Source organism: Pelophylax lessonae, assembly GCF_965119305.1.
Source record: "Pelophylax lessonae genome assembly, chromosome: 7".
Taxonomy (NCBI): Eukaryota; Metazoa; Chordata; class Amphibia; order Anura; family Ranidae; genus Pelophylax; species Pelophylax lessonae.
Window position 1 is genome coordinate 210,138,697 of NC_138774.1, and position 144,179 is coordinate 210,282,875.

The window sequence follows — 144,179 nt, forward strand, 5'->3', positions numbered from 1 at the left end:
CGAACCCGTCGAACACGGACATCTAGGTGTTCGCTCAACCCTACTAGTCACTACTAACGGGTCTCATATGGAGACCACTACCTTCGATCTAATACCTTCACCCCACTTTCCCATTGTTTTGGGACTTCCCTGGTTACACACACATCAACCAACCATAGATTGGAAGGAACGGACCCTGGCCTTCCTCTCTTGCTATTGCGAGGGTACGTGTAACCTCCCGTCTGCCGGGAAGATCCTGTCTGTGGTGACAGATGAGATTTCACCACTATGTTATCAGGATCTCTCTGAGGTTTTTCTTGAGAAAAATGCTCAAGCACTACCTCCCCATCGAGACTATGATTGTAGTAATGATCTACTCCCAAATAGCAAATTGCCGTTCGGTCATGTTTATCCTCTTTCACAGGATGAACTTTCCCATCTCAAAGAATATTTGGATGAGAATTTGAAAAAAGGTTTTATTAGACCTTCCACTTCTTCCACAGCAGCTGGACTCTTTTTTGTCCGCAATAAAGACTCTTAATCTGATTACCAGACAATTCTGGTGGCCTGACATGAAAACATCTATACAAAAATTCGTCTCTTCATGCAATGTCTGTGCCAGGTCCAAAATTGACACTACGAGACCATCCGGTCTACTATGCAGTCTACCAATACCCCAAACTCCATGGGAAGTTGTGTCCTTGGACTTTATAGTAGAACTACCTCCTTCCAAAGGATTTAATACCATCTTGGTGTCAGTGGACCATCTTACAAAGATGGCACATTTCATTGCTATTCGCAGACTACCTTCGTCCAAACAAACGGCAGAACTCCTGATGAAACATGTCTTTAAGTTACATGGTATCCCAAAAACTCTTCTGTCTGACCGTGGATCACAATTTATTTCCAAGTTCTGGCAAGAACTATGTCACATACTACGAATTGAGCGGAAGCTCACTTCTCCTTACCATCCGCAGACCAACGGACAGACTGAAAGAGTCAACCAATGCATCGAGCAATATTTACGTTGTTACACTTCTTACCAACAGGATGATTGGGTGGATCTTCTCCCTCTGGCAGAATTTGCCTACAACAACGCAACCCACAGTACGACCAAGCAGAGTCCGTTCTACTTGAACTATGGGTTTCATCCCTCTATTCTTCCACCACGCATCCTTCCTTCAAATAACCCAGTAGCCTCAGACTATCTTACCCAAATAAAGGACTCTCTGGGTTTGCTTAATACTACCATTGCACACGCTCACAGTCAACAAAAGAAGTACTATGATCTTCGCAGAAGACCTTCTCCTCAGTATGCTATTGGGGACCTCGTTTGGCTCTCAACAAAAAATTTAAGACTGAAAATCCCTAGCAAAAAGCTTGGACCTCTCTTCTTGGGACCTTTCCCAATCAAGAAACTTATTGGAAAAGCTGCAGTACAGCTTACATTGCCAATAGACCTCAAAATACATCCCATTTTCCATGTGTCGCTACTGAAGCCCCATGTTCCTGACCAAGGAATAAGGCCTACTATCCCACTTCCTCCTCCTGTACAAGTTGAAGGTGGAGAAGAATATGAGATAAAAGAGATTCTGGATTCTCGTATCCACAGAAGAAAACTTCAATAATTAGTTCGATGGAAGAACTATGGGCCCCAAGACGACACCTGGCTAAACACCTCTGACATACATGCCCCTAGATTAATCCGCAACTTTCATGTGAAGTACCCAGACAAACCAGCTCCAGAGGCCTTCAGGAGCCGGCCTTAAGGGGGGGGTACTGTAATGTTCTGGTACCTTTGGTACCCTAATTCCACTTTTCCTAAGTGTATGCGCCCCACCATTCTCTTTTGGTAAGGTGCGCATACACCTTTAAGACCGATGCTGTCATCACTGAGCGCCGCTGGAGCGGCTATTTCAACCTCCGGCGGTCTCACTCACATGTTCGTTCAACGCCGCATAATCTGCCTTTAAGCTCTCATGCTTGCAAGCATACCTCGCTATCGGAACCACGCTGCTGATCCCTGTATCCCGTTACCGGATCATCCGCTCTTGCCGAACCTCTCCTCTACTACATTGCTACTAGTGATAAGTACCCCACAGGGGAAACCTCTATAACCTTCATACTAAAGCTTACACTATCTAGCTCTGCATACTAAGGACTATTACTACATCTGCACTAACTAAGATTGCTAGCTCTTGAGCCTAATACCATCTGCTCTTGCACTGGGTTGGTCTATCCTGTATGTTCACCTGCTACTCTATCATCTGCTACCATACATGATTGCTAAACCTATCTGCATCCCATCTGCTACTATCTTACTTTCAAGAACATTCCTTTCAAGTGTCTGTCATCTACCATCTCTACCCAACCTGTCTCTTCAGCCTATCATCACTATATTACTATACATATAAGTCACTCTAGGAACATCTTATTGAGTGTGTGTATTTACTTGCTGAATTGAGACTATCCACACATGATGAGTCTTGGGAGTTGGGATTGGTGTCTCAGCGTTTCTCTACATGACTACTGAAGTGGAATATTTCTGCAGCTGTAAATCCACATTATACATAAAACGCAGGAGCGTTACAGTGGGTTACTATTCCTTAGATATGGTACATGCATTGGTTTCCTTTCTGCAGGGTTTTTTCTTTTTTTGTCACCTGGTGATGCTGCCCGTAAATTACTTTCCTGACAGACTCCATGGCAGCCTACCTGTGGGTTAGTCCCGCCTCCTCCTACCTCATAGGACCCCACTCCCATACATTTCACTCTGCCCCAGAGACCATGTTCCTTTTTTGTCCTCCTCCTGTTGGATGGATATTAAGTCTTACCTCATGAAGATTTTCGGTCTATTTCCTGGTGATTTACACGATTGATTCCAGGCTGAATTCCTGAAGAGTCGTTGTACTCCGGGGGGCGTGGCTTGACGCACGATGAGGAAGGATAAGCAGCGGGAAGTGAACGGCTCCATAGCATAGGCACGAGGCTTGGCTCCTGAGGCGGCGGATGATGGGTAGGGTGTCTCGCTACACACACCATACCGCACAGAGCAGCAAGCAGCATCGTACATCCTCGGCTATGGCTAACCGAAACATTCCGGAGCTGTTTAAAACACAAACACAAACAGCCACCAGGAGCGGCATGAGGACGGACAAGATGGCGCTGACGGACGGAGAGGAGGAAAGCAGTGAGAACTCCCAACTCTCACCGGAGGAAGGGGTAAGCAAAGAGTATGTGGATGACCCCCCTCTGACATTGGCCGCTATGAATAACATGGCGGCGGACATTAGGTCAACACTTTTAGCGGCCATTACTGATTTAAAATCAGATTTCCTCAAATTGTCTGAACAGTTTATGATAGCGGAGCAGGTGGGAGCTCAGAGAGACAGATCAATTGGGAGGCTGGAACATATAGCTGTTTACATGCGGCACATCTAATTGAGATCAACAAAAGTCTGGAGGATTTAGATAACAGAGGGAGACGTTGTAACTTGAGAATTAGAGGTATTCCGGAGGACATTGTGCAAGACCAAATACCTCAAACATTACAAAAGATGTTTAATTCCCTGTTGGGAAGGCATGAGGATGCAACAATTGATCTTGTATGTGCCCATAGAGCACTACGAGCCAAGGGCACAGATAATGGACCGCCTAGGGATATTATATGCTGTTTCCAGAGCTTTCAATTCAAAGAGGAGGTTATGTTTAAAGCAAGACAAAAGGAAGAAATTAAATTCAATGACACACAGGTTCAAATATTCCAAGATCTCTCTCAGATTACTTTGAGAAACAGAAGAGCCTTACGTCCCCTCTTAACACTACTGCGGGAACGAGAATTTAAATATCAGTGGCGGTTTCCTTTTGCCTTAACAGTGACTGTAAAGGGTAGACTGCATATTCTTAGATCACCCAATGATTTAAGAGATTTTTGTGAAGGGCTACAGATACCAATAGTGGAACTCCCGGAATGGTACCAGGAGTACAAACGACCTATGTTATCTGAGGGACTAGTGCGCTCACCTGTTCATTCACCATAAAAAAGACCTTAGAATAAGAAGAGCAGAAGCATTAGATCTGGAAATCAAAAGTAAAAACAATTTACAGCAAGAATAGTAAAACAAAAGTAAAGAAGAAGGGGAAATAAGTCGGTCTATCCGGATGACAAATAATTAAAGTCAGGATGGAAAAAGAAAAACAATATTATATAGCCAAGTACGGAAGGAGACAAGAAGGAGAGTGGGAAATTTTTTTTTTTTTTTTTTTGTTGTGACTTGTTGTATTGGGTTTTTTCTTAATATTCCTTTTTTTTTTTTTTGCTTTGCTTGGTTTGTGTTTTGATCATTAAGTCTGTGGCAACTATGATATATCTATAAGGCTGGGGATACTCTCTGAATAGGTTGAGAGAATTTTTTTTTTTTTTTTTTCTCTCTTTAAAGATTTACTAAACGTTAGTGGAAATTTGTTTAAAAGAGGAAAAAGAGAGAGAAAAGGTTTCCTTTCAGCATTTTTTAAGAGGAGGGGAAAAAAGGGGGGAGAAAAAGAAGCAGAGGGAAGGGAAAGAAAGGGTCTTGCAGCTGTTATGCACTGCAAAACGCTCCCTAATAACTCCTTTAACATTGAGCTGAATAAGCTTTCTTGACTCTTTTTTTTTTTTTGCAAAGCTCTCCCCCCTTTTTTTCCTTTTTTCCTTTTTTTTTTTTCTCTCGCTGATGGTATACATATGGGGCTAGAAATACCTCTCAATAAGTGATCAGCGAGGGGTCAACCTGAAGAAGCCACGTGACGCGGAAGTGGCGTAACGCGTAGGGACGTTCGGACCGGAAGTGACGCACATCGCGGAAGTGAGGACTGCGATCCCACTCCGATGCTATCCTTTTGCGCTTTGTTTACTCGTGAAATGTGAGTAGTTTTAATTATATTTCAATAAAGTACCCACTATCCAAACATACTTGCACTATTTTGAGCATTCTACTTTGAGATCCATTGGGACCGTGGGGATTCTGAAGAGGGAGAGGGAGCCAAGTCACCCGCAGCAGCCCAGATATCTGATCCCAGTGGAGCACGTCATAAAATTGGAGAGGAGACCCCTGGATTATTGATAAGGCTTTTACCCCTAGTCTTTAAGGTGAGCGGCTAGAACACCTAGAGGGGATAAGGAGAAGCACCCCACTATTTTCAGCACGGTGTTTGGTGAAGGAGTAGCACCTGTGGATATACTCTACCCACTTGAACACTTACCTTATTTATTTGGACTTTATTTACACCCAGACCGTTATATACTATTTTTGTGAAGCACAGAGGACACTTTGGTTTATATATATGCACCTGAGCACTTTATTTGTCACTAAAGCATCATCAGCACTTTAAGTGGTTTTTTAGAATACTGCACCAAATATTTTTAATTGTTTACTATGAATATGGATTTATTTTATATGGTTTAGTTTCCTTCTATATGGATTGTGATAGGCACACACATTAGGCACAGTTTATTTATTTATTTATTTATTTAAGATTATACACCTACCCAGAAGCGCAGTACCCCCCACCCGTTTATAGATTTTACACTGTTTGGTTACCAGTTCCGGTAATAGCAGCATCTGGGCTCTCCTTTAACCCCCTTCAATCGCTCTTGCTTAGACAGCGCAGGACTCACTACACCATTTCCTAGACTCCTGGAGAACTTTACATCCGGAAGGTAGAGATTTTACTCACTACTCAGCAATACATGATAGATACGCACGTATCGACTATCTTTTTATCTCACAACGTGATATAAATAATATATCACAAGCAAAGATTGGGACACAGGTCTTTTCGGACCATGCACCAATATCTATGACCTTAAAAACAAATAATACGCCTAGAGTTTTCAATTGGAGATTGAATGCAGATTTAATTGCGGATCCAACTATTAACACTCAGATAATACAACATATACAATCCTATTTTAGGACGAATACGCTAGAAGAGACTACCCCAATGGTCAGATGGGAGGCACATAAGAGTGTCATACGGGGAGAACTCATTAAGCTTGGCTCACAATGGAAAAAAGAAAGAGAAAAAGGGATTCAAATTCTTATGCAGTCAATCTCCAATTTAGAAAAAGCACATAAGAAATCTCTGTCAATTAGTGTCGCAACAGAGTTGTTACAGAAACGTAAAGAACTCCAACAAATCATTGAGACGAAAGCTAAGCGGTTATTTTTTTTACGTAAAGGGGTCTACTATGAGCATGGGGATAAGAGTGGTAGATACCTTGCAAGAGCGCTCAGAAAAGCCCAGAATTCTAACATCATAACGGGCATTAGGAACGCATCGGGCAAAATAGAATTAGCAGCGGAAAAAATCGCTGCACAATTTCATACATTCTATTCATCTTTATATAATATCGCCCCACAACATAGAACTCCGGACTTTTCTGGAGATAGAGGTGCTAATATTGCAGCCTATTTGGCAAGTAGTGGACTTCCAACACTTACAGAGGAGGTAGCTAAAGATTTAGATCAACCCATTACTGAGACTGAACTTCGCCTTGCCTTAAAAGACATTAAGCCAAATAAGAGCCCGGGACCCGATGGATTTAGCTCCATATATTACAAACAATATGTGGATCTTCTCCTACCACAAATGGTACCGGCCTTGAATTCCCTGACAGACCCACTGCAAACCTCACCTGCATTCCTACACGCACATATCTCAGTCATACCTAAAACAGGGAAATCAACATATGAATGCGCTAATTACAGACCCATTTCCCTTTTAAATACAGACTTAAAGCTGTTTTCTAAAGTACTGGCCAATAGAATTAAACCAAATTTGTTGATGATAATAATGGAGGATCAGGTGGGTTTTGTAGTGGGAGGAGAGACTAAAGATAATGTAATCAAAACGCTTAATTTGATACATTACACCCAACAGCGAAATGTCGAGGGTCTTCTCGTGTCAACAGACGCAGAGAAGGCCTTCGATAGAGTAGCATGGGATTTTTTAATGGCAACTTGTAGACATGTGCATTTTCCCCCTAAAATGTTGTGGTGGATAGCATCGCTTTATAAATGTCCAACGGCGAGGATTAAAATAAACCATCTCTTATCGGAACCAATTAACATAAGGAATGGGACCTGGCAGGGATGCCCGCTGTCACCACTATTATTTATTTTGACGATAAAACCTTTTTTGAGACAAGTGAGGGCGGAAGAATCAATACAAGGGATGGGAGTTAAGGAGAACACGTACAAAGTAGCGGCATACGCAGACGATTTATTGTTTTATGTAACACAACCCTTGATTACAATTCCGAATCTGATGAAAGCATTTGGAAAATACAGTTATGTATCAAATTTCCGAATAAATTTTTCGAAATCGGAGGTACTTAACTTAAATGTCCCGGAAAGTAAACTGTTACAAATAAAAGAGAAAAGCTCGCTCAGATGGGTAACAGGGGCCCTGAAATATTTGGGTATTTGGATAACTCCGAGACTGGATACTCTGTACTCTAAAAATTTCACTCCATTACTAAAACAAATTGAGTCAGATCTGAAACAATGGCATACTAAATTTTTTTTTCATGGTTTGAAAGAGCAGCCATTATTAAAATGTTAACTCTTCCAAGATTGCTTTATGTGTTTCACACCTTGCCAATCAAGATCCCTAATAGCTTTTTTGCTAAACTTGGAAGTATCCAGACCCAATTTATCTGGGCACATAGACAACCCCGAATTAGGCACAACTTGATTGCTAGACGCAAGGAAAAGGGAGGAATGGGGATCCCTGATTTCCGACTATATTATCAGGCAACTCACCTCACACGAATTATTGACTGGCACTGCCATGAATCAAAAAAGGCATGGGTAAAGCTGGAATCAGATATTATAGAATGCCCGCTACGATATCTACCTTGGATAACATGGCAAACATGTCTGGCCACAGTGAAGGCCCATCCTCTAACAAAACAGACATTGGCAATGTTCCATAGAGTTATTAAACTCCATGGTATTTCGAGCTCACCTGGGCCTCTTACGCCGTTGATAAATAATCCAGAGTTTCTGCCAGGCTACTCGGTTGTCTGGCTTAATGCACTAGAGAATAGCAAATTCAAAGTAGCCGCACATTTCTTTAAGGAAGGCGCCCTTATAGGGCAAGATCAACTCAAACATACACAAAATGCATTACCCATGCCTTTTTGGTCATATTTACAATTGCATCATTTTTTAAACGAACCTACGAGGAAGAAGGCTTGTGGGAGACAAATCTCGGCCTTTGAGCAAATATGTCTTGATCAAATGCCATTCAAAAAAGCGACATCATATGCTTATACATTGTTACTCACCAGTGCAAAAATTAAACCAGACAAGTTTAAAGAAAAATGGGAAAAAGTGCTGCAAGTTTCAATTTCAGATAAAAAATGGACCACAGCATGTATTATGACACATAAATGTTCAAGGAGCACTAGATTCCAAGAAAATGCTTATAAACTTCTCACCCAATGGTATGCGACACCGGCGAAAATCAATAAGTGGTTTCCAAATATGTCTGAAACCTGTTTGAGATGTGGTCAATCAGTAGGAACATTACACCATACATGGTGGCAGTGTATAAAAATCCCTGAGTATTGGACTCACATACGAGAGTTAATTGAGGAAATTGCGGGTACAGCTATACCATTAACCCCTGAATGCTGTCTATTGCATATCACGGACATCGCAGACCATAAGTATAAAAAGTCAATAGTATGCCATCTTTTGAATGCGGCAAAACTATTAATACCGAAATATTGGAAGTCCACCACACCTCCATCAATTAGAGAATGGGTGTTTACAGTCAGAGATATCTATAACATGGAAGAGACTATAGCTATAGCCTCAGATAAAATAAAGAAATTACAATCAGTGTGGAGGCCATGGCATGCCTTTCAATGCTCAGACAGGTTTGCCCATCTTATAGATGCAAGATCCGACTCGATGCCTCACATATGATATAAGAAATATAAACTTATGGATTTTCCCCCTTTTTTTTTTCCCCCTTTTTTCTTTTACTTTTTCGTTATTTTTTATTATTTTCTATCTTATTCTTAGCTACATGTGAAAACTAAGATTGTAAAATTTCAAAATCTTAAATACTTGACATAATACAAAATCAAAATGTTGTCAACAGTCTAAAAAACAAAAGTACTTACCGGTTTACCTAATATAGAATAGAAATACTGGTATAGAACACCGATAGGTGAGCTGATCTAATACCTTGGCTGTTCTATGGAAACGAGAGAGAGGGAAGAAGAGAGAGGAAGAGGGGGATGGAGGGGAAATAATAAGAAGGGACAGATACGGCAATTGGAACTGGGAGGAGGGGGGGGGTACATTCACGGTGATGTAATTTTAGGGGAAGCTTATATATATGATGGAGGAAAGTTGGTGAATAATTTTGGTTTTATGTCACAAGAAGTTGAATGGAAATATAAGTGTGGATTAAATTTTCTTTTTTTTTTCTTACACGAGATATGTTTATACACGAGATATGTATATATGAAATTATTCCTCTATTTTAAGTGGTGGAAAGTGAAAATATAATTAGCACGATATAAATGAACACAAGGTGATAGGGGAGGGAGGTGTGGGGGTCTATACTCCCCCCCCCCCTCTCTCTCCCTTTTTTTTTTCTCACAGGGTGATGTAATTTTAGTGGAATGGTGAAGTTTATATATATGATGGAAGAGAGTTGGTGAATCATTTTGGTTTTATGTCACAAGAAGTTGAATGGAAATATAAGTGTGGATTGGAAAAGGAAAAGGGGAAAAAAGGGAAAGAAAAAATATTTTTTTTTTTTCTTCTTTTTTTTTTTTTGTGTTGTTTATTTACACACGAGATATGTTTATACACGAGATATGTATATATGGAATTATTCCTCTATTTTAGGTGGTGGAAAGCGAAATATGATTAACACGAAATAAATGAACACAAGGTGATAGAGAGGGAGGGGTTACTCCCTTTGTAAGACCCCTGAGGGTTGGAATAAGCTATATATAATGGATTTGAACTTGTGTTTAGTTATATCTCGCTTCCACCTTAAACAAACGAGGATAGCATAACAATGTAACAGCGGAAACTTGGATAGAAAATGAACGGAATGGACTATCAGAGGCACCGGATAAAATGCTTTGGCAAAAAGAAAATGTATTTTCAAGAATTTTAAGTTGACTGTTAAGATACAATGGGCCTGATTCATAGTACGGCGAATTGGCGTTACGGCGGGTTTTTTGCGAACCGGCGAATTTGTACGTCTGAATTGGTATTCAGAGAAAGGCGGGCGGACAATAACGCCTAGTGTGAGATTCATTAAGATGCTACAAGGTCAGAGCGGGACTTAAAAACACGCCAGCTAAAAGCTCGACTAATGTGTTGCCAAAATTTCCCCTGTACCCCCAAAAATCCCCAATCACTGTGGAAGGTGTGGAAAACAATTTGGAGATGACTGGATTTTAAAAAATGTCAAAAACTGACTTAGAAAGAGAGATATCTGCAAACGTGTAGAAAGGAAAAAAAGCTCCTCAAGCCCCGAGCTGCGAACGCGCGAATGTGCGCATGTGCAACGCCAAATAGGCTCAAAAAATTCCGCTAGCGTGATTTTGGGCAATTTTCTTTTTGAATACGTACTAAAAATCCGCTGTCTCGCCCATAGAAAATGGTAAAAACCGGCGGAATTGGAAAAACATGCACACTTCCAACAAGGGATCCCTTAGTAAACACCATCACATTCCATACACCTTTCCTGCTAACTCAGAAATCATAACCGTCAAATCTACAGTGTTTATATAGAACCTCCACATTATCTAAATTATCCCACAAAATATTACATTGGGGAACGGGTCGTCAGATAGAACAAAAATAGATGTAAAACATATTTCAAATAAAGATTATTAGCATTTCACAAATATAAAGGAAATGTCACAATTTTGACAATATTCGATGTGTTTCAAAAGAATGTTTTTCTAAATATATTGCAAATACAACATTTTCTTACATATGGGGATGGCCAAGTGTTAGCATTTGACTACACATTTAACTGAAGGTATATATATATCCCCATACTTGGCTAATTTGCAAAGTATGCCCAACAAACAAATATAGCTTTAGCTCACAATATTGCTACATATTGACTTTATGTGGCATCTTTTGTATTTTGTTCATGTCTTTAGATTAAAAGTTTGCTGATACACATGCCTTTTTCAAACATGAACAAAATTAATGATGTGAACATTTGGAGGTTTGGAGACCTCCAAGTGTTTCCCATACAGAGGGCTCCTTCTGGATTCGAACTTACAAACCTACAGCAGGAAGGCAGACTCCCTAATGATTGTGCTATTTCTCAGTGAGCGTTGGGTGTTTTCCTCATGTCGTCAAAATGCTCACATGGAAACAGGGGCCATTGAACTGAATAGGATTGGACTTTTTGGCTGTTTTGGGAGTTGATTCTTGAGCTGTACAAATCCCCCCCAAACGCCCCCAAACGGGCTACGTTCACATGTAGGTGTTGTGGTCTGTTTTTGGGGCTATTTTAGGTTATTTCATATAAAAATGCCTGCCCAAAAAATGTATGTCAAAACGCCTGGGAAAACGCCAGCAAAAACGTCCATAAGAACGCCTGATATAATTGCCACGCCAAGATTAGGGATGTTCATGAGTGATGAGTCAGATTGTTGGCTTACATATCTGTTCAATCTTCACAATCTCAACTCCCAAATCCCAAAAGGTGTGTTTCAATTGTTTCCCTAAATATATATTTCTCTCTCTCTCGCTCTCTCATGTAATTGTATATATATTTATGTATTCCTGTATCTAAACATTCTAAATAATGACTAGCAAACTTGAAGAGAGAATTTTATCAATTCACATATATACACACCTACATACATACATACATGTATTTGGGTTGTTTAGGTCTCTCTCCTCATTTCTATTTCCCTTTTTTTGGCAACTGAGCATGCTCCAAAACACACAGGACACACACAGTTAATTTTTTGCCTGGGAGTTACCATTACTGGGTGTGTCTCCCTTGATTATATATAGGTCACTCAGACAGCAGCAAAGATTTGACCTAGGAAGAGGTCCAATATATTGTGTGTCACATGCTTTATGGTTAACATTTGGGGGCCTTTGTTATTTATGGAGGTGGGATTTGGCTGTGTTGTCTGTTATGTCCAAAGACACATAAGCCCACTTGACTCTCTGTAAGTATTTATTGCTGTTAACATAATTGTGTATTGTTCTGTCAATCTGCACATGTATCTGAAGATTATGGGCTCTTTGTCGATGTATATGGTATAAATGTACAAAGGTTGTTTTTGTTTAAAAAATACAATTCTGTGGCTTCAATGGGATACTGTGGAGACTGTTTAAAAAATATGTCATATGAAATGTTTGAGCTGTGTATTCTCTGTGTAATAAACAGCATGTTTCAAATCTTTTTTCAAAATGTCTTCATGTGTATAAATAAAGTTTTCTGGTGTCCACAAATGTATGTTTTTTTATTTATTTTTTTAAGTTAGATATGCTTAATGGTTGTGTAAGGTGACTATTGTTGGCGAATTCGCGAATATAAAAAAACGCGTTCTCATATTTGTAAATGCAACCGGAAACGAAACTATTTGTGGGTGCACACGTTTCCGGAAATTGTCCAGGCCCTCCCGCAAGTTTGTGCATCATGGCTCCAGTGCTGTTTACTGCCGAAATTGTGGCATTTATCTGTAAGGTAAGGAGGGGGGGGTGAATGTGAGAGATGGGGGATGGTGGGTGTCGCTTATCTAGCGGGTGTGCAAGTAACTTTTGGTATACTGATATGCGCATGCACTTTCTGCCTATTAGACGTGAGATAGAAGCTTCCTGTTATAGAAAGTTCCTAGATGTGAACCTGTTCCCTACACTATATATATATCTATATATATATATATATATATATATATATATTTATTGTATATAATATATCTATATATATGTATATAAATATATATTGTATATAATATATATATATTGTATATAATATATATTGTGTATATAATATATAGTGTATATAATATATATTGTGTATATAATATATAATATATAGTATATAATGTATATTGTATATAATGTATATAAAATATATATAGAATATATATATATATATATATATTGTATATAATATATATTGTATATAATAGGGAACAGGTTCACATCTAGGAACTTTCTATATAGATATAGATAGGCATACCCTGCTTTAAGTACACTCACTTTACATACACTCGTGAGTAAGGACACAGCTTGTTCAGCTTGGCATGACACTGCTCACAAACCATAAGTGACAGGGATAACAAACTTAGGGAGCACCAAGAGGGTACCCAGGACTACAACATATCCTTTTTGTGGCTGGCCAGCTTGCCTAGGTAATCTATCATGTCATAGTCCTGGATCCCCTTAACATGCTCCCACATGGTTTGGGAGCAAGGCCATGTCAATGTGGCCAAAATTTCCTATGGAGCTGGTGTATTTACATGCATTGAGAAAAGAAAAAAGGGATTGCTTCACTTTAAGTACATTTTTGGTTTACATACATGCCCTGGTCCCATTGTGTACTTAAAGTGGGGTATGCCTGTATATAGATAGATTTTATTAGTTTCTACTTTTACACAAAATGAAACACAATTATCTGTGACAGATTGCCATGACGCTTTGGAATCTGTCTAGATAAAGACAAATGTATTGCCCCTTTTCATATATGCAAGATTAGAAACATTATATTCCCTAAATACATTATGCCAAAAATTATTGCCTTAAATACATACATACACACTGCAAGCTCTGCACCGTTTGTCTTGTCTGAGACTCGCCATCATAAGCTGGATCTGCACACAGCAGCTAATTTGTTCACCTGAGATGGAATCAGTGCTCACAAAAATATGGACTGGTCATGTCTTCAAAGGATTGCATTGGACAAATCACCTCTAAACGAAACACATGAGTGTATAATCACTTGTCTTAATGGATCACATTCCCAACACACGCATCTCAAACTGCCATATGTGAATCAATGGGGGTGTCCGTTGCAAGTTAAATACGCCCCCAGATCCCATTGCTTTGTTAATTTACAGATCTAACTGGAATCTGATGGCACTGCTGTCAACCACTATGCCATCAAATTCTGCTGGGGACCTTTAAAAAGGATTATGTGTGATTGTGTGGATAATTCTGCCACATTAAATTCTCATCTCCCACATCCCATGTGCTCCTCTTGCAGGAATTGCGAATCCAGGGTAATTCAGCACAGCATAATGAACAGACACACCCAATCAGTCAGCTCATGTTAAAAGGGACCTGAAAAGCAATCTGCCTGGCTTGCTTTTCCAAGCATTGGCTAGTTTAGTGAGCCTGGACTAATAACAGTCACTGTAATGCTACCCATACTGCTGTCCTTTTAACATGGTGACAAAAGTTGATACCTATGCTACATGTGTGTAAAGTTACTTTGACCCTGCTAAATGGACAGCAATAAGGTGCCCAGACCCGAACAAATTACTATGTCCTCTGTGTAACCAAAATTTGCCATCCCTTCTTCATAAATTCTGGCTATGCCCACTGGTTTCTCTCTTCTGGGACAATGTCATGGCCTTTATTACCCGCACTCTGGATTTACATCTGCCAAAGGATGTGTATCTTCTAATCTTTGGAGACACTCAGGGCACTCTACATCTCCTGCCCAGGCCTCAGAGGCGCTTGCTGCAACATAACAAGCCTTGGCTCTTAAGTTGTTTGATGATAGCTCGGAGAGTCATCTTGAAGCTTTGGACATCTGAGGAACCACCCACTATCATGGAAGTTAAGGGGGAATTGCAAATACTACTACGAAGGGACTTGGTAGATTTTCACCAATTTTCACCAACTGCGGCTCCCCTCCCATGATCGGTTCCACCGGAAATGGTCTGCCTATCTCCGTACCACTGGCTCTCCTGCTTCACCCCCCCCCCCCCACTGACAATGCCCTCCCTTAGCATTCCCATGAGTTCTGGAGCGTCGGGCTCCTGCACGTGAACACCCGATAAGAACTTAGATAAGTGTCATTATGTTTATGTTTAATCTTTGTGGTAGTCATGCTGGGTCTCCACGCTTTGTTCTCCATGCTTACGGATATCCTACCTTGACACATCTTCTATTGTTACTATTGTGTAGCTCTGCAACAATCCTTCCCCCCCTTTCCTCTTCCCCCTCCCTCCCACCTCCTTTAGCTTTATCTTTATCTTTTTCTTCATCTGCCTATTTTTGGTTTTTCTATGCTCGATTGTTCTCCCAAATGGGATCATTATAAGGTTTAAAATTTGAAATGAAGTGTCGATGCCAACCTTTCGCATTCAATCTAGGGTCAATCGTTCTTTTTACATGTTCTGCCTTGAATATAACTGTACATCCCTGTTTCAAATGTTTTGATGTATTGTTAATCGACCTTCAATAAAATATTATATAAAAGAAAAAGTCAATGGGGCTCGCCGCGAACTTGCAGTTCGCGGACATTTGAGAAAGTTTGCGGCTAATGTTCGCGAACCGCCCCGGCCGATGTTCGTCCATCCCTACTAATAATGTCAAGCAAAGCTTTCTGGTTTGACAGACCATCATTTACCACAAGTTGGAGGGTGTGTGCCATGAAACTGAGATCTGACACTTTAACATACCTTTAACCATGTTCGCTCCGCTGTTTCGAAGCACAAGCATCACACGGTCTTTAGTGATTCCCCATTCTTCTAGCATGCATAGAAACATTTCTCTAATGTACTCCCCAGTGTGGGATCCTTGCGTCACTTTTGTATTAAACACCAAATGCCTTCTTGTCCATCCGCTGTCAATGAAGTGGAATGTAAGACTCATTAGGGATTCTGTTTGTCCTGAACAGCAGTCAGTCATGAATGAGAGTGAATTGCCAGCCTTCTCTGGTTTCAGCATAGCCTTTACTTTATCAATGACCTTTTGGTGAATCTTTTCCAGCATTTCAGTTCGATAAAATTTGTCACTCTTCAGTGTGTACCTTGGCTCAAGTATGGACAACAACCGCTTAAATCCACAGTCAGACACTATTGTAAATAAAAAAGGGGATAGGCAGTATGGCGCTCATAGGCTGTGCTACAGGTTGTCAGCTGCAATGCAAGATTAAATACCAAGGTAAGGATGTGTACCCCGGGCGGACCTGGATACAGGTCAGCTGGTGATCAGGGAGGGTATGCACAAGGGGGAGAAAATAACAGGCCTTGGGCAAGTCCCTAAATAATGCAGGGAAATAAAGTCAACCTGGGATCCAATGTAAGATGAACCGGTCCGGGATGGATCCAGGGATAGATGGATAGATGAAAAAGGCACTCAGGGCTGCTGTCCGTAAAGAGTGAAGCCAACTCTGTGCAGGAAGTAGAAAGAGAGGGGAGAGCGCCTCTTGAGTGTGGTAAAAGATATTTATTTCAACAATGATGTAGTAACTTACATATAAGTTAGGGTCATAGCGGGTCAGACGTGGCGCTTCGGCAGCGGCAGATGGTGTAGACAGTTTCCGAGCATTCAGGCTGTCCCTGGGCTCCGGAGGGCTGGAGAGACCTGCTCTTGTCTTCCGGATCCCCTGGAGTAGCCAAAGCGCCGCGTCTGACCCGCTATGACCCTAACTTATATGTAAGTTACTACATCATTGTTGAAATAAATATCTTTTACCACACTCTTAATATCTTTTACCAATCACTTTGTGATTCATTTTGTTTTTTCTGTGCTGCATGATACAATTTAACATGATGAACTCTTAAATGGGCCCAAAGATTAGACGTATTTTTGTTTTTTGCGGTTATTGATCCCATGCTTACATTGTTTTTGCAAGTGTTGCACACTGCTGCTGCTTTTCCTGGAGATGGAGATGAGAAATAGTCCCAGACCACACTTTTAATTTTTATATCTTCATCCATCTTCATTGAAACTTGAAAAACACTATAGGCTTAAAAAAAATTGCTTGCTGGAACCCTGTGGTGATGAGTGGCTGGCACCCTTTGGTGGGTGGCTGGCACCCTGTGGTGGGTGGCTGGCTGGCTGACACCCTTTGGTGGGTGGCTGGCTGGCATCCTGTGGTGGCTGGCTAGATGGCACACTTTGGTGGCTGGCTGGCTGGCACCCTTTGGTGGCTGGCTGGCTGGCACCCTGTGGTGGGTGCCTGGCTGGTACCCTATGGTGGGTGGCTGGCTGGCACCCTGTGGTTGGTGTCTGGCTGGCACCCTTTGATGGGTGGCTGGGTGGCTGGCACCCTGTGGTGGGTGACTGACACCCTATGGTGGGTGGCTGGCTGGCACCCTTTGGTGGCTGGCTGGCACCCTGTGGTGGCTGGCTGACTGGTTGGCACCTTTTGGTGGTTGGCTAGCACCCTGTGACGGGTGGCTGGCTGGCACCCTTTGGTGGCTGGTGGCTGGCTGGCACCCTTTGTTGCTGGCTGGCTGGCACCCTGTGGTGGGTGGGTGGCTGGCTGGCTGGCACCTTTGGTGGCTGGCTGACTAGCACCCTGTGGTGGGTGGGTGGCTGGCTGGCTGGCACCCTTTTGTGTCTGGCTGGCTGGCTGGCACCCTGTGTGGTGGGTGGCTGGTTGGTACAGGCCCAGGGCCTTTGGCTGGCTAGCTGGAACAGTCAGGCAGGGCCTGTGGCTGGCTGGCTGGTACAGGCCTGTGGGTGTGTGGGACTGGGTGGCTGGCTGGCACCGGGCAGCTGTTAGTGGGTGGCCGTGGCGGCTGTGTTACACAATGTGCACTGTGTCTGTGACTGGTCACTGTACTGTGATTTGAGAAGAAAAAATCACTCGCTGTCCCGACTGGCTGTGCACTGCATGCAGAGACTCCAGTGTGGCCGCGGCGGGTGTAAAACACACTGTGTGCACATTTGACTCCAAACGAGGCTGAGGTAGGCGGCCTAAGAAGGCCGCAAAAGCTGTCCCAGACTCTCAGTACGCGGAGGCGCGTGGCGCAACATACACGATGACGTCACGGCAATATCGGCAATATCAGTAACTTCAGAGGTAGATTCCGATATATCGGGGAAAGTGCATAACGGCCCTCGATATATCGGTGTTGCCGATAATCGGTCGATCCCTACTGTAAAGTAGCGCATCTCTGCGATGTATGTAACCTGCTGCAGCAATACTAACAATTCTAAAGAAAAAAGGTCATATACAAATATATATACAAATTTCAAATCGCATGTACTTGTCATACAGGTGCAGACAATTGGGCCTTGGTTGTTGGTGGTGCCTGAACACCGTAACCCCTTGCAGTTACTCTTGCTGTGTGCAGGAACGGGCCCTGCTGGTAAAAATTCCCTACAAATTTGAATCCGCATGTACTTGTCATACAGGTGCAGAAAAATTGGGCCTTGGTTGTTGGTGGTGCCTGAACACCGCAACCCCTCACAGTTACTCTTGCTGGGCACTGGGACAGGCCCTGCTGCTAAAAATTCCATACAAATTTTGAAATTGCATGTACTTGTCATGCAGGTGCTGAAAAATCGGCCTTGGTTGTTGGTGGTGCCTGAACACCGCAACCCATCGCAGTTACTCTTGCTGGGCGCAGAAACAGGCCCTGCTGCTAAAAAATCCATACCAATTTGAAATTGGCAAAGAGCAAGTGTTGTATGTGTTCTTATCAGTGATTTAGTGGGGGCGCTGTGCTGTCATCTGACATGACCAAGGTTGGGTAGCGGCTATGCAAACCGGCTGGAGTGGTGGGAACCTAGAAGGTTAGTATCGGCAGGAACTGAAACTGAAATTAGGCCTTTGCTGTTGGTGGTGCCTGAACACCGTAACCAACCCCTCCCAGTTACTCTTGCTGGGCGCAGGAATGGGACCTGCTGGTAAGAATTCCATACAAATTTGAAATCGCATGTATTTGTCATACAGGTGCCAAAAATTGGGCCTTTGCTGTTGTTGTGCCTGAACACCGTAACCAACCCCTTACAGTTACTCTTGCTGGGCGCAAGAACAGGACCTGCTGGTAAGAATTCCATACAAATTTGAAATCGCATGTACTTGACATACAAGTGCCAAAAATTGGGCCTTTGATGTTGCTGGTTCCTGAACACCATAACCAACCCCTCACAGTTACTCTTGCTGGGCGCAGGAACGGGAGCTGTTAGTAAGAATTCAATACAAATTTTAAATCGCATGTACTTGTCATACAGGTGCTAAAAATTGGGCCTTTGCTGTTGGTGGTGCCTGAGCACTGTAACCAACCCCTCACAGTTACTCTTGCTAGGCGCAGGAATGGGACCTGCTGGTAAGAATTCCATACATATTTTAAATTGCATGTACTTGTCATACAGGTGCCAAAAATTAGGCCTTTGGTGTTGGTGGTGCCTGAAAACTGTAACCAACCCCTCACAGTTACTCTTGCTAGGCGCAGGAATGGGACCTGCTGGTAAGAATTCCATACAAATTTGAAATCGCATGTACTTGTCATATAGGTTCCAAAAATTGGGCCTTTGGTGTTGGTGGTGCCTGAACATCGTAACCCCTTACTGTTACTCTTGCTGGGCACAGGGACAGGGCCTGCTGTTAAAAATTACATACGAAATGTAAATTGTATGCACCTGTCATACAGGTGCAGAAAAATTAGGCCTTGGGGATTGGTAGTGACCTAAACCAAAAACATTGTTGGAAGCTAGCAGAATCAAGGTAGAGGAATAGGATAGGCAGCATACGCAGTCTTCAAGGGATGGCAGACCCCTAGCAAATTCAATCAGTTACATCAGCATCAGGGGCTTGATAGCTGTTGTTGATCCAGGACTGATTCATTTTGATAAAAGTCAACTGGTCATCAGAGTCTGTGTGTTAGAAAACGCTAATGCGAATGCGCGAATTAGCTCCTGGCTAATACGCATTAGCCAATGCGCATTCGCTATGTGCGTGACCCCACGTTATGCGTTCTCACGTTTGCATGCATTGTACCATATTGAAAGCTGTAAAGCAGACGGGCTACATTGCATAAACTCACAGCACTACATAAGCAAATAATAATGTATCTGCCATTGACCAAGAACAAAAGACCAAAACGGAAGGAACACACAAAGAAAAAGAATAAAGAATATGCCCAACTAGGGTTAGCAATGGCCAACCCGCCCCTCCCCCCATCCCGTGTGACCCAAAACACTGAGAGGCACTTGAGTCCCAAACTAGGCCCCATAGGGCCTTTAAACTAATTAGGGGGTGTGTAATCAACAGGGGTGTTCCCAGGTCTCGTAGGGGATGCAGATGTAACAGGTAATGAGTTGCAGGCCTTTCCTGCCTTGGAAGATGCTGGAGAGCATGGATTCGGTATCCGTCTTCACCTGGACTGGGCAGGGGCACATTCTTAAATTGTTAATTGCTTGGACCGAGTAACGAAAAAAAAAAAAAAACACAGTAGTAATTAACCCAGTCAGGAAGTCAAGGGGGATCCCGGATTCTAGTGCAGTCGAGTGGAAAAAAAGAAAAATAAGAAAACAGTTCCCCGCACACGGTCCCAGAAAAGTACACAGTTCACAGTAGCCAGTAAACCAATGTAAATGTCCAAAGACGTGTAGATATGGTCGTTACCTTCCATGAATTATCAAGCTGCAACCTGAGGCTCGCACGAGGCAGCAACCTTTACTGCAGGCACCAGAGGTCTATGGAGGCAGAGCCTCCAGCCATGTCGCAGCATATTTGGGGTTGGTAAAAAATTTCACAGTTTCTCCATCAACCACATGCAGTTTAGCAGGAAACATGATGCTATACTTGATACCTTTGATCCGCATGGCGGCCTTGACAGAATCAAAGGAGCAGCGTAGCCTCTGGGTTTCCACAGTGTATACTGGAAGTTTTAACATTGGAGTTTACCATTGCGATAGCACAGTTACCCCGCTGCCCGGGCAGCTATGAGCAGTTCTTCTCGTCCCCAAAAGTTAAGTAAGTAAAGTATGAATGTGCGAGGTGGGGCTCCTTCTGGACCAGGCTTAGGTGGCACCTGATGAGCCCTTTCCACTGTGAAGTACTGAGAGAGCAGAGCTGTATGTAGGCAGCAGAGATTGCAGTAGGTCTTCTGTGAACACTGTGGGATTCCTTCCCTCTACACCTTCCGGGAGACCCTCAATCTGGCAGTTATTCTGACGGCTATGATTCTCTGCATCCTCCATCCTGCACTCCAGGGCTAATTTGTAAGGTATGAATAGAGGCAGAGTGGTCCTCTACTGTGTCTTCTAAGAGGGTGACACGCTGCTCAGCCGTAGTGCAAATTTGTTCCAGATCTTGTCTTATCAGGCCAATATCTAGTTGAACTGCATCCATTTTGGATGTCAGCACCGTCTGAGCCTCTGAGCAGTGTGTCAGCCTCGTAAAAGACACAGTCGTCGACGGGCACGGGGGGAACCTCAGCTTCTTACCCCTCTTCTGATGCCCCGGAAGCGTAGGAGACATCCAGAGCCCACAATCGGCCGCTAATGTGTGTACTTGTCCAGGAATGGATGATTTTCGGATCGTACTCCAGCAGAGCTGCTAAAGACTCGTTTGCTCAGCCCGCCATCTTGCCCATGCCCCATGTTTGTTATTTAAAGAAAAAAAAAAAAACGAGACTACAATCACTTTAACTTTGATGCACTCATTGATCAATTCGTGGAACTGAAGGCTCGAAGGCCGAGAATGTGAATGAATCTTTTCAATTTAGAGCGGTAACTTTGGATTTGGATCTGTGTTTTTTGTTTATAAAAAGCAGTATTATCTGTTCAGTAAAAGTTATAAATAAATAGGTTTAAGCAAATAAGTTAATCATTTATTTTCCATTGTTTTTATTTTTTCAAGTTGACCTAAAGTTTACAAATTTGGGCAATAAAAAATCTTGAAAAACATTACAATTTCTGTGGGTGTTTTTACATTTTAAATTGGGGGGGGGGGTGCCAGATATAGAATCCGCCCTGGGTGCCAAATACTCTAGGTATGCCCCTGGTACACACAAAAATGTATAGCCATTCATTTAAATGAATGAAGAATTGTACACATCTAAATGCAAGTAGTATCTTTTATTAGCTCTGACAGCAAGAACCTGCATTCCATGCAGAAAATATATATATGCCCATGTGAATGATGCCTAGCTTGCTCAGTTACTGCTACATTTTTTGCTTGTTAATATTATAATGAGACAAAGCTGTATCTATAACATATTGCAGCCTTCATAAGATTCTTTTGTTAATTTTATTCACAGGCGGATGATGCATGTGACTGTCTGAAAGAAGCATACCCAGATGACGATGAGTGGACTTTTTTTGGTGTATTGCTTGCTCCTCTGAAGTTTACAACTTGTTGGCTTAAAAGAAAATTTTTGGATAGATTTTGGGGATAAGTAATAATTTCATGTAATCAGGCAACATCAGCAAATATTAGGAAACTTTAAATAATTATACTGTGCAGGCAGCAAGTAAAATCAGTCATGACTAATGCTATCCCGGAAACAGTGAATTGTACCAAATCCAGAATGTTCAGTCAGAGTTTTTATTTCATCTGCATTATTGCCGAAGTGGGATGATGGGATGTAGAAAGACATCATTCCTAGGCATGCGCAGGAGTGCAGTCATCTCAGCACACAGCCACTGTGTTGGAATGTAAGCTGAGTTGCGCATGCAGAGTATTGCGAACAGGCAGGTAGGTGTATTTTATTGCAGAAAAGACATTCTGTAATAAAGAGCCTGTCTGTTCCCAATGTTTTTTCAACGTTAGTTGCACTTTAACCCTTTTAACAAAAAAAAAAATCCTTGAGCTAGTTTTTAAAAATCAGGTAACCCATGATTATATCTACAGCTCACAGTTCAAAAGCCACAGCACACTGATAGTAAAGGAGAGAAGGGCACCTTACACTAGTGGTCAGTGGAAAATACATCCTGTTACACTGGTGGTCAGTGAGAAGAATGTCCATTACAGAGGTGGTTAGTGTAGTACCCTCATACTTTTAGGGACATTGGAAAGAATTCTAATTACAATGGCAGTCAGTGAGAAGAATGTTCCTCTGACAGACAGACAACATTATTGTTAGTTGTTAATTATCTGAGTAACAAAAAGGCTCACTTTGTTTCATGCCATGCTTTGCAGAGTCACATTAGTGTTGAAATTTTGCAGACACCCTCAGTTTAATCTGCCGCTGGCTACTGCTCACCAAACCCCTGGCAACCTCTGAAGGAGCCCTGGTTGAAAAAGATTGGTCTACATGTAGCGCTATCCCCGTAGGAGCTGCTGGTGAATAGGGATCCCCCACCCTGCACAGCCAGGGACACCAAACTTCCACAGCACACTTAAGTCAGGAAACAGTCCAGCAACTTTGTATGTTTTGTTTATTAGGGGTATTAAACTTATATAGGGATAGGGATATCATGGGATGCCCACTTGACTTATCAGCAGAAGGAACTCGTCAGGGACACAACTATATACAGTCCAAATATACACTCCTCTTCTGCCTCCTGCACAAATCTTGCTTGCAGAAACACTCAGGCCCAGCTGCAACACTGTTTAGGTGGGATCTGACAGGGCACCTAGCCAGATTCAGTAAAAGCCCCTTACAGGCAGGGACTGCGGGCCCCCTTTATGTGTAGAAAAGTTCCAGTGTCCAGCTACCTTCCTGTGGCTACTGAGCCCAGCAACTCCTTTTAGGCACTGCCAGCTCACCTGGCCACAGCTGCCCCCCTCACTAGTCCCCCTGACCTATCTTCCACAGCTCTCCCAGACTGACTCTACAACCATCTCAGACTGCCATTCTTCAGTCCTCTCAAGCTGTCTCTCAGTTTTCTACAACTGTCTCACTCACCAGACACCTGGCTTTCTTCTCCCTGGAGATCTCCTTGACGTGCCCACTGGCTCCTGCTTTCCCTACACCTGCTCTTGTGCCACTGGACAGGATTTTTCCATGTGCTGTGAGAGGATCCCTTCCAGACCCGAGTCCCAGACCCAAGCACTCCATCTCCAGCTTCCACCCAAACTGCACTGCCCCTGCTGGTCTGACCCAGAGTATTTAGGAGGTCCCTTCCCCTGCCAGCCTATTTGGCCGGGGATTGGTTGGAGCCCCCATCAATACTCCAGGTAGCTCCTTCTAACCTCTCTCCCATTCTTCTTGAAGTTTCTGCAAAGTTCCAGCAAGTAGGGGGAGGTATCAGAGATGCTGCCCGATGAGCCATTCCAGCCTCACTAGATCACTCACCCTGACCCAGATTCAAACACAGGCTTGGCTGCCAGCCAAGCCAAATAATTTACCTACACTACAGAAAAAAAAAACTATCACACTAGCACACCAATCTAGAGGGTGCTACATACAAGTAACCACAGACAACTCATGTAAATTGTCCAATCTGGCCAGTTTTGGCTAAAATGGGCAAAAAATCTCTCATTTATGAGAGACCTGCAAACATCGCTGTCTGATATAGAGAATTTAGCAGTGCATCTGCGGGCATCAGTAAACACCTTCATCCACCGTGACTGTCTTTTAGGCTGGCTTCACTCTATTGTCATGCGGGAACTAGCGCGATTCCAGTGTGGGTTCCCGCATCGCATGTCTCTCGCAGACAGTTCACACTGCCCTATGCGAACCACTGTGGATGTCAATGCAAAATTAATGACACCCCCAGATTGTTTTACAGATCGCAGTGCGAACTGCCAAATGGTGCAGGAATCGGATCACATGGGTGTGAACACCCATGCAATCTGATTCCAGTGTGGGACCAAAAAAAGGGTCCTGCACCATTTTTGTCTGAATGCAATGCAAATTCAGCCATACAGTTTGTATGGCTAAATTCGTATCGCCCAGACATCAGATGTGATCTGCGCAGCAATGCAGTGCGAATCACATGTGATGTCTAACATCGCAATAGTGTTTACCCAGATTTAAAGTATATCAAAACTCAAGAACAAAAAAGTAATGAATCCTCAGTCCCTAGATGTGGTGACTCAATTTGTTTTATTTGTTTAGGCTAAGCACAAAAAAATATTCATTGATATTGTTCCAGATCCAGTGCCCTGTAATGTCATGTAAGTAAAACAAAAGAAGCAACACTTATCTGTGCGACAATAATGCAGAGAAACGTTTATTTCCTCCTCTTCTGGAAGTCCCCAGCAGCACTGTAGGCTCCTCCCTGTAGAAAGCCAGGGTGTTAAGAAAGCGCCCATGCATGCACACTCCTGTTGGGTCCTGTCCCGAGCTGTGTGCATACATTGACACACACAGTGGAAGGAAGCCGTGTCCCTGCTTACTCCTCATATGGGTTTTGACCGATGGCAGCAGTAGCCTATTGTTATCTCCTGTGTCTTCTGTTTCACCAAAGACAGTGCCGGAGCGGTGACGTGGAGCCAGGTAAGTGTTTAGGGACTGAGGTGGGACCGATAGTGGGGTGTATTTTAACTGATGTAGAGAACGTATTTGGATAAAAACATTTAGACTTTAGAACTTCTTTAACTTTTAAGTTTCATCCGTTTATATTTTACCTTCCCTGCCCCCCCCCTTCACATCACATGGGGTGCCTTGAGGTTTCTTCAGGGGTGCCATGGCTAAATGCCTAAAAATGTATTAATAATTGTATACAAGCCAGTAGGTAGATCAAGCCTGCCTTTCAGTTACACAAAGCCATGTGTTTTCATTATGCACCATTACGACCTTCTATACACTAGCATCCTAACAACCAATGACATCATCAGTTAAAAAAGGAGGATTTCTGTTGCCTCCACAGCATCCTTGTTTGACTCTCATGCAGGGCCGGAGTGGGACTCATTTTCAGCCCTGGAGTTTCATACCTTAGACCGGCCCACTTTAGTTCACGACTGACTATATTAAAATAATGTAATTAAAACCTCAGAATATAAGTTTGCAATGGCGCACTGTTCTCTACAACCTTGTAATTCATTGTATTTTTCAAAAAAACTGTGGAATGGCAGAGCCAGCAGAGCATGCATTGATTATAGTAAAGCATCAGCGAGATGGTAGAGCCAGAAGGGCATACATAGACTATAATGCAGTGTCAGCGAGATGGTAGAGCCACCAGGGCATACATAGACTATAGCACAGTGTCAGTGAGAAGGCAGAGCCACCAGGGCATACATAGACTATAGCACAGTATCAGTGAGATGGTAGAGCCACCAGGGCATACATAGACTATAGCACAGTATCAGTGAGATGGTAGAGCCACCAGGGCATACATAGACTATAGCACAGTGTCAGTGAGATAGCAGAGCCGCCAGGGCATACATAGAATATAGCAGGGCATCCATAGATTATAATGCAGTGTCAGCGAGATGGCAGAGCCACCAGGGCATACATAGACTATAGTACAGTGTCAGTGAAATGGCAGAGCCAGCAGGGCATACATAGATTATAATGCAGTGTCAGCGAGATGGTAGAGCCAGCAGGGCATACATAGCCTATAGCACAGTGTCAGTGAGATGGCAGAGCCACCAGGGCATACATAGAATATAGCAGGGCATTCATAGATTATAATGCAGTGTCAGCGAGATGGCAAAGCCAGCAGGGCATACATAGACTATAGCACAGTGTCGGTGAAATGGCAGAGCCAGCAGGGCATACATAGACTATAGCGCAGTGTCAGTGAGATGGCAGAGCCAGCAGGGCATAGACTATAGCACGGTGTCAGTGAGATGGCAGAGCCACCAGGGCATCCATAGAATATAGCAGGGCATTCATAGATTATAATGCAGTGTCAGCGAGATGGCAGAGCCAGCAGGGCATACATAGACTATAGCACAGTGTCGGTGAGATGGCAGAGCCAGCAGGGCATACATAGATTATAATGCAGTGTCAGCGAGATGGTAGAGCCAGCAGGGCATACATAGCCTATAGCACAGTGTCAGTGAGATGGCAGAGCCACCAGGGCATACATAGAATATAGCAGGGCATTCATAGATTATAATGCAGTGTCAGCGAGATGGCAGAGCCAGCAGGGCATACATAGACTATAGCACAGTGTCGGTGAAATGGCAGAGCCAGCAGGGCATACATAGACTATAGCGCAGTGTCAGTGAGATGGCAGAGCCAGCAGGGCATAGACTATAGCACGGTGTCAGTGAGATGGCAGAGCCACCAGGGCATCCATAGAATATAGCAGGGCATTCATAGATTATAATGCAGTGTCAGCGAGATGGCAGAGCCAGCAGGGCATACATAGACTATAGCACAGTGTCGGTGAGATGGCAGAGCCACCAGGGCATCCATAGAATATAGCAGGGCATTCATAGATTATAATGCAGTGTCAGCGAGATGGCAGAGCCAGCAGGGCATACATAGACTATAGCGCAGTGTCAGTGAGATGGCAGAGCCAGCAGGGCATAGACTATAGCACAGTGTCAGTGAGATGGCAGAGCCACCAGGGCATCCATAGAATATAGCAGGGCATACATAGATTATAGTGCAGAGCCAGCAGGGCATACATAGTTTATATAATCTATGTATGCCCTGCTGGTTCTGCCATCTCGCTGGCACTGCACTATGATCTATGTATGCCCTGCTATATTCTATGTATGCCCTGGTGGCTCTGCCATCTCACTGACACTGCGCTATAGTCTATGTATGCCCCTGCTGGCTCTACCATCTCACTGACATTGCGCTATATCCTATGTATGCCCTGCTGGCTCTGCCATCTCACTGACATTGCGCTATATCCTATGTATGCCCTGCTAGCTCTGCCATCTCACTGACGTTGTGCTATAGTCTATGTATGCCCTGGTGGCTCTGCCATCTCACTGACACTGTGCTACAGTCTATGCCCTGCTGGCTCTGCCATCTCACTGACACTGCGCTATAGTCTATGTATGCCCTGCTGACTCTGACATCTCACTGACACTGTACTATATAATATAGTACAGTGTCAGTGAGATGGCAGAGCCAGCAGGGCATACATAGGTTATAGTGATATTGTCAGTGAGATGGCAGAGCCAGCAGGGCATATATAGGCTATAGCGCAATGTCAGTGAGATGGCAAAGCCAGCAGAGCATACAGAGGTTATAGTGCGTGTGGTGACAGTGGAATACATCTCGGGCGGGTGTTGGGGTGGCTCTTTAATACCCCCTCCCCTGCACAAAAAGCACCCAACATCTCCCCTCAGATAACACAGGCCGGGCCGCCATGATCCCCACCTAATCCCCTTCCCACCCCCCAGTGTCACTCACAGCTGGCCCCGATACTCCTCTCCCTGTCTGTTATCTCTGTACTTCCGCCTCCTCCTGTGTCATCACTGCCCCACACTGAACACCGGCAGCATCCCGCTACTAGAGCGAAGGCTGGAGGCTGCGCTAACCTCCAATCCCGCACTCTTTCCTGTGTGCTCTCTCCAGAGTGGAGGCCTCTAGAGGCTGGAGGAAGAGACTGGCATAATTCCGTAATTCTCCCATTGACCGGCAGAAGGATTTAGAGTTAAGGAAAAAAAAAAAAAAAACAGTAACGGGTAGGCCAATTGGCAGGTATGAAAGACCAGCCCACTCCCGATTAGCCAATCCGGGCTTGCTCTCATGTGTCCCTTTGCCTCAGCACTGGGGGTAACAGTAGCTGACAGATGGAAATAAACTGAGGGAGAAGAGAAACATAGGAATACTAGTGAGCACCAATGTGCAAAAGTGTATTTGCTTTGGAAGAAAAAATCACCTCTAACATTGGGTGTCCTACATGTGGATGTTGCTGCATTATGTAAAACTATTAGAATAGTTTTTGACATTTTAGAATGGAGCGCCTCAAGACTGTCCATAATTGTAAAGGGTGCCATGAGATTATCTATAATTTTAATTTAGTGCCTTAGCTGAAAAAAGGTTCAGAAACACTGACCTAGATGGTATAACAGTTCACTGACTGGTTTTAACTTGTTGCCATAAACTGCTTTTTAATTTTCCGTATTAAAATGGAATATAATGAAAATAGTAAAGCAAATACTGTATATCTTGTCTGTATAGGTTACTGTGGTCAGCTAATCAAATGTACACCATACAAATAAATTTGATGTACACATCTACGGTAACCGTGTATATTTATGTGCTTCAGTATAGTATGCATAGTATGAAGACGTCCGTTTTCGATGTCTTTATTCCTTTAGAGAGGAACTGAATTATGGAAGCTGTGGCCAAAAAAAAAAAAAAAAGGCCAAATTATTACTTGCCAGTATTGCCCCTGGTCTTCCCTATTACTTACTTGTTTTGCACAATGTAGAGATGGTCATCTCCTGAGACTAGCCGTCTCAGTCAGCAGTACCTTAAATCTCATACTGCAGATATCCAGCTATGAGCCTAGGCACACTCGTATACCTGCAATTGCACTGCTATTTTATGGGAGCAATTTTAGCCAAAGGGCACACTTTAAGAGACTGTTAAGGCATAAATACAATTTCTGAAGGTTCTCTATAAAATAGTTACTTTGTGAGTTCAGTTTCATTTTAGGGCCCAGCTCACACTGGTGCAACAAGCGCTATGACATTGAAAGCACAAGTCACATGACATTTAAAAACCAATGTTTCCTTATGAGAGCTGTCTTAACTGATCCGACTTGGGCAGCTCCAATTTTTGATAAGGTTCCTGCACTACTTTGGTCCGACTTGGGAGTGATTTCAGCCCATAAAATTTAATGGAAGTCGCATCCAAGCTTAATCACCATCTTAACTCTCTGAAATGTGATGTCCCAGAAGATCCCCTGCTCCTGTAGCCCCTCCTGTTGTGTGTTGTCCTGAGGAGGAGGAAGCCATCTACAGTGACTGGTGATTTTGATCCAGAGCTGTGTGAATTTTGTGTGAAATGGCACCCAGAAGGAACAAAGTTAGGTTAGTCGATCTGGGCTGGATAATGAGGAGCTGATTAGCCTGGTGTGGGCACGTCCAGTGCTATATGACACCAGGAATGCCAACTATAAGGACCAGTTCAAGAAGGAGAGGGACTGGATGGAAACATGTAAAATTTATTATGAGGACTGACGTTCTTCATCAAACAGAGTGCGTGATGATAACTGTACGTTTTTCTTTTAATTTTTCAAATTTTTTACTCTGTGTGTGTGTGTTGCAATGTTAGCAATGCAAAATTTAATGAATAAGAAAAAAACGGCCTGGAGCCCCCCCCCCCCCAAAATCCATACCAGGCACAATGTACCCCTACTCATTCTCATAGGGGTGCAGGGATCTGGTGGTCAGATCCAGAGAAGCACCCTGCTGACAAACCCCCACAACCACAGCCTGGGGTTGTGGGGAAGAGGCCCTTATCCCAATCAACATGGGGACAGGGTGCTTTAGGGTTGGGGGGGCACCCCCCAATATTGAGGGCATGTGGTCTGCTATAGTTCCGGAGGGGGGCGTTTGCCTGTCACCCCCCCCCCCTTTCCTGGCCTGCCGGGCTGTATGCTCGGATACAGGGTCTGGTATCGATTTGGGGGAGACCTCCACGCTGTTTTTTTTTTTAAGATTGAATTTAACATCAAACATGCTTTCACCTAGCTTTGGACATGCGTGCATAATTGAAGAACTTGTCCTCATATGCACAGTGGTCCTCATAGATAACCCAGAACTGTCCTCTTTCTTCTCAATTTGCGATGTTGAAATTGACCCAATATCAACGCCTCCTCTTCCGACTTCTCCCTTCCTCCTGTTGTGCTTCCATCAACACTGACACATCTGATGTGATGAAGTCTGACACTGCTCATGCCAGAGAGGATTTTGGGGGGTTGACCAACAAACACCAACACACAGGAAAGGAAGAGGGATTACAGCAGCAGGAAACTGAATTTTGTCACAACAGGTATTGTTTTGATTGGTCAAAGGACAAGTTGCACTCATCTCAAAGTCGGATCAAAATCAGATCCAGTTCATTAAAGTCGAATGGAAGTCGGATCAATGTCAGATTTAAGTCACAGGGCAAAATCAGATTGACAGTTGGACGATTTTCGTGTTGCACCAGTGTGAACCGGGCCCAATACTTTAACTTAGAACACATATACAGAGAAGGTCTTTCAACTTTTCTTATTTGCATACATATTCTCGGTTACTGTCTGACTCAGTCATTTAGAACAGTGGTCCTCAACTCCTGTCCTCAGGGCCCACTAACAGGCCAGATTTTAAGTATTACCTTGGGGAGATGCAGACTAGAGTACTGAAATCAATGAGCAGCAAATGATATCACCTGTGATGTATTTCAGTTATCTTGCAAATCTGGCCTGTTAGTGGGCCCTGTAGGCCAGGGTTGAGGACCACTGATTTAGAATAGCAGCCTACGTAAACAACTACTAAAACATAAGTAGGGATTTCCTCCAAGCCAGCCAGGCCAGCCAGGAGCCAACCCTATGTAATAAAAGAAGTGACTTTGAAGGGTGTGGGTTGTGCAATGTGAGCGTTAATTCACAAAAGAAAAAAAATTAAATTATAATTTAAATTATTGTATATGTATAAAAACACATTGAAACCGCTATAAGGCGTATATCATTATTATTATATATCTGACAGAAGAGAAGTTAATCGGCCAATACATACAAAAGGCCTAATATTAGTTACAACAGAGATGACGTGGGTCTGACGCGTTTCCCTGAACTTAGTTGTCCATGAATGCTTCTTCAGAGACCCTTTTCTAAATCATGGCAGGCATGTACATATGAGGCAGAAACTTATCCTTGAGGGCTGGGATGGAGGCTGCCCCATCAGTGCGCCGAGGACATCCAACAGTGATGTCCTCGGCCGCTCTCCATTTAGGAGGGCACTGCACTGGAGATATTGTATACCTTTTTTGGACCAAGATTCTGTTGTTGCCTTACCTTGTCCCCGTCTGGTCCATATAGTGGTGGTTCCTTATGGTGGAACCATATAGTCCCTACCTGGGGGTGCAGGGCTCAGTACCTCACAGGGGAGGGGAGGGTAGCCCGGTCAATGCTGGGGGATCCCTCTCAATCCATCACTGTTGGATGTCCTCGGTGCACTGATGGGGCAGCCTCCATCCCAGCCCCCAAGGATAAGTTTCTGCCTCAAATGTACATGCCTGCCATGATTTAGAAAAGGGCCTGTCATGTACCTTGTAGAAGAGCCTGACGTGCAGAGGGAGACCTCTCATACAGCCCTGGCTCAGGCACCACTGGAGTTGCAACAGTGGATGCGAGAGTGCAGTGAGGTAAGAGTGTCTGCGCTGGTCTTCTGTTGGCAGTTGAGAAGAGTAGCTGATAAATCACTGAACACGGCTGGATTGCTGAGCAGCCGGAAGAAGCAGGTACAGAGGTGCGGATGCACAGCGGATGCAGAATAGCGTCTCCAGGCACTGGAAGGAGCTGGATGGGCAAAGACTGGAGCAGGGTCAGACAAGCCAGTTTCAGACACAGGTAATCACATACAGTTCAAGCAGCAGGCAGAGAATAGTCGGTGTACAGGCAGGGGTTGGCAGCAGGATATCAGGCAGGAAGCAGGTATAGCAGAGTCAAGGCAAGCCAGGGTCAGGACTGGAGATAGCAACGAATTCAGACAAGCCAGGTCAATACAGGAATCAATGCAAACACAGGAACAGAACTCAAGGTAAAGCTGCAGATCAGACAGCAAAGACACAGTGCTGCTGAGATGTTTAAATAAGACAGCCTGTTGTCAATTACTGAAATTAGTTTGCACTTAGTTACCCCTTAGGTGCCAGACATTGCCCCCTCCCGATGGACAGCCTCCGGATGCCTAGCTGGTTTTCTTTTTCTGGATGGGCACCCCCCCCCCCATCCCGTGGCTGCTCAGATCCAACAGTTAATCAGAGATTCGTATGATGTTCTATACTAGTGGCATCACTGATGCCCAGTGATGGAAATAACAGAGTTAGAAGAAAACTGCGTTACTGTCAATAAAAATGTGGCGTTACCTGTTGGATGTGTGGAAGCTTCGGCAACTTACATAACGTCCCTGTGCTGTACTCTATGTACCACACTGAGCCAATCACGGCAAGTGGTGTATTCTATTAATGCATACAAAGCCTGCTCGGATTGGCAAAGGTTTTACAAGCCCGCCTCTTTGACTCAGCCAATCCAAGCAGACTTTGTAAGCATTAATAGAATACCCCGCTTGCCATGATTGGTTTGCCGGATTTCCTGCACATTGGATTCATCGCTCAGTCTGACTCCCCTGGGATCTCTCCTCCAATGCGGCTATGTCCGGGAACTTCCTTCTAGCGCCCATCCTAGAGACCGCCGACTACTTCACCGTCCAGGAAGATGGCAGTAATGGGGGCCAGGAGTGTGTGCAAGACCGATGAGTGCCTTCTAAGATCACCCATCACTGTGTAACCAGCTTGAAGCTGAAGTCTTCATGATTTAGTTGGGGGTAGTGGAATGCAGAGAGGGTTTATTGCCCTTTTACTATGTGAGTGTGGAGTAGCTCCCCTATAGGATTTAAAGGGATGTGGGGTTATAGAGTAGAGAGCAAGATGTGAAAGTTGGAATGGAGTACCTTTCCCTTCTAGGGTATCCATCTTAAGGCTGAGGTCCTCATGATTTAGGGAAGCGTAGTGGAATCTTGAGGGGGTTTAAAGCCCTTTTACCCTGTGTACCCCTCTGTGGGTGTGGAGTAGCTCCCCTAAAAGATCTAAAGTGATGGGAGATGAGTGGAGAGCAAGATTGGACTGGCATGGGTTTCCACTCTGGGCACAGCAACATTAACCTCCTGCCGTCCGCGCTACAGCCTATATACGGCTGCAGCGCGGACTCGAATTTTCGGGAGGCCGTTTTTAAACGGCCTCCCAGTGACACGCCCCCCGCGCGCTCCCGCGAGCGCGCATCGGGGGGAATCTGTGTCGGCCGTGTCCCTTGGACACAGCCGATCACAGATCGTGGTGAATGGCCAATCACAGCGGCCATTCACCACGTGATCAAGCCGTCCAATGAGAGATGATCTCATATGTAAACATATGAGATCATCTCTCATCGCCGGCGCTCCTTCCTCACACAGAGCCTGCGTGTGAGGAAGGAGGGAGAGCTGCACAGCGCTGGGGACACAGAAAAAAGTAATCAGGGCACTGATCACCAGTGCCCTGATTACCAGAGGTACACCAAACACACCTTCAATGCCCACAGTGCCCACCATCAGTGCCCCCCATCAGTGCACACAATCAGTGCCCATAGTGCTGCCAGTCAGTGCCCATCAGTGCCTTCTCATCTAGGCACTGATGAGCACTGACTGGCAGCACTATGGGCACTGAGTGTGGGCACTGATGGTGCTGCTCATCAGTGCCGCCCATCAGTGCTCATCAGTGCCACCCGCCAGTGGCCATCAGTGCCACCCGCCAGTGCCCATCAGTGCTGCCCGCCAGTGCCCATCAGTGCCGCCCGCCAGTGCCCATCAGTGCCGCCCGCCAGTGCCCATCAGTGCTGCCCATCAGTGCCACCTCTCAGTGCCCGTCAGTGCCACCTCTCAGTGCCCAGCAGTGCCACCTCTCAGTGCCCAGCAGTGCCGCCTATCAGTGCTCATCAGTGCCGCCTATCAGTGCTCATCAGTGCGGCATATTAGTACCTCCTCATCAGTGCCACCTCATCAGTGCCCATAAGTGCCACCTCAGCAGTGCCCATAAGTACCACCTCATCAGTGCCCATCAGTGCAGCCTATCAGTGCCCATCAGTGCCGCCTCATCAGCGCACATTAGTGAAGGAGAAAAATTTATTTATTTTCAAAATTTACTCGCAAAAAATAAGAAAAACTTTTTTTTTTTCAAAATTTTCTGTCTTTTTTCTTTTTTTTTTATAAAAAATAAAAAACCCAGAGATGATTAAATGCCACCAAAAGAAAGCTCTATTTGTGTGAAAAAAATGATAAAAATTTTATATGGGTACAGTGTAGCATGACCGCGCAATTGTCATTCAAAGCGTGCGAGCACTGAAAGCTAAAAATTGGTCTGGATGGGAAGGGTGTTTAAGTGCACAGAAGGCAAGTAGTTAAAATAGTGTAGATTACTGTACAATGTTTTATAATAATTGCTTCTATTTAGTGTCCATTTCATTCATTTAACATATTTAATATTGGGGGCATCCAAGTTTTTGTCATATTTGATTATTTTTTTTAAAGTAACGCAATAGTTACTTTCCCTGGTAATTAGTTACTGTAGCGTAAATGTCGTATATAGGGTAGCTTTGCATTAGCGAAATATTAAATATGAAGTGAGTGCTCTGTAGATGTAGTGTCATTTTGAGTTAATTGATTTAGTATCAGTTACACACACATGTCCTGTTAGTAGCATTTGAAAGGACACAGCTGGTCTCTGGGATAGAGTTGACACCTACATGCCAATGAAGTCCCCCATGCCAGTAAACAAGAGAATTGTCACCTTCCGGAGGCTTCAGAGAAGACTGCTAGTCATTTTGGCTGCAGAAATCCGCAGGGGGTGACAATAGGTTCCGAACCGTCTGTGAGCGGTTGCTGCTGTTATCAGATCAAAGGAATGTATTTTATCTCTCATAAAAGGTGAAATATTAGTGGTAGAGAGATGAAATTAATTCCTTCTTGTGGCTCACGTATGTGGCTACGAATACATATAAATTTGTGTCTGTGGCATGGGTGGGGTCCTGGAGAATTGCACAAAACCGTTGTATGGCGCCTGATTGCGATAGGCAAGCAGTGTTTGATACTGCCGCGATCAGACCGATGCGCTGGTGTCAGAACTCCTATCCCTGGCCCAGCGGTCAGCGCCATTCTGGGCCAATTCGGCTCTGGTCAGTTCAGAACACAGGACTTTGGGTGGGCTGACCTGGGGGCAACCCCTTGTGGCTGATTCGTTAAGGGCTAAAGCCCAGCCCACATCCATATTCCAATAAATTGGGGATCTGAGATTTGCACATTGTTCTTCCTTGAAGCCAGTTCTGAACTGGGGAGTTCCTGCACTATGTCCGGTATGCTTCTGCCAAAGAGATAACCTTAGGTAAAGTTTATTTCTGTTTTATCCCCTTTTATTTTCATAACAAATTGCCAATTGTGTGTCTTTTTACCTTTTGTATTTTTTGTAACTGCTTTTGTTTGTATATATTTTTTATGCACTGCCCACTTTTCGGGATATTAAATTATAAAATTAATAAGTGACTTCTGTGTACTAAGCTAGGACTCATACCTCTAGAGAGATTTTGTTTGCATTTTAGCGCCTAAATTATCGGTCTACGCTACGTGCCAATCTGTATGCAATTGCACTGTGCGTTGGCAGATTGCATGCAGATTGTACATCAGACGGAGATCTGCGTGTGTGTGGTGTCCCGGCAGACCAGTTTGCGGACAAACTGTTGGGTGGTGGCAGGCTATCGTTTTTGGTGTGTGGGTGTGGGGACAGTGGGAAGAGTGATTAGCACAGGGGTTCTGGCTTGTAGGATAGCTGGAGGAATCCTAGTAGTGTGTGGTAATTGCTAGACTGCTCCCCCACCATTAGAGTGCACCAGATTGTATGTAAGATTTGTATCTGCCTGTGTGTGGTCAGCCAGCTGGATTGGAGTGGAGTCTCCCTCTAGTGGTGACCGAAGGCAGTGCAGGCTGTGAAAGTATTGCAGCCAATCTAATTACTTAGTAGGAAGTTTCTTTTTTTCTTTAATCTGTTATCCCCTATACTTCCCCAAGTCACGATTCACCGCGTCTCGGTTAGTTAGTCGCCGTGGGCGTGGTCGAATCGTGACAAAGTGGTGGCATTGGTGGGATCTGCTTAGTACATTAGTGCATGGTTTATTTGTTTAACCCATGTCCTAAAGGTTGGAAGCTTGTTAGAAGCAACTGACCTACAGAAGTTCACTCAGTGCATAATTTTTGTTTTGTTGAAGACACACTTGGCTATTTGCTCCCCACCCCCTCTTGTTTTTCTTTTCTATCTTTTATTTTGGAAAAATGGCTGAGACGGTGATCAGCTACCTAAAGCAAAGCCGAGATGACCTGCTGAATCTGTGTGAGACCAGAGGCATCCCGACCGCACCGGGCCAGACGAAGGATCAGATGATATGCGCCCAGGCCGAGAAAGACAAGGAGGAGCGAGCCTCTGCTATGGGGTCATCGGATGGGACTCATGACGCCCCAGAGGAGCAGCAGTCCTCCCCACCAGCTGATGTTGACAACGGTGATGTCCAGGAGGACCAACGAGAGGTCCAGTCATCATCTTTGGAGGCTGAGCTACAACTGCTAGGCCCTGTCAGTGACTCATTACGTGTTGAGTTCATTCTGCGGCGCCGACAAGCAGACCAGGAAGCAGCAAATAAGCATCAGCTGGAGCTAGCAAAACTTCAGCTGCAGCAGAACAGGCCTGCTGGCAACGCTGAGTCCAGGGAAGAACGAATATACAAAATTCCCCGGGACAAATTCCCAACCATGGACAAAGATGGCGATATGGACACTTTCTTACAGGGATTTGAAAGGACTTGTCGTCAGTACTGCCTGCCCAAGGAGCAATGGGCCCAGTACCTCACACCAGGGCTGAGAGGCAAGGCCCTGGATGTTCTTGTGAGTCTTCCAGAGAGTCAAGGAAGGGACTATGAGGCCATTAAGCAAGCCATTATTAAACGGTACCAGCTCACGCCAGAGGTGTACCGCAAGCGTTTCAGGACATTGCATCGAGGTCCTAATGACAGCTATGGGGATCTTGTTTGCAGTCTGCGCACTGCTTTCCAGCAGTGGCTAAAGGGACTGTCCATAAGTACCTTTGACGTCTTGCAGGAGCTAATGATTAAGGACCAGTTCCTACATACATGTCCTTTTGAGGTCCGGCAGTTTGTGCTGGACCGAGATCCCAAGACGGCGGATCAAGCAGCGGAAATAGCCGATGCCTATGCGGCTAACAGAATGTCAGACACCAGGAGGACCACTGCACCCAGCGGGAAAGGCGGGAAAGCAGATGTACCCTCTTCTCGGGACAGCCAGAGGACCAAGCCACTCGGACCTCCAGGAACCAAGCCAACAGGTGTGAATACCCGGAAATGTTTTGCCTGCAACCAGATTGGTCACCTCAGCATGTCCTGTCCTGAGAGAAAGAAGGCTGCTCCCTCTACCAAGCCAACCAGCACAGAGCCTGCTGTCTTGTGTGCTTCCAGGAATGCAGGGGGGCTCTCTGATAATCTACAGCCTGTCACTGTGGGTGACAAAGTTACCACTGGCCTAAGGGACAGCGGAGCGGAAGTGACATTAGTGCGCCCTGAAATGCTGAAGCCTGAGGACCTCATCCCTGGTAAGACTATGACTATAAAGGGTGTTGGGGGTGTCAACCCAGCCATAGCCACAGCATGGGTTTATCTAGACTGGGGAGCAGGAAGAGGAATGAGAGAAGTGGGGGTAACAGATGCTATTCCCTCAAATGTGTTATTGGGCACTGACCTGGGACAGCTGGTAGCCCGTTATGAGCCAAGTTCAGCCCCCCTGGAACCCGAATCTTCACCAGAAGCCCTGGATTCATGTAAAGTACTGTTGGGTGACTCAGTGCACATTGGGAACTCTGGGGAGGGCCAAGGGGCTAATGACTGTGCGCAGGGCCCTAGCCCTAGTGGGTCTCCAGAGCCTAGGCCTGGAATAGAACTTAAAGACTTGGTGGACTCTAAAAGTGTGGTGTAATGTATAATGTACAATGTCATGATCTGTGCAATTCAGATTTTCCCTCTGCTGCAGTGGTGACCCGCAGTGCTCACCGGTCTTCCACAGACAGGCCACTGCCCACTGCTACAGAGGAACTGTCTGCGGAAGGGGCTGATCCAACTGGGCCGGGCCCTTGTGAGACTGGCCCGGAAGGCCTGAGGCCTCCTCAGACTGTCGTCCATCTGGCACCTGTGGCCGATAGCTCTGAGTTCCTTAAGGCTGTCAAAACTGACAGCAGCCTGGAGGAGCTCAGAGGTCTGGCTGACAGACCACTGGCTGGGGATGACAGGGCACGAGTATACTGGGAACAGGGCAGACTGTACAGAGAGGCCGTTCCCTGTGAGCCATCTGAAGACAGAGTGACAGAGCGGCAGTTGATTGTACCCCACAAGTACCGGGAGCAACTGTTGCGAATTGCTCATGAGATTCCTCTCGCTGGGCACTTGGGGATACAAAAAACTAAGGCCCGTCTTGCTCACAGATTCTACTGGCCACATATGGGTACCGATGTTGCTAATTATTGCCGGTCCTGTGTCGCGTGTCAGCGTGTTGGCAAGACAGGAGACACAAGCAAGGCACCTCTGAAGCCCTTACCCATTATTGAGGAGCCCTTCCAGAGGGTGGCAGTAGACCTTAAAGGGCCCTTAGCTATACCCAGTGGTTCAGGGAAACGTTACATACTTACCGTAGTAGATTACGCCACCAGGTACCCAGAGGCGGTGGCCCTGAGCTCTACTCGGGCAGACAAAGTTGCAGACGCGCTGTTGAGCATCTTTTCCCGAGTCGGTTTTCCCCAGGAAATGCTCACAGATCACGGCACGCAGTTTATGTCTCACCTGATGGAATCTCTGTGTCAGAAGATGCAGGTGGAGCATATCATGGCCAGTCCTTACCACCCACAGACAAATGGGCTGTGCGAGAGATTCAACGGCACTTTAAAGCAGATGCTTAAAGTGTTTGTGGAATCTCAGGGGAAGGACTGGGAACGGTATCTGCCCCACCTGCTCTTTGCCTATCGAGAAGTACCCCAAGCATCGACCGGATTCTCCCCCTTTGAGCTTCTGTATGGGAGAAGGGTCCGCGGACCCCTGGATCTGATCCAAGAGGCCTGGGAGAGGCAGAATGTGGGTCCAGAAGTCTCAGTAGTGGACTACGTACTAAAACTATGGGAGAAAATGGACACTTTGGTGGGCAGGCAGGCAGCGTATAGGGTCTCCCTTGAGGTTCAGGTAGACATCAGGAGGGAGATTGATGAAATGCTAGCGCTAGGGGTGATACGGAAGTCTCAGAGTGCCTGGGCCTCCCCTGTAGTGCTAGTGCCCAAACGAGACCAGACCACCAGGTTTTGCGTAGACTATCGGAAACTGAATGCGATCACAGTTTTTGATTCCTACCCAATGCCCAGGGTCGATGAATTGTTGGACAAGCTGGCTGGTGCCCACTATCTAACAATCATGGACCTAAGCCGAGGATACTGGCAGATCCCTCTTACCGCTGAGGCTCGAGAGAGGTCTGCCTTCATCACCCCCTTTGGTCTCTTTGAATTCAATGTGATGCCATTCGGTATGAAGAATGCTCCAGCCACATTCCAAAGGGTCGTGAGCGGCCTGCTGGAAGGGATGGAACACTGTGCGGTGGCCTATCTAGACGATATTGCTGTATTCAGTGCAACTTTGGAGGAATACTTAGAACATCTCACAAAAGTCTTGGATAAGATCACCGCAGCCGGCCTGACGATTAAGCCCAACAAATGTCAGGTCGGCATGACAAAGGTACATTATCTGGGACATGTAGTGGGGGGAGGCATGGTCCAGCCTGAAACCGGGAAGGTAGATGCCATCATCTCCTGCCCCATTCCCCAAACAAAGAAGCAGGTCATGTCCTTCCTGGGGACTGCGGGGTACTATCGGAAGTTTGTTCCTAACTACAGTGCCCTGGCCAAACCCTTGATGGACTTGACCAAGAAAAAGCTGCCAAAGCAAGTTTGCTGGACAGCAGACTGTGAACAGGCGTTTGCAGGTCTTAAACAGGCTCTGGCCAATGCTCCCGTACTGCAGGCCCCAGACTTCCGCCGCAGGTTTGTGGTTCAGACAGACGCCTTGGCCTATGGCCTAGGGGCTGTGCTGAGCCAGGTGAACCTGGCTGGGGAGGAGCACCCTGTTCTGTATCTCAGCCGAAAGCTGCTGCCCAGGGAGGTGGCCTATGCCACCATAGAGAAGGAGTGTTTGGCAATTGTTTGGGCTTTACAAAAGTTGCAGCACTATCTCTATGGCCGTGAATTCACGGTGATCACGGACCACAACCCCCTTAGCTGGTTGCACAGAGCTGCTGGGGACAATGGGAAACTGTTGCGCTGGAGCCTAGTTCTGCAACAGTACAATTTCACCATTCAGCACAGGAAAGGAAGCAACCATGGGAATGCCGATGGTCTGTTCCGCCAGGCGGAACCTTCCCTGTAGACGCGTTAGCTGACCCATTTAGGCTCAGCTGTGCGTCATCTAGAAGAGGGGAGATGTAACGTAAATGTCGTATATAGGGTAGCTTTGCATTAGCGAAATATGAAGTGAGTGCTCTGTAGATGTAGTGTCATTTTGAGTTAATTGATTTAGTATCAGTTACACACACATGTCCTGTTAGTAGCATTTGAAAGGACACAGCTGGTCTCTGGGATAGAGTTGACACCTACATGCCAATGAAGTCCCCCATGCCAGTAAACAAGAGAATTGTCACCTTCCGGAGGCTTCAGAGAAGACTGCTAGTCATTTTGGCTGCAGAAATCCGCAGGGGGTGACAATAGGTTCCGAACCGTCTGTGAGCGGTTGCTGCTGTTATCAGATCAAAGGAATGTATTTTATCTCTCATAAAAGGTAAAATATTAGTGGTAGAGAGATGAAAATAATTCCTTCTTGTGGCTCACGTATGTGGCTACGAATACATATAAATTTGTGTCTGTGGCATGGGTGGGGTCCTGGAGAATTGCACAAAACCGTTGTATGGCGCCTGATTGCGATAGGCAAGCAGCGTTTGATACTGCCGCGATCAGACCGATGCGCTGGTGTCAGAACTCCTATCCCTGGCCCAGCGGTCAGCGCCATTCTGGGCCAATTCGGCTCTGGTCAGTTCAGAACACAGGACTTTGGGTGGGCTGACCTGGGGGCAACCCCTTGTGGCTGATTCGTTAAGGGCTAAAGCCCAGCCCACATCCATATTCCAATAAATTGGGGATCTGAGATTTGCACATTGTTCTTCCTTGAAGCCAGTTCTGAACTGGGGAGTTCCTGCACTATGTCCGGTATGCTTCTGCCAAAGAGATAACCTTAGGTAAAGTTTATTTCTGTTTTATTCCCTTTTATTTTCATAGCAAATTGCCAATTGTGTGTCTTTTTACCTTTTGTATTTTTTGTAACTGCTTTTGTTTGTATATATTTTTTATGCACTGCCCACTTTTCGGGATATTAAATTATAAAATTAATAAGTGACTTCTGTGTACTAAGCTAGGACTCATACCTCTAGAGAGATTTTGTTTGCATTTTAGCGCCTAAATTATCGGTCTACGCTACGTGCCAATCTGTATGCAATTGCACTGTGCGTTGGCAGATTGCATGCAGATTGTACATCAGACGGAGATCTGCGTGTGTGTGGTGTCCCGGCAGACCAGTTTGCGGACAAACTGTTGGGTGGTGGCAGGCTATCGTTTTTGGTGTGTGGGTGTGGGGACAGTGGGAAGAGTGATTAGCACAGGGGTTCTAGGATAGCTGGAGGAATCCTAGTAGTGTGTGGTAATTGCTAGACTGCTCCCCCACCATTAGAGTGCACCAGATTGTATGTAAGATTTGTATCTGCCTGTGTGTGGTTAGCCAGCTGGATTGGAGTGGAGTCTCCCTCTAGTGGTGACCGAAGGCAGTGCAGGCTGTGAAAGTATTGCAGCCAATCTAATTACTTAGTAGGAAGTTTCTTTTTTTCTTTAATCTGTTATCCCCTATACTTCCCCAAGTCACGATTCACCGCGTCTCGGTTAGTTAGTCGCCGTGGGCGTGGTCGAATCGTGACAGTTACCTGCACTGATGTTACTCAATTACTAACCCAGTTACTTTTTGTGAGAAGTAACTAGTAACTATAACCAGGGCCATCTTTAACGCAGGGCAAAAGGGGCACCTGCCCAGGGTCCAGTCATTGTTGGGGGGTTCCTTGAGCCTGCAAAAAGTTTGGCCACCTCTGGTGCTGGTCACATGCTGGCTGCTCGCTACTATCACTTGTAAATACAGAAGCGCTGCTTCTGTATTTACAGGTGACAGCTCTCCAATCTCGGCGGCCGCTCTGATCCCTCTCGAGTACACACTGATCTATCATCTATGAGAGCAAAGGAGGGAGGAGGGAGGGGGCGGGGAAGCTGCGTCTGGAACAGGAAGACTGCACAGACATCAGACAACATGCTGTGAGTAACATTTGGGGCAGAGGAAAAGTCTGCACTGGAATTTGGAGGGGGGGGGGGGGAGTGGAGCTCTGTACTGGAACCAGGGATGGAAAGAGAGCCATGCACTCTGCTCCCACCTCAGCCCTGCACCTACCTCACCTCTGTACCCTGCACCTACCTCACCTCTGCACTCTGTACCCTGCACCTACCTCACCTCTGTACTCTGTTCCCACCTCACCTCTGCACTCTTCACCTACCTCACCTCTGTACTCTGCACCCTGGACCTACCTCCCCTCTGTACTCTGCTCCCACCTCACCTCTGAACCCTGTACCTACCTCACCTCTGTACTCTGCTCCCACCTCACCTCTGCACTCTGTACCCTGCACCTACCTCACCTCTGCACTCCGTACCCTGCACCTACCTCACCTCTGTATTCTGCTCCCAGTGCCATCTTAAGAGCCTTATAGGCCCCTGGGCAATGAAGTGCACTGGGGCCCCCTGCCTACACAATCACCCACGAGAATACACATTACAGGGAACACTATATACTACAAGAGAGTACAACTACTACCTGGAGTATATACCTTACTATATACATATTACAGGGACCAATATATACTACAAGAGAGTACAACTACCTGGAGTATATACCTTACTATATACATATTACAGGGAACACTATATACTACAAGAGTCTCTTGTAGTATATAGGATTCCCTGTAATATGTATATAGTAAGGTATATACTCCAGGTAGTTGTACTCTCTTGTAGTATATATTGGTCCCTGTAATATGCATATAGTAAGGTATATCCTCCAGGTAGTAGTTGTACTCTCTTGTAGTATATAGTGTTCCCTGTAATGTGTATATAGACTATATACAAGAGAGTACAACTACTACCTGGAGGATATATACCTTACTATATACATATTACAGGGACCAATATATATAGAAAGGTATATCCTCCAGGACAGAGTTGTCTGTCTCTTGTGTCATTGATTCGATCATCATCATTGCCAGCCATGAGAGAGTTAAAAAAATAATATATCATTAATCATTTAATCAATCAGATTCAGCCTGGCAGGCTGTGGGCCGTGGCAGCCTTACCTTTACAACGGCTCAGCTGCACATGTGAGGAGGTGGGTGGAGGCAGAGCCAGTCGGGTCGAGACGGAGGAGAGGAGGACGAGCCGACGAGGAGGAGGATCCTCCTCCGAGTCCTCCGCTGCGGCGCTGTGCATCCTGGGTCTGCTCTGCTAACGTCACTGGTTGCTAGATGCCAATCGGGCTGGCCTTAGCAACCAGTGTGCACTGCAGTGCAGACTCAAGTCACGGCCGCCGCCGGCGGGCGGAAAGCAATAAGGGGGGGGGGGCGGGCCGGCGGACAACATAACGGGGGGGCCCTAGACCACCAGGGACATGCCACCATCCATGTGGGGCCCCTTGGCAAGTGGGGCCCCCGGGCAACCGCCGGGCATGCCCAGTGGAAAAGACGGCCCTGTCTGTTCCCACCTCACCTCTGCACTCTGTATCCTGCACCTACCTCACCTCTGTACTCTGCTCCCACCTCACCTCTGCACTCTGTACCCTGCACCTACCTCACCTCTGTACTCTGCTCCCACCTCATCTCTGCACTCTGTACCCTGCACCTACCTCACCTCTGCACTCTGTACCCTGCACCTACCTCACCTCTGTACTCTGCTCCCACCTCACCTCTGCACTCTGTACCCTGCACCTACCTCACCTCTGCACTCTGTACCCTGCACCTACCTCACCTCTGTATTCTGCTCCCACCTCACCTCTGCACTCCGTACCCTGCACCTACCTCACCTCTGTACTCTGCTCCCACCTCACCTCTACACTCTGTACCCTGCACCTACCTCACCTCTGTACTCTGCTCCCACCTCACCTCTGCACTCTGTACCCTGCACCTACCTCACCTCTGCACTCTGTACCTACTTCACCTCTGCACTCTGCACCTACCTCACCCCTGCACTCTGCACCTACCTAACCCCTGCACTCTGTACCTACCTCACCTCTGCACTCTGTACCTACCTCACCCCTGCACCTACCTCACCCCTGTGCCTACCTCACCCCTGCACTCTGTACCTACCTCACCTCTGCACTCTGTACCTACCTCACCCCTGCACTCTGCATCTACCTCACCGCTGCACTCTGCACCTACCTCACCCTGCACTCTGCACCTATCTCAACCCTGCACTCTGCACCTACCTCACCTCTGCATTTTGTACCTACCCCACTAGCAATAACCTCTAGCAACTAATCAGTAAGCAGTAATGTGGGTTGACCTCTGGCAACTAATCAGTGAGTGGTAATGATGTGCTGTAACCTCTGGCAGCCAATCACAATCGCTGCCTGATCTTCTGCAGTAAAAACTCATTTTGAGTCTAGCTGCGGGGCCCCAGGAAAATTTTTGCCCAGGGTCCAATCAATAATAAAGACGGCCCTGACTATAACTAATTACTTTTTTTTAAAGCGGAGTTCCGGGCAGAGAATCGTTTTTTTTTTGAACATACCCCCGGGACAGTCAGGGCTAGCACATTCCACAATGGCTAGCCTCTGATCTGTCCCGGTTCGCACTTACCTTTTAGAAGAAATACTTACTTAGAAGTTTTCTTCCACAGCGTTTCCATCTCGGTTGTGGGCAGCTGAAGCCGGCGCGGTCCTCTTCTCCGTCTTCTTCCGCGTCTTCGTGTCCCAGAATGCGCTGCACCGGCCCCTCTCGTCACTTCCGGTGCGGCGCCGCATTCCTAAACAGCTTCTGGGCATGCCCAGAAGCTGTTTAGCAGGGGAATGCGGCGTCGCCCGGAAATGACGAGCGGGGCCGGTGCGGCGCATTGATTCCTGGGAGCTATGACGTTCAGCTCCCAGGAATCATAGCGAGACAGGAAGTGACGGGGTGAGCCGCGGCTCCGAGGGAGGAAGCTGTCATAGGGGAGTATTTACGATCGTCAATTACAAGGTGAGTTTTTAAAAAAAAAAAATCTAACTATCCAATTCCTTTTCAGGTTAGGCTGAACTAGCGGACGGGCACAAAAAAAAAATATCGTTTTTGTGCCCGGAACTCCGCTTTAAGTTACATGCCCAACACTGCTGATGCCACATTTAAATCTAGTTTGGTGCACAAACAGACAGCCTGGGCAAAAGAATTTGTTACTCTGTGTTGGAAGCTGTCCTAGATTTACGATAATTGAAAACTGTCCTATAAGAACCAGTTTATCTCTGGTCCTGAGTTCTGGTCTCGTGCTCACAGTTTTATGACTGTAAATGATCACCTTGTAAAATAACCCATTCAGTTTCAAATATAAATGAAAGGCAAAACATTTTTGTATAGATAAAAAAAAAAAACCCATTATAAATACCTTTTTTCCCCTTTTTTATAAATGATTACATTCCCTGGGTTCTCAGCTGCATAAGAGCTGGGGGAGGAGAAGCAGCAGCACACTAAGCTTCGCAGTGGTAGGCTGTGCAGCGGGGGCATGTCAGAACAAGTCTGATCATTGGGGGAGGGTACACTGAGTTCCCAGCATAGATAGAGAGCTGACCACAGTGTGCTCTCCTGCATAGTGTGGTCAGTTTTTAGAAGGAAAGCAAAGGGACTGGCAGGAACACCAGGGATTTCACATAAAGGAAGCAATACAAAGAGAACAGGATACATTCTCATACAAGTACATGGTACAGCAGGCACGTATCAGGAATATGAAGTGTTGGGGTAACCAACGCATAAACTCTCCTCATTAGATACCATTTTTGATTGTTTTTTTTTTTTTTCTTGTTTACACGAATAGTATTTATATTAGTGCGCATAATTTAACCTGTAAATCCCCATCAGCTCCTTCAGTTCATGAAGTCCATCAGGAGAAAAAGGCACAAATAAATCCTACAGCTCCTCTGCGATTAGTGGTGACCTGGCTGGTGCAAATGAGAAAAGATCAGGTAGGACGCAGGAATGTGTTAGAAGAATAAAGTAAGAGTATAGAATATGACTCCATATACAATACTGCGGGCTGGGATCTGCGTTAGAGTACAGCCTTTTTTATTTCAATGGACTGCCCTATCTGCAAAAATGTGAGAGAAGAATCCCAAACCCTTTTTATGATACACGCCAAATGGAATTGCATGGCGCTATGGCACCATATGGTTTTGTGCGTGTGAAAATGCGGGCATTTTGCCAATGCATGGGGGTGCAAATTAGAATGAATGGCACCCCTCCCGTCTACTAAACAGCAGCGCATTTCTCTCATCTGACGGTAATGCACACAATGTGTTCCCGAGACAAGATCATGTGAACCTAGCCTATAGATCACTATCATACTTACATTAAGGTAAGCATCTATACGTATAAAGAGGTATCAATAGTTCAGAGAAGCAAGATGCCCCAGATTTTGAAAATATCCATCGGGCTATTGTGCTACAAAGCCGGCACTAGTGTGGACCCACTCTCTGACCTGACGTGTAGCATCATCTGCCTCTGTCAAACTTCAAAGGAGAAGAGGTTTCCTGTGCATTGTGAAATGGAGTGGATATGGTTCTATATCCCTTTGAAAACTACTTATTTTCTAAATCATTTCTGCACCTTACCTATTCTTATCTCACTTTTCCCTGCTTACAACCTGGCTTAGGTTTTGATTCTTTTACCATCTCTGCATTATCCTTTTGCTCGATTCAGTCCAATTGCTTGCCACTTGTCCTGACCCCTGGCCTAAGCTTTAAGTTTACAGTAATAACTTCAAATCGAAGGTATTCAAAAGTATGCTTTCAATTATTAAGAGACATTAAACGTTTCCGTTAACAGACCAAGCTGCCAAGCAAAAGTAGCAATTGGAGGGTTGAGCCAAACCATTCATATAGTTAAAATCCATATGCCAAAATGAAAAAAAATATATTTTCACTGCCTAAAAAATGCTAGTTGGAGTAAGGATTTTATTTTTAGTCACTTATGTAAAGTTGATCCAACCTCTCCACAAAGGTGGCTACATTGCTCCTTCATATAGATAGAGTGAAGGAGTGAACACCCTAAGATAGGAAGTGTTTTACTAGCCACATTAGCAAGTGACAATGAGGGAAAAGGCCTACAAAAAGGAAATTAAAGCTGAGTTCCACCCAAAAGTTGAACTTCTGCTCATTTGCTCCCCCCCCCCCTCTGGTGCCACATTTGGCACCTTTTAGGGGGGAGGGGGGGGGAACGGGTACCTGTTTTTGAAAGGCACCACTCCCCACTTCCAGGAGATGGCACCGCGGCGCTGTTACTCAGAAGTTTGGCCCCCTCCTTCCCCCCACCGCCAAGCCAATCCGAATGCACAGTAGGGACCCACCAGTGAAGCCGCAATGGCAGCCTTACCGGCAATGGCAGTGGCAGCACCCGACAGCTGAAGTCAGTATCGGCTGCGGTGCCAACATCGCTGGACTCCAGGACAGGTAAGTGTCCAAATATTAAAAGTCAGCAGCTACAGTATGTGTAGCTGCTGACTTTTAATTTTTTTCGAGGGGGAGGCTTGAACACCGCTTTAATGCAGCAACCACATCTAAGGATTGGCCACTGTAATATATTTAATTTTTGTTTTGGATTTACATATACTTTAGGAGACTCGAGGATGAATCTGCCCAAACTTTGTTATGTAGTTTAGAATATGACTGAGATAAAGTCATATACAACGCTAATGGAACTACTTAAAATCATGTAAAAAAAAAAAAAGGGTTGCTAGCAGGAATATTATGTTGGCCCCCAAAGGGAGCCTGCACACAATGAAGCAGCTCTCATTACCTTTTGCTTGGAAAGGAAATCCCTTCCCAAACGTCTGGTTGTTATGAACAAGTAAGTTTCAATACCTCCAATAAGCTCAGAGTCCTGTCTACAAATGCTCGCAGTTTAGGTAAAAAAATCAATGAACTTGGGTCAATAATGGCATCTGAGCATGTAGATTTAGTGGCTGTTATGGAGACATGGTTTAATGAAAGAAATGACTGGGACATAACCATACCAGGGTACTCTTTATACAGAAGAGACAGAGAAGGCAAGAAAGGAGGAGGAGTGGCCCTGTATGTGAAAGATAGCATTAAATCTAACCTAATACAAGTTGGTGAGGCCAACATAGAGTCAGTTTGGGTTACGTTGAAGTTTGCTAATCATGCAGTAACTCGTGTAGGTGTGATATATAGACCACCTGGTCAAGTTAAAGAACTAGATGATCTACTAGTTGAAGAAATAGCTAAAATGACAATGAAAGGAGAAGTTATCATTATGGGAGATTTCAATCTTCCAGATATAAACTGGAAAACCAAAATAGCAAGTTCTACCAGGAGTACAGATATTCTAAATTCCCTACTGGGGTTGTCTCTGCAACAAGTGGTTGAGGAGCCAACCTGGAGGGAGGCCATTTTGGATTTGGTATTCACAAATGGGGATTCGGTATATGATGTCATTGTAGGCGAAACCTTGGGATCTAGTGATCACCAGTCAGTGTGGTTTAATATAAGAACTGTGAAAGAGTCACACCACACAAAAACAAAAATTTTAGATTTTAGAAAAACAGACTTTTCAAAAATGAAATTAGTCATAAATGAGTCCTTATCAGACTGGAATGGATTACATGGAGTCCAGGAGAAATGGGACTACTTAAAAGGTGCATTATTGAAGGCAACAGAAAATTGCATTAGACTTGTCAGTAAAAGCAATAAAAGGAAGAGACCACTGTGGTGCTCAGCAGAAGTGGCCCAAATCGTTAAAAATAAAAAGCTAGCATTTTGTAATTATAAAAAAACCCAGAGCAATGAAGATAAGGAAATCTACAAGATTAGGCAGAAAGAGGCCAAGCAAGTTATAAGAACTTCTAAAGCGCAGGCAGAAGAAAAACTAGCTCAGTCTATGAAAAAGGGGGATAAGACATTCTTCAGATATATAAATGAAAAAAGGAAATTAAAACAAGGAATAACTAAATTAAAAACAAAGGACGGAAGGTATGTAGAAGAGAATAAAGGGCTAGCCGACTGCCTTAATGAATACTTCTGTTTAGTTTTTACAGAAGAAAAAGAAGGAGAAGGACCGCCACTTGAAAGGATGACTAATGAATCATTTGATGCATGTGTCTTTACAGAGAAAGACGTTCTAAGATTGCTGTCTAAAGTGAAGACAAATAAGTCACAAGGTCCTGATGAGATACACCCAAAATTATTAAAAGAGCTTAGTGGTGAGCTGGCAAAACCATTAACAGATTTATTTAACCAATCATTAGTAACAGGAGTCATCCCGGAAGATTGGAAATTGGCAAATGTCGTGCCCATTCACAAGAAAGGTAGTAGGGAGGAATCGAGCAACTATAGACCAGTGAGTCTGACATCAATAGTAGGCAAATTAATGGAAACCCTATTAAAGGATAGGATTGTGGAACATCTTAAATCCCATGGATTGCAAGATGAAAAACAACATGGGTTTACTTCAGGGAGATCATGTCAAACAAATCTTATATAAGCAGTAGGTGACTAAAATAATAGACGGTGCAGGTGCAGTAGACATTGCATATCTAGATTTTAGTAAGGCTTTTGACACTGTCCCACATAGAAGACTTATCAATAAACTGCAGTCATTGAGCATGGACTCCCATATTGTTGAGTGGATTAGGCAGTGGCTAAGTGACAGACAACAGAGGGTTGTAGTCAATGGAGAACATTCAGAACAAGGTCATGTTACCAGTGGAGTACCTCAGGGATCTGTACTGGGACCAATTTTGTTTAATATTTTCATAAGTGATATTGCAAAAGGCCTCGATGGTAAGGTTTGTCTTTTTGCTGATGACACAAAGATATGTAACAGGGTTGATGTTCCTGGAGGGAAACGCCAAATGGAAAAGGATTTAGGAAAACTAGAAGAATGGTCAGAACTCTGGCAACTGAAATTTAATGTGGATAAGTGCAAGATAATGCACCTGGGGCGTAAAAACCCAAGGGCAGAATATAGAATATTTGACACAGTCCTGACCTCAGTATCTGAGGAAAGGGATTTAGGAGTAATTATTTCAGAAGACTTAAAGGTGGGAAGACAATGTAATAGAGCAGCACGAAATGCCAGCAGAATGCTTGGATGTATAGGGAGAGGTATAAGCAGTAGAAAGAGAGAAGTGCTTATGCCGCTGTACAGAACACTGGTGAGACCTCACTTGGAGTATTGTGCGCAGTACTGGAGGCCATATCTCCAGAAGGATATAGATACTCTAGAGAGAGTTCAGAGAAGAGCTACTAAACTAGTACATGGATTGCAGGAAAAAACTTACCAGGAAAGGTTAAAGGACCTTAACATGTATAGCTTGGAAGAAAGAAGAGACAGAGGGGATATGATAGAAACTTTTAAATACATAAACGGAATCAACTCGGTAAAGGAGGAGAGCATATTTAAAAGAAGAAAAACTACCACAAGAGGACACAGTTTTAAATTAGAGGGGCAAAGGTTTAAAAGTAATATGAGGAAGTATTACTTTACTGAGAGAGTAGTGGATGCATGGAATAACCTTCCTACAGAAGTGGTAGCTGCAAATACAGTGAAGGAGTTTAAGCATGCATGGGATAGGCATAAGGCTATCCTTCATATAAGATAGGGCCAGGGACTATTCATAGGACTCAGATATATTGGGAAGACTAGATGGGCCAAATGGTTCTTATCTGCCGACACATTCTATGTTTCTATGTTTCTATGGTTCCTCCTACCCCACACACATTTTTAATGGCCTATATACAGTCCATCTTAGTAATGGACCAATATGGAGTGGACATGGCTCATAGTAGAAGGGAATATGAATTGCCTCAGGTATGTGAAAGTAACTATTATAATAGCAAAAATAGTGACTGGAGTAGACTTTATGGCTACTTCAATTTACCTGAACATTTTCCCTATGGATCATTCCAGCTCTATTGTCCACAATTTACCTCTCATAGAAATGTATAAGCCCTGATGAAAGAGAACCTTTCAAACTCCCAAAACTTGTTGGATGTTTCACTGTATTCATTTTCTGGACTATTGTTTTTCTAGACTTCACACACCCAGTTTTTGGGACTTTACTTCATTTGTTTCTATACAGTGTTTGGTATTTAAGCCATTTTTTGATACTTCTCCTCCAAAGAGCTTCCAAAAGGGAATTCTTGTATACCAGATGAAACATCAAGACTCCTATCAATGCATCAAGTGGACAAGAATGTAGTGGAAAGAAAAATTCAGATTTCTCATACACAGCCTCCTGGCATTCCAAGCAGTAAAAAACACATTTGTCATGTCGCTGGAAGATATGTCCAGTTTAACCTCAGCAGCATGATAGTTATTCCCAATCAGGACTCCAGTTCCTACATTCCAGAGGCATTGCCCACTGAAATTTTAATTTTATAAATATCATGCTGACCACTGATGGATCCTGTAAAATAGCAGATATTAATTTATTAATGTAAAGCCTTGTTTGCAAAGGAAGAGGTAAACAGTGTTTTGGAGGAAAGGGTTAAAATAGCGCCAAAATAAACTGGTTTGTGTTTAGGGTGACACTGAATAAACTGCTGATGACAAAACCTACCAAGAGATGCATTCTATTGAGTGAAAAGCCATCCTAATGGCATCTGAGCTAACAAAAAAAACTAGAGATCCTACAGCAGCTGTGTGAAGAAAATAAACTCATCGCTAGTGAAAATAAAGCGCACCCATCCCTACAGAGTGCTCCAACTCCACAGCTATGCTCAGCAGAATAAAGGTGTCCACATGTGCAACAAAAAAAAAACCAGGAGGTTTATTCAAGTAGACACATTGACGCGTTTCATGTGCCAGGAGCCAATTTACATTTATGCATTTTGTAAACATGCATGCTACTGCAAAAAGCAGGAACGCACATTGCATGCATTTTAAATAGCACCCCAATGCAGAGCAGCTACTCAAAGAAACACATCATGGTGCTCTGCATTAAACTTTTTGTGGTACGTCCCATTTTTAGGGCATTGGCAGTCCATTATTTTCAATGGGCTGCCCTACTGCAATGTGCATTAATACACTGCTCAAATTTAAATAGGCCCTCACACATAAGGCTGATACTGTTTTCAAGCTCTGTGGTTAAAGGTGACAGCTAACCATTCAATGACTAGATACCGATCAAGTAAATGCATAGTGGCTATCCAGCACAGGGCAATACATACATACAGCACATTGAACATTAAAGTAGAAACTTTTTCATAGGGAGGGTTAAAACCCCTGTAAGGTTTATTATTGCCATGTCCCATTGGGGAGATTTCCCTTCACTTCCTGTACCATAGCCAAAACAGGAAGTGAGAGGAAATCCCTGCTAATTAAAGGAATCTCTTGGGGACTCCCACTAGTCACCAGAACTAGTGTCCCCATTAGAAGATTTCCCCTCTATTACTTTTCTGGGGACAACTCAAAATTTGGGATTTTCTTTTACTTTCTCTTTCATTGATCGTGATAAACAGGACACAGAGAGTAGGGATGATCAAACTTTTCAAAAGTTTGGTTCGACCAGAACACCAGAACTTCCAGAAAGTTCGGCCCGGATTTCAGAACCCCATTGAAATCAATGGGACCCGAACTTCGGTAATCAAAAAACCCCATTTTGAAGCCCTAAAACCCAATAAATGCCCCTAAAAAGTGCCTAGGGCTCTGGGTCATGCCCCAGAGACTATTAATCACACAAAAAAAAGTTCTTAACAATTGTCATTTTTGATAGAGAGCCAATTATTGAAAAAATTATTGGGGAAAAAAAATGAGATTTCTTTGGATTTAGTGTCTGGGGGGTCTAAAAAGTGTACCTGTGAAGTTTCAGCTCTGTAGCATGTCCAGAACCAGAAAAAAAAGATTGTTTCTATTAGGTCACTTATAGAACAGGGATATGGCTCCGCTATTTTCAAACCTTGCCGGTTTTGTAGCAAGCGTTTTTTTGGGCATTTTTGGGGGGTTATTGGAGGCAGGCATAACATCAGAACTTCTGTGTAGGGGTATATATACACACACACACTTATATGTATATATACACATATACATATATAAGTTTGAAAGTAGCAGAACACTATGCTTGCGCTAATGAAATAATTAACACCCATATAGCTTCTCTCCTTTCACACCTATATATGTGTATATATACATATAAGTGTGTGTATATATACCCCTATACAGAAGTTCAGATGTTTTGCCTGCCTCCAAAGACCCACAAAAAAATGCCCAAAAAAAAAAACGCCTGCAATAACACACCTGGGTGTTTTTTTTTTGGCGCAGGCGTTTTTTTGGGCATTTTTTGTGGGTCTTTGGAGGCAGGCAAAACATCTGAACTTCTGTATGGGGGTATATATACACACACACTTATATGTATTTATACACATACACATATATAGGTGTGATAGGAGCGGAGCCATATGCCTGTTAATTATTTCATTAGCGCAAGCATAGTGTTCTGCTATTTTCACACCTATATATGTGTAGGTGTATATATACATGTGTGTGTATATATACCCCTATACAGAAGTTCAGATGTTTTGCCTGCCTCCAAAGACCCCAAAAAAATGGCCAAAAAAAAAACGCCTGCGCCAAAAAAAAAACGCCCAGGTGTGTTATTGCAGGCGTTTTTTTTTGGCCTTTTTTTTGGGGTCTTTGGAGTCAGGCATGACATCTGAACTTGTGTATAGGGGTATATATACACACACATGTATGTATATATACACCTACACATACATAGGTGTGAAAAGAGCAGAACACTATGCTTGCGCTAATGAAATAATTAACAGGCATATAGCTCCGCTCCTATCACACCTATATATGTGTATGTGTATATATACATACATGTGTGTGTATATATACCCCTATACAGAAGTTCAGATGTTTTGCCTGCCTCCAAAGACCCACAAAAAATGCCCAAAAAAACAGCCTGCAATAACACACCTGGGCGTTTTTTTTTTGGCGCATGCGTTTTTTTGGACATTTTTTTGGGGTCTTTGGAGGCAGGCAAAACATCTGAACTTCTGTATAGGGGTATATATACACACACACTTATATGTATTATACACATACACACATATAGGTGTGATAGGAGTGGAGCCATATGCCTGTTAATTATTTCATTAGCGCAAGCATAGTGTTCTGCTATTTTCACACCTATATATGTGTAGGTGTATATATACATACATGTGTGTGTATATATACCCCTATACAGAAGTTCAGATGTTTTGCCTGCCTCCAAATACCCCATAAAATGCCCAAAAAAACACCTGCGCCAAAAAAAAAAAAAACGCCCAGGTGTGTTACTGCAGGCGTTTTTTTTTGGGCATTTTTATGGGGTCTTTGGAGTCAGGCATGTGTAAGATTCTGGTACCTTCAGTACCCTTCCAGCCCATTTCTTCCGCATTGCGTTCCACCATTCAGGTAGGTGGAACGCATATAGCTACCTGTCCCTTTAACTCTCATGACGTCATCACTAGGCGCCGCTCTGAGCGGCTATTTCAATCGCCGGCTTTCACTCACAAGGTGTTCGTGCAAACCGCTTGCTATACAGCCTTGTCTGACGCTGCCGAAGCCTCCAGCTATTTCCCCAGTATCTGGATAGACCGGAGTCTCGCTACTTGATCCTGTATCTCGCTACTGATCCTGTATCTCGCTACCTGATCCTTATCTCATTACCGGACCCCTCATCTCTCTAAACCAACTAGTGATAGGTACCCCACAGGGGATTCCTTCCTATCAACTTACACTATCTACTCTTGCATACTAAAGACTGTTGCTATCTATGCATTACTATTTCTATCATCTGCACTGTTACATAGATTGCTAGCTCTTGAGTCTACTACCATCTATATCCTTGCACTGAGTTGGCAATTCCTGTACACTTCATCTGCTGTCCCCTACCACCTGTTATTTGTACATGATTGCTAACCTATTGTAACGCTCATGCGTTTTTATTGTAAGCTGGATTTGCAGCTGCAGAATCTCCACTCAGTAGTCATGTAGAGATGTGTTGGAATACCAGATCCAACTCTCCAGACTCATCACTGTGGGCCTGTCTGCTTCAGCATACAGATATACACACACTCAATAAGATGTTCCTGGAGTGATAGGATGTATATGATAGTATGGTAGTGATGTGCTGAAGGGACAGGTGTGAGCATTGACAGTAATGGTAAGCACTTGATAGTAAATGTTCAGGAGAGTAGTAGATGGTAATAGGTAGAATGCAGATAGGTTAGTAATCATGTATGGTAACAGGTGGTAAGGACAGCAGATGACATAGACAGGATAGACTAACCCAGTGCAAGGATAGATGGTAGTAGACTCAAGAGCTAGCAATCTATGTAACAGTGCAGATGGTAGAATTAGTATGCATATATAGTAACAGTCCTTAATGTGCAGAAGATGATAGTGTAAGTAAGTTATGGAGGATTTCCCTGTGGGGTACTTATCACTAGTAAGGTTTAGTAAGTAGAGGGGTCCAGTAGTGAGGGAGTGATCCAGTAGCGAGATACGGGATCAGTTGCGAGGTTCCGGTCTGTTCCAGTTAAAGGCAAATAGCTGGAGGTTCCGACAGCAAGACAAGGCTTGTGAGCATGTAGACACACATTGAACGAACAACGTGAGAGAGAATGCTGGCGAAATAGCCGCTCAGCGGCGCTCAGCGATGACGTCATCCGTCTTAAAGGTGTATGCGTTCCACCTAACTAAAAAGGTGGGACGCAATGTTTGGAAAGGAAAATGGTAAATAAGGGTACCAAAGGTACCAGAATCTTACAGTACCTCCCCCCTTTAAGGCCGGCTCTGGAAGGCCTATAGCACTGGTTTCTCCGGGTGGGACTTTACGGGCAAGTAGGGGGGGGGGGTATATGTAATGAAAGTTATATAACATGAATGCTCAATTAGGCAGTAAAGAAAATAGTGTTTGAAAAAAGTCAATATAGATTTATTTACATTTATAATTCCAAGTATTATAAATACCGTAAAAGGTGAATAATGTGCTTGGGTTAAAGACCCAAGTGTGAGGAAGTAAAAAAGAGGTTGATTCTGAAGAGAATCAGTGACAATAGTGCAGAAGTGACATGTTCTTGAGGAGTTTGTGGGGTTGTTTTCCCATAGATATTAAAGGGATATTGTTCCCCGCAAGAGGGTCCTCAATGTTCGTTGACGCGTTTCGGCTCATGGGCCTTTTTCAAAGCGTTAAAAAGGTCACTCTATGCTTGTTCTATAAAAAGGAGTATATACCTTCAGTATTGTTATCAAATATAAATACACATAATTTTGTATATAAAGGTAATTGTGTTTCACGTACATGGGTGCTGCTGGCATTGACTGCATATGGCTCCCCTGTCCTTTTTTGTAGTCACAACGAGATCATGTTCTGCGTGCAGCCTAGGATGGTGGTAGATAATGAATAATAATTGTATATATATGTTGAAATATATAAATAAATTTAGATGAGTATATTGTGTCCATTATAGGTATATACATTATATATATGATGACCACTTACAGTTTTTGGCTGGTGGAGGGTTAACAAACACTTCCTCCAAGCGGGTGGGTTTCTGTGGTTTTTTCTTCCTCTGTTTGTACCAGAGTCTATTTCCGATCTATAGTATAATATATGATATGTAGGTACTATGGTAAGGTAGTTTCCATAATGGTGCTTTAGTGCTTAAAACGTAAGGAAGTAATGTGACTTCATTGTGCTCAAAGCTTTTATTGGTAATAGTTCGGGAGTCTTCCCTTTAAAACTTACATTTGGTGGTTTGGTCTTGAAAGTAAGGAGAAAAATCCATCCGGCTGGCGCAGGTTACGACTGTCCCCTTCTCTCTGCACGAGAGAAGTGAGGACTGTTCGTCGATCCCCAGCCTTTTAAAGCCCTCGGCGCATGCGCAGTGGTTTCTGCACATGGGACGGCTTTAGCTGCGAGCGTGAAGAGACGTCAGTACGCACTCCTGCGCCAGGGTGCGCGCGCAGGTTGCTAAGGCTCGTAGTGCTGGACGCTTTCTGGTCGCCAGCACGGAGAGAGGGGCCCACCCTTTCCCGAAGGTGATTGGTGGATCCCCATACTGCCCCTACGTGGATACGCAAGGGCTACCCGTGCTGGGTGTGACTAACAGGACTGGGGCCAGCCATTCTGTAGCAATGACAGCTACATATCACGTACGTGGACTGATATATTCATGAATAAGTTAAAAAACACAGAATTATGCATATGCCGTACCTGACGGTAGCAGAATGCAATAATACAAATAACATAAGGGTAACAGGGTATACACAATTGGATTGATTATACAGTAAGCAAAATAATACACGATGATGTAATATAAACAGAGTATAGATTTTTTAAAGCAAACAACATTAATCCCACTTCAGGGGCTTTATGGGTCGAGAAGGAGCAATCCCAATGCCCGGACACTCCAGGGTCCCCCCGAGGCCATGCTCAGCAGGGTCGGATGCAGGCAAGCAGCACAAAATTGGGATATTATCTTAAGGGGAGTTTGAGGACCTCAAATCAATGAGGGAAAAGTAGGAAAAAACTATTAAATTAGAATCCCATATATGATTGTTTCCCACCATAAAAAAGAGAGTGGGGATAGGGGATGGGTAGATGGTTAATGTCTAAGTTAAACATGGACGGACCTATCAAGATCATGGGAGTAGGAAACGTATGGAGGGAGGTTTTTGTCTGTACAAGAAATTAATTTAAATGTTTTATTTTAGAGAGAGAATCTCATTTTAATCTGTCTTTCCTGAAGCAAAACCCTCCAGGAAAGGGCGAAAACTCTCGTTCTCGTTCAGTCCAGGTGGTTTTGTGGCTTGGAGGCGTCTTATCCACCTCATTTCCATTTGTAACAGACGTTTATTCCAATCCCCCCCTCTGTGCGGAATATGGATCCTTTCCAGAGCTGTAAAGGTGACCTTTGGCATAATGTTCTTGTGATAGTGTGCGACGTGTCTGCCCAAAGGTACGTAAAAATTGCACATCTGCATGCTGTTAATATGCTGATTGACACATTTCCCAAACTCCTGTTTGGTTTTACCCACGTAGTAGGATTGACATTGACACATCATAAGGTAGACTACCCCTCTTGTGTGGCAGTTCACAAAGTGCCGAGGTGTAAAGAAGTCTCCATTTGGAAGTGTTAGATTTGTGCATTTTTTTATCACATTACATTGCCCACAGTTTCCACAGGGGAAAGTGCCTTTTAACTTGCAAGGATCCCTTCTGATTTCTTTGTACTCACTATGGGTGAGCGACTGTTTCATGGATCCTGCCTTTCTATATGTGATCTGAGGCTTTTCTGGTATGAATGGTTTTATGGTGGAGTCCTCCTTTAGGATTTGCCAGTGTTTTGTTATAATATTCCTTATTACGGGGTGGTCATTTGTGAATCTCATGATAACCCTTGTTTGATTTTCTGATTCATCTGGTGTTTGTTTCTTTTTCTTTTTAAACAGAATGTCCTGTCTTTCTAGTTTCTTGACCCTGTTGAAAGCTTTCCGTAGGGTTGTCTTTGTGTATCCCCTCTTTTTGAGTCTGGCTGTCAGGGAATCGGCTTCCTTTTGGAAGTCCTGTTCAGTGGTACAATTTTTTCTTAGCCTCAAAAATTGGCTATACGGGATAGCGTTTTTTAGTGAGGATGGATGGAAACTGGATGCGTGCAATATAGAATTACCTGCTGTTTCCTTCCGGAATAGTGTGGTTTTTAGAAGTCCATCCTTATCCTTGATGATCCATATATCTAGGAATGGTATTTTTTCTTTATCATAGCTCATGGTAAAATACATGTTATATTTATTCTTATTCATAGCCTGGAGACATTCTTTAATCATATTCTCTGTGCCTGTCCAGATAATAAAAATATCATCAATGAATCTTTGCCAAATGATGATGTTGTTGGCAAAGATGCTATTTTCCTCCTGGGCAAGGAAATCCTGTTCCCAGGCTCCCAAATATGTGTTCGCATAGGACGGGGCACAGCTTGTGCCCATTGCGACACCACATGTTTGTAAGTAGTATGTACCATTAAACACGAAAAAGTTGTTGTTAAGAATATAGTCAAGCATCATAATAATAAAATCATTAAATTTTTGATCATGTCCACTCTGTTCTTCAAGGGTTTGTCTGATGACTTCCATTCCTTTCTTGTGTGGGATATTATTATAAAGTGCCTCAACGTCAATAGTGACAAGAAAAGCATCGGCTGGTATAGTGATATCTTCCAAAATTTGAAGGAGATGTCTTGTATCTCTAGTATACGAGGGGAGTTTCGTTACATGCGGTCTTAGATATGCATCAATAACCTTGCTGGTATTTTCTGTTAGGTTACCATTCCCCGAGATGATGGGCCTGCCTGGGGGGTTGTCTTTATCCTTATGGATTTTTGGTAGAGCATTAAATGTCGGGGTTCTAGCATGTTTGGTTCTAATATACTGCCAGAGTGTCTCTGAAATCATCCCTTGGTTTTGTGCTCCATCTACTTTTTTGTAAAAATTTTCTTTATATGTCTCTACCATGATTGGCATGATCTTTTTGTAACATTGAGTGTTGTCCAGTATTCTCTGGCACATATTTTTGTAGTCGTCATTATCCATTAAAACAATGTTCCCCCCCTTGTCGGAGGGTTTGATTGTTATGGATTCATTGTTTTTTAATTCATGTAGGGCAATTTTTTGTTCCTCTGTGAAGTTCTGTTTTGTATTTTTACTTTTTAGTTTCTCGAGATCTTTTGTGGTCTCTCTGACAAAAAGGGCGATTGCGGGGTTTTCGTTAAGTGAAGGGAAGATATGCGATTTTTTCTTGAAAATTGTGCCTTGGGCACCTTGAGGATCTTCTGCCTCCTCATTTTCATTTCCAGTATGTGTATCCCCGTCATTCCAGTCGTCAATGGCTCCTTCTTCAAGTAATAGATTAAGATCTCTAATGGCCCTGAATTCAGCGGCTGTTAAGCTGGTAGGGGGTGTTTCAACAGTGGTTGTTTTTTTATTATATTTGACTTTGAGGAGTAATTTCCTTGCAAATAAGTTAACATCCTTTATGATTTCAAAGGTGTCCGTTCCCCTATTGGGGCAAAAAGAAAGGCCCAGGGATAATACTTCCCTTTCGGCTTTTGTTAGGATGTGTGATGACAAGTTGATAATTGTCAGACCTTCGTGTTCCATGTCTTCATTTTCAATTATTTGTTCATTTGTTTCGTTTTCTGCTTCACCCCTAAAAAAGGCCTCTGTGATTTTGGGTTGTCATGTTTGGGTTTTTGGGATCTAGTGAACATTTTAGGGTATTTTTTCGTCGTGGCGGTGGCTCCTTCATCAGCAAAGGGAGTAGTTTCTGAAGTATTTGGTTCTTCGACTTCTTGTGAGGATTGGTCATCATTGTCTTCAATGGGTTCAGGATTTTCTGGGGGTTTATTTTGACCCCTGCGTCGAGAGGGTTGTTGTTCCTGCCCTGACGTATAGGCTGAGGAGTCTGATGAATATTGTGGGCCGGGATTCCTGGATGTCCTGTATGTAGTTCTCCTGTTTTGTCTATTATTAGCCCATCTATAGGCGCGGTTTTGTGCAAAGGCATTTTTATCTCGCCAATATTTCCGTTCCTTTTTCTTTAGCATTTCTTTGCTAAACTCTTCGATATGTTCTTTCAGTTTTTCTCCTGTTCACTATATAGTGATGCATCTCTCAGGGGATTGAGTTTCTCATATATTTGTTTTATTTCTATATCAAGGTTTTCCATCTGTCGAGCGTATTCAGTTTGTAGGAGAATCATCAATTTTTTGGAACAGTCATTAAGGATCTCTTCCCATTCCTTCTTCATTGTTGCTGTAATATTGTCCATTGTCGGGAATATCTGAATTCTAAGGCCAACCGGGTTTATATTTTCCGTTACGTATCTTTCAAAGCTCTTGATGTGCCAAAATAATGCTGATTTTCGTTCAAGTTGTCTTCTAAGTGTGCTGAATAGAGCCAAAACATCCGATTCCTGCTGCTCATTACCCCGGAAACTCCTCTGGATGTCGAGCATCAGGCTGCTCCATCCATCTCCGATCAAGTTCCCTGTGGGTGGGTCCTCCCTTTCGGGAGCACTCATGGTCTCTCACTAGAGTGGGAGATTAGGGGCTCACTGGTTGAGTGGGTTACCTTTACCCTTGGGTCTCTTAGTCACACCAAGGGAGGTAAGAATCCCTACTTCAAGGGCCCTTAAATAATAAGTAAAAGGTGGGGTCCTGCTTTAGACCCTAGTAGGTATTATACGTATTCTGAGATTTGGGTGTGAAAACAAAAGAAAAACGAGGCAGTGGATGTGTTATCCATCCGGGAAGTAGTTGAAGGGGGGGTTTTTTTCTTTTGCACACAAGTAGTAGGTGTTGCCACCGTCCCTAGTAAATATATATTGGGGTTTTATTGGTGCCTCAAACCAAATATGAATGGGACTTTACGGGCAAGTAGGGGGGGGGGTATATGTAATGAAAGTTATATAACATGAATGCTCAATTAGGCAGTAAAGAAAATAGTGTTTGAAAAAAGTCAATATAGATTTATTTACATATATAATTCCAAGTATTATAAATACCGTAAAAGGTGAATAATGTGCTTGGGTTAAAGACCCAAGTGTGAGGAAGTAAAAAAGAGGTTGATTCTGAAGAGAATCAGTGACAATAGTGCAGAAGTGACATGTTCTTGAGGAGTTTGTGGGGTTGTTTTACCATAGATATTAAAGGGATATTGTTCCCCGCAAGAGGGTCCTCAATGTTCGTTGACGCGTTTCGGCTCATGGGCCTTTTTCAAAGCGTTAAAAAGGTCACTCTATGCTTGTTCTATAAAAAGGAGTATATACCTTCAGTATTGTTATCAAAGATAAATACACATAATTTTGTATATAAAGGTAATTGTGTTTCACGTACATGGGTGCTGCTGGCATTGACTGCATATGGCTCCCCTGTCCTTTTTTGTAGTCACAACGAGATCATGTTCTGCGTGCAGCCTAGGATGGTGGTAGATAATGAATAATAATTGTATATATATGTTGAAATATATAAATAAATTTAGATGAGTATATTGTGTCCATTATAGGTATATACATTATATATATGATGACCACTTACAGTTTTTGGCTGGTGGAGGGTTAACAAACACTTCCTCCAAGCGGGTGGGTTTCTGTGGTTTTTTCTTCCTCTGTTTGTACCAGCGTCTATTTCCGATCTATAGTATAATATATGATATGTAGGTACTATGGTAAGGTAGTTTCCATAATGGTGCTTTAGTGCTTAAAACGTAAGGAAGTAATGTGACTTCATTGTGCTCAAAGCTTTTATTGGTAATAGTTCGGGAGTCTTCCCTTTAAAACTTACATTTGGTGGTTTGGTCTTGAAAGTAAGGAGAAAAATCCATCCGGCTGGCGCAGGTTACGACTGTCCCCTTCTCTCTGCACGAGAGAAGTGAGGACTGTTCGTCGATCCCCGGCCTTTTAAAGCCCTCGGCGCATGCGCAGTGGTTTCTGCACATGGGACGGCTTTACCTGCGAGCGTGAAGAGACGTCAGTACGCACTCCTGCGCCAGGGTGCGCGCGCAGGTTGCTAAGGCTCGTAGTGCTGGACGCTTTCTGGTCGCCAGCACGGATAGAGGGGCCCGCCCTTTCCCGAAGGTGATTGGTGGATCTCCAAACTGCCCCTACGTGGATACGCAAGGGCTACCCGTGCTGGGTGTGACTAACAGGACTGGGGCCAGCCATTCTGTAGCAATGACAGCTACATATCACGTACGTGGACTAATATATTCATGAATAAGTTAAAAAACACAGAATTATGCATATGCCGTACCTGACGGTAGCAGAATGCAATAATACAAATAACATAAGGGTAACAGGGTATACACAATTGGATTGATTATACAGTAAGCAAAATAATACATGATGATGTAATATAAACAGAGTATAGATTTTTTAAAGCAAACAACATTAATCCCACTTCAGGGGCTTTATGGGTCGAGAAGGAGCAATCCCAATGCCCGGACACTCCAGGGTCCCCCCGAGGCCATGCTCAGCAGGGTCGGATGCAGGCAAGCAGCACAAAATTGGGATATTATCTTAAGGGGAGTTAGAGGACCTCAAATCAATGAGGGAAAAGTAGGAAAAAATTATTAAATTAGAATCCCATATATGATTGTTTCCCACCATAAAAAAGAGAGTGGGGATAGGGGATGGGTAGATGGTTAATGTCTAAGTTAAACATGGACGGACCTATCAAGATCATGGGAGTAGGAAACGTATGGAGGGAGGTTTTTGTCTGTACAAGAAATTAATTTAAATGTTTTATTTTAGAGAGAGAGTCTCATTTTAATCTGTCTTTCCTGAAGCGAAACCCTCCAGGAAAGGGCGAAAACTCTCGTTCTCGTTCAGTCCAGGTGGTTTTGTGGCTTGGAGGCGTCTTATCCACCTCATTTCCATTTGTAACAGACGTTTATTCCAATCCCCCCCTCTATGCGGAATATGGATCCTTTCCAGAGCTGTAAAGGTGACCTTTGGCATAATGTTCTTGTGATAGTGTGCGACGAGTCTGCCCAAAGGTACGTAAAAATTGCACATCTGCATGCTGTTAATATGCTGATTGACACGTTTCCCAAACTCCTGTTTGGTTTTACCCACGTAGTAGGATTGACATTGACACATCATAAGGTAGACTACCCCTCTTGTGTGGCAGTTCACAAAGTGCCGAGGTGTAAAGAAGTCTCCATTTGGAAGTGTTAGATTTGTGCATTTTTTTATCACATTACATTGCCCACAGTTTCCACAGGGGAAAGTGCCTTTTAACTTGCAAGGATCCCTTCTGATTTCTTTGTACTCACTATGGGTGAGCGACTGTTTCATGGATCCTGCCTTTCTATATGTGATCTGAGGCTTTTCTGGTATGAATGGTTTTATGGTGGAGTCCTCCTTTAGGATTTGCCAGTGTTTTGTTATAATATTCCTTATTACGGGGTGGTCATTTGTACTTAGCCCAAAAAGATTGTGTTCACTGCAGCTCACACACAGAAAAATGGATGTGGATCACTGACACCTGCCTATCTCCTATCCCACACCACACAGCAATATCGATTGTAGTTTGTAGAACACAGTTTCCCTAAAATTCAGCAGCAGCAGCCTCTCCCTAACAGGATTGAGAAGAGATCGAAGATCAGGATTGAGTGCAGAGTCACCCCACCCCCCACACAGCAATATCGATTGTACTTTGTAGAAGACACTGACCCTATAATTCAGCAGACTCTATCCCTAAAATGCCTACAACTCGCCCTGCCTAAACACTCCGACCTGTCCCTCAATTCTATCCGGACACAAATGGTTTTTTCCTGCCTGTCTTTCCCTAATCAGCAGCCAGCACGTTGATGTGTGCTCTGTCCCTGATCTAAGCAGCAGAATGAAGACTGGCTGGAACTTATAAAGACTTGGTCACATGCTTCAGACGGCCAATCACAGCTACTGAGACATTTTCAGGCATGGCTGGGATGGCTTAAGGCACACCAGTTAAACGATTGTTGATTGGCTGTTGAAAGCCCGCCATGAAAAGAGCGCCAAAGCATGCAAAACCCGGAAATAAAACGACCGAACACGGATTTTTACCCGAACATACAGTAAAGTGTCCGTGTTCGGGTACAAAAAATCCAATTATTCGGTACGAACACGAATAATACAGTCCGTGTTCGCTCAACACTACTGATGAACCCTTTTGTCAAATTCTCATCCAAGTATTCCTTGAGATGAGAGAGTTCATCCTGTGAAAGAGGATAAACATGACCGAAAGGCAATTTGCTGTTAGGGAGTAGATCGATAGTGCAATCATAATCCCTATGGGGAGGCAACACTTGAGCATTTTTCTCAAGGAATACTTCGGACAGATCCTGGTAGCATGGTGGTGCAATCTCGTCTGACACCACAGACAGGATCTTTCCATAGGATGGGAGGTTACACGTAATCTCACAACAGTGAGAAGGGAAAGTTAAAGTCCGTCTTTTCCAATCTATGATTGGTTGATGTGTGTGTAACCAGGGGAGTCCCAAAATAATGGGAAAATGGGGTGAAGATAGTATATCAAAGGAGGTGGTCTCCATATGAGACTCGTTAGCAGTAACAAGGAGTGCTTGTGTCTGATTGGTGATTGGACCAGAAGATAGCGGAATACCGTTAATGAAACTAACAGAAACAGGTTTAGGTTTTGAAATAATAGGTATTTTATTTAAAGTAACAAAATGTGTATCGATATAGTTCCAACAAGATCCTGTGTCGATCATGGCCTTGATAGTAATCCTAGTCTGGTCCCACTGTAATGTTAAATGAACAAAGAGATAAGGTTTAGAGAAGGAAGTCGTTAATCCCCCTAGCAAGACATGTGAACCCTCACCCTCTTTTTTGCAGACAAGGGGACAGACGCTTATCGAATGATCCGGGGATGCGCAGTACATGCAGAGATTACTGGATCTTCTCCTGGCTCGTTCAGTAGTTGATAAAGGTGGGCGTATGGTTCCTACCTCCATAGGAGTAGGGTCAACGGCCGAAATCCGAGAAGGACTAGACAATGGCATTGCCATTTTCTCAGCCCTTCTTTCTCGCAGTCGCCTGTCAATGTTGATACTGAGTTGTATTAAGGCATCCAAAGTGCCAGGTAAATCCGCTCGGGCGAGCTCGTCTTTAACTGCTTCTGACAACACGAGTCTGAACTGAGTTCGCAGAGATGTATCATTCCACCCTGAATCAAGGGTCCATCTTTTGAACTCTGCTACAAAATCTTCTACAGGTCTCCTTCCTTGTTTTAAAGCCCTCAATTGGGTATCAGCTGTACTCTGCCTATTGGGGTAATCATATAAACTTGCGAGTTCCGCTAGGAATAAAGGATAGGAGTTGAGAAGCTGATCATTTTTCTCAAAGAGAGAGTCTGCGCAGGCCCGTGGATCACCCGTTAAGTATGAAATGACGGTACAGACTTTAATTTGATCAGTAGGGTAAGTACGAGGTTTTAGCAAAAAAAACAACTGACATGCGTTTTTGAATTCACAAAATTTTTTCCGATCACCTGTAAATACTAGAGGAGGGTTTATTTTGGGTTCCGGGGGATGAGCAGCAGTAAGCTGGGAAGGACGGGTTACCTGCTGTCTCAGAGTCTGATTGTCTTCTTTTACTTCAGTAAGAGCAAGTATTAATGCATTTATTTGTTGTGTTAATTGTGTCACTTGAGTGGGTAATTCTGCTGAATCCATTTTTTTAAGGTTCGTTCAATCTGTAACGCTCCTGCGTTTTTATTGTAAGCTGGATTTGCAGCTGCAGAATCTCCACTCAGTAGTCATGTAGAGATGTGTTGGAATACCAGATCCAACTCTCCAGACTCATCACTGTGGGCCTGTCTGCTTCAGCATACAGATATACACACACTCAATAAGATGTTCCTGGAGTGATAGGATGTATATGATAGTATGGTAGTGATGTGCTGAAGGGACAGGTGTGAGCAGTGACAGTAATGGTAAGCACTTGATAGTAAATGTTCAGGAGAGTAGTAGATGGTAATAGGTAGAATGCAGATAGGTTAGTAATCATGTATGGTAACAGGTGGTAAGGACAGCAGATGACATAGACAGGATAGACTAACCCAGTGCAAGGATAGATGGTAGTAGACTCAAGAGCTAGCAATCTATGTAACAGTGCAGATGGTAGAATTAGTATGCATATATAGTAACAGTCCTTAATGTGCAGAAGATGATAGTGTAAGTTAGTTATGGAGGATTCCCCTGTGGGGTACTTATCACTAGTAAGGTTTAGTAAGTAGAGGGGTCCAGTAGTGAGGGAGTGATCCGGTAGCGAGATACGGGATCAGTTGCGAGGTTCCGGTCTGTTCCAGGTAAAGGCAAATAGCTCGAGGTTCCGACAGCAAGACAAGGCTTGTGAGCATGTAGACACACATTGAACGAATAATGTGAGAGAGAATGCTGGCGATTGAAATAGCCGCTCAGCGGCGCTCAGCGATGACGTCATCCGTCTTAAAGGTGTATGCGTTCCACCTAACTAAAAAGGTGGGACGCAATGTTTGGAAAGGAAAATGGTAAATAAGGGTACCAAAGGTACCAGAATCTTACACCTATCTGCATACTATCTATCACCATCTGCTAACACTCCTGAACATTACTATTGAGTGCCTATCATTGCTATCACTACTCACGCCTGTCCTTTCAGCACATCACCTCTATACTATCGTATACAACCTATCACTCCAGGAACATCTTATCTGAGTGTCTGTATATTTGCATGCTGAGGCAGGCTGGGCCACAATGATGAGTCTGGAGAGTTGGATATGGTAATTCAACACATCTCTACACGACTACTGAGTGGAAATTCTGCAGCTGCAAATCCAGTTCACTAAACAAACGCCGGAGCGTTACAGCATGACATCTGAACTTGTGTATAGGGGTATATATACACACACATGTATGTATATATACACCTACACATATATAGGTGTGAAAAGAGCAGAACACTATGCTTGCGCTAATTAAATAATTAACAGGCATATTGCTCTGCTCCTATCACACCTATATATGTAAGAAAGATCTGTATACTTACCTGTTTTCAGCAGGGCCGTCTTTATTATTGATTGGGCCCTGGGCAAAAATGTTCTTGCCCCCTCCGTTCTTGGGATATACATAAAAATAGCAGGTAGACTCAAAATCAGTTTACTGCAGCAGATCATGCAGTGATTACAGTTGGTTGCCAGAGGTTACAGTCTATCCTTACCCCTCACAGACTGGTTGCTAGAGGTTACAATACATAATTTCTGCTTTCCGATTGGTTGCTAAAGGTTACTGCACATTATTGCTGTTCACTGATTGGTTGCTAGAGATCACAGCAGATCACTACTGTTGTATAAAATAAGTCGCGCTAAGTGATCTAGAACAAATAAATGTCCATAAAACATATAAAGTCCCAAATTGTGAACGTGAATCGTTGATAAATGATGGTAAAAAACTCGATCAGCACACAAGCAATCCGAAGTCTCTTAGATAATATGCTTACCAGACAAGCAATTAAAAATTGCAGGATTCACATGCCAGGCTGACTTGATTGTGAAGATTCTGTGTTGGACACTCAAATTATGGTGTCATAAATCATGTGTAGGAGTGTAGAAGCACGGCGTGCTGACGTCATCCCCAGAAGCGTTTGAGAGAGCGGATGTGCCTTGCCGTCCGTCCGGCGGCTTCTACACTCCTACATGCTTTTAATCTTCCATGTGATTGTAAGTGCATTTCTTTTATAATAAAATAGCCATTAAGATTTTACACTATTGGCGCTTTTTCTTTTGTCGGGATTGTTTTTGGCTCAATCTGCTGGCATTATCCTACACCTGACCCTGGTTCCTGAGATTGTCTGCTGTGTGTACAACGCTGGGGGAGCGCAAAGAGCAAGACTACATCCTGAGCAACTGAATATTTCGGTCTGGTAAGGGGCTCAGAGTGTCATTGAGTGTCACTGTTGACGTTCGGGTGTACTCAGGATTCTTCCTATTTTTTGCTGAATATACTTTCCATCTGGTAAGAGGCTATACAATCGGTGGTGGTTCTTCTTCCTCCCTTAACACTGGGATTGTCATTTGTGTTTTCCTATATATTTTTCTGGTAAGCAGTTTCACAACTGGTGACGGATATTCACACTTTTTTGTGGTGAAATGTCTAAGGTTATCATTTAACACTTATTGTTACGTTATTACGCTATGGAGATATTTCTCTTTTTTTCATGATTTATGACACCATAATTTGAGTGTCCAACACAGAATCTTCACAATCAAGTCAGCCTGGCATGCGAATCCCGCAATTTTTAATTGCTTGTCTGGTAAGCATATTACCTAAGAGACTTCGAATTGCTTGTGTGCTGATCGAGTTTTTTACCATCATTTATCAACGATTCACGTTCACAATTTGGGACTTTATATGTTTTATGGACATATTTATTTGTTCTAGATCATTTAGCGCGACTTATTTTATACATATTGATTTGAGGGTGTGGTCACACTTGAAGTTGCTGCTTCACTTATTCATATTTTTCACCTTTAGCGCAGTTATTATTCCTTTTCACTAGATCTCTACTGTTCACTGATTATTGATTGCTACAGGTTACTGCACAATATTACCACTGAGTGAGCAGTGAAACAATCCCAAATAATTAATACTACAGAAGATGGTTAGAGACTGCAGACATACTACAGGAGACAGTCAGGGACTGCAGATATGGTACAAGCGATGGTCAGAGACTGCAGATATAGTACAAGTGACTGTCAGAGACTGCGGACATACTGCAGGAGACATTAAGAGACTGCGGACATACTACAGGACACGGTCAGAGACTGCGGACATACTACAGGAGATGGTCAGAGACTGCGGACATGGTACAGGAGAGGGTCAGAGACTGCGGACATGGTACAGGAGAGGGTCAGAGGCTGCGGACTTAGTACAGGAGACGCTCAGAGACTGTGGACATACTACAGGAGACGGTCAGAGACTGCAGACATACTACAGGAGACGTTCAGAGACTGCGGACATACTACAGGAGACGGTCAGAGACTGTGGACATACTACAGGAGATGGTCAGAGACTGCGGACATACTACAGGAGACAGTCAGAGACTGCAGACATACTACAGGAGACGGTCAGAGACTGTGGACATGGTAAAGGAGGCGGTCAGAAAACTTTTAACAATGCACACCTTTACAGGTGAATAAGACAGCTCAGGGTTTTAGAAAAACAAGCATTCTATTAGTGTAAGGACAGCTGGGCTCATTTACATTATACACTTTCAGAGGTCACTGGATGGGACTCCCACTCTGATCTTACTTGCTAACTCCCGAGCATATAGGCTGCAGGGGGCGGGGTCAGAGCATCAGTGGAGCTACTGACCCTGCCCTCTCTAAACTGGCTGGGGAATACAAAGGTCTGGGGGCGGGGCTCCCACTCTGATCACTGCTCTCACTACAGCCACTCTGATCCGAGCATACAGGATGCATGCAGCTCCAAGTCCCGCTCCCTCTCTGCTGGCTTGCTCGGGAATACAGCCTCTGTGCGCTCTGCAATACCGTCATCGGGGCCCCAATGCGCGGGTTCAAGTGGCAGCTGCTTTGGGCCCCTCAATAAAGATTAGGCCCAGGGCAGTTTGCCCCTCGTTAAAGACGGCCCTGGTTTTCAGGCTGCTATGATCCAGTCACGTGATCTGGCTCCCCTATGTCAGCAACAACAGATGGGCCCTTGAAACTCTATGGGTAAAGTCACCGCTCCCAGGCTTTGCCATTTTGAGCTCAACGTTTAGAGGCAGGAAAATAAACCCTTCTGGGTTGCATTTCTGATTGGAGCTTTCTGGCAGAAAAAATGCTAAACTCGTCTAAACTGTGTACAAAAAAGCTCTATATGAGCATTTTTTTTCTGCCAAGGGAACTGGCCCTTTTTTTAAGCCCAGTGTGCATTGAGCCTCAATGGTATATTGAACAGACCAAAAATAATTAAATAAGATAATTTATTGGTTATAGTTTACATCAGTGGCGGCTGGTGAAGTTTTAAGATGGGGGGCGCAAGACCCGCCCTTCTATTTTGACCCCTCCCATTTCTCAGAAGCCCCACCCCTTATAGACTCCACCCATTTTGTCCCCTGTATTTTGCTTGCGTGAACAAATTCTCCCAATATATCACATATTAAGGAGTCCATCAGTACTAGTATATCCCATAATAGGGAGCATTGGCCCTATTATGGGATATACTGTGAGAGACACCCTATTATGGGATACACTGACTGAGAGTGGCACAAACCCCACAGTACAGACCCCCTTGCACAAACCCCACAGTACAGACCCCCTAGCACAAACCCCACAGTACAGACCCCCTAGCACAAACCCCACAGTACAGGCCCCCTAGCACAAACCCCACAGTACAGGCCCCCTTGCACAAACCCCACATACAGACCCCCTAGCAAAAACCCCACAGTACAGACCCCCTAGCACAAACCCCACAGTACAGGCCCCCTAGCACAAACCCCACAGTACAGACCCCCTAGCACAAACCCCACAGTACAGGCCCCCTAGCACAAACCCCACAGCACAGGCCCCCTAGCACAAACCCTACAGTACAGACCCCCTAGCACAAACCCCACAGTACAGACCCCCTAGCACAAACCCCACAGTACAGGTCCCCTAGCACAAACCCCACAGTACAGGCCCCCTTTCAATGCAGTGACAAGCGTACAGGCCCCCTTTCAAAGTAGTGACTCGCGTACAGGCCCCCTTTCAATGTAGTGACCAGCGTACATGCCCCCTTTCAATGTAGTGACCAGTATACATATACCCTTTCAGTGAAGTGACCAGTATACATCTACCCTTTCAGTGAAGTGACCAGCGTACAGGCCCCCTTTCAATGCAGTGACCAGCGTACATGCCCCCTTTCAATGCAGTGACCAGCGTACAGGCCCCCTTTCAATGCAGTGACCAGTGTACATGCCCCCTTTCAATGCAGTGACCAGCGTACAGGCCCCCTTTCAATGTATTGACCAGTATACATGTACCCTTTCAATGTAGTGACCAGCATGCATGCTCCTCAATGTAGCGACCAGCATACATGCCCCTCATTGCAGTGACCAGCATACAGGCCCTTTCAATGCAGTGACCAGCGTACAGGCCATCTTTCAATGTAGTGACCAGTATACATGTACCCTTTCAATGCAGTGACCAGCATGCATGCCCCTCAATGTAGCGACCAGTGTACATGCCCCTCAATGTAGCGACCAGCATACATGCCCCTCAATGTAGCGACCAGCATACATGCCCCTCAATGTAGCGACCAGCGTACATTCCCCTCAATGTATCGACCAGAATACATGCCCCTCAATGTAGCGACCAGCGTACATGCCCCTCAATGTAGCGACCAGCGTACATGCCCCTCAATGTAGCGACCAGCGTACAAGCCCCTCAATGTAGCGACCAGCGTACATGCCCCTCAATGTAGCGACCATCAATGTAGCGACCAGCGTACATGCCCCTCAATGTAGCGACCAGTGTACATGCCCCTCAATGTAGTGACCAGCGTACATGCCCCTCAATGTAGCGACCAGTATACAGGCCCCCTTTCAATGCAGAGACCAGCGTGCGTGCCCCCTTCAAAGCAGACAGTACTTGGCTAGTGGGCTGGCAAGTGGCAATGGATGGAGGATGGTGCTGGATGGTAGAGTGCTGCGGGAGGTGCATGTATGGCTGCGCTGTGCACAGTGCAGCTTTGCATGCACCTCCCGCAGCACTCTACCATCCAGCACCATCCTCCATGGCTCCAACCATTGCCACTTGCCAGCACTAGTGCAGCCGGTCCCGGTGCCTTCACTTACCTTCTTGACCGGAGACGAACGTTGCGGTCCTCCGGTCACCTCGCGTCAGACGGTCAGCTTCTTCCGGCGCTCGTCTGACTCCTCACGCGGCTCCCCTCTCTCTGCGATGGCGGACGGGAAGGACGTGACGCCGGGGCGGTTCACCGCCCCCACGCATCACGTGATCAAAGGACCGTCCCTGGGGATGTCCTCCTGTGATTGGTCCAGGCTGGAGTCTGGACCAATCACAGCCAGGAGTCCAGTAAAGTGGGGAGTGTTAGGGCGCATTGCTCTGCGCCCCGACAGTCCCCCAGAAGGCCGCCAATCGGCGCCTATATTTGGCTCACGTGGGGTCAAAAACCCCACCACTACGTCCGGCGCCCCTAGTGGCTGAAAATGCACTTTTTTATCTCTTTTTTTCTTCTTTTTTTTTGGGGGGGGGGTACTGGTACATTTTCTTTAATGAATTGCCTAACCACTTCCTGCAAACCAACGTACCTGTATGTTGGCTTGAAGAAGTGGTTGTACCAGGGTGATGCCTGCAGATAGAACCATCACCCCGGTACTGGTTTTTAGAGCCGGCGTTTAGCTTTCTGGCGATAACAACTGATAACAACTGATGCGGCTCAGCAACCGCTCAGCCGTTATTACAGGGAGTGGGAGGGGATGAGTCCCCCCTGCCCTCCGCCCTTCCACCGCTCTGCATACAGGCACGTCTGCCGGCTGGTCAGAGTCCCGAACGAAGCCGGGGTCGGCTTTGATCAGGTCTCCAATAAAGTAACCTGGGAGCGACCTCACAACATCACTTCCGGTTTACTCAGCTGCCAACGGCGCCGATTTAAAAAAAGTGACAGTATTCAAAAATGCAGATTTTAGCGTTTTGAATACTTTTAAGTGCAATGAGGGATTTGGGGTCCTTTAGACCACAGATCCCTCCATAAAGAGCGTAACGGAACCGCGACCCACACTGTGTTTGTGAGCTTCCGTCAGTGTACCACTTCCTACAGTCTTGAACATAGATATTAGATATTACAGCCGCCCTAAATAAAAAGCTAGCCAACAACTTAGCTTGTATAAGTTCTGGAACCTTTATTGAACAAACCCACACGAATATATACCCCACAGGAGGACATTCCCCTCCTGATCATATAACCCCACCAGGTCAGGTGCCTGATTACATTATGCTATGCAGATGAAATTAACCTGAAATTAACCTGAACTAATTACCTAGCCATCTGGACAGAAACAAAAGGTGAGTAAATCAGCATATTCAACAATGTGTGGAAGACAGGTGGTTGAGCTGATGATATTAGCATCTGCTATGAGTCTGACTGTCTTGGGGAGACAATGTACTTGAATCCAAGGTAACATTACTCCAAGGGGTACACATATAGTGTCTGTCTTTCATTCCCAGTGATGATGACTGCCGTCACAAAGAGTATCTGTCACTGCCTATTACTGTCCCAAGGGATGTTTACATTCCTTGTGACAGCAATAAAAGTGATCAGATTTTTATTTTATTTTTTTAAAGGAAAGTCGGGTGCGACTTACGTATGTGCATCAAAGAAAACACATACGTAAGTCGCACCCGAAAAAGTAAACGGTGTTCAAATCACACATGTGAGGTATCACCGCCATCGTCAGAGCGAGAGCAATATTTCTAGCAAAAGACCTCCTCTGTAACTCTAAACTGGTAACCTGTAAAAATTTTAAAGCATCACCTATGGAGATTTATAAGTACTGTAGTTTGTTGCCATTCCACGAGTGTGCGCAATGTTAAACCGTAACATGTTAGGTATCTATTTACTCAGCATGACATCATCTTTCACAATTAACAAGAAAATTGGGCTAACTTTACTGTTTAGCTTTTTAAAATTCAGTGAAGTGTATTTTTTTCCAAGAACGACCGCCATTTTATTATGCAGAGTCTTTGCTAAATATATATATATATATATATATATATATATATATATATATAAAGTTTGGGGGTTCCAATTAATTTTCTAGCAAAAAATACTGATTTTAAGTTGTAAACAACAGGTGTCAGAAATGGGCTTGCTCCTTAAGTGCCGGGTCACACTTGTGCCGCTGCGGAGATCGCATGTAATTCGGAGCGCACTGCTCCTTCATTACATGCGATCTCATGTGCGGTGCGAATTTCAGCCATACACTTTGTATGGCTGAATTTGCACTGCATCCGCACCAAAGACGCACTGGAGGCATTTTTTTAGTCGCATCAAAATCGGATTGCACAGTGGTTCACACTTGTGCGATCCCATTCTGTGCGTACTTACAGATCGCACTGCGATATGCATTCAAACTGGAGGTGTCGTTAACTTTTAATTGACACCCCTGCCTATCGTATATGGCAGCGTTCCCGCATCGCACAAGTGTGAACCGAGCCTAAGTGATTAATACATTTTTACAGAATAGGTATTTACCAAATCATCAGACAGAGAGTAACTGTAAATAGCACTTTACTAAACTGGTGCAAAATTAGAAACAATAATGCAAAACAGGGTCAAAATGTCAAAGGGTGTGCATACAAAATACAAATACAAAATAAAATATGAAAGCTGCACAAACATGGACTTACAGCAATGTCTCTGTGGCTCAATCAATTTAACATGTAGATATACAGTATAGCATACTCTCTATAAGACTCTATAACAACAGTGAGTCTGACTGAGAATCACTACTTAACCACTTGACCGAAAGAAGATTGATCCCCCTTCAATACCACGCTGTTTTTTGCTTTTTGGCACTGCGTTACTGAAACTAACGATTGCGCGGTCATGTAACGCTATACACAAGTAAAACTTTTTTTCCCACAAATAGAGCTTTTATTTGATTACCATCCCCAATATATATATATATAAGATCAACATGGCACCTCATAGCAAAGAACTCTCTGAGGATCTGAAAAAAAGAATTGTTGCTCTAGCCTAGGCTATAGGAAGATTGCCAGGACCCTGAAACTGAGCTGCAGCACAGTGCCCAAGACCGTACAGCGGTTTAATAGGACAGGTTCCACCCAGAACAGGCCTGGCCATGGTCGACCAAAGAAGTTGAGTGCACGTGCTCAGCGTCATATCCAGAGGTTGTCTTTGGGAAATAGAAAAATGAGTGCTGCCAGCATTGCTGCAGACAGAGGTTGAAGGGGTGGGGGGTCAGCCTGTCAGTGCTCAGACCATATGCCGTACACTGCATCAAATTGGTCTGCATGGCCGTAGTCCCAGAAGGAAGCCTCTTCTAAAGATGATGCACAAGAAGGCCCGCAAACAGTTTGCTGAAACAAGCAGACTAGGGACATAGATTAACGGAACCATGTCCTGTGGTCTGATGAGACCAAGATAAACTTATTTGGTTCAGATGGTGTCAAGCGTGTGTCGCGGCAACCAGGTGAGGAGCACAAAGACAAGTGTGTCTTGCCTACAGTCAAGCATGGTGGTGGAAGTGTCATGATCTGGGGCTGCATGAGGGCTGCTGACACTGGGGACCTACAGTTCATTGAGGGAACCATGAATGCCAACATGTACTGTGACATACTGAAGCGGAGCATGATTCCCTTCATTTGGAGACTGGGCCACAGGGCAGTATTCCAACGTGATAACGACCCCAAACACACCTCCTCCAAGATGACCACTGCCTTGCTAAAGAAGCTGAGGGTAAAGGTTATGGACAGGCCAAGCATGTCTCCAGACCTAAACCCTAGTGAGCATCTGTGGGGCATCTTCAAATGGAATGTGGAGTAGCACATGGTCTCTAACATCCACCAGCTCCGTGATGTCATGGAGTGGAAGAGGACTCCAGAGGCAACCTGTGAAGCTCTGGTGAACTTCATGCCCAAGAGGGTTAAGGCAGTGCTGGAAAATAATGGTGGCCACACAAAATATTGACACTTTGGGCCCAATTTGGACATTATCTCTTAGGGGTGTACTCACTTTTGTTGCCAGCGGTTTAGACATTAATGGCTGTGTGTTGAGTTATTTTGAGGGGACAGCAAATTTACACTTTTATACAAGCTGTACATTCACTACTTTACATTGTAGCAAAGTGTCATTTCTTCAGTGTGTCACATGAAAAGATGTAATAATATTTACAAAAATGTGAGGGGTGCACTCACGTTTGTGAGATACTGTATATATACACAATATCTGACAGCAGGATATATATCACATACATATATCACAGTACATATCATAGTCCATATCAAAGGTTCTCATCATATTGCAGACTTTACTTGAACATTTGCGTTGCCATGAACAACCTTCATCGTGCACTTCCAACTTCATCCCACTCTCCCTGCCTCCCGCAGATCCGGCCTCACACTTGGCTTGGTACTTGAGCAACAGTTCTGGACACAAAAATAGACTTTTTGGATTTTTCCTTCTGCCGTTGCCAGGGACAACCGGCCTAGTAACCAATGGCAAAATAACAGGTTTTCCAGGCATTGGGCCTGATGTGGGTCTGTTACCAGTGACACCTTCAGCCCATTTAAGCTGAATACCCGAGTGTGAGAGTGGAGACAGTGACCATTCCAGCATCTTTGGTTTGTTTTGTTTATTTGATAATGGGGATGGGAGAAGGGAATGAGTGGGATACTCCTCTGGCTCAACTAGGTACAACTGGGACACTTTGCAGAAAAATGCCTATTAGCGCTGTCTTGACGCCAGCTGAATGCCGACCAATGCTTGCTGGCGCTTGTAAAATACTGACTTGCTGAACTTGTACTTGAACTTGACCTTTGACACTCTGGTTAGCTCAAAAGTCCTGTAAACAGCTCCCTCCAGCCCTTCACTGACTGAAGAAGCTCCTTGTAACTGCTTGTGCTGCTGCAACTCTCAACACTGTACACTGTACACTGTATACTGCACGCTGTACACTTTAACTCGTCAGAGCCCAACCGCTGGTGCCCCCTTTACACTTCAGGGTCCTCTCACTAGGCACCTCCTCTACACTTCAGGGTCCTCTCACTAGGCACCCCCTCTGAACTTCAGGGTCCTCTCACTAGGCACCCCCCTACACTTCAGGGTCCTCTCACTAGGCACCACCTCTGAACTTCAGGGTCAACACTGGCACCCCCTTTACTGCTAGCTGGCTCCTGGATCCCTTGGACCTTCACCGGAGTGGTCCCCTCTGCTAGGCATACCCCTAGGGGCAATTTACAGTACTCACAAACTGGGAATGCTTTCCTGAAACTGGACCCCCTCTGCTCCACTGGTCCTCGGCACACCGGATCCTCTCTGCAGCTCAGCTCACTCCGTCCCCTCAGGCAAGCCGCTTGGGACACCAGATCCTGCTGACAGGAGAGACAGCCATACTCTCCCTCCTAGGACTCTTTTTCCCGCCAAAGACGCTGTGTCATGCACTCTCCTCAAACTTATATCCACTCCGAGAATCCTGTGCGGCAGAATATGCCTTTCTGGGGTAGATACAGGCCTGAATGTGCCACTGATTGGGTTTCCTTCATTGCCCAATGAGAACCCTTCTCATTAGGCCAGTGGGGAGACTCCCCAGTCTCAATAGCAACACCTGGGATACATGACAGCCCAGCTGAAAATCATGGCCCTGCTGTTAGGCAGCCAAGGCCCACTATACTTTGCCTAGCACCTACCTTGTAGGGTGCTACATCCACCCCACACCAAAATGAGTCAGGTCCCCATGACTCTGAGGCAGCCATCTCCAATCTAAACTCTGGCCAAAAAACTCAGGAGTATCCCACAAACCTGGAAAGGGGGAAAAGGGAAAGAACTAATGTACAAATAAGTTACTGTGGAAAAATATAGCTATAAGTACTTTGCTGTACAAATTTAAAAACACTTTAAGGTGCATGGAAACGATGCACCCCCCACTAAACGAACTCGCTTGGTGAGGATTTCAAAGCAAACAAATATACATTCCCTAATTCACTGTCTTGATTAGCCCACCTGTAGCGAACTGGAAGGAAAAGTTAGTCAACTGCATACATCATAGAAAATACAAGACTAACTGTCTAAACAGTTGAGTGGGAAGACCCTCCTTTTAGGGCGACCTTTCCACTCCCTTCCCTGACTACCTCTGCTGACCAGTGTCTTGAATCGCCGGGTCTACTCCTTGGCAGTAAGAAGTCTGTACCACTGGCTAACTATGCAGAGTCCTTGGATAAAGTGAGACCCAGCGACCCCTTGGTGCCTGTCATAGTGCTTCTTGATGGAAACAGGGCAGGTCACAGTGCTGAATGACCTGCAATCCTGCTGTGTCAGGGAAGTAACACAGGGGTCCTTCAGGGCACCCCCCACCAAAGTTCCTGGGAACACTTGAATCTGTAACAACTGTATCTTCACTTCACTTGAACTGTGGACGATTTCCCACACAGTATTTGTAATCCACAAAGACCCTGGCCCGGTGGCCCAAGGGGTCCAACACAGCAACAATCTTCCAAGACCCTGGCCCGATGGCCCAAGGGGTCTGTATTGAAACTTGAACCCCTCCAACAAAATTGAAAATTCAGCATCACATTTTTTTCTTTAGCACAATCCTTTTGGTCAGTTGTGATGAATCACTTTTTCCGTTTAGAAATAGTAGTCAGGGTGGGGAACCCAGACATAAGTGCCTTGTTCATCCTTGACTCTGCTGGACCAGGCCTGACCTGACCCATCTGGGCGGCGGACCTCCACTCTATCAATATAAATGGAGCGCCCAAAGTTCCACTGAGCTTTTACAGCATTGAACCTCTCTTTTAACTTTTCTTCTGGTGAGTCTCTGTGTGGTTTGGGAATAAACAAAATATCCCATATAATCTCGTCACACCAGAAATCCCTGTGTTTCTCTACAAGTATCATTACTTCTCTGGGAGCATATGGGTAATCGTACCTGTATTCAAGTGCCACCTTTTTCTGTAGCCACCTCTGCATCCGGGACAGCCGGGGAAGTGTCCTCCTGTAACCTCTCCTAGGTGGAGAAAATGGAGTGGACACTTGCTGTATCATGTTTTCATGAGCCCATTTAAGCTGAATACCCAAGTGTGAGAGTGGAGACAATGACCATTCTGGCATCTTTGGTTTGTTTTGTTTATTTGATAATGGGGATGGGAGAAGGGAATGAGTGGGATACTCCTCTGGCTCAACTAGGTACAACTGGGACACTTTGCAGAAAAATGCCTATTAGCGCTGTCTTGACGCCATCTGAATGCCGACCACTCTGGTTAGCTTAAAAGTCCTGTAAACAGCTCCCTCCAGCCCTTCACTGACTGAAGAAGCTCCTTGTAACTGCGTGTGCTGCTCCAACTCTCAACACTGTACACTGCACACTGCACGCTGTACACTTTAACTCTTCAGGGCCAATCGCTGGCGCCCCCTTTTACACTTCAGGGTCCTCTCACTAGGCACCCCCTCTACACTTCAGGGTCCTCTCACTAGGCACCCCCCCTACACTTCAGGGTCCTCTCACTAGGCACCCCCTCTGAACTTCAGGGTCAACACTGGCATCCTCTTTACCGCTAGCTGGCTCCTGGATCCCTTGGACCTTCACCGGAGTGGTCCCCTCTGCTAGGAAGACCCCCAGGGGCAGTTTACAGTACTCACGAACTGGGGATGCTTTCCTGAAACTGGACCCCCTCTGCTCCGCTGGTCCTCGGCACACCAGATCCTCTCTGCAGCTCAGCTCACTCCGTTCCCTCAGGCAAGCTGCCCGGGACACCCGATCCTGCTGACAGGAGGAGAAACAGCCGTACTCTCCCTCCTGGGACTCTGCTTCCCGCCATAGACGCTGCGTCATTCGCTCTCCTCAAACTTATATCCACTCAGAGAATCCTGTGCGGCAGAATCTGCCTTTCTGGGGTAGATACAGGCCTGAATGTGCCACTGATTGGGTTTCCTCCACTGCCTAATGAGAACCCTTCTCGTGGAGCCAGTGGGGAGACTCCCCAGTCTCAATAGCAACACCTGGGAGACATGACAGCTTAGCTGAAAATCATGGCACTGCTGTTAGGCAGCCAAGGCCCACTATACTTTGCCTAGCACCTACCTTGTAGGGTGCTACACATATATGTAGCACTATTTTAATCACTCTTGGCGGCTACTGGGGTATGATGACGCCACCTGTGTAGTATTTAAGAGCAGAGTATATATAATCTGTGTGATCAGGACAGGATTTATAGTAAGCGCCAGTGCCTCCACTCAATCAGGGCTTGTGATTAGCAAGTGAAATCCCAATTGAGAAAACATTTCCATATAGACAGTAATCCACACAGCAGAGTGTTTAAATGTCCATGCATTGAAGAAATAACATTCAGTAAGCGTTACAACATAAGATATTCTCCTCAGGAACATGAAATCATTAGTAGTGTCTCTGTGTGTCTCAGTGAGGGGATGTTACAGCACTTACAGTCTCTGTTCTCCAGCAAGAAAATGTCTGTGTCTCCTCATGTCTCTCTTTTTCTCCAGTCTTACCCAGCAATCCTTGCTCTGCCCTTTTTGATGACCTCATCCTTCTTGCAAAGAGAGAAAGATAGCCAGCAGCCATATTGAAAAAGGGCAACAACAAACACTGCATAACAGGAATACACACTTGAAAGATGGGCAATGAAATTATCACATCACTACATTCTCCCCCTGCTGAAAATCCTTCCGGCCCGGCAAGGATATACACATAAAAGAACAACAAAAATTAACATCGTTGTCGCCTTCTGCAGATCACTTCTCCAGAATCAATTTGTTACAGAGCTTAGCTGCAAAGAAAGCATGGTTAGTTATAAATAGGCATCATGCTAACTAGTCTAGAATGAGCTGCAATCATGTCTGTCAGAACATGAGGTTGTACATAGTTCTGTACAGCATAGCAGGGTCTTCCCAAAGTGTCATAAGTAAACACTGGTGGAGGACGTCGAACACGATTTCCTCTCCTCAACCCCTCAGGCATAAATCCAGAGAACTCTGGGACAGCATTAGTGGGGAAACTTGGTGCTCCAACCATGCCTGGAACTGTAGGCACAACATTTTGGGCTGTTGGTTCAAAAGCCGGAGTAGCTGGGTTCAAACCTCCCCTCTGAGGGAGGCCCCCATCAGTACTAGGTGAAGGAACCTGTACAGGAGACTCTGGTGGAGGTGTAAACCAGTCACTGCCATCACTCTGGTCTCCACTGTTGGCACAAGGCACATCATTAGAATCTGTAGCAATGTCAGATTGTGGCTCCTCATCAACAGTAGCAACTTGTGGTACCGGAAGCAAATGATTCCTATGCCAGGCTTTGATCCGACCCTCAGGTCCTCGAATCCTGTATACTGGAATCCTAGGCAGTTTTTCTACAACTTCAAACAACTCATTTCTCCAGCGATCAGCTAACTTATGTTTGGCTGAGGGTCCCAAATTGCGGAGAAACACTTTATCACCAGGTTGTAAGTCTTTGTAACGAACTTTGGAATCAAAACGCCTTTTATTGGCAGCATTTAATTTCACAGCATTTTCCTCAGCCATCTGATAGGCCTCTTTCAAACTCTGTTTAAGTGGTGCCACATACTGATAGTGATTCCTCTGTTCCACTCCATCAGTAGATACGCCCAACTGAATGTCAATAGGGAGACGGGCTTCTCTCCCAAACATAAGAAAATAAGGAGAAAAGCCAGTGGATTCATGTCTGGTGCAATTGTAGGCATGTACCATAGCTCCAACATGTCGGCTCCAGGTCTGCTTAGCACCATTAGGGAGGGTACCCAACATGTTCAACAAGGTACGATTGAAACGTTCAGGGAGAGCATCACCCTCTGGATGATAAGGGGTGGTGCGGCTCTTGTTGATGTTAAGCAATGTTAACAGCTCTTTAATTAGGCAACTTTCAAAGTCCCGCCCCTGGTCAGAGTGAAGTCGATTTGGCAATCCATAGTGAACAAAAAACTTCTCCCACAGCACTTTGGCTACAGTTACTGCTTTCTGATCTTTGGTGGGATAGGCTTGAGCATAGCGAGTATAGTGATCAGTCACAATCAAAATATTTCCCACACCACTGCTGTCATTGTCAATACACAAAAAGTCCATGCACACTAAATCCATGGGACCAGAACTTTTCAAGTGTTCCATAGGAGCAGCTCGAGTAGGCAGAGTTTTCCGTTGCAGACATCTCACACAACGGCGGCAATAGTCCACAACAGCTTCCCTCATCCGTGGCCAAAAGAATCAGTCTTGGATTAATCCATAGGTTTTTTCAACTCCTAGATGCCCATGTTGATCATGCAAACTTCTCAAAACAGAGTTTCTATAGACTTGAGGGAGCACTAGCTGTCTCCTTCCAGGATGATCATGAAACAAATGTACCCTGTATAAAACTCCATCAATTATTTTGAGCTTATCCCATTCCTTAAGATAGTAGGTACTCTGCTCAGGTAGGTATTTTCTCATGTAGTTAGGATCTTTGCGGAAAACAGACTCTCTGACATGTCTGATTATTGGATCTCTTTTTTGTAGAAGGATCATATCTTTCTTTTGCAGCTGGATGTTTTCTGGCACCCCTAAAACAGTGGGGCAGCAATACATATTTGGAATACACTCTTCACCAGCTCCCAGGGAATCAATAGCTCGTAGGTCAGAGAAAACAATATTGTCTCCTTGTACAGCAGCTGTAGCACAATAGGCAGCCACAATAGGCCCAGGTACTTCCTCCCAGTCACTTTCTTCCAAGTTCATGGGTAATCCAGGGCGCCTAGAAAGAGCATCAGCCCCAATATTCTTGGGACCCGGCTTGTACTTGAGAGTGAATTGATAATTAGACAAGGCAGCAAGCCACCTATGACCAGTGGCATCTAGCTTAGCTGTAGTCAAAACATAAGTGAGGGGGTTGTTGTCAGTTCTCACCTCAAACTTCCATACAAGTAGTCATGCAGTTTTTCAACAATAGCCCACTTCAGGGCAAGAAATTCCAGTTTATGAACAGGATAATTATTTTCTGCTGGGCTTAGACTGCGGCTGATATAAGCAACAGGCCTTAGTCCTCCTGGGTACTCTTGATGTAAGACTCCTCCCAATCTATCATAGCTGGCATCCACATGCAGAATGTATGGCTTTTGTGGGTCTGCATAAGCCAACACTGGGGCTTCTGTAAGACTTTTCTTAAGCTGTAGAAAAGCTTCCTCACAAGCAGAAGTCCATCTTTCACTGAAATGAGTTTTGCGGTTTGTGTCCATGCCAGGGGTTTCTTTGAGCAAGTCATTAAGAGGCCGAGCAGTCTTGGAATAGCCTCTAATGAATCGACGATAATAGCCACAAAATCCCAAGAAAGACCTCAGTTCTGTCAGATTTGTGGGACGGGGCCAGGTTACCACAGCCTCCACCTTAGCAGGATCAGTTGCTACCCCTTCTGCAGATACAATGTGACCCACAAAGTTTACTGAAGAACGAGCAAACTTACATTTGTCCAGTGAAAGTTTCAGACCTTCCTTCCTCAAACGATTTAGCACTCTATAAAGTCTCTGGTCATGCTCCTCCAGAGTGGAGCCAAAGACAATTATGTCATCAAGGTAGACGATACATTGAGTGGGACAAAGGTCTCCCAGGGTCCGATCCATTAGACGTTGAAAGGTTGCAGGTGCACCACTAATGCCCTGAGGCATGCGAACAAACTGGAAAAACCCTAGGGGGCAAATAAAAGCCGTCTTTTCTTGATCTTCCTCACTCATTGGGACCTGGTAATAACCAGATCTTAAGTCCATTACTGTGAACCACTTACTGCCTTGCAGGGCATCAAGAGCTTCCTCAATGTGAGGTAGCGTGTATTGATCTGGGACTGTTCGCCCATTTAGAGTCCTGTAGTCAACACATATTCGCACTCCACCATTTTTCTTTCTGACTACCACTATTGGGGATGCATACGGGCTTTTAGACTCAGCAATGATGTTTTCATCTTTCATTTTGTGCAAGCACTCTCGAACATCATCCAGATCTTTAAGAGGTATGCGCCTGGATCTTTCTCTAAATGGGGTGCTATCTGTTAGGCGAATACTGTGCTGAATACTTTTTGCACACCCTCATCCATGTCATCAGTAGAGAAAACATCATTGTATTCCATTAGCTGCTCTCCTAGTGCTTGTTGGTGCTCTGCAGGACTATCAGCATCATTCATGTGAAAGTCTAATTTGGTTTCTTTCTCCTTGACTTTAGCAGTGTAGGAGCTAATGGTTTCCACTGGGTAACAATAGGCTACCTCTTTCCAGGCTGGTATTATAACTGGGTGTGTGGTAATGTTCCGGACAGTAACAACATCCATTCTTGGACATTTTACACTATAGTCTTTCCTTTCTGGTACTATTTCCCAGCCATTCTTTGCAGCCTCTTTTGTATCAGTCTCTAGCAAAAAGAAACTACCATTTGCACTTGGTGAAATTTCCACATAAACCCGCAGCACTTTCACTCCCCCTGCTGGAAGCTCTATGGGATGCCATGGATTTCCCAAACACCCTCCAGGAAGATCAGGAGCAAAAGTTTGGCAGATATTTTGAAGTTCTGGAGCAACAGGCAGTGAAGGTAGGGGAGTTCCCCGTTGGGGCTAAAGAAACCGTATGAAAGCAGCCTCAACAGCTTCAACATTGGAACCCACAATCATAGGAGCATACTCATTACCCCCAGGTGGAGGGCTCACATAAGCAATAACTTTAAGTGGGGGATCCTCCTCAGCTATCACGCCAGGAATGCAAAGCTCAACTTCTAGGCAGCCATCCATAAAAACAGGATTTTCTCCCACACCATAAACAGGCAAAGTGTCCACAGGTTTCAAAGGGAGGTGGTTTAAGTGTAGCTGATAGAAGGGCCTGTATATGATCGTCAGCTGAGAACCAGTATCAAACAGAGCAGTAGTGAGTATATCATTAACAAACAATTGGAAAGTATATCTGCGGCCTACCCCAGGTAGCTTGGTAAACGTTTGTTTTCTTGATCTTCCCTGTTTTCTTTGGTACATATGTCCAGCTTTACTGTGAATTTCAGAACTGTCAGCAAGCAGTGGACACTGACGAACTGTGTGGCCTGCTTGTCCACAGCGGAAACATTTAATTTGGAAGAGAGGCTTATCACTAGAGGTTTTATCAGCAGATAGAGCTCTAGGCTGTGGGAGTCTACTCACTTCTTTGTTAGCAACAGTCTCATTTGTGGGCTCCACCCCATCATTCTGTTTAACTTTGCTCTTGGAAGGGGTACTAAAAAGAATATCAGACTCCTGTCTCTTTACTTCAGTCATAGTTTCAGTGAAAGTAAAGTTCCTCTCTCTCAAAACAACTCTTAGAACTGGTGATATTGGGTGATGTAGCAGTAGCCCCTTTATTATTTGAGCAGTCCTCAATCTGTCAACATCTGTAGGAGAGATGACCTTGTCAGTGAGCAATCTCCCCAGTAGTACTTCTAGCCTCCTCACAAACACAGAAACATCCTCTCCCTCTTTATGCTTTGTCTGTTTAAAGTCAGCAATAGTGTTGAGCGAACACGGACTGTATTATTCGTGTTCGTACCGAATAATTGGATTTTTTGTACCCGAACACGGACACGGACACTTTACTGTATGTTCGGGTAAAAATCCGTGTTCGGTCGTTTTATTTCCGGGTTTTGCATGCTTTGGCGCTCTTTTCATGGCGGGCTTTCAACAGCCAATCAACAATCGTTTAACTGGTGTGCCTTAAGCCATCCCAGCCATGCCTGCAAATGTCTCAGTAGCTGTGATTGGCCGTCTGAAGCATGTGACCAAGTCTTTATAAGTTCGAGGCAGCCGCAGCGGCGTCATTATGCTGCTTAGATTCAGGGACAGAGCACACATCAACGTGCTGGCTGCTGATTAGGGAAAGATAGGCAGGAAAAAACCATTTGTGTCCGGATAGAATTGAGGGACAGGTCGGAGTGTTTAGGCAGGGCGAGTTGTAGGCATTTTAGGGATAGAGTCTGCTGAATTATAGGGTCAGTGTCTTCTACAAACTACAATCGATATTGCTGTGTGGGGGGTGGGGTCTGCACTCAATCCTGATCTACGATCTCTTCTCAATCCTGTTAGGGACAGAGTCTGCTGAATTTTAGGGAAACTGTGTTCTACAAACTACAATCGATATTGCTGTGTGGTGTGGGATTGAAGATAGGCAGGTGTCAGTGATCCACATCCATTTTTCTGTGTGTGAGCTGCAGTGAACACAATCTTTTTGGGCTGCAGTGAACACAATCTTTTTGGGCTGCAGTGAACACAATCTTTTTGGGCTGCAGTGAACACAATCTTTTTGGGGTGCAGTGAACAAAATCTTTTTGGGGTGCAGTGAACACAATCCTTTTTGGTGTGCAGTGAACACAATCTTTGTGGGGTGCAGTGAACAAAATCCTTTGTGGGGTGCAGTGAACACAATCTTTTTGGGGTGCAGTGAACAAAATCCTTTTTGGGGTGCAGTGAACAACATCCTTTTTGGGGTGCAGTGAACACAATCTTTTTGGGGTGCAGTGAACAAAATCCTTTGTGGGGTGCAGTGAACACAATCTTTTTGGGGTGCAGTGAACACAATCTTTTTGGGGTGGAGTGAACAACATCCTTTTTGGGGTGCAGTGAACAAAATCCTTTTTGGGGTGCAGTGAACAAAATCATTTTTGGGGTGCAGTGAACACAATCTTTTTGGGGTGCAGTGAACACAATCTTTGTGGGGTGCAGTGAACACAATCTTTTTGGGGTGGAGTGAACAACATCCTTTTTGGGGTGCAGTGAACAACATCCTTTTTGGGGTGCAGTGAACACAATCTTTTTGGGGTGCAGTGAACACAATCTTTGTGGGGTACAGTGAACAGAATCTTTGTGGGGTGCAGTGAACACAATCTTTGGGGGGTACAGTGAACACAATCTTTGTGAGGTGCAGTGAACACAATCTTTGTGGGGTGCAGTGAACACAATCATTGTGGGGTGCAGTGAACTCAATCTTTGTGGGGTACAGTGAACACAATCTCATACTTCTGAAGGTTTGAGGGTGCTGCCTGTTCCATACTCCCCCTACTCCTCATCTAGCCTTTTAGGGGTACAAACAATAGTAATTGGGGCCTAGTGTGGTTGTGTACGTGTGATATACATACACTTTTTTGGGATCATATTTTCTATTCCGCTATTTAATCAAAAACCTTTGGGGATCAGTTAAATTGGGGGATAGTCTGTGTTGGTACGTGTGAGAGAGATCCACCTTTCCAAGTTGTTGGGGTTCATCTCATACTTCTGAAGGTTTGAGGGTGCTGCCTGTTCCATACTCCCCCTACTCCTAGCCTTTTAGGGGTACAAACAATAGTAATTGGGGCCTAGTGTGGTTGTGTACGTGTGATATACATACACTTTTTTGGGATCATATTTTCTATTCCGCTATTTAATCAAAAACCTTTGGGGATCAGTTAAATTGGGGGATAGTCTGTGTTGGTACGTGTGAGAGAGATCCACCTTTCCAAGTTGTTGGGGTTCATCTCATACTTCTGAAGGTTTGAGGGTGCTGCCTGTTCCATACTCCCCCTACTCCTAGCCTTTTAGGGGTACAAACAATAGTAATTGGGGCCTAGTGTGGTTGTGTACGTGTGATATACATACACTTTTTTGGGATCATATTTTCTATTCCGCTATTTAATCAAAAACCTTTGGGGATCAGTTAAATTGGGGGATAGTCTGTGTTGGTACGTGTGAGAGAGATCCACCTTTCCAAGTTGTTGGGGTTCATCTCATACTTCTGAAGGTTTGAGGGTGCTGCCTGTTCCATACTCCCCCTACTCCTAGCCTTTTAGGGGTACAAACAATAGTAATTGGGGCCTAGTGTGGTTGTGTACGTGTGATATACATACACTTTTTTGGGATCATATTTTCTATTCCGCTATTTAATCAAAAACCTTTGGGGATCAGTTAAATTGGGGGATAGTCTGTGTTGGTACGTGTGAGAGAGATCCACCTTTCCAAGTTGTTGGGGTTCATCTCATACTTCTGAAGGTTTGAGGGTGCTGCCTGTTCCATACTCCCCCTACTCCTCATCTAGCCTTTTAGGGGTACAAACAATAGTAATTGGGGCCTAGTGTGGTTGTGTACGTGTGATATACATACACTTTTTTGGGATCATATTTTCTATTCCGCTATTTAATCAAAAACCTTTGGGGATCAGTTAAATTGGGGGATAGTCTGTGTTGGTACGTGTGAGAGAGATCCACCTTTCCAAGTTGTTGGGGTTCATCTCATACTTCTGAAGGTTTGAGGGTGCTGCCTGTTCCATACTCCCCCTACTCCTAGCCTTTTAGGGGTACAAACAATAGTAATTGGGGCCTAGTGTGGTTGTGTACGTGTGATATACATACACTTTTTTTGGATCATATTTTCTATTCCGCTATTTAATCAAAAACCTTTGGGGATCAGTTAAATTGGGGGATAGTCTGTGTTGGTACGTGTGAGAGAGATCCACCTTTCCAAGTTGTTGGGGTTCATCTCATACTTCTGAAGGTTTGAGGGTGCTGCCTGTTCCATACTCCCCCTACTCCTAGCCTTTTAGGGGTACAAACAATAGTAATTGGGGCCTAGTGTGGTTGTGTACGTGTGATATACATACACTTTTTTGGGATCATATTTTCTATTCCGCTATTTAATCAAAAACCTTTGGGGATCAGTTAAATTGGGGGATAGTCTGTGTTGGTACGTGTGAGAGAGATCCACCTTTCCAAGTTGTTGGGGTTCATCTCATACTTCTGAAGGTTTGAGGGTGCTGCCTGTTCCATACTCCCCCTACTCCTAGCCTTTTAGGGGTACAAACAATAGTAATTGGGGCCTAGTGTGGTTGTGTACGTGTGATATACATACACTTTTTTGGGATCATATTTTCTATTCCGCTATTTAATCAAAAACCTTTGGGGATCAGTTAAATTGGGGGATAGTCTGTGTTGGTACGTGTGAGAGAGATCCACCTTTCCAAGTTGTTGGGGTTCATCTCATACTTCTGAAGGTTTGAGGGTGCTGCCTGTTCCATACTCCCCCTACTCCTAGCCTTTTAGGGGTACAAACAATAGTAATTGGGGCCTAGTGTGGTTGTGTACGTGTGATATACATACACTTTTTTGGGATCATATTTTCTATTCCGCTATTTAATCAAAAACCTTTGGGGATCAGTTAAATTGGGGGATAGTCTGTGTTGGTACGTGTGAGAGAGATCCACCTTTCCAAGTTGTTGGGGTTCATCTCATACTTCTGAAGGTTTGAGGGTGCTGCCTGTTCCATACTCCCCCTACTCCTAGCCTTTTAGGGGTACAAACAATAGTAATTGGGGCCTAGTGTGGTTGTGTACGTGTGATATACATACACTTTTTTGGGATCATATTTTCTATTCCGCTATTTAATCAAAAACCTTTGGGGATCAGTTAAATTGGGGGATAGTCTGTGTTGGTACGTGTGAGAGAGATCCACCTTTCCAAGTTGTTGGGGTTCATCTCATACTTCTGAAGGTTTGAGGGTGCTGCCTGTTCCATACTCCCCCTACTCCTCATCTAGCCTTTTAGGGGTACAAACAATAGTAATTGGGGCCTAGTGTGGTTGTGTACGTGTGATATACATACACTTTTTTGGGATCATATTTTCTATTCCGCTATTTAATCAAAAACCTTTGGGGATCAGTTAAATTGGGGGATAGTCTGTGTTGGTACGTGTGAGAGAGATCCACCTTTCCAAGTTGTTGGGGTTCATCTCATACTTCTGAAGGTTTGAGGGTGCTGCCTGTTCCATACTCCCCCTACTCCTAGCCTTTTAGGGGTACAAACAATAGTAATTGGGGCCTAGTGTGGTTGTGTACGTGTGATATACATACACTTTTTTTGGATCATATTTTCTATTCCGCTATTTAATCAAAAACCTTTGGGGATCAGTTAAATTGGGGGATAGTCTGTGTTGGTACGTGTGAGAGAGATCCACCTTTCCAAGTTGTTGGGGTTCATCTCATACTTCTGAAGGTTTGAGGGTGCTGCCTGTTCCATACTCCCCCTACTCCTAGCCTTTTAGGGGTACAAACAATAGTAATTGGGGCCTAGTGTGGTTGTGTACGTGTGATATACATACACTTTTTTGGGATCATATTTTCTATTCCGCTATTTAATCAAAAACCTTTGGGGATCAGTTAAATTGGGGGATAGTCTGTGTTGGTACGTGTGAGAGAGATCCACCTTTCCAAGTTGTTGGGGTTCATCTCATACTTCTGAAGGTTTGAGGGTGCTGCCTGTTCCATACTCCCCCTACTCCTAGCCTTTTAGGGGTACAAACAATCGTAATTGGGGCCTAGTGTGGTTGTGTACGTGTGATATACATACACTTTTTTGGGATCATATTTTCTATTCCGCTATTTAATCAAAAACCTCTGGGGATCAGTTAAATTGGGGGATAGTCTGTGTTGGTACGTGTGAGAGAGATCCACCTTTCCAAGTTGTTGGGGTTCATCTCATACTTCTGAAGGTTTGAGGGTGCTGCCTGTTCCATACTCCCCCTACTCCTAGCCTTTTAGGGGTACAAACAATAGTAATTGGGGCCTAGTGTGGTTGTGTACGTGTGATATACATACACTTTTTTGGGATCATATTTTCTATTCCGCTATTTAATCAAAAACCTTTGGGGATCAGTTAAATTGGGGGATAGTCTGTGTTGGTACGTGTGAGAGAGATCCACCTTTCCAAGTTGTTGGGGTTCATCTCATACTTCTGAAGGTTTGAGGGTGCTGCCTGTTCCATACTCCCCCTACTCCTCATCTAGCCTTTTAGGGGTACAAACAATAGTAATTGGGGCCTAGTGTGGTTGTGTACGTGCGAGATACATACACTTTTTTTGATCATATTTCCTATTCCGCTATTCAATAAAAACCTTTGAGGATCAATTGAATTGCGGGATAGTCTGTGTCGGTACGTGTGAGAGAGATCCACCTTTCCAAGTTGTTGGGGTTCATCTCATACTTCTGAAGGTTTGAGGGTGCTGCCTGTTCCATACTCCCCCTACTCCTCATCTAGCCTTTTAGGGGTACAAACAATAGTAATTGGGGCCTAGTGTGGTTGTGTACGTGTGATATACATACACTTTTTTTGGATCATATTTTCTATTCCGCTATTTAATCAAAAACCTTTGGGGATCAGTTAAATTGGGGGATAGTCTGTGTTGGTACGTGTGAGAGAGATCCACCTTTCCAAGTTGTTGGGGTTCATCTCATACTTCTGAAGGTTTGAGGGTGCTGCCTGTTCCATACTCCCCCTACTCCTAGCCTTTTAGGGGTACAAACAATAGTAATTGGGGCCTAGTGTGGTTGTGTACGTGTGATATACATACACTTTTTTGGGATCATATTTTCTATTCCGCTATTTAATCAAAAACCTCTGGGGATCAGTTAAATTGGGGGATAGTCTGTGTTGGTACGTGTGAGAGAGATCCACCTTTCCAAGTTGTTGGGGTTCATCTCATACTTCTGAAGGTTTGAGGGTGCTGCCTGTTCCATACTCCCCCTACTCCTAGCCTTTTAGGGGTACAAACAATAGTAATTGGGGCCTAGTGTGGTTGTGTACGTGTGATATACATACACTTTTTTGGGATCATATTTTCTATTCCGCTATTTAATCAAAAACCTTTGGGGATCAGTTAAATTGGGGGATAGTCTGTGTTGGTACGTGTGAGAGAGATCCACCTTTCCAAGTTGTTGGGGTTCATCTCATACTTCTGAAGGTTTGAGGGTGCTGCCTGTTCCATACTCCCCCTACTCCTCATCTAGCCTTTTAGGGGTACAAACAATAGTAATTGGGGCCTAGTGTGGTTGTGTACGTGCGAGATACATACACTTTTTTTGATCATATTTCCTATTCCGCTATTCAATAAAAACCTTTGAGGATCAATTGAATTGCGGGATAGTCTGTGTCGGTACGTGTGAGAGAGATCCACCTTTCCAAGTTGTTGGGGTTCATCTCATACTTCTGAAGGTTTGAGGGTGCTGCCTGTTCCATACTCCCCCTACTCCTCATCTAGCCTTTTAGGGGTACAAACAATAGTAATTGGGGCCTAGTGTGGTTGTGTACGTGTGATATACAAACACTTTTTTTGGATCATATTTTCTATTCCGCTATTTAATCAAAAACCTTTGGGGATCAGTTAAATTGGGGGATAGTCTGTGTTGGTACGTGTGAGAGAGATCCACCTTTCCAAGTTGTTGGGGTTCATCTCATACTTCTGAAGGTTTGAGGGTGCTGCCTGTTCCATACTCCCCCTACTCCTCATCTAGCCTTTTAGGGGTACAAACAATAGTAATTGGGGCCTAGTGTGGTTGTGTACGTGCGAGATACATACACTTTTTTTGATCATATTTCCTATTCCGCTATTCAATAAAAACCTTTGAGGATCAATTGAATTGCGGGATAGTCTGTGTCGGTACGTGTGAGAGAGATCCACCTTTCCAAGTTGTTGGGGTTCATCTCATACTTCTGAAGGTTTGAGGGTGCTGCCTGTTCCATACCCCCCCTACTCCTCATCTAGCCTTTTAGGGGTACAAACAATAGTAATTGGGGCCTAGTGTGGTTGTGTACGTGCGAGATACATACACTTTTTTTGATCATATTTCCTATTCCGCTATTCAATAAAAACCTTTGAGGATCAATTGAATTGCGGGATAGTCTGTGTCGGTACGTGTGAGAGAGATCCACCTTTCCAAGTTGTTGGGGTTCATCTCATACTTCTGAAGGTTTGAGGGTGCTGCCTGTTCCATACCCCCCCTACTCCTCATCTAGCCTTTTAGGGGTACAAACAATAGTAATTGGGGCCTAGTGTGGTTGTGTACGTGCGAGATACATACACTTTTTTTGATCATATTTCCTATTCCGCTATTCAATAAAAACCTTTGAGGATCAATTGAATTGCGGGATAGTCTGTGTCGGTACGTGTGAGAGAGATCCACCTTTCCAAGTTGTTGGGGTTCATCTCATACTTCTGAAGGTTTGAGGGTGCTGCCTGTTCCATACTCCCCCTACTCCTCATCTAGCCTTTTAGGGGTACAAACAATAGTAATTGGGGCCTAGTGTGGTTGTGTACGTGTGATATACATACACTTTTTTTGATCATATTTCCTATTCCGCTATTCAATAAAAACCTTTGAGGATCAATTGAATTGCGGGATAGTCTGTGTCGGTACGTGTGAGAGAGATCCACCTTTCCAAGTTGTTGGGGTTCATCTCATACTTCTGAAGGTTTGAGGGTGCTGCCTGTTCCATACCCCCCCTACTCCTCATCTAGCCTTTTAGGGGTACAAACAATAGTAATTGGGGCCTAGTGTGGTTGTGTACGTGCGAGATACATACACTTTTTTTGATCATATTTCCTATTCCGCTATTCAATAAAAACCTTTGAGGATCAATTGAATTGCGGGATAGTCTGTGTCGGTACGTGTGAGAGAGATCCACCTTTCCAAGTTGTTGGGGTTCATCTCATACTTCTGAAGGTTTGAGGGTGCTGCCTGTTCCATACCCCCCCTACTCCTCATCTAGCCTTTTAGGGGTACAAACAATAGTAATTGGGGCCTAGTGTGGTTGTGTACGTGCGAGATACATACACTTTTTTTGATCATATTTCCTATTCCGCTATTCAATAAAAACCTTTGAGGATCAATTGAATTGCGGGATAGTCTGTGTCGGTACGTGTGAGAGAGATCCACCTTTCCAAGTTGTTGGGGTTCATCTCATACTTCTGAAGGTTTGAGGGTGCTGCCTGTTCCATACTCCCCCTACTCCTCATCTAGCCTTTTAGGGGTACAAACAATAGTAATTGGGGCCTAGTGTGGTTGTGTACGTGTGATATACATACACTTTTTTTGGATCATATTTTCTATTCCGCTATTCAATAAAAACCTTTCTAGGGCAAGATCTTAAATTACAGAAATATGAGGAGACCGTCAAATAAGGGCCGTGGCCTGGGTCGTGGTGCTGCTGGTAGAGCTCCTGTTGCAAGGAGAGGACATGGTCGATCTGTGCCAGCTACACGCACAAGTGAAACACCTTCCTCAAGTGTGAGTAGGCGACAGAACCTGCATCAGTATTTGGTAGGGCATCAAACGCCCCTAGAAGTGATGAGGCCAGAACAAGTTGAGGCGATAGTAGATTGGTTTGCTGCTGACAGTGCCTCCAGTTCCTTCACATTGTCTCCCACCCAGTCTACTGCAGAAAGGTCAGAGTTGGCACCTGCAGCCAATGTCCAACCGTCTTTCACCTCACCCCCTTGCAAATCAGGCCAGCAGTCTGAGCCCCAAGCCATACAGCAGTCTCTTATTCTTTTTGAGGACTCTGTCAGCAGGGTTTCCCAGGGCCATCCACCTAGCCCTGCCCCAGAAGTGGAAGAGATTGAGTGCAGCGATGCCCAACCACTTATTTCTCAAGATGAGTACATGCAAGGATCATCGCAGCACGTCTCCGATGATGACGAAACGCAGGTGCCAACTGCTGCGGCGTTCAGCATTGTGGAGACCGACAAGGAGGGCAGGGGTGAAGACTGGGTGGAAGATGATGTGGAGGACGATGAGGTCCTCGACCCCACATGGAATGAACGTCATGCAGGTGACCTGAGTAGTTTGGAGGAAGAGGCGGTGGTCGCACAGAGCCACCAGCACAGCAGAAGAGGGAGCAGGGTGCAGAAGCGGAGCGGCCGTGCCCTAGACACTACGCCCGCTACTGCCCAACGCAGCAAGGGAACGAGCGCACCAAAGTGTTATACCTGAAGGGTTTCACATGTACTGTCACTTTAAGGCTGGCTCCACCCAGGAGTGATGACAAGGGTCAAGGGGCAGAGTGGCCATCTTTAGACACATGTAGAGATGTATTGATATGCAGAGCTGTCCTTTAATGCTGTACAGTGAGTCCTGAATAAACAACCGTTGTTCCAGACCAGAGTCCTGTGTCTCTCACAACACGGAGAATATAACAGTGGCGACGAGGATGGGATTTACAAGGTTACTATCCGTGTGAGAAAGGAAAGGAAGAAAAAAAACTCTGGATTGTCAGGAATACAAACACCCACAGAGCCCAGCAGGAAAATGTCATTGATCGGGACATTAAGTGAATTTGATGGCGAACAGACAACGTGGATTTCTTGGATTGAAAGATTAGAACAATATTTCTGTGCAAATGCCATCCCAGGCGACAGGCAAGTAGCAGTGTTTCTGACAGTGGTTGGTGCTAGGACATATGACACTCTTAGGGATCTCCTTTTCCCTGAAAAACCAGCAACTAAGACTTTGGCAGAGCTCCTGACACTGTTAGGGAATCACTTCCAGCCTAAACCACTAGAGATTGCAGAAAGATTCAGGTTCTATCAGCGGCAGCAGCAGCCAGGTGAAGATATTAAAGCTTATGTGCTCGCCCTTCGCAGACTAGCCTCAACCTGTTCTTTTGGGGAGTACTTACCAACTGCACTGAGGGATAAGTTTGTCATGGGACTGAATAGTGAGTCTAGCCAAAAGAGACTGTTAACAGAGAAAGACCTTACCCTTACAAAGGCAATTGAGATAGCTTCAGTGATGGAAATGGCTGTGAAAGATACAGAAGCTTTGAACCCCCAGAGCAGAAGGGGAGAGGTTAAAGAGGAAGTTTTCAGAACAGCAGTCAAGCAAACTGCAGCTAACTGTAAATATAGAACCTCACCAACCAGGACGTCAGCTTGCTACCGTTGTGGGAATACAGACCATGATCACAAAGTCTGCCGGTTTAAGGATCAGCTCTGTCATAATTGTGGAAAGGCAGGCCATCTGAAACGAGTCTGCCGTAGTAAGAAGGTGCGAAATAAACAACCTCTGAACCCCAGGACAAAGGCATATATGGTGGGAAGATATACATCGTCATCTGAATCAGAGGATGAGGAAGTGCTCCACAGATTGGACATACATCATATGCATTCAGCACCCTCAGCAATGACTGTAGAGGTAACCGTGGAAGGAAAGAAACTCAAGATGGATGTAGACACAGGAGCAGCAGTTTCAGTTATCACCCAGAAACAATGGAGAAAACTTCTGATCCGAACAACTGTCCGTCCAACACCAATCAAACTGCAGACATATTCAAAGCAGATACTCCACCCACTGGGGTACGTGAAAGTACAGGTATCCTACAAGGGTCAGACAAAGAGAATGCCATTATATATCCTAGAACATGGGGGACCCCCTCTTTTTGGGAGAGACTGGATTGCTCACTTTGGCATGCCAGACATCGCCATTAACCCCTGCAACACCGTGACCATCCCATCAGGGGATGAAGAGGGATGGGTGAAGTCCCTGAAACAGCGATTCCCGCAAGTCTTTGATAACCATTTGGGAAAAATAAAGCATGACTGTGTGAGACTCAGGCTGAAACCCAATGCCCAGCCTAGGTTCTTCAAAGCTCGGACGTTACCTTTCGCACTCCGAGCAGGTGTGGAAGCTGAACTAAGCCGGCTGGAGGAACAAGGTGTCATCTCAAAGGTAGAGCACAGCGAGTGGGCATCACCAGTTGTACCAGTAAAGAAAGCGAATGGGGACTTACGCATTTGTGGCGATTTCCGCATGGCACTAAATTCTCAACTGGAGATAGACCAGTATCCCCTACCCAGAGTAGATGACATTTTTGCCTCTCTTGCAGGAGGTCAAAAGTTCACCAAGCTTGATCTCAGGCAAGCTTATTTACAGTTTGAGGTCCACCCTTCGTCCCGCAAGTTTCTAACAATCAACACTCACAAGGGACTGTATGAATACAATCGGATGGTGTTTGGGGTAGCCTCCGCCCCAGCCATTTGGCAACGCAAAATGGATGAGATTTTGGCGGACATTCCTTTCACACAGTGCCTGTTAGATGACATGCTCATCACGGGCCTGACGGACCAGGAACACAAGCGTAACGTGGAGCTTGTGTTGGCCAGACTCCAAGAGCAGGGTCTAAAAGTGAACTTAGCGAAATGCCAATTCATGGTACCTAAATTGGAGTTTTGTGGCCACCTTGTGGATGCAGAGGGTATACACACCACGGAAGCCAAAGTTGATGCTTTAGTAAAAGCTCCAGCCCCGACCAACGTCCAGCAGCTGCGATCATACCTGGGCTTGCTGAACTATTACCACAAATTCCTGCCGGATCTAGCACACACTTTGTTTCCATTAAACAAGCTTTTGGAGAAACACTCCAGATGGAACTGGTCGGCTGCATGCCAACGTGCTTTTGAAGTTTCTAAGCGAAAGCTGTTGGCGTCACGCATGCTCGTGCACTATGACCTCCAAAGGCCTCTCACCTTGGCTTGTGATGCCTCACCCTATGGTCTAGGGGCTGTACTATCTCACGTTTTACCAGATGGGTCAGAGAAACCTGTGGCATTCGCCTCCAGGTCCTTGACAAAAGCAGAAAGCAATTACTCTCACATTGACAAAGAGGCTCTGGCGCTCATATGGGCAATTAAGAAGTTTCATCTTTACCTGTATGGTAGGGAATTCACCATACTGACTGATCATAAACCACTCCTTCAGATCTTTAGCCCTGACAAAGGCATCTCCCAGACGACTGCAGCCCGTCTTCAACGCTATGCCCTATTCTTGGGAGCATATAGCTACAAAATCCAGTATCGCAGCCATGATGCCAACGCTAATGCAGACGCCATGTCCCGTCTGACAAGGACATTAACAGACTCTTCTCCACCTGTCAAGAGTTGTCGTTACACTAGCCTGTCCTTTCTGTCTTCCGGGGAAGTAGCAGCCCATACAGCCAAGGATACCTTCCTTAAGACAATACTCTCCTGGGTACGGTACGGTTGGCCTGCAACTGTCACACAGGATTATGAGCCTTACTTCCGTAGGCGTCTGGAATTAACTGTGTCTGGCAACTGTGTTTTATGGGGAGACCGAGTGATCGTTCCACAGACCCTCCGGAGACACATTCTGGAATTGCTACATACTGGTCATCCCGGGGGCACACGTATGAAACAAAAGGCCCGAGGCTATGTGTGGTGGCCAAACCTCGACTCCGATATCACGACATATGTGAATGCGTGTGCTGGATGTGCACAAACTGCGAGAGACCCTCCTCGAGGGTGCGTCCAGCCCTGGACTTGGCCCACGGTTCCCTGGTTTCGCCTACACTTGGACTTTGCAGGCCCGATCAGAGGACACACCTTTTTGATCATTATTGATGCCCATTCAAAGTGGCCTGAGGTCGTTCCTGTTACTCAGCCAACGACTAAGGCGACGATTTCCATACTGTTACATCTCGCTGCTACGTTTGGATACCCCAGAGAAATTGTCACAGACAACGGTGCACAATTCACAAGCCAGGAGTTTCAGGGTTTCCTGACTGCCCACAACATCAAACACAAGTTGACCGCACCTTACCACCCGGCTACAAATGGTCAAGCAGAAAGGTTTGTACAGACCTTCAAACGCTATTTCAAAGCTACTGTGGCTACAAGTAAACAACAGTCCCTGTCACCCCAGCAGCTGGACTCCTTCCTTTCTGCTTACAGAACCACACCACATGCAACCACTGGGAAAACTCCAGCTGAACTTCTTTTGGGTCGGCAGCCATGGACTGTTTTGGATATGCTCCGCCCTCAAACGGTCCAGGAACATGTACGGCAGTCCCAAGACAAGAGGGTCGAACACGACGAGATTCCCCGGTTTACAGCCCAGCAAAAGGTATGGGCCCGATCTTATGGCGCTTCCAACACTCGTTGGCTTCCTGCTATCGTCGCAGAGACTTTGGGACCCAAAATGTATAGGGTCTGCCTGGAAGATGGTTCCATTTGCAGAAGGCATGTGGACCAATTGCGTTCTCGTTCTCAGCTGCCCGAATCCCTGACATCGGCTGCACCTCCAGTGTCTCAAGGATCTGCTCCTACCGGATCAGGAGGCATTGAGACTGATGCTTGGGGAGACTCTGAACTTTTGAACTCAGCTCCAACAGAGCCCTCCAGCCCTGGTCCAGAGGTCTGCTCACCCTCTGAGCTAGGGAATCCCCTCTTGGCCCCGCCGGTGTCCATTCCGGCCAGCCCTGCTTCCTCCAGCCCCGAGTCGCTGGGTGCCCGTCCTCAACGACACTGTCGCCCTCCTGACCGGTTTCAAATGCAAGACCGGTTACGAGACTTTCGACGGGCCCGCCGAAAGTGATCCGCTGCCATTTTCCCCCCGGAGCTTCCCTGGAAGTTGTTCTCACATCCGGACGTGGAAGAAACCATGTAAATCTCCTGAGTTGGAGGACTGTATTGGACAATTATGAGTTACTGTTTTATGCCTGTTCTTGTTTTGTTGTTTTTTTTTTTTGTTTTTTTTTTTTTAGGTATGGATGGAAGGTGTTATACCTGAAGGGTTTCACATGTACTGTCACTTTAAGGCTGGCTCCACCCAGGAGTGATGACAAGGGTCAAGGGGCAGAGTGGCCATCTTTAGACACATGTAGAGATGTATTGATATGCAGAGCTGTCCTGTAATGCTGTACAGTGAGTCCTGAATAAACAACCGTTGTTCCAGACCAGAGTCCTGTGTCTCTCACAACACGGAGAATATAACACAAAGTCAGCTCAAAGGAGTTCTCTAGCGTGGAAGTTCTTTAGAAAATGTGCTGATGACAGGACACGAGTGGTTTGCACCCTGTGCAATCAGAGCTTGAAGCGAGGCATGAACCTTCTCAACCTGAGCACAACCTGCATGATCAGGCATCTAAGTGCAAAGCACGAGCTGCAGTGGAGTACACACCTTCAAAACCAAGAAACGTCTCTGGCTCATCCTGCTTCCTCTTCTGCTGCAGTCTCGGCCGCTCCAGCCACATCTGTAGTGATACCGGCACCTGCCACCCCGCAAACAGACGATCTGTCAGCAACACCACCACCTGGGTCACCAACAACCATCTCCACAATGTCCCGTGGAAGCGTTCAGCTTTCCATCTCCCAAACACTTGAGAGGAAGAGGAAGTACCCCCCTACCCACCCGCGATCCCTGGCCCTGAATGCCAGCATTTCAAAATTATTGGCCTTTGAAATGCTGTCATTCCGTCTGGTGGAGACGCACAGTTTTAAAAACCTTATGTCGGTGGCTGTCCCACAGTACGTCGTGCCCAGCCGCCACTACTTTTCCAGGCAAGCCATCCCTTCCCTGCACAACCAAGTGGGGGAAAATATCAGGTGTGCACTGCGCAACGCCATCTGTGCCAAGGTCCACCTAACTACGGATACGTGGACCAGTAAGCACGGTCAGGGGCGTTATATCACACAACTGGGTAAATGCAGTGGCGGATGGGCCTGAGGCGGATAGCAATTTGGCGCATGTCCTTCCACCACCGAGGATTGCAGGGCGCTTCAGTTTGCCTCCTGTTCGTAACTCCTCCTACTCCGCTTCCTCATCCTCTACCGCCTCCTCATCCGGACAGCGTAACACCTTCACCACCAACTTCAGCACGGCCAGGGGTAAACGACAGCAGGCAGTTTTACAACTTGCCTGTTTGGGGGACAAACCACACACCGCGCAGGAGTTGTGGAGGAGCATGGAACAGCAGACAAATGAGTGGTTGCTGCCAGCGAGCCTCAAGCCCGGCCTGGTGGTGTGTGATAACGGGCGAAATCTCATAGCAGCTCTGGGCCTAGCCGGTTTGACGCACATCCCTTGCCTGGCGCATGTGCTGAATTTGGTGATGCAGAGGTTCCTTAAAAACTACCCCGATATGTCAGAGCTGCTGCAGAAAGTGCGGGCCGTTTGTGCGCACTTTCGGCGTTCTCACCCTGCTGCTGCTCGCCTGGCAGCGCTGCAGCGTAACTTCGGCCTTCCCGCTCACCGCCTCATATGTGACGTGCCCACAAGGTGGAACTCCACCTTGCACATGCTGGAAAGACTGTGCGAGCAGCAGCAGGCCATAGTGGAGTTTCAGCTGCAGCACGCACGCGTGAGTCGCTCTGCGGAACAGCACCACTTCACCACCAATAACTGGGCCTCCATGCGAGACCTGTGTGCCTTGTTGCGCTGTTTTGAGTACTCCACCAACATGGCCAGTGGCAATGACGCCGTTCTCAGCTTAACTATCCCACTTCTATGCCTCCTTGAAAAAACAATTCGGGCGATGATGGAAGAGGATGTGGCACAGGATGAGGAGGAGGAGGAGGATGAAGAGGTAACATTTCCAAGGCTTTCAGGGCAGTCATTCGCAAGGGGCTCCGAGGGTGGGTTCCTGCACACGCAAACGCCAGGGACGCAATTGTCCAGCAGGGGCACAGTTCTGGAGGATGAGGAGGATGAGGAGGAGGAGCTGGAGGAGGAGATGGAACCATGTTCACAGCAGGGTGGCACCCAGGCCAGCTCATGGCCATCACTGGTGCGTGGCTGGGGGGATACAGAGGACACGGACGATACACCTCCCACAGAGGACAGCCTTTCGTCGCCTCTGGGCAGCCTGGCACACATGAGCGATTACATGCTGCAGTGTCTCCACAACGACCGCCGAGTTGCCCACATTCTAACTTGTGCTGATTACTGGGTGGCCACGCTGCTGGATCCCCGTTACAAGGACAACGTACCGTCCTTAATTCACTCACTGGAGCGCGATCGCAAGATGCGCGAGTACAAGCGCACGCTGGTAGACGCCATGCTGCTGGCATTCCCATCTGACAGCGGGGCCACAGTGGAAGCACAAGGCAGAGGAGGAGGAGGAGGAGGTCGCCAACGCAACCAGGGCACCGCCAGCACCTCAGAAGGCAGGGTTAGCATGGCCGAAATGTGGAAAAGCTTTGTCAGCACGCCACAACAAACAGCAGCACCAGCAGCTCAGATGGAACGTCTTAGCAGGAGGCAGCATTTTACCAACATGGTGGAGCAGTATGTGTGCACACGCCTACATGTAGTGAATGACGGGTCTGCCCCCTTCAACTTCTGGGTCTCCAAATTGGGCACATGGCCTGAGCTTGCCCTTTACGCCTTGGAGGTGCTGGCGTGCCCTGCAGCCAGTGTATTATCTGAACGGGTATTTAGCACGGCTGGGGGCGTTATAACAGACAAGCGCAGCCGCCTGTCCAGAGACAATGTGGACAAGCTCACGTTCATTAAAATGAACCAGGCATGGATCCCACGGGACTTTTCCGTACCTTATGCAGAATAGCAATGGATACCGACCTTACCCACCCATTGTTCCATTTTTGCTCTTTCTCACTCTTTTGGGGTGTACCCTCATTTAAAATTTTTGAAAAGAAGCAGTGTTGGCTACCTCGTCCTCCTCCTCAGGGCCAGATTAATGTAGGGGCTATTGGAGCTGCAGCTCCAGGCCCCTACCTTTTATATAGGCCCCGGGTTGGCCATATTCACTGTTACCGCTCTTCTGTCACTTGTAAACACAGAAGTCTGGCTTCTATGCTCGCTTCCCCAGGCAGCACCCTCAGAACCTCCCCACACAGCGTGAAGGCCGGACAAGGAGGGACAGTTGGCGATGCATGGATGTGTTTATGGGCTTCAGAGACAGCATCCCATGTTGAATTAGGCATGCATGGCTGCACCCTTCCTCCTCTGGGTGCATGGCAAGGCACGGCCCTTAAGGCCCTTCAAAATCCTCAGCACCAAGCCCATGATGCTGTTAATCCGGCCCTGGTCCTCCTCCACCGCCGCTTCCACCTACACCGCCCATAGGTGTGCGCAGCCTATTGCATTAAGGTGTGCACCCCAAAGTTGAAATACACATGCATGTGTTTGCCAGCAGGGAGAGTAATGTATCGGGGCCATGTACCTGTAGGCAAGGAGAAATAGAGCAGAGCAGGTCCCAGGGAGATCTTTCCCATCTCCTCACTGGCAATGCTATGTGCCCTAGGTGATTAGGGTGTGCCCAGGCACACCCAGCACACCCTGTGCGCACGCCTATGTCACCGCCACATCCACCACCACCTCAACCTCCCTCCTACTCCATATGGGCCTCGTCCTTCAGAGATGAAGGAAGAACATTGTTTTATTTTTCTGTTTTTTTTTTGTTGTTTTAAGTTATTTCCCTATCCACATTTGTTTGCAGAGCACTTGCCATGCTCTTAATTACGTTTTGCTGCCATTTGCAGCACTCTAGCCCTTTCCTTTGGTGTTTTAGAGCCATTTTAGTGCCTTAAAGTTCGGGTCCCCATTGACTTCAATGGGGTTCGGTGTCCGGGAAAAGTTCGGTAAAAGTCCGGGACACGGACCCGGACTTTTTTTTAAAGTTCGGCCGAACCCGTCGAACACGGACATCTAGGTGTTCGCTCAACCCTAGTCAGCAAGCATCTGATCAGGGTCACAGTGCAGTCCATAAGCATCTGTCAAAATATCAATATATTCTTGAGCACTGGTACTCACATGAGTCTCCTTGTAAGCTCTGATGATAATGGATGCTGGTGGTCTTAAACTTTCCATGATGCGCTGTTTTTTCTTTTCCTCTGAGCAGGTCCATTCCTCTATCACTTGCTGTGCAAAATCTCTCCACACCTCAAAGCTTTCTTCACCAGTGGGGACAGGTAGCACTCCTGAAAAAGCCTTTAATTTGCGATAAGAATCAGCATGTAAATTCTGAGCAATGACTTCAGTGACTTTTAGCAGCAGATGCTCAATATCTGTTTCCTGCTTAACAGCTGCAGCAGTCAGCATTACAGTTTCTCCTGATGAAGCAGTTGTATTCAATGGTTCACACTTATCAGGCAGGGCTGGTAGCTCCCGCCTTACTGGAGGTGAACTTACTGGAAATACTACAGCACAACCAATTTCTTCAGCCCCTTTCGGATATATACAAAAGGGCCCTTTAACTGGATTTAAATCCACCTCACTGAGACAGAGATAATGGGTATACAGTTCATAACTCTCATCTTCCTCTCTCTTATCCACAGGAGCGGCATACCGCAAGGTTTCATTTGCTTGTAGCGCCTCCTGCAGTTTGTGGACGCTCACACGGATAGGTACATATGAAATAGCAAATGTCCTTTTAGGTGGCAGTCCCTCTTCCAGGGCCCACTACCTCACAGCTTCTGTAGATAACAATGACATGGTCTTTCCTTAATGTCCTGATCCAAGATTTGTATCTCAGCAGTGCCTCCAAATGTAGTGCTATTTTAATCACTCTTGGCGGCTACTGGGGTATGATGATGCCACCTGTGTAGTATTTAGGAGCAGGGTATATATAAACGGTGTGATCAGGACAGGATTTATAGTAAGCGCCAGTGCCTCCACTCAATCAGGGCTTGTGATTAGCAAGTGAAATCCCAATTGAGAAAACATTTCCATATAGACAGTAATCCACACAGCAGAGTGTTTAAATGTCCATGTATTGAAGAAATAACATTCAGTAAGCCATACAACATAAGATATTCTCCTCAGGAACATGAAATCATTAGTAGTGTCTCTGTGTGTCTCAGTGAGGGGATGTTACAGCACTTACAGTCTCTGTTCTCCAGCAAGAAAATGTCTGTGTCTCCTCATGTCTCTCTTTTTCTCCAGTCTTACCCAGCAATCCTTGCTCTGCCCTTTTTGATGACCTCATCCTTCTTGCAAAGAGAGAAAGATAGCCAGCAGCCATATTGAAAAAGGGCAAAAACAAACACTGCATAACAGGAATACACACTTGAAAGATGAGCATTGAAATTATCACATCACTACATATATATATTGTGACAGGTCATGACTCTGTCACAGTCAAAGTGGTCATTTAAAGGACACAGAGTGTGCACATTGTCTCTGTGCAGGACTACAGAGCATAGATGTGCAGTGGAGAAAACTGCTTTTGCAGCTTTCTCCAGGTTTTGGTATACCTGGATGGGGCTCTGTAGTTTGGAGATTTCATAATGTCTTGGGAGGGACGGAATCTCCAACTCTGTGTTCATGTTTTGTGGATGACCAGCAGGGTGTTTGCTCAGGTGCACACAGCCCTTATAATGAAGGTCTAGGATGACCTCAGAGCTCCCAGTTTGAGACGGCTCCGCCCAAGAGAGACAGGAGGTCTCTAGGAGTCAGAGGCTGCAGGTGGCAGCCAGAGCACGTGTGTGCGCAGGAGACAGGTGACGGTCTGAGGACTAAGGCCAGAGTGAAGCTGCCAGCTTCTGGGAGTTCATGGTCTGGGGACCAGTGAAAAGAGCAGAGGTACTGCTACTGAGAAACTGAGTGAGAGCTTGAAAGCCAGGTGGGCTAGCATTTTCAGTTTAATATATATTGACTGGAGAAGAACCCCTGTGTGGGAAACTATATGTTGTGGACTTTCCTTATTCCTTTAATAAAAATGGGTTGCCATGCCCTTAAACCAAGGTTCTGACTGACAGTGAATCACTGGGAAAATGCATCTGCCACTGAGCTAATGGCCCCCATATTATAATTGGTGGAGGATGCGGGCAGCTGATGGTGGAATCCAGGTATGTGCTCCAATGGTGAGTTCATGTCAGGAACTGTTGGCTGTGTGTGGACGTGCAGTCAGGCAATAAGCATTGCGTGCAGGTGGTGTATCTGCGAAAGGAGACATTTTTTCTTCTCTGAACTGTGTTTCAAGTTGCTGGGTGCCTGACTGCAAGGATGGGATGGCCAAAGCAGAAAAAGGAGGCAAGATTTTCTAAAATGAGAGACAGAGCTCTGTGGCTGGAGGGGTTGTTACCGACAGAACAAGCCCCTGACTGATGCAAGATGCATATGGCCACACTGGAACAAGGCAAAAAGGACAGCAAGCCATCACTCAGTGCACAGGTGAGGGACATTGTTACTGGCAACCTAAATCCAAAGGTGCCACGGCATGAGGCAAACAGGTCTCTACGCTGCATGCGTTGCAGTGAATGGGGATATGCTATTACCCAGTGCCCCTTGTCACAGGATTGGTCCTGGAATAACCAAGGTAGATGAGAGGTTGAGGATTCCTGGAAGGGAAGGGAGAGAGGGATCAAGAAATCTGTGTGTCTGATTTCATACAGCCTATGTTAATTGATGATTACATTGAGGACTTTTTGGATGCATTTGAGAATGTGGCTTCATTTAAAGCGTGGCCCAAAAGCCGCTGGGCTGAATTGGTGCAGCCGTTTCTCACAGAGGAGTACCGAGATGTGTACCATGGGATGATTAATAACTGAGATGACTACAACTACAGAGAAGCAATCCGGTCTAGAGAGAGCTGGAAAAATTCTGAAGGGAGAATGCTGTATCCCATGGGAGTGGAAAAAAGTCAGCATGTTCCTGGAGAGTACAAAGTTTCAGTTACCCCTAGCAACCAAGAGTCAATCTTTCTTGCAGAAGGGGCCAAAGTGTCAAGAAGGGCTGCAGTGGCGCCCTGTGACCACATGGGGGAAGCAGCCTGTGCCACAGCTGACAGACAGCGCACTCAAGGGAAAGCTTTAACGTCAGCTACATGATATGGTAAGACTGATGCAGTGTATGGGACTGATCCCAGTGGAATGGGAGTGTGTTCAGTGGGGAGATCTGCACTACATGTGAAAATGGACTTGCTGCAGTGTGCTACACAGAGCAGTGGGGAGGCACAGGTTGAAGCTCAACCTGCAGCAAGGTCAAGGACTGAAAGGGACATATGGACTCTGTATGCACCTAAGGTAATCCAGCAGAGTGCTGGGAGAGATATACTAGTGGTGACCAAAACAGTTTGTGTGCCGGGTTCCCTAGTGACAGATGCTGCAGAGGGAAACCTCCCAGGAGCCCACTGGGGTGAGGCACGTGGGTTCCCAGGACAACTGTGGAGCCGCCCCAGTGGGCAAAATAATCCCTTTGGAGAGGAAGGGTGGTGTGCTGAGCAGCACATAGGTTGCAGTTGGTAATGAGCAAAGCGAGCCTGCTAAAGCTCTTAACAGTGTTTGTATGCCTATAAATGCTGATAAGGGTATTACTGTTAATAAACATACTTATGTTGATGTGTTCACTAATAATGAGAAAAGGGGGATGTCTCCCTTGGCAACCAGAGTCAGAGTCTTAGGGTTGTCCATGGAAGTCTCTGGGGGGTCTCCATATGTTGGAGCCAGAGATTGTCCAGGACTGCACTAATACTGCTCTGGTGGAACCGAGAGGGTCTGCACCATGCTGTGAGAGTGTGTGGGCACAGTCCACTCACTCTATGTGTAATCCAGTTCGTAAGGGGTTAAGTCAGCCTGAAAGTACACAGCTGAGTGTGTTGGTAGTGTCACCAGTGCAAGTTGGCCAAAATGGGGTATTGCAGCCTGCTTTAAAGGATGGTGCATTTTCTCAGTGTGAAATGGGTAAAAGCATGTTGTCACAATGTAATGATAAATGTACTGTATTTGCGGCAGAGTCCCGGGTGCCTCCTAGAGTAAATGATGTGGTGCTGCAGAGCACCTATGATGAAAGCACACTAGATTGGGACAGTTGGGCCAAACAATTGATAGCCATGTTAGACAAGGCTATGTTATGCAACAAGGGTGTGGACACAACTGCTATGCCAGACAGGGTGATCACAGAGCAGCTGGTGGTTGAGGGCCCATTGGTGCCGGCAAAGGTTGGTCCCCTCCACGCAGAAGGAACGGATAAGGGCGCATGCATGACAGATGTGTTGTCCTCATCCCAACAGTTGAATGTCGAGGGTCAAGGAGACAATGTAACTAATGTTGACTTGCAGAGGCTCATTGTTGAGTTGGAGGGGATGAGTAGGAGACGTGCATCTGACAGTGCTCCGGGGGAGCACCAGGCTGTGATGATGGGTACCTCCAGTGAGGTGAAAGCCCCTTTAAATGTCTCGGCCCCTCAAGCTGCAGTAAATGAGCCCCTCCATGTCTCTGATCGGGGAAAGGTTCCAAAAAGGGTCTTGCATATTGATGTGGAGTGCACTGAAATGACAAGTATGCTAGTGGAAATGCTTGAACTGGGGAAAGCACATTCCTTGTATACCTGGGTGCCTAAATTCCAGTCGGAAATGTTGATATTGCAGAATACCAGTGGGTGGAGCCAGGTAGTACAAGCTGTGCTGGGTAACATTAATTACCAGTGGAGCAAGATGGTACAGTGTTTTTTAATAGTGTGGCAAGTAATCTCAAGGTTCCCTGTGAGGGTGTTTACAGATAATGTTTGGTATGGAAGGCTCTCTGGAGAGCTGATGGAGACAATGGAGGTCTCTCCACCTGATGCGGTGACAGAGAACACTTCTGCTAGTGCGGTCCGAGGTGCGGCTGAGCAGGGATTAGTAAATGGCGCAGATACTGTCTCATCCGCTAAACCTCATAAGAAGGAAGGGCCTGATATGGACGTGGCAGAAGCAGAGATTTTGTCTATCACCTGCAAAGAGGTACAAATTGAGGTACCCAGAGACAAAATACAATACTGATGGTATCAGAAATTGTGACTTTGAAAAGTGTGATCAATTAATGATTGATACTGTTAACAATGGTATTGGTGACTATGATGTTGAAATGTGTAAACCAGTGTGGAATATGGCATTAACTAATGGTGTGTTACCAATTTTATTAGGGAAAGACAGGCTAGAAATATCAGAGGTTCCTTTGCATAACAGTCGGATAGAAAGCATTTCTGCTGCTGCGGTCTGGGGTTGTCTTGGTCCGTTTTCGGTATCCGTGAAGGGCTCATGTATTGTACCACTGGACAAAACTCATGAGATGGAATGGCTGAGCATGGATCAGCAAATGGCAGAAATCCTGACTACAGCTCAGATAGAGTTGGTTAAAACTGAGGTAAATAAGGGACAACATTATTTTTCCTTAAGCAAAGTGGGATCCCTACACCTTCAGGACAAGGAGTTGGGGAGAAGTGTTAGAAAAGGCAGAGAGCCCCCAAAAAATAAATATAAGCTAAGGAACCCCAAGGATAAAAGAAGGCTGAGGATACAGAACTGTAGAACCGCATTAAGATTCAGGCTAGGGCGTGCCTGGAAACACAGCCGAAAAAAAGATTGGGCATACGCAGCTGAACGCTGGAGCAGAGGTGCCCCAACTTTGTATGGCTGAATTTGCACTGCATCCGCACCAAAGACGCACTGGAGGCATTTTTTGAGCCGCATCAAAATCGGATCGCACAGTGCGATCCCATTCTGTGCGTACTTGCAGATCGCACTGCGATATACATTCAAACTGGGGGTGTCGTTAACTTTTAATTGACACCCCTGCGTATCGTATATGGCAGTGTGAACTGCCAGATGTGCGGATGCGATGCGGGAACACGCTGCATATTCGCAGCGTTCCCGCATCGCACAAGTGTGAACCGAGCCTAAGTGGTTAATACATTTTTACAGAATAGGTATTTACCAAATCATCAGACAGAGAGTAACTGTAAATAGTACTTTACTAAACTGGTGCAAAATTAGAAACCATTATGCAAAACAGGGTCAAAATGTCAAAGGGTGTGCATACATTGCAGAATAATACAAAATAAAATATGAAAGCTGCACAAACATGGACTTACAGCAATGTCTCTGTGGCTCAGTCAATGTAACATGTAGGTATACAGTATAGCATACTCTCTATAAGACTCTATAACAACAGTGAGTCTGACTGAGAATCACTGCTTAACCACTTGCCGACCGCCGCACCACTATCTACGTCGGCGGTCAGCCCCTCACAGGCAAAGTGACGTAGGGCTACGTCACTAGCTTGTGAGGGTCTAGGGAGCGAGCGCGCGCCCCCGGAGGCGCGCTCCCGCTCCCGAGTGGTCACGGACCCCCCCGCGCGTGTGACCGGCGGACCCGATGTCCGCCGGCCACTCTGCGATCGGCGGGGGAGAGGGAGAAAGTCAGGCAGCTTGTGTAAACAAGCTGCCTGTCATTCTCCTCGCTGTATGAGAGCTGATCATCTGGATCTACTATGTAGATCCGTTGATCACTCTGCATACAGCTGAAGCCCCAGCCAATCACAGTTAGAATCACGCCCCTAGGGACACACACAGCCCCTCCCTCTCAAATAAAGTTAACCCCTTCACTACCAGTGTATTTTTACAGTAACAGTGCATATGTATAGCACTGATTACTGTAGAAATGTCACTGGTAACCCCAAAAGTGTCAAAAATGTCAGTCAAGGGTCCGATCTGTCCGCCGCAATGTCGCAGTACCGCAAAAAAAATCGCAGATCGCCGCCATTACGCGTTAAAAAAAAAACAACAAAAATGACAAAAATCTTTCCCTTTGTTAGTAAACGCAATAACTTTTGCGCAAACCAATCAAAATACGCTTTTTGCGATTTTTTTTACCAAACATAGGTAGCATAAAACAAATTGGCCGAAAATTTTAAAAAATTTTGATTTTTACATGTTTTTTTGGGGGAATTTCATATAAAAAAAAGGGAAAAATATTGCTATTTTTGCAAAATGGACGCTCTTTTTTTGTTTATAGCGCGTGATCAAAAAATCGCACAGGTGATCAAATACCGCCAAAAGAAAGCTCTGTTTGTGGGAAAAAAAGGACGCCAAATTCGTTTAGGTACAGCGTCGCACGACCGCGCAATTCTCCGTTAAAGTCACGCAGTGCCGAATCGCAAAATACCCCCTGGTCGGAATGGGGGTAAAATCTTCCGGGGCTTAAGTGGTTAACCACTTGACCGAAAGAAGATTGATCCCCCTTCAATACCACTCTGTTTTTTGCTTTTTGGCACTGCGTTACTGTAACTAACGATTGCGCGGTCATGTAACGCTATACACAAGTAAAACTTTTTTTTTCCCACAAATAGAGCTTTTATTTCGTGTTATTTGATTACCATCCCCAATATATATATATAAGATCAACATGGCACCTCATAGCAAAGAACTCTCTGAGGATCTGAAAAAAAGAATTGTTGCTCTACATAAAAATGGCCTAGGCTATAGGAAGATTGCCAGGACCCTGAAACTGAGCTGCAGCACAGTGCCCAAGACCGTACAGCGGTTTAATAGGACAGGTTCCACCCAGAACAGGCCTGGCCATGGTCGACCAAAGAAGTTGAGTGCACGTGCTCAGTGTCATATCCAGAGGTTGTCTTTGGGGAAAAGACATATGAGTGCTGCCAGCATTGCTGCAGACAGAGGTTGAAGGGGTGGGAGGTCAGCCTGTCAGTGCTCAGACCATACGCCGCACACTGCATCAAATTGGTCTGCATGGCCGTAGTCCCAGAAGGAAGCCTCTTCTAAAGATGATGCACAAGAAGGCCCGCAAACAGTTTGCTGAAACAAGCAGACTAGGGACATAGATTAATGGAACCATGTCCTGTGGTCTGATGAGACCAAGATAAACTTATTTGGTTCAGATGGTGTCAAGCGTGTGTGGCAGCAACCAGGTGAGGAGAACAAAGACAAGTGTGTCTTGCCTACAGTCAAGCATGGTGGTGGAAGTGTCATGATCTGGGGCTGCATGAGGGCTGCTGACACTGGGGACCTACAGTTCATTGAGGGAACCATGAATGCCAACATGTACTGTGACATACTGAAGCGGAGCATGATTCCCTTCGTTTGGAGACTGGGCCACAGGGCAGTATTCCAACGTGATAACGACCCCAAACACACCTCCTCCAAGATGACCACTGCCTTGCTAAAGAAGCTGAGGGTAAAAGGAGGCCCGGAGCAGGAGTGGAGAGATAGCATAGGGCCAGCATGACTAAGTGGACAGGGGAGTGTAGGGGTTAAGTCAGGAAACAAGTTAGCAGTGGTCATGGGGGGAGCCTAGGTTGTTTAGCTAGCTCAGGGGGAGGTGGGGCTGGCAGGCAGGAAGAGGTGGGATCTGCTGGGGGGGCGCCAAAATCCTCTCACTCAGCAGAAGAAGCGTCCCTCCCTCCCGCCCTATTGTTTAACCCCTATTTGTTGGCTCCTTGGTGGGGGGTTTTGTTCTTTTCTTTGTTTTTTGACAGGTTTGCCTGGGATGTCGTGGCAGCTGTGGCGTCTTTTTGTTGGTCTTTGCTGGCAGGTGCAAGAACCTTTAAGGCAAGATAATGGTTCGGAACCCACTGGTGGTAGGTTCCCTCTGGTGCGTTCCAGTTGAGGTCAGTTTGACTGGAAGGAAACATGGGTACACTGCTGGTAGAGTGTTGTCTCAGAGCTGGAGTTTTGCGGCTGGAGGCCTATTATGTTTAAGTGGGCCCGCAGTGTAGTATTTATCTGAACATTAAAATGGGGGGCCTCAAAGACCAACAAAAGCTTTAACTGTTTTTGACGTTTCTGTTTTAAGGAATGGTTTTTTCCTTTATGTTAATTTATGTTAATTTAATTTGAAATTGGTTAATAAAAGGGCTGCTATGGCCAATTTTATTCCACTTACGGTGTCGTCTCGATTATTGGGATAAGGTAAAGGTAAAAGGGTGCAAGTGGGTGGTGGGTTGACCGTTCAGCCAGGTTTTATAGTGACATCTGTTCTACGCTAGTCAAGGTTATGCACAGGCCAAGCATGTCTCCAGACCTAAACCCTAGTGAGCATCTGTGGGGCATCTTCAAATGGAATGTGGAGTAGCACATGGTCTCTAACATCCACCAGCTCCGTGATGTCATGGAGTGGAAGAGGACTCCAGAGGCAACCTGTGAAGCTCTGGTGAACTTCATGCCCAAGAGGGTTAAGGCAGTGCTGGAAAAAAATGGTGGCCACACAAAATATTGACACTTTGGGCCCAATTTGGACATTATCTCTTAGGGGTGTACTCACTTTTGTTGCCAGCGGTTTAGACATTAATGGCTGTGTGTTGAGTTATTTTGAGGGGACAGCAAATTTACACTTTTATACAAGCTGTACACTCACTACTTTACATTGTAGCAAAGTGTCATTTCTTCAGTGTGTCACATGAAAAGATGTAATAATATATTTACAAAAATGTGAGGGGTGCACTCACGTTTGTGAGATACTGTATATATACATAATATCTGACAGCAGGATATATATCACATACATATATCACAGTACATATCATAGTCCATATCAAAGGTTCTCATCATATTGCAGACTTTACTTGAACATTTGCGTTGCCATGAACAACCTTCATCGTGCACTTCCAATTTCATCCCACTCTCCCTGCCTCCCGCAGATCCGGCCTCACACTTGGCTTGGTACTTGAGCAACAGTTCTGGACACAAAAATAGACTTTTCGGATTTTTCCTTCTGCCGTTGCCAGGGACAACCGGCCTAGTAACCAATGGCAAAATAGCAGGTTTTCTAGGCATTGGGCCTGATGTGTGTCTGTTACCAGTGACACCTTCAGCCCATTTAACCTGAATACCCAAGTGTGAGAGTGGAGACAGTGACCATTCCAGCATCTTTGGTTTGTTTTGTTTATTTGATAATGGGGATGGGAGAAGGGAATGAGTGGGATACTCCTCTGGCTCAACTAGGTACAACTGGGACACTTTGCAGAAAAATGCCTATTAGCGCTGTCTTGACGCCAGCTGAATGCCGACCAACGCTTGCTGGCGCTTGTAAAATACTGACTTGCTGAACTTGTACTTGAAGTTGACCTTTGACACTCTGGTTAGCTCAAAAGTCCTGTAAACAGCTCCCTCCAGCCCTTCACTGACTGAAGAAGCTCCTTGTAACTGCTTGTGCTGCTGCAACTCTCAACACTGTACACTGTATACTGCACGCTGTACACTTTAACTCGTCAGGGCCCAACCGCTGGCGCCCCCTTTACACTTCAGGGTCCTCTCACTAGGCACCCCTCTGAACTTCAGGGTCCTCTCACTAGGCACCCCCTCTACACTTCAGGGTCCTCTCACTAGGCACCCCCTCTGAACTTCAGGGTCCTCTCACTAGGCACCCCCCCCTACACTTCAGGGTCCTCTCACTAGGCACCACCTCTGAACTTCAGGGTCAACACTGGCACCCCCTTTACTGCTAGCTGGCTCCTGGATCCCTTGGACCTTCACCGGAGTGGTCCCCTCTGCTAGGCATATCCCTAGGGGCAATTTACAGTACTCACAAACTGGGAATGCTTTCCTTAAACCGGACCCCCTCTGCTCCACTGGTCCTCGGCACACCGGATCCTCTCTGCAGCTCAGCTCACTGCGTCCCCTCAGGCAAACCGCTTGGGACACCCGATCCTGCTGACAGGAGAGACAGCCATACTCTCCCTTCTAGGACTCTTTTTCCTGCCAAAGACGCTGTGTCATGCACTCTCCTCAAACTTATATCCACTCCGAGAATCCTGTGCGGCAGAATATGCCTTTCTGGGGTAGATACAGGCTTGAATGTGCCACTGATTGGGTTTCCTTCACTGCCCAATGAGAACCCTTCTCATTAGGCCAGTGGGGAGACTCCCCAGTCTCAATAGCAACACCTGGGAGACATGACAGCCCAGCTGAAAATCATGGCCCTGCTGTTAGGCAGCCAAGGCCCGCTATACTTTGCCTAGCACCTACCCTGTGAGGGGCTACATCCACCCCACACCAAACTGAGTCAGGTCCCCATGACTCCGAGGCAGCCATCTCCTATCAAAACTCTGGCCAAAAAACTCAGGAGTATCCCACAAACCTGGAAAGGGGGAAAAGGGAAAGAACTAATGTACAAATACGTTACGGTGGAAAAATATAGCTATACGTACTTTGCTGTACAAATTTACAAACACTTTAAGGTGCATGGAAACGATGCACCCCCCACTAAACGAACTCGCTTGGTGAGGATTTCAAAGCAAACAAATATACATTCCCTAATTGACTGTCTTGATTAACCTACCTGTAGTGAACTGGAAGGAAAAGTTAGTCAACTGCATACATCATAGAAAATACAAGACTAACTGTCTAAACACTTTAGTGGGAAGACCCTCCTTTTAGGGCAACCTTTCCACTCCCTTCCCTGACTACCTCTGCTGACCAGTGTCTTGACTCCCAGGGTCTACTCCTTGGCAGTAAGAAGTCTGCACCCTAACACTGGCTAACTATGCAAAGTCCTTGGATAAAGTGAGACACAGCGACCCCTTGGTGCCTGTCATAGTGCTTCTTGATGGAAACAGGGCAGGTCACAGTGCTGAATGACCTGCAATCCTGCTGAGTCAGGGAAGTAACACAGGGGTCCTTCAGGGCACCCCCCACCAAAGTTCCTGGGAACACTTGAATCTGTAACAACTGTATCTTCACTTCACTTGAACTGTGGACGATTTCCCACACAGTATTTGTAATCCACAAAGACCCTGGCCTGGTGGCCCAAGGGGTCCAACACAGCAACAATCTTCCAAGACCCTGGCTCGATGGCCCAAGGGGTCTGTATTGAAACTTGAACCCCTCCAACAAAATTGAAAATTCAGCATCACATTTTTTTCTTTAGCACAATCCTTTTGGTCAGTTGTGATGGCCAGCCGGCCATGAATGCACAGTTTTGAAAGTTTGAGATAAATCACTTGTTCCGTTTAGATATAGTAGTCAGGGTGGGGAACCCAGACATAAGTGCCTTGTTCATCCTTGACTCTGATGGACCAGGCCAGACCTGACCCATCTGGGCGGCGAACCTCCACTCTATCAATATAAATGGAGCGCCCAAAGTTCCACTGAGCTTTTACAGCATTGAACCTCTCTTTTAACTTTTCTTCTGGTGAGTCTCTGTGTGGTTTGGGAATAAACAAGATATCCCATATAATCTCGTCACACCAGAAATCCCTGTGTTTCTCTACAAGTATCATTACTTCTCTGGGAGCATATGGGTAATCGTACCTGTATTCAAGTGCCACCTTTTTCTGTAGCCACCTCTGCATCCGGGACAGCCGGGGAAGTGTCCTCCTGTAACCTCTCCTAGGTGGAGAAAATGGAGTGGACACTCGCTGTATCATGTTTTCATAAGCTGCATTTTGATCTCTCGCTCTAGCGTCACAGAATCCCAACTTTTGTGCTAGATCCCCCCTCTCCATAGCTTCCTTGTCCATAGTTACTGCCACTTCAGGACCTGGGGAGCTTCTCCCAGCTTCTGACCCCCAGTCCCACTCAGTTTCGTCAGCTGACCCCCAATCATCGATCCCCTCTTCTATAGACCGGTACTTGTATTGGAAGGATGGGGATCCGATGGGCACAAGGCCTGCTTCTTCCTCACCACTAGTACTGGTGGGTGAGGCTTGGGTAACTGCAGGCTTTGCAGGCTGCTGAATACTGATGGGAGCGGATCCTGCCATTACTGCTGTGGTAGATGCATCCTCCAGCCACCCTCCGGTCACCGGTGCTGGCATGCATCCCTTCCCTAGGGAGCTCTGCGACTGAGTCCCCCTTGCAAACACTGAAGGCCCACTGGCAGCTGGCATGGCCTCCAGTTGCATCATTGGGCGTAACATGCCCCTTCCGCCTCTGCGGAGCAACTTGGATTCAGTCCCGGTCACCTCCTGAGTGAGGCCTGACTCCCAAGCAGCATACAACTTTTTGGGTCGGCCCTCGCTCTTCTCTGCCTGGAGCAGCAGGTAGCCACACTGCCCACATTGGACCCACGCTTGCACCTTTAACGTTACGGTGGCACACTGAGGACATACCGCTCCTTGGAACTCCCGGCCGCCTCCCGTGCACAGTGCGAGTCCGCCTTCAGGCACCATCTAGATGCCTGTGTCCCATACCAGGGATGGATTGGGCTGGTGGATCTGCTCTAGTGCCTGCCTAGCAGAGTCTTCGCCCACGGTGGCAGCGATAGCGGTCACGCTCTTTGGCTCTCTCACAAACGCCATATTTCTCTCTTCTACACGTGTCTCCCTCACAGCCACACCTGAAGGAGGGGGCATTAATAGGGCTCCCTAGGTCACTCCAGATTGGCTGGATGTTCCTGCTTTCTCCACCCTTTCGCTATATTGGGCGATGACTCCTCCTGTTAGGCAGGTCTGCACGTAGTGCGCTTCCCTGCGCGGTGCTGTAACTCTTCCTCTGCCATGCTCTCTTACTTTAGCCCACAGGGAAGTGGCTGCTAAGTGGATCATGTCACTTGCCAGACATGCATCCACTCTCCTCAATTGCACCAGGGCCACAACTGCGCCTTCCTTCACTGAAGCCAGCTGTCCCTCCTTGCTTGGCAAGAGTAATATCCCGCTGTCGGTTGCACGGTCGATAGTTCTCTTCCTAGCCATACATGTGCGTTTTTCATCTTCAATACTGTCTCAGAGGCTAGCCCCACTGCCCCTCCTGGCATGGCCGACTACCATCCTCACCGTATCAGTGCACTCACTATATAGAAAAAATGTCCCGCTGTCGAACGCACGGTCAACATCATTCCACATAGCATGCACATACACCCGGCCCCTGGCACCTCTCTTCCCATGCCCCCGGCCTCCATCTTCGCCATCCCCACTGGGACTACCGGCCTCCTCTTCTCAGCCCCCACTGGGACCCCTGAAGCCATCTTCACCGTCCCCACTGGGACCTCTTCCTGTTAAGCATTTGCAGCATTCATGCACTTTTATACTTTTTCCCCCTGCTCTCCAATATCTGACAGCAGAGTACATATCGTAGTCCATATCAAAGGTTCTCATCATATTGCAGACTTTACTTCAAAATTTGCATTGCCATGAACAACCTTCATTGTGCACTTCCAACTTCATCCCACTCTCCCTGCCTCCCGCACTTGGCTTGGTACTTGAACAACAGTTCTGGGCACAAAAATAGACTTTTCTGATTTTTTCTTCCGCCGTTACCAGGGGCAACCGGCCCAGTAACCAATGGCAAAATCCCGGATGAGCCCCCAAATGTAGCAGGTATTCCAGGCATTGGGCCTGATATGGGTCTGCCATTGTTACCGGTGACACCTTCAGCCCATTTAAGCTGAATACCCAAGTGTGAGAGTGGAGACAATGACCATTCTGGCATCTTTAGTTTGTTTTGTTTATTTGATAATGGGGATGGGAGAAGGGAATGAGTGGGATACTCCTCTGGCTCAACTAGGTACAACTGGGACACTTTGCAGAAAAATGCCTATTAGCGCTGTCTTGACGCCATCTGAATGCCGACCACTTTGGTTAGCTCAAAAGTCCTGTAAACAGCTCCCTCCAGCCCTTCACTGACTGAAGAAGCTCCTTGTAACTGCGTGTGCTGCTCCAACTCTCAACACTGTACACTTTGGAGATCTATCATATCTCTTTAGACTTGGGCATCCAGGAACTAGTAGAGACAGCATGGCTGCTAATCATTTGAAGTGCTTTTGTCTAAAATAGGGTCTGAGACAGCTTTTCCATTCACCTATTGTTAACTGTGCTAATGAGCCCACCTTTGTTCTGTCTGTCTGCCTTAAGAGAAACTTATAGGAATGTGGATTAGATGATAAGGAGGAGGGGGGGATTGTCCCACATTGTATATTTTGTACACTGTATGAGAGTGTAAAACTCTGTTCCTATTGGATGGTGAATATTATGTTCAGTCTTTAACAAGGTCCATCTGGGTGGTAACTTTGTGGGTGAAAACTGTATATAAATCGTGTTCAATAAAGTTGTGCTGAGTTCATTCAACCTCAATCTAGAGTTCTGTCTCTTATTGGGGGATATGCTGCAGGGATTGCTATGGTCTTCCATACTCCCTTAGAGAATCACTAAGCTCTTGTAAGAGCTTGTGTAAGAGCTTGTTCTGCTGCACTCTCTGGGAAAAGAGAGGTTCACCCACAGGAACCTGGAGCCTTGTCATAGGTCCAGGGTGGGTAGGAGATGCCAAGACCCTAACCAAGCTGCGGCGGTTCGTGGAGTCTGAAGTGCTTACGGTGTCTGGTGGAGTGCTTGGAGCCCTCGGTCTGGGGTGCCCTGTTCCGTTACAGCCCCCTTTTACACTTCAGGGTCCTCTCACTAGGCACCCCCTCTACACTTCAGGGTCGTCTCACTAGGCACCCCCTCTGAACTTCAGGGTCCTCTCACTAGGCACCCCCTCTACACTTCAGGGTCCTCTCACTAGGCACCCCCTCTGAACTTCAGGGTCAACACTGGCATCCCCTTAACCGCTAGCTGGCTCCTGGATCCCTTGGACCTTCACCGGAGTGGTCCCCTCTGCTAGGAAGACCCCCAGGGGCAGTTTACAGTACTCACGAACTGGGGATGCTTTCCTGAAACTGGACCCCCTCTGCTCCGCTGGTCCTCGGCACACCAGATCCTCTCTGCAGCTCAGCTCACTCCGTTCCCTCAGGCAAGCCGCCCGGGACACCCGATCCTGCTGACAGGAGGAGAAACAGCCGTACTCTCCCTCCTGGGACTCTGCTTCCCGCCATAGACGCTGCGTCATTCGCTCTCCTCAAACTTATATCCACTCAGAGAATCCTGTGCGGCAGAATCTGCCTTTCTGGGGTAGATACAGGTCTGAATGTGCCACTGATTGGGTTTCCTCCACTGCCCAATGAGAACCCTTCTCGTGGAGCCAGTGGGGAGACTCCCCAGTCTCAATAGCAACACCTGGGAGACATGACTGCTTATCTGAAAATCATGGCACTGCTGTTAGGCAGCCAAGGCCCACTATACTTTGCCTAGCACCTACCTTGTAGGGTGCTACACATATATATATATATATAAAGGACACAGAGTGTGCACATTGGCTCTGTGCAGGACTACGGAGCATAGATGTGCAGTGGAGAAAACTGCTTTTGCAGCTTTCTCCAGGTTTTGGTATACCTGGATGGGGCTCTGTAGTTTGGAGATTTCATAATGTCTTGGGAGGGACGGAATCTCCAACTCTGTGTTTATGTTTTGTGGATGACCAGCAGGGTGTTTGCTCAGGTGCCCACAGCCCTTATAATGAAGGTCTAGGAAGACCTCAGAGCTCCCAGTTTGAGACGGCTCCGCCCAAGAGAGACAGGAGGTCTCTAGGAGTCAGAGGCTGCAGGTGGCAGCCAGAGCACGTGTGTTTGCAGGAGACAGGTGACGGTCTGAGGACTAAGGCCAGAGTGAAGCTGCCAGCTTCTGGGAGTTCATGGTCTGGGGACCAGTGAAAAGAGCAGAGGTACTGCTACTGAGAAACTGAGTGAGAGCTTGAAAGCCAGGTGGGCTAGCATTTTCAGTTTAATATATATTGACTAGAGAAGAACCCCTGTGTGGGAAACTATATGTTGTGGACTTTCCTTATTCCTTTAATAAAAATGGGCTGCCATGCTCTTAAACCAAGGTTCTGACTGACAGTGAATCACTGGGAAAACGCATCTGCCACTGAGCTAATGGCCCCCATATTATAATTGGTGGAGGATGCGGGCAGCTGATGGTGGAATCCAGGTATGTGCTCCAATGGTGAGTTCATGTCAGGAACTGTTAGCTGTGTGTGGACGTGCAGTCAAGCAATAAGCATTGCGTGCAGGTGGTGTATCTGCGAAAGGAGACATTTTTTCTTCTCTGAACTGTGTTTCAAGTTGCTGGATGCCTGACTGCAAGGATGGGATGGTCAAAGCAGAAAAAGGAGGCAAGATTTGCTGAGATGAGAGACAGAGCTCTGTGGCTGGAGGGGTTGTAACCGACAGAACAAGCCCCTGACTGATGCAAGATGCATATGGCCACACTGGAACAAGGCAAAAAGGACAGCAAGCCATCACTCAGTGCACAGGTGAGGGACATTGTTCCTGGCAACCTGAATCCAAAGGTGCCACGGCATGAGGCAAAAAGGTCTCTACGCTGCATGCGTTGCAGTGAATGGGGATATGCTATTGCCCAGTGCCCCTTGTCACAGGATTGGTCCTGGAATAACCAAGCTAGATGAGAGGTTGAGGATTCCTGGAAGGGAAGGGAGAGAGGGATCAAGAAATCTGTGTGTCTGATTTCATACAGCCTATGTTAATTGATGATTACATTGAGGACTTTTTGGATGCATTTGAGAATGTGGCTTCATTTAAAGCGTGGCCCAAAAGCTGCTGGGCTGAATTGGTGCAGCCGTTTCTCACAGAGGAGTACCGAGATGTGTACCGTGGGATGATTTATAACTGAGATGACTACGACAACTACAGAGAAGCAATCCGGTCTAGAGAGAGCTGGAAAAATTCTGCAGGGAGAATGCTGTATCCCATGGGAGTGGAAAAAAGTCAGCATGTTCCTGGGGAGTACAACGTTTCAGTTACCCCTAGCAACCAAGAGTCAATCTTTCTTGCAGAAGGGGCCCGAAGTGTCAAGAAGGGCTGCAGTGGCACCCTGTGACCACATGGGGGAAGCAGCCTGTGCCACAGCTGACAGACAGCGCACTCAAGGGAAAGCTTTAACGTCAGCTACATGATATGGTAAGACTGATGCAGTGTATGGGACTGACCCCAGTGGAATGGGAGTGTGTTCAGTGGGGAGATCTGCACTACATGTGAAAATGGACTTGCTGCAGTGTGCTACACAGAGCAGTGGGGAGGCACAGGTTGAAGCTCAACCTGCAGCAAGGTCAAGGACTGAAAAGGATATATGGACTCTGTATGCACCTAAGGTAATCCAGCAGAGTGCTGGGAGAGATATACTAGTGGTGACCAAAACAGTTTGTGTGCCGGGTTCCCTAGTGACAGATGCTGCAGAGGGAAACCTCCCAGGAGCCCACTGGGGTGAGGCACGTGGTTTCCCAGGACAACTGTGGAGCCGCCCCAGTGGGAAAAATAATCCCTTTGGAGAGGAAGGGTGGTGTGCTGAGCAGCACATAGGTTGCAGTTGGTAATGAGCAAAGCAAGCCTGCTAAAGCTCTTAACAGCGTTTGTATGCCTATGAATGCTGATAAGGGTATTACTGTTAATAAACATACTTATATTGATGTGTTCACTAATAGTGAGAAAAGGGGGATGTCTCCCTTGGCAACCAGAGTCAGAGTGTCAGGGTTGTCCATGGAAGTCTCTGGGGGGTCTCCATATATTGGAGCCAGAGATTGTCCAGGACCGCACTAATACTGCTCTGGTGGAACAGAGAGGGTCTGCACCATGCTGTGAGAGTGTGTGGGCACAGTCCACTCACCCTATGTGTAATCCAGTTCGTAAGGGATTAAGTCAGCCTGTCAAAGCTGACAGTACACAGCCGAGTGTGTTGGTAGTGCCACCAGGGCAAGTTGGCCAAAATGGGGTATTGCAGCCTGCTTTAACCACTTGCCTACTGTGCACTTAAACACCCTTCCCATGCAGGCCAATTTTCAGCTTTCAGCGCTGTCACACTTTGACTGACAATTGCGCGGTCATGCTACACTGTACCCATATGAAATTTTTATCATTTTTTTCACACAAATAGAGCTTTCTTTTGGTGGTATGTAATCACCTCTGGGTTTTTTATTTTTTACAAAAAAAAAGAATAAAGACAGAAAATTTTGAAAAAAAAAAAAAGTTTTTCTTATTTTCTGCGAGTAAATTTTGAAAAAAATTTTTTCTCCTTCACTGATGTGCGCTGATGAGGCGGCACTGATGGGCACTGATAGGCTGCACTGATGGGCATTGATGAGGTGGCACTTATGGGCACTAATGAGGTGGCACTTATGGGCACTGATGAGGAGGTACTAATATGCCGCACTGATGAGCATTGATAGGCGGCATTGATAGGCGGCACTGATAGGCGGCACTGATGAGCACTGATAGGCGGCACTGATGAGCACTGATAGGCGGCACTGCTGGGCACTGAGAGGTGGCACTGACGGGCGGCACTGATGGGCATTGATAGGCGGCACTGATGGGCACTGGCGGATGGCACTGGACACTGATGGGTGGCACTGATGAGCGGCACTGATGGGCAGCACCATCAGTGCCCACACTCAGTGCCCATAGTGCTGCCAGTCAGTGCTCATCAGTGCCTAGACAGGGCACTGACTAGCAGCACTATGGGCACTGATTGTGGGCATTGATGGGGGGCACTGATGGCGGGCACTGTGGGCACTGAAGGGGGGGCACTGTGTGTGTGTGTTTTTACCTTCAGTAATCAGGGCACTGGTGATCGGTGCCCTGATTACATTCTCCTGTGTCCCCGGCGCTGTGAGGCTCCCCCTCCTTCCTCACACTGCAGGCTCCGTGTGAGAAAGGAGCGCCGGCGATGAGAGATGATCTCATATGTTTACATATGAGATCATCGCTCATTGGACGGCCCGATCACGTGGTGAATGGCCGCTGTGATTGGCCATTCACCACGATCTGTGATCGGCCGTGTCCAAGGGACACGGCCGACACAGATTTTCCCCGCAGCGCGCTCGCGGGAGCGCGCTGGGGGCGTGTCACTGGGAGGCCGTTTAAAAACGGCCTCCCGAAAATTCGAGTCCGCGCTGCAGCCGTATATAGGCTGTAGCGCGGATGGGAAGAAGTTAAAGGATGGTGCATTTTCTCAGTGTGAAATGGGTAAAAGCATGTTGTCACAATGTAATGATAAATGTACTGTATTTGCGGCAGAGTCCCAGGTGCCTCCTAGAGTAAGTGATGCGGTGCTGCAGAGCAGCTATGATGAAAGCACAATAGATTGGGACAGTTGGGCCAAGCAATTGATAGCCATGTTATACAAGGCTATGTTATGCAACAAGGGTGAGGACACAACAACTGCTATGCCAGACAGGGTGATCGCAGAGCAGCTGGTGGTTGAGGGCCCATTGGTGCCGGCAAAGGTTGGTCCCCTCCACGCAGAAGGAAAGATAAGGGCGCATGCATGACAGATGTGTTGTCCTCATCCCAACAGTTGAATGTTGAGGGTCAAAGAGACAATGTAACTAATGTTGACTTGCAGATGCTCGTTGTTGAGTTGGAGGGGATGAGTAGGAGATGTGCATCTGACAGCGCTCCGGGGAACACCAGGCTGTGATGATGGGTACCTCCAGTGAGGTGGAAGCCAGTAAAGGTAAAAGGTCCCGGCCCCTCAAGCTGCAGTGAATAAGCCCCTCCATGTCTCTGATCAGGGAAAGGTTCTAAAAAGGGTCTTGCATATTGATGTGGAGTGCACTGAAATGACAAGTATGCTAGTGGAAATGCTTGAACTGGGGAAAGCACATTCCTTGTATACCTGGGTGCCTCAATTCCAGTCAGATATGTTGATATTGCGGAATACCAGTGGGTGGAGCCAGGTAGTACAAGCTGTGCTGGGTAACATTAATTACCAGTGGAGCAAAATGGTACTGTGTTTTTTAATAGTGTGGCAAGTAATCTCAAGGTTCCCTGGGAGGGTGTTTACAGATAATGTTTGGTATGGAAGGCTCTCTGGAGAGCTGATGGAGACAATGGAGGTCTCTCCACCTGATGCGGTGACATAGAACACTTCTGCTAGTTCGGTCCGAGGTGAGCAGGGATTAGTAAATGGTGCGGATACTGTCTCATCCGCTAGACCTCATAAGAAGGAAGGGCCTGATATGGACATGGCAGAAGCTCCCAGTTGGAGACGGCTCTGCCCAAGTGAGACAGGAGGTCTCTAGGAGTCAGAGGCTGCAGGTGGCAGCCAGAGCACTTGTGTCTGCAGGAGACAGGTGACAGTATGAGGACTAAGGTAAGAGTGAAGCTGCCAGCTTCAGGGAGTTCATGGTCTGGGGACCAGTGAAAAGAGCAGAGGTACTGCTACTGAGAAACTGAGTGAGAGCTTGAGAGCCAGGTGGGCTAGCATTTTTAGTTTACTATATATTGACTAGCGAAGAACCCCTGTGTGGAAAACTATATGTTGTGGACTTTCCTTATTCCTTTAATAAAAATGGGCTACTATGCCCTTAAACCAAGGTTCTGACTGACAGTGAATCGCTGGGAAAACGCATCTGCCACTGAGCTAACGGCCCCCGTATTACAATATATATATATATATATATATATATATCATTTTCATTACTTACTGGTTTGACACTGAGCACTGTAAAAGCCTAGGGGTTCAATCCTTTCCCCAATTTTTCAAAATTGAATATCAGACAATTGAGTTGGGCTTTAAATTAGTATTTATAAAACAACAATTGGAACATTTTAAAATGTAACAAAATCCCAAATTTCTTTACAAATGGGGTGCCCCATCAAGCACTTGCCACCTGGCCGTTGTATTTAATGACACTGTGGAAAACCCTCTTTGGTGGTGTTTTTTTCTTTTTACAAACTATCACTAGAGCAGCTAGCCTGTGTCTCTGATTGCTGGCACCCCAGTACTGTGTCACCATACCAGTGCAATCTGTATCAGAATCCCTGATAGGTAGTTATCCCAGTATAATGTCACCATACAAGTGTAACTGACTAGTGTCCCTGATCACCACCCCACCAGTACAGTGTTGCACCCCCTTAAGGGTTGTTAATGTGGTTAGGCTGTGAAAAAGTCTCACGCATGTGCTATTTCCATACTCGGGGGCAGTAGACGAAATGTATTTTGGCATTCCAAAATGTGGTTATTTTGTGGGTGCTTCTACTGTCCTGGCGCTCCAGGGCCTCCAAACCTATGATAGGTATTAAGGAAAGTAGATGACTAATTTTTACTGTTTGAAGGCCTGAAAGTCGCCCTTGGATTTTGGACCCCCTTGTGTAGCTAGTCAACAAAAAGTCTCGCGTATAATGGATATAAAAAAGTCTAAACACCCCTGTAAATATGCCAGGTTTTTGAGATGTAAAAAATCACTTCGGAATTTTTCATCTTTTAATGTGACCTATAATATGTTTGTAGCACCACCCCCGCAGGAGCTGCTGATTATGTTATTGGGTCTACACCCTGCCTAACAACCCAATCAAATTGGCTCGATCCCTCCTCAGGCACAACTGACCCAGAATAGGACTGGACTATCAAATGGATACACAGATTGGAATACAATACTTCAATATGCAACAATGCCTTGTTACCTTCTTCAATGGTAGTCCTTCTGGGTGACACAATGGAACAGCACACAGGATTGTAATTAATCAAACTTAGTTTACTATATATCAAATTGAATAGGGGAGATACAATACAATACAAGTCCATAAAAGGTTATTTAAAACAGCTTTAAAAAGATAAAAGAATACCCCCACACTCCTCCTTCATTAAGGCTAGACACAGTACCAGATAGGTAGGCCTATCTGAGTCCCTTCCCCAGAGTTCTCTTCTTTCTTCTTGATCTTCGCTAGCAAGGTTATTGAATAGAGCTCATTTGTAATCCAAATTAGGAATGAAGATCAAGAGAGAGAAAAACAGCGAGCTGTTAGTTGTCACCGCAGGGTGTCTGTGTAACTGAGCAACAACTTCAGCGAGAGAGATAAGCCTCTGGCGACTCCTTTTCAGACTTTATTGTTTGTCTATGAGTCTCCTGAGAGAGTATGCTGATAAACCCCGGGGTTTATCACCTCCTGTTACGCTACCGCTATCTGTAGATAAAGCTATTTCTTTGGCAGATAAAGTCAGTTATTGGGCATGTGCCCTCTCACCAACAGGAATTTCTCCTCCGCGCGCTCCACTGCGGTCTCAGTCCTTTGGCTATATGTCAGCCGCGCTGGGTCTTTCTGGCGGATGACTCCGGTCTCTGCAAACAGCAGTATGACCTCCCGGGAATGTGTCTCGTGCTTGAGATAGGACGGTTCAACGTCGACCCTCCAGGCTAAGAGGCTTTGGCCTAATCTCCAGCATCCGTCCTCAACTCTACTTCCTGGTTCCTCCGAGCCGAGCGCAGAAAAGGCCCCCCCCCCCCCGAGCTTAGCCTCTCTCTTCCTTTAAATAACTTCCCCCATAGTGCCGTGCGGTGCAGCCGTGCACCCTGGATCTTGCAAAGCAGCATGGGAGATGTAGTTTCTTCATCTTGCCAAAAGGAAGTCACAGCCCGGGAAATTCCATGCAGCTACCACTAGAGGGAGCCTAGTTCCTTCTCCATATCAAACAGTATCTTTAGGCATATTTAACCCCGCTACACACTCCCCCCACTTGAGAAGCTTTGGTCCCCAAAGAGGTCAACAGTACGTACCCTAGTGCATAAGTTGGCATTATACAACAAAACATTAACATTTTGCTGAAATAAGTCAATCTGAATATATCCAATTTTGTATTCTGTAAGTAGTGCAAACAGTAAAACAATAAAGTGCAATTGATAAACAAATAAGTGATTTCTACAGTGTTAATATAGTGCTGATTTCTAGTGCTTTAATATAGTGCTCCTTTAAAAAGCACATGTGCATTTGCAATTTCTTAAACACTTACATCTTAAAGTTTGTGTTGTAAAATAAAAAATAAAAAGTGAGGAGAAAAAAAAAACACATATAGTGAGGTCAGAGCAACAAAATGTGCACAAACATTAACTCACAAAGTAAACCAAACTGTAAACATCAAAAACTATGCTATTATAATGGCCAAACCCAATATCCTTATGTACAAACTTAAATGCAAACGTTTTCTACTTCAATACTTTGTTCTCATGATCTCCCACAGACCCCCGAAACTTGGGTGGCTTGTACAGATGTGCCTGGGGGTGAGCTAGGGTTGTCCCCCACCAAATCTACAGTGGAAGAGCTAGGCTGGTCAGGAGATCTTTTGGAGGTAAAAACAGCTTCTTCCGAACATTCACCCAATTGATCATAGGTCAGTCTCTTAGGTGGGTGAATGACTCTCCTTTCCCTCTGTTCCTGTGGAGGCATGCTCTCAGAGGTACTAGGATCAGGCACTTCTGAGGATTCTTCGATGTCCACCTCCTCATGTTCCAACACAGAGGAACCTGATGGTTCAAGAGCGGTCAGTTCTTCCTCAGAAAAAGGTGCAACCTCCTCCTCAGGATCTTCATCCTCAGCTACTTCTTCTGGAAGCATATGAAAGGGTATGAATTCAGGGGCTTCTGCCCGAAGGGCTCCTCTGTCAGCCAAGTCAGATGAAGACAGGGAGGCAGGTGTGGGTTCTGGCAACTGAGATGACCACAACCAGTCGGGTACCTCCTCTTCATCTTCCAAATCTTCAGATGGAGAACTTCCCTCCCTCTCATCTGGGAGCATCGTCTGAGATCTGGTAACTGGTCTGGACCGGCGAGAAGTCGAAGGGGCCTCTGACAGGTCTTCCACAGGGGGCATACGAACCGCTTCAGAGAGAGGCAGCAAATGGTTCCTATGCCAAGCCTTCAATGGACCCACACTTCCTTCAGGCCGAATTTGGTACACAGGAAGGTTTGGTAGTTGCTTGCAGATAACATAAGGTTGGGACTTCCAGCGGTCTGCCAACTTGTGTTTTCCCGGGACACCCAAGTTTCTCAACAAAACCCTGTCCCCTGGTTGCAGGTCATGGATCCGAACTTTTAGGTCGAAATTTTTTTTATTCCGCAGTCCATGTTGATCAGATGTGGCCTGAGCCTTGTCATAGGCCGCTTTCAGACTCTTCCGCAGTCGGTCCACATATCCTCTATGCGATGCTGAAGAGGTATGATCAGGCGAAATGCCAAAGGCCAAATCCACTGGCAACCGAGCCTCCCTTCCAAACATCAGCCGATAAGGGGAATATCCAGTAGCATCACTGACAGTGCTGTTGTAGGCATGCACAATGGCAGCTACATGCTTGCCCCAATGCTGTTTCTTCTCTGAGCTCAAAGTCCCCAACATATCCAAAAGAGTCCTGTTAAATCGTTCAGGCTGGGCATCCCCCTGTGGATGGTAGGGAGTGGTTCTAGTCTTTTGAATGCCTAACATATCTAACAGTCTCTTGATCAGTCTGCTTTCGAAGTCCCTTCCCTGATCAGAATGGAGGCGTTGTGGTAACCCATAATGTACAAAGAACTTCTCTACAAGAACTTTGGCTACCGCTGAGGCCTTCTGATCCCTTGTTGGGAATGCTTGAGCATATCTGGTAAAATGGTCTGTTACCACAAGGACATTCCCCTGGCCACTCAGATCAGGCTCTAAGCAAAGGAAATCAATGCACACCAGCTCCATGGGTCCCTGACTTTGTAGATGGCCCATTGGGGCTGCTTGACGTGGCAGAGTCTTCCTCTGTATACACCGGACACAATAATGACAGTATCCTTCAACTTCGGCCCTCATACAAGGCCAGTAGAACCTGTCCCTGACAAGCTGAAAGGTTCTTTCGGGCCCCAGATGGCCATGATTATCATGAAGAGCGGCCAGAACTCCCTCTCTGTATTTAGCTGGTAAGAACAGTTGCCACTTCTCCTCCAGATCTTCAGATGGACCTCTCCGGTAGGCCACTCCTTCTCTGATCTGTAACCGGGTCCACTCTCTATGTAACAGACGGGCCCCCTGAGGGGAGTCAGTTAGAAGCAACTCAGGGCTCTGGATCTCCAAGGCTTCCAAAAGAAGTTTTCCCAAAAGGTCTTCCAACTGCTCCTTCCGCAAGTCCCTTTTGGACAGCCGGGGCAAATCCTCCCCTTCAACCTGGGTCACCTGGCAGTAGCATTTGGGTACTCCGACAACCGAAACCCCAATCTCTTCTGCTCTTGACCCTCCTCTGGATCGAAATTCAGTTCCCTGATATAGGGCACGCACCCCTTCTGGAGCCAAATTAGTCCATTCTTCCGCAGGTTCCTGTGGAGCATGCAACCTTCTGGATAGGGCATCTGCATCCCTGTTTCCGATTCCTGGCCGATACTTCAGGCTAAAATTGAAGGTAGAGAGGGCAGCCAACCATCGGTGTCCTGTTGCATCCAGCTTGGCCGTAGTCAACAGATAGGTGAGGGGATTATTATCCGTCTTGACAATGAATTCAGCTCTGTACAGGTAGTCTTTCAGTTTGTCAACCACTGCCCACTTCAAGGCCAAGAATTCAAGTTTGTGGGTAGGATAATTCCTTTCAGCAGGCAGTAGGCTTCTGCTCACATAGGCGACAGGTCGCAGATGACCCTCATGCTCCTGGTAAAGTACCCCCCCCAGCCCATCTCGGCTGGCATCAACATGCAGTTCATATGGTTTTGTGGGGTCCGCATAGGCCAACACAGGGGCAGTGGTTAGGGTTTTCTTCAGCTGAACAAAGGCTCCTTCGCGTTCCGGGGTCCACTGATCCCGGATGGATTCCTTAGCCTTCCGGGGTCCCATGGTGGACTTTGCCGGCTTTACCAACTCAGGGACATCATCTTCTTCGTTCTTTAGGAGCTCATTTAGGGGTCGGGCAATCTGGGCGAACCCCTCCACAAACCTCCTGTAATAGGAGCAAAAGCCCAAGAATGACCGGAGTTCGGTCACATTTGTGGGTCTCGGCCAGGAAGCGACAGCATCCAGCTTGTCCGGGTCAGTGGCCACCCCTTCTTCAGACACGATGTGGCCCAGGTAATGGACCGAGGACTGATAGAATTGGCACTTCTCAGGAGAAAGTTTCAGACCTTCTTCATGTAGCCTCTTCAAGACCTTTTCCAACCTCTCCTCGTGTTCTTCCAAAGTTCTGCCAAACACGATAACATCATCCAAGTATACCAGTACCTCTATCAAATTCATATCTCTAACGGTTCTTTCCATCAGCCTTTGGAAGGTAGCAGGGGCCCCGGACAACCCCTGAGGCATGCGATTGAACTCAAAGAACCCCACAGGGGTAATGAAGGCTGTTTTCTCCCGATCTTCAGGGTGCATGGGGATCTGATAATACCCACTCTTTAAGTCCATCACACTGAACCACTTCGCCCCTGACAGACTCTGTAGGGCACCTTCGATTCAAGGAGTGGTATACTGGTCTGGGATGGTTCTTCTGTTCAGCGTTCGGTAGTCGATACAAAGCCTCAGAGATCCATTTTTCTTCCGGACTACCACTATCGGAGAAGCATATGGGCTCCTGGATTCTCGGATAATCCCAGTCTTCTTGAGTTCTGCCAGCTGTTGACGTAGATCTTCTAAGTCACCTAAGGGGACTCGCCGGACTCTCTCCCTGAAAGGCTTGTCCTCACTCAGGCGGATTTTATGAGTGGCACTCCTGGCACATCCCACGTCAAACTCGTCCTTAGAGAATATGTCCCTCCATCGAGCAAGTTGTGCCTTGGCCCTCTTCACCCATTCCGGCGGGAGGGCAGCGTTTCCAGAGCAGAGCTCCTCTATAACAGCTTCACCCTGTTCCTTTTCTTTAAAATCAATAGGGGCAACTGGGGTAGCCGGGTTGACTTGGCCCAGGAGCACTCTGGCCGGTACCTTCACCGGTGTAGTAGAGGTGTTTCTGACACTCACTAAAACCCTTCCACGGTTTTTCTGTAACACCTTCAAAGGGACCACCTCAGGGATCACTTCTATCCCTCTCTGTCTCTCCTTTTGACCTGATTCAAAGATAATGAAAGGACCCGGCTGTTGCCATGTGAGTTTAACAGAAGCCTTAAAACAGGCCACCTCTCCTGGCTGTAAGACCTTTTCCGCTCTGTCCAACTTCCAGAGTCGTCCAACTCCTTCTGCGGGGGTCTCTTGCTCCAACACTAATCGTTGGTAGGCCTGCCGTAGCATGGGATGGATCCTTGGCGCCTGAGCATCTTGTCCCTGGACCAGTTGTATCAGAAGGCGCCTTACCAGGTCAGTGTTTGTTCCTACGATGAGAGAGCTTTTGTTGGCCCCTGGTGGACGAGGACAGACCACCGCTAAGGTGTCGAAGGTTTCTGCTTCACCAGCCACGGATGGGTCAAAGGTCAACTTGATTGGCAGATACCCGTCATAGGGAAAACTTTGGGTCCCGATACCCCATATCTCCAGATCTTCCAACTTCTGCAAAGGTAGATGGGTAAGATGTTTATCATAGAAGTCTCTATACAAAAGAGTCACTTGGGCCTCTGTGTCAAGGAGGGCTCTTGTGTAAATTCCTTCTATCTGAACCGAGACCACTGGGGAGGGCCCGACCAAGTTAGTTGGGAATTCTCTTGATGTAGCCTTGTTGTCTGATTCAGTTCTCTGTACCCTGGCCCTCTTCTCCTTTTTCTTCCTTGGTATGGGCCCCCGCTGAACCCGGTGTGCATTGATTTTCCTTCCCTCAGTAACCCGGAGTCTAGAACTGGGGGTGTTGTATTTGGGCCTGACCCCCTGACTCGGTTTCCCTGAACCAGCGCCACTCCTGGAGTCCCTTAAAACTGGCGGACACCCGGTTGACTCCTTCACCAGTGTCCTCTGAAGTTTCCCGCTGGCTTGCGAGGTTTCGTGGCAACCTTTCCTGAGCTGGGACATACCCTTCTAACATGCCCAACTCCCCCGCAGTTGAAACAAGTTAACAATCTTGCAGGCCTTGGCTCTGGATCTGTGCTGAGACTAACAGGTTCATCTGGCCTCTCCGATATACTCCCCTTGGGTAGAGTGGATACCTGACCAGTCAGGATGGACACCATTTCTATCAACTGAGACACTTGGGTCTTTAGGAGTTCAACTTGAGAGTCACCCTCTTCCACACTTATCACTCTAACTCGGGCAGTTGAGTCAAACTGCCGACTTTTCTTCTTGTTATCCAACATGACCTCTTCCTCTCTGACCATTCGAATCAGGTCGGGGTATTCTAGAATGCCGCCATCTTGACGAGTTCGTAACAGTATGGCAATGGGATCTAAAGGTTGAGCCCCTTTCAGAACCAGTCGTGCACGAGTCTCATCTATTTTCCGGGGGTCTATTCCTTTCTTTAACAGGATCTGGTGGATAATCCTATCCAGACGTTTAATGAATTCGGACAACTTCTCCCCCTCTTCTTGATAACAGTGGTCCAACTGGTAGAGAAGTTCAGCCGCGTTCTCCGTCCAACCAAACACATCTTGCAGAATGTCCAAATAATCCTGTGCAGTGCAGTTCTTCTTGCTAAGCTTTAGATTACGTACAGCCTCTAATGCAGGTCCCCTTAAACTCTCTGTGATTCTCTGCTTCTTGTGCTGTTCTGGTACCTCCCATTCCTCCAAAGCCTGAGTGGCGGTGTCTAACCACTCCTCGAACCCATCTTCTGCTGAAGGCACAGGCTGTTTCCCAGAGAATGTCCGGAGTTTCCTATATCCAGTCATCAGATAGCTTGGGGAGTCCTTACTACATTTTGCTACAATCTCCCCAAGAACAGCACACAGTTCTGAGCTGAAAGTCGACAAAGGTGACGAATCAGGATGCCCTTCTTGGACACCTTTTTCTTGGCTGGATACCCCAGGAGTGGTGGATGAGGGACCCGTAGTTGGAACTCCTGGGTGTATTAGGAAAAGTTCTGTTTGGTCAGTAGTTTTTACACTGTTTCCATTAAAATAGTCAGGGACCCCCTTCCTCCACTCACACAGTGCATACGTGTGTGGGACGGTGGTGTCGGTTTTTATGTCAATCACCCAGAATTTTCTGTCTGTGGATAGTGCCCTTAAGACAGGGAGGAGCTTTTCTTCAGTCCAGGCTTCTCCTTTGATCTCAACCACCAGGCCATTTTCCACTGTGACATTCTCTTCCTTGCACCACTCAGCTGCAGCGGCAGGATCCATTTCTGCGTGGGAGGGGATTCTGTGGCTAAGAGGGTTGTGTTGCAGGACTGTAGAAATCCCGGACGAGCCCCCACGTGTAGCACCACCCCCGCAGGAGCTGCTGATTATGTTATTGGGTCTACACCCTGCCTAACAACCCAATCAAATTGGCTCGATCCCTCCTCAGGCACAACTGACCCAGAATAGGACTGGACTATCAAATGGATACAAAGATTGGAATACAATACTTCAATATGCAACAATGCCTTGTTACCTTCTTCAACGGTAGTCCTTCTGGGTGACACAATGGAACAGCACACAGGATTGTAATTAATCAAACTTAGTTTACTATATATCAAATTGAATAGGGGGAGATACAATACAATACAAGTCCATAAAAGGTTATTTAAAACAGCTTTAAAAAGATAAAAGAATACCCCCACACTCCTCCTTCATTAAGGCTAGACACAGTACCAGATAGGTAGGCCTATCTGAGTCCCTTCCCCAGAGTTCTCTTCTTTCTTCTTGATCTTCGCTAGCAAGGTTATTGAATAGAGCTCATTTGTAATCCAAATTAGGAATGAAGATCAAGAGAGAGAAAAACAGCGAGCTGTTAGTTGTCACCGCAGGGTGTCTGTGTAACTGAGCAACAACTTCAGCGAGAGAGATAAGCCTCTGGCGACTCCTTTTCAGACTTTATTGTTTGTCTATGAGTCTCCTGAGAGAGTATGCTGATAAACCCCGGGGTTTATCACCTCCTGTTACGCTACCGCTATCTGTAGATAAAGCTATTTCTTTGGCAGATAAAGTCAGTTATTGGGCATGTGCCCTCTCACCAACAGGAATTTCTCCTCTGCGCGCTCCACTGCGGTCTCAGTCCTTTGGCTATATGTCAGCCGCGCGGGGTCTTTCTGGCGGATGACTCCGGTCTCTGCAAACAGCAGTATGACCTCCCGGGAATGTGTCTCGTGCTTGAGATAGGACGGTTCAACGTCGTCCCTCCAGGCTAAGAGGCTTTGGCCTAATCTCCAGCATCCGTCCTCAACTCTACTTCCTGGTTCCTCCGAGCTCAGCGCAGAAAAGGCCCCCCCCCCCGAGCTTAGCCTCTCTCTTCCTTTAAATAACTTCCCCCATAGTGCCGTGCGGTGCAGCCGTGCACCCTGGATCTTGCAAAGCAGCATGGGAGATGTAGTTTCTTCATCTTGCCAAAAGGAAGTCACAGCCCGGGAAATTCCATGCAGCTACCACTAGAGGAAGCCTAGTTCCTTCTCCATATCAAACAGTATCTTTAGGCATATTTAACCCCGCTACATGTTCAATAAATTAAAAACTAACTGAAACCTTTAAACGGGGAAAAAGAGTAAAAAACTTGCCATAATGTGGTTCACAAATTTGAACACACTTAAACTAATACTTTGTTGACACACCTTCTGTTTTTTTGACGGCATCCAATCTTTTGGGATAGAAGTCTATGTTGGTTTGGAGGTATGATATGGGTCATTATCATGCTGAAAAGGAAATTCCTCTTTATCTTCAGTTTTTTAGCTGAGGCCTGAGGGTTTTTTACCAAAACTGGCTGACATTTGGAAATAAAATTCCTCTAACTTGACTTAAATTCTTTTTCTAGTGATGTGCATTGTTGGTTGATGCCAAACTTACTTTATGGAATTATGGCCAAAAAGTTCAATCAGACCATAACAGATTTTCCCACATACTTATGGCAGGCTTGATGTAGGTTTCTGCAAAATGTTTTTTGGATGTTTGGATGTTTTTCTTAGTAAGAAAAGGCATACATCTTGCCACCCTATCCCACTACCCAGATGTATAAAAAATAAGGTAGATTGTTGGCACATGTAGTACACAACCATACTTGCCAGAAATTCCTGCATCTCCTTTAGAGTTGCTGTTGGCCTCTTGACAGCCTCCCAGACCAGTTTTCTTCATTTTCTTTTATCAGTTTTAGAGGAACGTCCAGTTCTTGGTAAGTTCACTGTTGTGCTATATTTTGCCCACTTTTTGATGTCCAGCTTTACTGTGTTCCATGTTTTTTTTGTGTTTAATAAGTTTTTATTAAAGAAAAAATGGAACATCATAAGATAATAGGGTGTAAAACACCATGAATATTTCCAAAGTAAGCAACAGGTAAAAGGACAACCCGTGTCTAAACAAACCTGACAGAAGTGCAGTAATGTAAAAAGCTCCTACTCTCGGCTTTAGCAATGTCAACTTCACAATAATGAAAAAGCATTTTTAATTTGTTTTAGTCGTAAAGTCTGTATAACCAGAGGAAAAGGTAAAGGCGAACCAGCAGGTCCATATTTTATGCGCTGCAGACGTGAATTACAGTATTCATATGTAAGATCTTTCATCTGGTATATATGATTCACCACATTACAGTAACCATTGCTGTACTGTGGGAACAATGGGTTGTTTCAAATAACAAGGGATAAGAGATTTTGCAGCGTTTAAAAGGTGGGGGAGGGGAAAAGAGCACCAATATTGGCCGACTGGTTCACCTGTACAATGAAATAACACAACCCAGGGGTCATTGGGAACAGGAAACCCTTGTAGAACCTCAATCCAGTGTAGAATAGAGGACTAAAAAGGCAGAATATGTGGGCAAACCCACTAGATGTGAGCGTTAGTAGCTACAGCCCCACAACCTCTCAAGCAAAGTTCAGGTGTATCCTGAAACAATTTATGCTGTTGCGCAGGTGCGTGATGCCAATGCAAAAGTAGCTTGTAGTTAACTTCTGCAATGCTTGAGGAGATTGAGGAAGTGTGAGCCAATTGAAGCACAATAGCACATTTGTCATCTGATAGAGGACGTTGTAAGTAGGGATGATCACACTTTTGAAAAGTTTGGTTCGGCCAGAACACCCGAACTTCCCGTAAGTTCGGGTCCGGATTCCAGAACCCCATTGAAATCAATGGGACCCGAACTTTGGTAAACAATAAACACCATTTTGAAGCCCTAAAACCCAACAAATGCCCCTAAAAAGTGCCCAGGGTTCTGGGTCATACCCCAGGGACTATTAATCACACAAACAAAAAGTTCTTAAAAATTGTTGTTTCTGATAGAGAGCCAATTATTGAAAAAAGAGATTTCTTTGGATTTAGTGTCTGGGGGGTCTAAAAAGTGTACCTGTGAAGTTTCAGCTCTGTAGCATGTCCAGAACCAGAAAAAAAAGCTAATTTTTCTTAGCATTTTTATTAGCGCAGGGATGGGGTATGCATTTTTGTTTCAGGCGTTTATTGGGCATTTTTTGGGCGTCTTTGGAGGCAGGCATGACATCTGAACTTCTGTATAGGGGTATATATACACACACACACATACACACATATAGGTGTGAAAAGAGGGTAACACCATCCCTGCAAATCATTTCAGTTTCGCAGGGGTATGGTTCCGCTCCTTTTACACCTATATGTGTGTATGTGTGTGTGCATATATATATGTGTGTGTGTATATATACCCCTACACAGAAGTTCAGATGTCATGCCTGCCTCCAAAGACGCCCAAAGAATGCCCAATAAACGCCTGAAACAAAACCTTAAAATAACAACTTTGTGAAATAGAATCACTTTTTTTTTTTTACTTTCTTCATTTTCAGCAAAAATTGTAGCAAAAAATTACACCTTCAAAAAACTTACCACGCTTCTTGCTATATTCCTTGTACTGTACAGTACAGTAATTTTGGGGTAGTTTGTAATATCTTGGCATTTTGGGCCTCAAGAAATTCAGTCAGAAAATCAGGGCTGGTCATTTTACATATTCTATATACAGTGTACCATAGTTTGTAGATGTTATAATTTTCACACATACTAAATAATGCACAATTACTTGTTTTTATTTTCCATAGAAGTGTAGCAGTATGCATTTTGGCCTACATTTATGAAGAAATATAGACCAAAGCTTTATAGCAAAAACTAAGGGAAACTAAGGTTTTTTGTTTAAAAAAGGTTTTCAAAATGATATAAAAAAATATAAAAAGCCCAGTGGTGATTAAATACAAGCAAAAAAGCTCTATCTGTTTAAAAAAAAAAAAGATACAAATTTATTTGGGCACAGTTTTGCATCAAGTATGACATTGCTGAAAATTGAAACATTTCATGAACAGGAAAGGGGTTTAACATGCCAGCCTTCAAATGGTTAATGTCATGTGTAATCAGTTCTAGCAATACTGAGTCCACATGGGTTTGTGACACATACATGTGCAGAACTTTGTAAATGGTCAAAATTTTACAGTTAAATGAGTTTCAAAATAAAGTTACCTTTGGCGCTTTCATTTAGGATAGAATGTATAAAATAACCAAATGCAATCATAGGCAGCTTCAGTCAATGTTTCAAGGTTACTTTTTATTTAGAAAAAAATACTAATGTACTAATTCTGCAATATTGCACTGTTTTAAGTGATTGTATTTTTTATTAAAAATGAGCATTTGCAAACATTGTATACTTACCTGATCTGTGCAATGGTTTTGCACAGAGCAGCCCTGATCCTCCATTGACACACAGAGTGCACCTCGGCCCCGCCCCCCGCTCCCTCCTCACTGGCTGTGACTGACAGCAGTGAGGGCCAATGGCTCCTGCTGCTGTCTCTGAGCCAATGAGGAGGTAGAAATAGCCACTGTTCTCGTGCACATCACTGGATCGAGATCGGGCTCAGGTAAGTATAATGGAGGGGGTGCAGGCAGAAGGTTTTTCACCCTAATGCAAATAATGCATTAAAGTTTTAAAAAAAACCTTCTGCCTTTAGAACCAGGAAGTATAACATGTGTGTTATTTTTCCTTATTGGAAAGTCAAGGATCATGAATGCACCCTTTATTAATGATAATGATGATATAAAAATACAGACTTTGTACAATTAAGTAAAAGGTCATAAGAACTGATATGTTTTATGAGTTCATAAACTGTAAAAATCCGTACACTGGCAAAAAATGAAAATGAAATAAAAATCATTATAGTTTCCCTTTAATATTATAAACCAGACATTATAATTAGTGTTGAGCGAACACGGACTGTATTATTCGTGTTCGTACCGAATAATTGGATTTTTTGTACCCGAACACGGACACGGACACTTTACTGTATGTTCGGGTAAAAATCCGTGTTCGGTCGTTTTATTTCCGGGTTTTGCATGCTTTGGCGCTCTTTTCATGGCGGGCTTTCAACAGCCAATCAACAATCGTTTAACTGGTGTGCCTTAAGCCATCCCAGCCATGCCTGCAAATGTCTCAGTAGCTGTGATTGGCCGTCTGAAGCATGTGACCAAGTCTTTATAAGTTCGAGGCAGCCGCAGCGGCGTCATTATGCTGCTTAGATTCAGGGACAGAGCACACATCAACGTGCTGGCTGCTGATTAGGGAAAGATAGGCAGGAAAAAACCATTTGTGTCCGGATAGAATTGAGGGACAGGTCGGAGTGTTTAGGCAGGGCGAGTTGTAGGCATTTTAGGGATAGAGTCTGCTGAATTATAGGGTCAGTGTCTTCTACAAACTACAATCGATATTGCTGTGTGGGGGGTGGGGTCTGCACTCAATCCTGATCTACGATCTCTTCTCAATCCTGTTAGGGACAGAGTCTGCTGAATTTTAGGGAAACTGTGTTCTACAAACTACAATCGATATTGCTGTGTGGTGTGGGATTGGAGATAGGCAGGTGTCAGTGATCCACATCCATTTTTCTGTGTGTGAGCTGCAGTGAACACAATCTTTTTGGGCTGCAGTGAACACAATCTTTTTGGGCTGCAGTGAACACAATCTTTTTGGGCTGCAGTGAACACAATCTTTTTGGGGTGCAGTGAACAAAATCTTTTTGGGGTGCAGTGAACACAATCCTTTTTGGTGTGCAGTGAACACAATCTTTGTGGGGTGCAGTGAACAAAATCCTTTGTGGGGTGCAGTGAACACAATCTTTTTGGGGTGCAGTGAACAAAATCCTTTTTGGGGTGCAGTGAACAACATCCTTTTTGGGGTGCAGTGAACACAATCTTTTTGGGGTGCAGTGAACAAAATCCTTTGTGGGGTGCAGTGAACACAATCTTTTTGGGGTGCAGTGAACACAATCTTTTTGGGGTGGAGTGAACAACATCCTTTTTGGGGTGCAGTGAACAAAATCCTTTTTGGGGTGCAGTGAACAAAATCATTTTTGGGGTGCAGTGAACACAATCTTTTTGGGGTGCAGTGAACACAATCTTTGTGGGGTGCAGTGAACACAATCTTTTTGGGGTGGAGTGAACAACATCCTTTTTGGGGTGCAGTGAACAACATCCTTTTTGGGGTGCAGTGAACACAATCTTTTTGGGGTGCAGTGAACACAATCTTTGTGGGGTACAGTGAACAGAATCTTTGTGGGGTGCAGTGAACACAATCTTTGGGGGGTACAGTGAACACAATCTTTGTGAGGTGCAGTGAACACAATCTTTGTGGGGTGCAGTGAACACAATCATTGTGGGGTGCAGTGAACTCAATCTTTGTGGGGTACAGTGAACACAATCTCATACTTCTGAAGGTTTGAGGGTGCTGCCTGTTCCATACTCCCCCTACTCCTCATCTAGCCTTTTAGGGGTACAAACAATAGTAATTGGGGCCTAGTGTGGTTGTGTACGTGTGATATACATACACTTTTTTGGGATCATATTTTCTATTCCGCTATTTAATCAAAAACCTTTGGGGATCAGTTAAATTGGGGGATAGTCTGTGTTGGTACGTGTGAGAGAGATCCACCTTTCCAAGTTGTTGGGGTTCATCTCATACTTCTGAAGGTTTGAGGGTGCTGCCTGTTCCATACTCCCCCTACTCCTAGCCTTTTAGGGGTACAAACAATAGTAATTGGGGCCTAGTGTGGTTGTGTACGTGTGATATACATACACTTTTTTGGGATCATATTTTCTATTCCGCTATTTAATCAAAAACCTTTGGGGATCAGTTAAATTGGGGGATAGTCTGTGTTGGTACGTGTGAGAGAGATCCACCTTTCCAAGTTGTTGGGGTTCATCTCATACTTCTGAAGGTTTGAGGGTGCTGCCTGTTCCATACTCCCCCTACTCCTAGCCTTTTAGGGGTACAAACAATAGTAATTGGGGCCTAGTGTGGTTGTGTACGTGTGATATACATACACTTTTTTGGGATCATATTTTCTATTCCGCTATTTAATCAAAAACCTTTGGGGATCAGTTAAATTGGGGGATAGTCTGTGTTGGTACGTGTGAGAGAGATCCACCTTTCCAAGTTGTTGGGGTTCATCTCATACTTCTGAAGGTTTGAGGGTGCTGCCTGTTCCATACCCCCCCTACTCCTCATCTAGCCTTTTAGGGGTACAAACAATAGTAATTGGGGCCTAGTGTGGTTGTGTACGTGCGAGATACATACACTTTTTTTGATCATATTTCCTATTCCGCTATTTAATAAAAACCTTTGAGGATCAATTGAATTGCGGGATAGTCTGTGTCGGTACGTGTGAGAGAGATCCACCTTTCCAAGTTGTTGGGGTTCATCTCATACTTCTGAAGGTTTGAGGGTGCTGCCTGTTCCATACCCCCCCTACTCCTCATCTAGCCTTTTAGGGGTACAAACAATAGTAATTGGGGCCTAGTGTGGTTGTGTACGTGCGAGATACATACACTTTTTTTGATCATATTTCCTATTCCGCTATTCAATAAAAACCTTTGAGGATCAATTGAATTGCGGGATAGTCTGTGTCGGTACGTGTGAGAGAGATCCACCTTTCCAAGTTGTTGGGGTTCATCTCATACTTCTGAAGGTTTGAGGGTGCTGCCTGTTCCATACCCCCCCTACTCCTCATCTAGCCTTTTAGGGGTACAAACAATAGTAATTGGGGCCTAGTGTGGTTGTGTACGTGCGAGATACATACACTTTTTTTGATCATATTTCCTATTCCGCTATTCAATAAAAACCTTTGAGGATCAATTGAATTGCGGGATAGTCTGTGTCGGTACGTGTGAGAGAGATCCACCTTTCCAAGTTGTTGGGGTTCATCTCATACTTCTGAAGGTTTGAGGGTGCTGCCTGTTCCATACTCCCCCTACTCCTCATCTAGCCTTTTAGGGGTACAAACAATAGTAATTGGGGCCTAGTGTGGTTGTGTACGTGTGATATACATACACTTTTTTTGGATCATATTTTCTATTCCGCTATTCAATAAAAACCTTTCTAGGGCAAGATCTTAAATTACAGAAATATGAGGAGACCGTCAAATAAGGGCCGTGGCCTGGGTCGTGGTGCTGCTGGTAGAGCTCCTGTTGCAAGGAGAGGACATGGTCGATCTGTGCCAGCTACACTCACAAGTGAAACACCTTCCTCAAGTGTGAGTAGGCGACAGAACCTGCATCAGTATTTGGTAGGGCATCAAACGCCCCTAGAAGTGATGAGGCCAGAACAAGTTGAGGCGATAGTAGATTGGTTTGCTGCTGACAGTGCCTCCAGTTCCTTCACATTGTCTCCCACCCAGTCTACTGCAGAAAGGTCAGAGTTGGCACCTGCAGCCAATGTCCAACCGTCTTTCACCTCACCCCCTTGCAAATCAGGCCAGCAGTCTGAGCCCCAAGCCATACAGCAGTCTCTTATTCTTTTTGAGGACTCTGTCAGCAGGGTTTCCCAGGGCCATCCACCTAGCCCTGCCCCAGAAGTGGAAGAGATTGAGTGCAGCGATGCCCAACCACTTATTTCTCAAGATGAGTACATGCAAGGATCATCGCAGCACGTCTCCGATGATGACGAAACGCAGGTGCCAACTGCTGCGGCGTTCAGCATTGTGGAGACCGACAAGGAGGGCAGGGGTGAAGACTGGGTGGAAGATGATGTGGAGGACGATGAGGTCCTCGACCCCACATGGAATGAACGTCATGCAGGTGACCTGAGTAGTTTGGAGGAAGAGGCGGTGGTCGCACAGAGCCACCAGCACAGCAGAAGAGGGAGCAGGGTGCAGAAGCGGAGCGGCCGTGCCCTAGACACTACGCCCGCTACTGCCCAACGCAGCAAGGGAACGAGCGCACCAAAGTCAGCTCAAAGGAGTTCTCTAGCGTGGAAGTTCTTTAGAAAATGTGCTGATGACAGGACACGAGTGGTTTGCACCCTGTGCAATCAGAGCTTGAAGCGAGGCATGAACCTTCTCAACCTGAGCACAACCTGCATGATCAGGCATCTAAGTGCAAAGCACGAGCTGCAGTGGAGTACACACCTTCAAAACCAAGAAACGTCTCTGGCTCATCCTGCTTCCTCTTCTGCTGCAGTCTCGGCCGCTCCAGCCACATCTGTAGTGATACCGGCACCTGCCACCCCGCAAACAGACGATCTGTCAGCAACACCACCACCTGGGTCACCAACAACCATCTCCACAATGTCCCGTGGAAGCGTTCAGCTTTCCATCTCCCAAACACTTGAGAGGAAGAGGAAGTACCCCCCTACCCACCCGCGATCCCTGGCCCTGAATGCCAGCATTTCAAAATTATTGGCCTTTGAAATGCTGTCATTCCGTCTGGTGGAGACGCACAGTTTTAAAAACCTTATGTCGGTGGCTGTCCCACAGTACGTCGTGCCCAGCCGCCACTACTTTTCCAGGCAAGCCATCCCTTCCCTGCACAACCAAGTGGGGGAAAATATCAGGTGTGCACTGCGCAACGCCATCTGTGCCAAGGTCCACCTAACTACGGATACGTGGACCAGTAAGCACGGTCAGGGGCGTTATATCTCCCTAACGGCACACTGGGTAAATGCAGTGGCGGATGGGCCTGAGGCGGATAGCAATTTGGCGCATGTCCTTCCACCACCGAGGATTGCAGGGCGCTTCAGTTTGCCTCCTGTTCGTAACTCCTCCTACTCCGCTTCCTCATCCTCTACCGCCTCCTCATCCGGACAGCGTAACACCTTCACCACCAACTTCAGCACGGCCAGGGG